Below are 144,179 nucleotides of genomic sequence, written 5' to 3' on the forward strand. Positions count from 1 at the left end.
CTGAGTGAGCCTCTCAGGGGGGATGTGGACAAAAGAGTAGATGGCTTTATGCCTGTCCCCTCCCCAGTCCCATCAACTGAGCTGATCCACCAAGGAGGAAAGACCGAGAAATTGGTAGGTGAGAAGGTATTTTCTAAAAAAAAATCTTTGTGGGCACAAGCAACAGCAGGCCCAGTTGAGAGAGCATAAGAAACCTGGGGGGGGGGGGGACGTCGGAGGGAATTGCAGGCAGCTCACCTCTCTGGGAATTCAGAGTAAACAGACAGCTTGTTCAGCTTTAAGGACAGAAGTGAGAAGGGGGTCCTGAAGTGGGGAGAGGAAATCCCGCTGAGTCTCCACAGGAGGGGGCTTACAGCTCGGAGGAGCCTGGGCGGTTGCAGAGTCCAGTGAGAAACCAAAGAAAGGTCAAGAGCCCCTCAGCTCTGCCAGCCTCTGCCAGGTGGCGAGGCCCGGCGCTGCTTGTCGAGACAAACAGCGAAGCTAAGAGGGTACTTAAGCTACCTGACAAGGCATGTCTGACTGCTGTCAGGTTATTTATCATGTTGGATGGCTGCCCCTGGGGGCGAAGCCAGTCAGCATTCAGACGGGTGGTCTGGGCGTCCGGTTAGCATGCAGATTCAGCTTCAGCGCCAGGGTGAGAACGGAGTCACATCGCTTACCAGGCTTCCAGGTCAGGCCCGTGCTGTCTGTTGGTCTGCAGAGCATACTTATGCAGAAGTGGTTCTGAACTCTGGCTGTGTTTGATTCTGCAGAACATTTAAAACTCTGGGTCCCAGCCGTACATGGAGGTCTACTGCATTCCCAGGGTGTCAGTGGGGGGCACGAGGGACGCAGGGACTCAGAGGCGACAACACCAATGTGACTCGACAAAATTTTTTAAGCTGTGCTTCAGCAGAAACTTAATATTTTTAAATAAAACTATTTCTGTAGTTAGTTATCCAGGAACCCTGGTGCCGTAGGGGTTTCGCATTGAGCTGCAGTCTGCAAAATCAGCAGTTCCAAACCACCAGGAGGACTTTCTACTCCCATAGAAAGTTACCTTCTCGGAGACTCTCAGGGGCAGCTCTAGCCTGTCCTACAGGGCCACTGACAGTCAGCATCTACTCGATGGCAGTGAGTTTGGTTTTTATACATGGTTATAATAAGAAACACATTTCTTTCAAACCCATCCTGCACGTACCAGTCTCCCCACAGGGCTGGGACTCTGCTAATTTACTCTTGAACTTGTAATGTGCTCGGGTCAGGGCTGTCATGTGACCCCATGACAAGAACACGTCGAATCGCATCCCTTGGGCTGCACGCGATTCAAGCCCACTCGGCTGTTTTCTTTGTGGTCAGTGTTTTCTAGTTGCAGGTTTCGTCAGTTTCTGGTGTTTGGGCTACAACATTGTGGCCAGTAGTATTTGCAAACCGTATCAATAACTTTTCTGAAAATGAAGTAGTGATGACAGGAAAAGGAGTAAAGTTTCTGAAAAGCTTCCAGACACGCTCTCTCTCTTCTTCCCGTTCCTGATGACAAGCTACTTGAAGGCACACTGATGGCAGCCAAAGCCTTGTAGATGCTTCTGCCGCCACTGGATCCACAAGACATTCCACCCACAGGCCTGTGATCTTCCTGCATTCGGCATCATTGCATGTGCTGTGTGAGTCTAACGAATAATGTATGGACTAGTATCAGACATATGGACTAGTACCAGACTTATGGACTTGATCTGGACTGGGCTGCGGTGTTTTCTTAATATACAATTACTCGTTAATATGAAGTTCTCTCCTATACGTATATGAATGTCTCTGGATTTGATTCTCTAGTCAACCTGAACTAGCACATAGGTTTTGGTTTTTGTGTTTTGCAGGTGTTTCCGTATATGTAATCCAGGATAGGTAAATCAATACAGACGGGGGGGGGGTGTTGGGGAGGAAATGGCAAGTGAGGTAGTTAAGGCTTATTGTGCCAACCTGGCCAATAAACACATGTGGGGTTAATTGAAGGGCAGAGAGATAAATGGCTCAGTGATCCTCGCCTTTCAGTTCTCAGGTCTCTTGCTTTCTGATGGTGGGACCAGGGTGCAGCTGCCTTAGCCAGTTCCCTGCTTCAGCTGGCAAGGCTCACCCACCTCCTGCAGACATCCTCGAGGAGAAGCCGCATGGAACTACCCCAATGTAGCCCTGGGTATTGAAACAGCCGTGTGGAGACCCCTGCCAGCGCGGAGATGCTTACACATTCACTGACTCAGCTTTCCTTCTGCAGTTGGCATCATTGCGTGTGTTTTGTGAGATGGAGGAGGACTTTGTGGATTGCTGTCGGACATGTGGGTTAAGGTTGGGCTCATGGGCTTGGGCAGCACTGGGTTGGGATGTTTTCTTGATGTGCACTTACCCTTTATATAAAACTCTCTCATACATGAGTTTCTGTGGATTTGTTTCTCTAATGTACCCAGACTATCACAGTGAGCTAATAACAATGAGTTCAAGAAGGGAGAAAATGTCCTGAAATGGATTGTGGGGATGATTTTACAACCCTATTTAATATGACTGACCTATTGAGGTGTATGAAATGAGAATTACATGTCAATAAAACTGCTAAACAAGCTTTTGCTCCATGATTAAAAATGTAATTAATGACATTGCTATTCATTGTAGAATGGTTTTATAAAACATCTGGCTTTTAATATTCATATAACCTAAGGCATGTGACATTTAAGCAATTGACAGACTATATTTATCACATACTTTTCTATAATTAGCATTCCTAAGGCTTCTGTGGCGTCTGGTATGGGAGGAGGTCCCCATACCAGAAGGCGGAAGGCGGACATCATGAGTCATGGAACTGCATGACACCAACCTCGGTGACACCCTGAGACATGCTACAACATGGATGAGCCTGGAAAACATCACGCTAAGAGAAGAAAGTCGGAACTTCATCTTAAGGAAATCAAGCTGCAGGGCCAGGTAAAGTTGAGGTCTCTGTCTAACAAGTCACAGCCATATGTAATTAATTGTAAGTCTAAGTGGGCAGGGGAGTAACTGAGGAAATGGTTCCCACACGGAGACATGTGGCCCTTCTGCCAGGAGAGGGCGCCAGTCCTCAGGAAGCAGCATTGTAGTCCCTCACCCTGATGTCACTGAGCACCAAAAGCCAAAAACTCACTGCCATCAGTAGTCGGTGCTAACTCATAGGGGCCCTACAGGACAGGGTAGAACTGCCCTGTGAGTTTCCAAGACGGTGACTCTATAGGAGAGTAGAAAGCCTGGTCTTTCTCCTGCAGAGAGGCTGGTGGTTTCAAACTGCTGACTTTGCAGTTAGCAGCCCAAGAGGACACCCTACACCTGCCACAAAGATGCCCTTCCACTGTACGTCAGCGATAGCCACGCACAAGCTGTAGCGGATGAGTTTTAAAGGTTCTTCATGATCCCTTCCTCAAGCTTCTCTCCTTTCAGCTTTACCCTCAAAGGACCAGAAGCAGAAAAGGAGTGGGGAAGAAAGCGGAGTTGGACCAGAAGCAGAAAAGGAGTGGGGAAGAAAGCGGAGTTGGACCAGAAGCAGAAAGGGAGTGGGGAAGAAAGCGGAGTTGGACCAGAAGCAGAAAAGGAGTGGGGAAGAAAGCGGAGTTGGACCAGAAGCAGAAAAGGAGTGGGGAAGAAAGCGGAGTTGGACCAGAAGCAGAAAGGGAGTGGGGAAGAAAGCGGAGTTGGACCAGAAGCAGAAAGGGAGTGGGGAAGAAAGCGGAGTTGGACCAGAAGCAGAAAGGGAGTGGGGAAGAAAGCGGAGTTGGCACCCACCGGATAGCGGTGGGTTGTTTAGTGGTTGTCCCTTAGGGTGCTTAGCAAAACAAATGAAATTTGCGCCAATGGCAGAAACCCACCTCGTCGCCGAGTCGACCCTGACTCAGAGTGGCCCTCTGGGACAGCGGAGAACTGCTCTGGGGGGTTCCCAGAGCTGTGACCTTGACAGAGCAGGCTGCCTCACGTTTCCCCCACAAAGTCACCGGTGGAATTGACGTGCTGACCATTTGGTGAGCAGCCTGGCACTTAATCCATTGTGCCACCAGGGCTCTTTAGTGGTTGGTGTATTGCCCGGGCTCACTGAAAATATCAATGACAGTGCCCAACACACGGGGAAGCACGCAGCCACGGCGGGCCTCTGGGACTCTCTACGCGACAGTTCCGGTGCATCAGACCGCCTGTAGCTCAGACGTGATAAGAAACTCAAGCGTACGCACGGGGGCAGGGGCTGGGGCCCAGGAGAGTGAGGCTCATCGTAACTGTACAGGCCCTGTACAGAGAGAGAGATCGGTTCAGGGGCATCTATATGAAGACATTCAAAAAGGCTGAGCGAGGACACGGAGAGCCCCGCCTACTCCTATTGTGTCCTGTTGGCTGGCTGACCACATGACTGCAAACCCTGTAAGAAAACCAACTACTTCTAACAAGGAGCCGGGGCGGAGTGCTTACGTGTGGGGCTGCGATATGCAAGGAGAAAGCGGAGGCTCCTACTGCTGTAAAGAGTGACAGTCTCGGAAAGCCACAGGGGCCCTCCTGCCCTGTCCTGTAGGGTCGCCCTGAATCAGAATGGACTTGACGCAGGAGCACGCCCTAGGAATGACTTGTTAAATCTGTGTACACTTAGTATTAATGCATAGTTCTCTAAACTCAGTTATACGGATTCCTTGTTCCTCTCATACACAGGATGGAACCTCATATCTATCTATGGCCCTGGGGGACTTTTTCAGCATGGCGACAATTCTGTTCTCTTTGCAAGGTGCTTGCTTTGCACAGCCCGTGCACTGCTGCCATCTAGTGGGAGGCAGGCAACCTGCAACAGCGTTCAATCGCCCTTAAGCCAGGTCCCTTGGCAACTACAGCGTAAACTCAGACCATCGAGTCACCGGAATGGCTTTCTGGAATAAAAGGGCACAATGAGGCAAGGCAGGACCCCTTCTCAATGTGGAACAAAGCAGTTAAAGGCCATTAAGTCAGGGACGTCCTTCTAAGTAAAATCCCGAAGGACAGATGCCCATTTGGGGATGGTTGGAAGCTGCCTGAGAGAAGGGCGGGTGAGGAAGACCATGAGGGAGAGGAAGAGATGGTAACCATGGCAGTGGAGCAATCGATTATCAGTAGTATAACATTTCTGTAAACGGTGCCTCATCAGATTTATAAATACAGAACTAACAGAAACGTATTAGAAACTTGAACAGCATGGAAATAGGACATCTGGTCACCTTGGTACTAAAAAAGTTGACATTCGAAGCTTAAACACAAGGATCAGATTCTGTTCTTGGGCCTGAGCTAGATCAATGAGCCTGCAGCAATAGACTTCTTTGGTCCTTCTTCTGTTCTTTTGTCATTGTTGTTCAAGACTCAACTCTTCATGAAGAGAGCTAGGATAGTGGTAGCATAGTGGACTACACATTGAGCTATCACAGCAAGGTCAGCAGTTCAAGCCCACCAGTCACTCCATGGGGAAAAGATGAGGCATTCTGCTCCCTTAAGGAATTACATACTAGGAAAGCCACAAGGGCAGATCGACTCTGTCCTACAGGCTCACTGTGTGTCTGAATCAGCACAGGAGCAGTGGGTTTGGCTCTGGGTGGGTTTGGCTCTGTCAATTTATTAACTCTTTGTGAAGCCTTTCCCATCACCTTGTCATCCTGCCTGGTTCATGTTTGTGTAGAGCAGCGGTTCTCAACCTGTGGGTTGAGACCCCTTTGGGGGTCGAATAACCCTTTCACAGGGGTCACCCCACTCACAACAGTAGCAAAATTACAGTTATGAAGTAGCAACAAAAATAATTTTATGGTGGGGGGGTCACTACAACATGAGGAACTGTATGAAAGGGTCGCAGCATTAGGAAGGTTGAGAACCACTGGTCTAGAGCTTTATGTTTCTGTCACCAACCACAATTATTGTTTACAAGTCTCCCTTTCCCTCTGGAAGGATTGTGTTAGTCTGGGTAGACTAGAGAAACAAATTCATGGACACTCATATGTGTAAAAGAAAGAGTTTTATATAAAAGAGCAATTGTATATTAAGAAATATCCCAGCCCAGTCCAGATTAAGTCCATAAGTCCAATATTAGCCCATATGTCCAGTACTAGTCCATAAAGTCCTCTTTAGACTCAGGCAGCCATGCAATAATGCCGAGTGCAGGAAGATCACGGGCCAGTGGGTGGAAAGCCTTGTGGATCCAGTGGCAGTGGAAGCATCTCAGTGCTGGCGTGGGTCTCCACGCGGTAGAGCATAGCTCCATGCTTGTCCTGTCAGCAGGAAGATGAAGCAGAGAGAGTGCTTGTATCTGTCCTCTGTGAGGCCTCCAAATGAAGTCAACAAGCTGTGACCTGATGCACAGGCTGGACTCCACCCCTTTGCAAGTTGACAGGAGATATACAAGTGCCACAAAGACCCAATTTAACTCTCTTTCTACTGTATTAGAAGTGCTTCCGGGATCCTGGCTTTAGTGGAGGTCCCCTCTCTGCAAAAGAGAGAACAGGGGGTGTGGGACTGTGCACCCTGGGCCCTTCCTCCCTACTGAGTAAGGCTCCATGAAGGGAAGTGATGAGTGAAACACTGTAGGCGATTGGTTTTTTTATAAATATTTTATTAGGGTCTCATACAACTCATATCACAATCCATACATACATCCATTGTGTAAAGCACATCTGTACATTCTTTGCCCTCATCATTTTCACAGCATTTAGGTGTTTGTGTCCCCAACAGAGGCCACAACTGACAGAGCCCTGAAATGAGGACTCCATGCAGTGGGACATCAGCAACTGTCACACTGTTGTCTGACTGTAACAATATAACAAAACATCGGGATGGGTATATAATACAGAGATATAGGAAATATGTTGTTGGTGGCTGGCTGCCATCAAGTCCATTCCTGCTTCTAGTGACTGTGAACAACAGATCAAAACACTTCCCAGTCCTGTACCATCCTCACATTTGGACCCATTGATGCAGCCACTGTGTCAATCCATCTCATCCAAGGTCTTTCCTCTCCAGGGACTGGTCTCTCCTGACGACATGTCCAAAGTACATGAGACCAAGTCTCACCATCCTGGCTTCAAAGCAGCATTCTGGCTGTAACACTGAGGGAATGCATTTCCAAGTTTGCTAAAATGAAAGCAATGAGATTGTTACCTAGTGGATGGACACTTTGACCTTGCAGGTAACCTTGCGATTGACCTGAGGAGAGTGGCATTGATAGTGCTGTCCTGGCCCCGCACCCACCCCTTTTCTGGGTCCATTATTGGGCCCTTTCTTTGGGGAAGCACCCTGCCTTCTTGCTGCAGAAGCAATGATCCCCCATTACCAAACCATTGTGCTGCCCTCCTGGCATGTGGGAAATCTGTACTTCCCAAGCCACTTGCCTGACGGTGGACAGGAGATTAGCTCTGGTCAGAGAAACACAAGCCAAAGTGACACACACACTATCTAGGTCAGACTGACGAAAACCCCCTCTCTCCTGGCACCCACGAGGGCCATGGGTCAAAGAGGGTGGTTTCAGAGACTGAAAGGAGTCGAGATCACCATGTTACCACAACTGTAATCAACTTTCAGGGATACAGAAGAAACTGTGTAATAGATTTTTATTTTCCAGCATGGCACCTGAAAAAGATATGGGTGGAGTTTAGCCTATCAATCAGGCCACAGCTTGATGACCTCCCTTTGGAGATGCAACTGAGATAAGAGGCTCTCTGGAGGCCAGTCCCCCACCCCATCTCTGCCTTCACCTTCCTACTGGCTGGCCCTGATGGTGGCCAGAGCCCTGGAAATGCATTCACAGCCATTGGATCCACAAGATTTGGCACCACCAGTGAGCCCAGGTCATCAGGTTTCAGAGTCTGTTCTTAGGCATTATACTGCCTGCTTTGTAAGACAGTGAAGCCGGCACTTACCCAGCATTGACTTGTACAGGAAACTGGGTTTGATGCTAGGTGGGCGGCTACAAGTGTTGAATAAAACATATCTCTATCCTTAAACCCACCCAAACTCACTGCCTTTGAGTCCATTCCAACTCACAGTGGCCCGACAGAACAGAGTCAAAGTATACCCAGAGCTCCACGGGAGGAGCAGACAGCCTCAACGTTCCCTGGGAAGCAGGGTGGCTTCTAACTGCAGGCCTTTCCATCCACAGCTCAGACTCAAGGGAGTCCACCACTCCTTTCACCCACTGCCATCAAGCCAATTCTGACTCGTGGTGACCCTATAGGACAGAGTAGACCTGTCCTTGTGGGTTTCCAAGAGTGTAAATCTTTCTGAGAGTAGAACTCCACCTCTTTCACCCATGGAACAACTGGTGGTTTTGAACTGCTGTCCTGGCAGTCGCCATGACACCCCCAGGGCTCTCCATCCCTAGTAACTGATAATCACATAGAAGGTAAAATGGAAGCATCTGTTGAGTAATACTACTAAGAGGGCAAAGCAGATACCCGGTACGCTCAGTATTGTTGATGCTGCTATTGTCAGTGGCATTATCATGAGATACTGAGGCAATAGGGGAAATGGAGGGCAGCATTCCAAGCGAAAATGCTGAAGGAGGAATGCTCGCTGTTGTCTAGCCCTGCCCCAAATGTCTTGGGAGCCTCCAGCTATTAAGAAACTACCTGGGCTGAGTCGGCTAATTATAAACATACCTGACAGAAGCATTTCTTTAATATTCTCCCAGGTGTCTTTCAACCAGTGCAGGGCTTTTCCGGAAATGTCCCAGGAACCCCTCTCCTAACTGTTCTCATTGCCCTTGTTCGGGTCCCCCCACCACCCTCCTTTTCTACCCTCTAACTGGAGGGCACCAGCCCTGCCATGTTGCTACTCCTACACTTACGCTAGCAAGTCCACTGAGCACCACCTGGTCCATCATTTGCTGTGGCTCTTTACGCTCTTTGGAATGCAGTTCCTCCCAGAGAAGAGAGAGCTTAACTATTCTTGTCCCTGTGGATCCCCGCTGATAACCTGACCCTCAAGCATTATTGTGTCCAAAGAATCTCTTCACACCCAGAGTGAGAATAAACCCCAAAGCAAACGCACTGCCATCCAGTGGAGACCAACGCACAGTGAGTGACGCTACAGGACAGGTGGAACCGCCCGTGTGTGTTTCTGAGACTAAAACTCTACCAGAGTAGAAAACCCTGTCTTTCAAACTGCTGACCTTTATGATCACAGCCCGAGACGTAACCACAACACTATGATGGCAAAGAATAGGAGACAAAAAAAGGAAAAGGTCAGATATATTGGGGAAATAGTAATGAGAGAAGTCTTCTCACAGTCAAGATACTGATTTTGATAACATAAAGAATTTAATAAAAGAAAAGGCAATCAGAGGATGTCAGCAAGGCAACAGGAGAGCGTGGGAGGGGCACAACAAGAGTGAGAAGAACAGCAGTAAACACTAAGGTATACACTGCAACCTGCGATGACAGTCCTAATAATAATCTAAATACATAGTTGCCTAGGTAGACACCCAGAGAATGGGTGGGAAGGAGAATGAGTATGTGCATGCTTGACAGTGAGTGTTTCATTGTATGAATTTGCTGCAAATATATCCATAAATGTAGTACTGTAACCAAATACCTTGAGGGAATGTCCACTGGGTGTGGGGCTTAGGACCATAGTCTTGGGAACACCAAGGTCACTTGGCATCCTCCCTTCCATCGAGTCAATGCTAACTCCTTTGTGGGTTTCTGAGATGGTAAGTTTGGGGGAGTAGAAAGTCCCATCGTTCTCCCTGGTGGCTCTCTCTGGTGGTTTTGAACTGTCTACCTTGTGGGTCACAGGCCAACATGTAACCACTAGTCCACCAAACGTAGGGGTGAGTTGAGTTCCGACCTGAAGGGTGACTTCAGGCTGTAGTCTTGGGGGCCCCTTATTTGTTTCTATCAGACCAATAAGCACCATCTAGTCCTCTGCGGAGTCTGATATTTGTGTGGTCCATCAGTCCTCTGGACTACACATTTCCACCTGTCTTTCCATTACCATCACTCTTCTTTCCTCCAGATGGGAGCAGAAAAATAATTACAACTTAGACGGTTGCTTTTAAGACCTTGGTCACTATTTACCAAAGTAGGATGTAGAATATTGTCTATGAGAGCTGTTGGGTCAACACGCCTTGCTGTTCCCCAGGATGATGGTCCTGAGTCCCCAGGTCCAGCAACACGGTCACTCAAAGCGTTTGGTTATATCGAAGACGTTTTTCCCACCATGTGTCTGTCAGTTTGTCATGCTGCTGGAAGCTGTATCAGTGGTATTTCAAATGCCAGCAGGGTCACCAAAGTGAGCATGTTTGAGAGGAGCTTCCAGACTGAAAGCAGACTAAGCAGAAGGAATTGGCATCACAACGTTGCCAGATCCTGAAGGCCTAATGAGCAGAACGAAAATGTTGTCGGCCATGGTACCAGAAGATGAGCTTCAGGTCAGAAGGCCCTCCCGTATGACCGAGGAAGAAGAGCTACCTTCTCAGGTAAATCGACCCTGGGGACACGATGGAGTGAAGCCGGTGGGAGCAGTGCCTTCAGGACTCCATTTACTAAGGAGACAACTCAAAATGAAAGAAACAGCTGCAAAAACTCTACTAGTAATTGGAATGTACGAAAGAAGAATCAAGGATAATTGGAAGTTGTCAAAATGAAATGGAAGGCATAAGGATCAATCCCCAGGTGTTGGTGAGCTGAAAAGACTGGTATTGGCCATTCTGAATCCAGAACGCATCTGCTTTGCTACGCTGGGAATGACACAAGTAAGAGAAATGGTTTTGCATTTATTGTCAAAGGGGGCATTTCAAGATCTCTCTGTGTATAATTAGACCCATTCAAAGAAATCCAAACAATACAACTATTATTCAAATATATGTAAACCTGTGATCCAGGAATTAAAGAATTCCATCAATGCCTTCCGTCTGAACTTGATCAAATGTGCAAATGAATGGGTAATTATTGGCGCTGGAAATACAGGGAAAGAAATAGTGTCTGGAAAATATAGCCTTAGGAAAAGGAAATATAGCCTTAGGAAAAGGAAAAGAAATGGGAATCGGATGATAGAATTTTACAAGACCAACGACTTGTTCATAGCAAATACCTTTTTCCAATAACACAAACAGTGACTATACACATGGGCTTCTCCAGATGGAACACACAGAAACCAAATTGACTACATCTGGGGGAAGAGACAGACACCGGAGAAGCTCAAAATCAACAGCCAAAGGGAGTCCAGGAGCTGCTGACTGTGGAACTGGAGAAAATTAAAACAAGTTCTCAAGAGACAAAATACAAGAGGGTACCCAAAAAACATCCTGGGTGGTTTTTTTTTCCCTCAAAACTATGTATTTAAATTTTTTTACCAAACAATTTTATCACCTTCAAAGTGCTCTCCATTACACTTAGTACATTTGTCAAATCTGCTATTCCATTCTTGGAAACATTTTTCAAACTCATCTCTTTGGATGGCTGACAGCACCTCCCTCGGTTGTTTTTCTTCCCCTCTTCTACTTCGTCAAATCACTGTTTCTTCAGCCCCCTCTTCATTTGTGGAAACAAAATGAAGCCACATAGAGCAAGGTCAGGTGAGTAAGGTGCCTGGGGAAAGAGAGGCCTGCTGTCTCTTGCCAAAAACTGGCACACTGATATGGTTGTGTGAGCAGGTGCATTATTGTGGTGGCAAAACCAATCCCCCATTGACAACAAATCAGGTCTGTTTTGGGTCACACACTGTTAATTTATGCAATCTTTTCAGAACCTCTAAATAGAAAGCTTGATTAGCAGTCTGACTGTGGAACGAACTCAAAATGAACTATGAATCAATATTTTCATCTCTTAAATTGTCCATCACAAAAAAAAAATGAGGTTCAAACAAAACTGCTTTTAAGAAAAAATTTCACTGTGACCAGAGAGAAACTTCCCAGGCGATGCCACTGGGTGCACTAACTCAGAGCAAGTTGCTGGATGTTCACCTAGCAGGAAAAAATGCATTTTACAAAAGACCCGCTCTTCCCAATGCTATTCCATAGGTTTTGGGGTATGCCCCAAAACTAATGCAGTCTCAGTCCAGATTCCAACATCTTCTATAAAGGGGTGGGGGTGGGGGGGAATAACAGGCTCTTAAATGGAAAAAACTTACTCCCAAATTTTCCATGTCCGTTTTCATGTCACTGGGCAATCAGTTCCAACACTATGTTCATGTCACCGCTACCTTCAGTCAACACCATTCTGGGGGTGGGCCTGCACTGCTCCTGAGGCTTCTGCTCTAGATACACTGGCTTCTGCTACCAGTCTCTGCCCCACTCCCGGAGGAGTCTCTTGCCATCATGCCACCTGGGTTCCGTTGCCAGGAAGAGGCATGCAACCTCTGCGTGGGCACACACAGGCCTCTGCCCTGCACTGGTATTCCAGTATTCTAGCTGAGCTGTCAGGCCTCCTGCCCAAAGACATCTGAGTCTATCCGGCTTTAGAAGATCACAGTCCACAGGCACCTTAGGGCAACTCCCGCACAGAGCAGAGGGGCAAGTGTTACTGCTACTTTAACTCCACTGGCAAGCCTGGCGTGGTTCTAGAAACCAGAAGATTGGTTTCCCCAGTATGGAGCTGGAAGTATTGTGTCAGAACTGCCTCTAGAAACATACAAGAGAACTTTCTCAGTGATGGGAATATATCTTAATTGGGATATTGGTTACAGGGATGTCCATATCTAAGAAGTCTTAGAACTGTACACTTACAGCCTGCACAGGTTTTTTTGTCTTTAGATCATACCTCAATGAAGAAAAAATGATGGCAGTGAGTTTGGGGGATGAACCTTTGATCCGAGTTCCAAGTCCTATTATTGCTGTCCTAGGTTTCTAAAATATAGTAGCATAAATGGTTTTATTGTATCCAAAATACAATATGCTACCATATTTTAGAAATCTAGGAAAACAATAACAGGACTTGGGACTTGGGTCAAAGGTTCATCCCCAAAACGCACTGCCATCAAGACGATTCCAAGTCATTGTGACCCTAGAGGACAGAGCAGAACTGCCCTTGTGGGTTTCTGAGACTAGATTTTTATGAGAATACAAAGTCTCATCTTTCTCCTGAGGAGTGGCTTAGGGTTTCAAACTGCTGGCCTTCCAGTTAGCAACAGAAGGCACAGCCCACTATGCCACCAGGACCCCAAAAGTGCAAAGGACCATAGGAGGGGCTAACAGTGAGGGTAGAGAGAAGAATATTGGCTTGGGGGGCAATGGAAAGGTAGACTTCATAGATGTGGGAGATGGGAGGGTGGAGGAAAGCTGGGGTAAAAATGGGGAACCGATTATAAGGATCTACATATAATCTCTTCTTGAGGGACAGACAACAGAAAAGTGGGTGCAGGGAGATGTCGGACAGTGTAAGATATGACAAAATAATAATAATTTCTAAATTATCAATGTTTCATGAGGGAGGAGGAGGGAGGGGGGAAATGAGGAGCTGATACCAAGGTCCTAAGTGGAGAGCAAATATTTTGAGAATGATGAGGGCAACGAATGTACAAATGTGTTTGACACGACTGATATATGTATGGATTGTGATAATAGTTGTATGAGCCCCTAATAAAATGATTTTTTAAAGGAATAGATGTGGCAGATGGGTTGTGTAGAACTGGTGAAGAATAAGTAGGAGTTGAAGGTGACACTTGGGGAAAAGGTAGTTGGAGGAACAAACCAAACCACACTCCCTGCCAACAAGGTGGTGCCAACACAAAGTGACCCAATGGGACGGAGTAGAGCTGCCCCCGTGCGTTTCCAAGACTGTCAACTCTTCAAAGAAGTAGAAAGCCCCGTCTTTCTCCCACGGAGCAAATGGTAGCTTTGAACTGTTGACCTTTCGGTTAGCAGCCTCTGCATAACCACTACACCACGAGGGCTCCTTGTCGGAGTTGAAGGGTAGAATGCTAATTTGTTGTTGCTGTTTAAATAAGAAACATTTTTAACACATTTAAATGTTGAGAGAATTGGCAATTGAGGGAGATTAAATAGATCATTGGCAGGAGAATGAATACAAGGAAATCTAAGTAGGGTAGGAAGGGAAGAAGCTGGCAAGCAGATGAGATCCTAACCTGCCAAAGAACAGAAGCGGTGGAAGTATTTGGACAGCAAGCCAAGAAGACAGGAAGAGAGGTCAGAGGGAAGATGTCTGCCTGAGTGACTCAGCCAACAGAAGTTGGGGGGAACAAAGCAGCCCAGGGAGTTGATTGCTGAGGTAAAGTGGGGGTCATGAAAGATGAATGGGTCACAAAACTGAAAATCTAGAAGACTGGATGTTTCCTTCACCTGTCAAAGGAATTCCTCTCAATGACAGAAGTTACAGTGGAGAGGGAAATTGCCCTACAAGTTGCTACCAAAGTCCTCAATGGACGAGGGGTGTCTCTGAGGTCATAGGAGCAGCTGTGCACGGGGTGCAGCAGCGGCAGAGCCAAATCACAGAGGCAGTTGCTGTTAGGAGCCATCGACTCAGCTCCGACCCATGGCAACCCTCTGCCCCACAGAAGAAAACACAGCACGGTCCTGTGCCAGCCTCACAATTGCTCCTATGCCTGAGACCACTGAGACCGCCACTGTGTCGATCCATTTCATTGAGGGCCTGCCTCTCCACTTCTCCAAGGACTGGTCTCTGCTGACAACAGGTCCAAAATATGTCAGATGAACTCTTGCCTCCAGGTAGCACTCTGGCTGTACTTCTCCCAAGACAGACTTGTTTGTCCATTTGGCAGTCCTTGGTACTTTCAATATTCTTTGAAGCACCACAATTCAAACACCTTGATTCCTCGTTGGTCTTCTTTATTCAGTGTCCAACTTTCACATGCATGTGAGGCAATTGAAACCACAATGGCTTGAGGGAATTAGTAAGAGTTAAAATGACTGGAATTCCCAAGGATGATATTCCTGCTCAAAGCAGCATGAAACACAACGTCCCTCACTGACCCATAGCACTTCAAGGGACAACACTGGAGGCACAATGCGGGATTGTGTCCAATCTGACTCCACACACCGGGGATGTGCAACAGAGCAGCAAGGGGAGCCAGCAATGAAGTCCCCTGGGAAACACCAAAAATAGACTTGGGAGCTAGGCATGGCATCCCATCAGACTTGACCAGAAAACACTCCTAAAGGTCAACAAACAGGCCTGGAACTACTTAATAGGCTTAATAGGCTTTTTTTTTCCTGTTGTCAGTTTTGTTGCTGTTGTTGTTTCTGTTGTTTTGTTTTCTTTTGTTGTTTTGTTTTGCTCTGTCTTTCTGTGTGTGTGTGCTTCTTGTTGTCTCTGCAGGTCTATCTAGGTAAGATAGGCAGGATTGAAAAATCAGGAGGAGAAAATAGTGGGACCTACGGTTCCAGGGGGACACTGGAGAGGGGGACACAGAGGAGAGGAAGTGGTGTTAACAAACCAGGGCACAAGGGAACAACAAGTGATCTAAGATTGATGAGGAGGAGGACGTAGGATGCCTGGTATGGCTTGATCAAAGGCAATGTAACAGAGAGGAATTACTGAAACCCTAATGAAGGCTAAACATGATAGTGGGACAAGAGGAAAGTAAAAGGAAATAGAGGAAAGAACTAGGAGACAAAGGACATTTATAGAGGTCTAAATGCAGGCATGCACATATATAAATATATTTATATATAACGATAGGAAAGTAGAGCTCTGTACATATATTTATAGGTTTAGTATTAAGTTTGTGGATGGATATTGGGCCACAACTCAAGTACTGCCTCAATGCAAGAACACTTTGTTCTATTAAACTGGTATTCCATGATGGTCACCTTCCCAATTCACTGAAGACAAAGCTGGTGCATATGCAAATGTGGTGAAGAAAGGTGATGGTGCCCGCTTTCAAAAGATATAGCATCTGGGGTCTTAAAGGCTTAAAGATAAGCAAGTCGCTATCTAGCTGAGAAACAACAAAGCCCACATGGAAGAAGCACGCCAGCCTGTGTGATCACTAGGAGTCGATGGGATCAGGTATCAAGCATCAAAGACTCAGAACAAAAATAATCATATCATTGTGAATGAGGGGGGTGATGAAGAGTGGAGACCCAAAGCCCATCTGTAGACAATTGGACATCCCCTTATGGAAGGGTCACAAGGAAGAGATGAGCCAATCAGGGTGCTGTATAGCACCAATGAAACACAACTTTCCTCTAGTTCTTTAATGCTTCCTCCCCCCACCCCCCACTATCAAGACCCCAATTCTACCTAACAAATCTGGCTGGACCGGAGGATGTACACTGGTACAATCGGAGCTGGAAACACAGGGCATCTGGACACACAAACCCCTCAAGAGAGAGTAGCCAGGAGGGTACGGGGAAGGTGGGGAGAGAAAGGGGAACCGATCACAATGATCTACCTATAACGCCCTCCCAGGGGGACGGACAGCAGCAAAGTGGGTGAGGGGCGACATCGGTCATTGTAAGACATGAAAAAATAATAATTTATAAACTATCAAGCATTCATGAGGGATGGAGTGTGGGGGAGGGAAGAAGGGGCAAATGAGCTAATACCAAGGGCTCAAGTAGAAAGAAAATGTTCTGAGAATGATGATGGCAACAAATGTATAAATGTGCTTGACACAATTGATGTTGGTATGGATTGTGATAAGAGGTCTACGATCCCCCAATAAAATGATTTTTTTTTAATGACTAGCATTGTGCCCGGTGGAGTATCAAGGAAAGACTCCAGAAAACCAAACTCACTGCTATCAAGTGGATACCGACTCATAGAGACTCTATGGGTCAGGATAGAACCACCCTGGTTCTTTACAGAAGTAGGATGCTTGTCTTTCTCGCCAGGAGCCTCTGATGTTTTCAAACTGCTGTGCTTGCAGCTACCAGCCCAATGTGTAACCACTGCAACACCACAGCTCCTCCTGAGGAGAGACTAGAGAGAGGATAAGACCTTACGGGCAATGGTGAGGTCCTGAAGCCAAAGGTTTATGATGTGTGTTAGTCTGGGTACATTAGAGAAACAAATCCACAGAAACTCATGTCTAAGACAGTTTTATATAAAGGGTAAGTGCATATCAAGAAAACATTCCAACCCAGTGCTGCCCAAACCCACAAGTCAAACCTTAACCCATTAACCCATATGTCCAACACCAATCCACAAAGTCCTCCTCCATCTCACAAAACAGATACAATGATGCCGACTGCAGGAGGAAAGCTGAGTCAGTGAATGTGTAAGCATCTCAACGCTGTCAGGGGTCTCCACACGGCTACTCCAGCACCCAGGGCTGCATTGGGGTAGGTCCATGTGACTTCTTGGCAATGTCTTGCAGAAAGTAAGTTTTGCCAGCTGAAGCAGGGAACCAGCTAAGGCAGCTTCACCCTGCTCTGAACATCAGAAAGCAAGAGACCTGAGAACTAGAAAGGCAAAGCTCACTGGGCCGTTTATCTCACCGCCTTTCAATTAAGCCCACATGTGTTTATCGGCCAGGTTGGCACAATAACCTTTAACCAACTCATGATGTCATCAAATGGGGAGAGAAGAGGGGCATTGTGTTCAGAGTGTAGAGTAGGCTGACAACCCATCTCCCTACAGACAGGCAGCAGAACCATCCATCCCACCCACACAAAGGCTAGCAGTGTCTTCCCTGTGATCTTAGAAGGATGAAGCAGCTCTTGATGGTGCTTTCTTTTCCTTTATTTTCTTTAACATTTTTATTGATAAATAATCCACAGACCATCCAATTTGATGGTTTAAATACAACTTTTAAATGCTGTGTAATCATCACCACCATCAATTTTAGAACCTTTTCTTTATTCTTGTACTCATTATTAGTAGTTCCCAACCTCCCCTGCCATAACCCTAATAAACTATGAACCCAGATCGAAGTACCTACCCTGGGTTTCACATAAAGAAAAACATGCCCCAAGTCCTCCAACAGCACTAACAAAACAAGACGCAGAAGAACCTCTATCCAGAGGAAAACAGAAACTAAGAGAAAGTCAAACAAAATGTAAACGGATCAAAAGGGAAAACGAACGACAAGGTGTTCCGCTTTAACCTAACTGCATCGGCATTCGCCGCCTTCCCCAGACCTTTTATTAGGGCACAACCAGGCATCCTATCCTATCATGCGGAAGTTTGAGCATGGTCATGTCGAGCAGTGTTGTACAACTGCCACCACAATCATTTCAAAACATTTTCTTCCTTCTTGAGCTCCTTGATATCAGCTCCCCATTACCCCCTACACACACTTCCCCTGCCTCAGGAGGACAGGAACCCTGAAACTAGTTATTGTCTCTATAGATTCACCCGTCCTGGGTCTCATATCCTGAAAAACAGAGAAATACATAATAGAGAGTCAAGAAGGCTACCAACAAGAACAAAATGCAGCAGAAATAAGCCCCGGTTTACAAAAAAAATTAAAAGCCAGCTCAAGCTCGAAGGGTGTCAAGAGGGAGAGGAAATGATAAGGTTTTCACCATTCAAGTCAGATTTTCCTTTTAATCTACTATAATAATTTCTACAATACTCTCTTTCTGATAACCATGCCATTCCCATCCCTCAATTATGGTCAGAGGGAAATCACCAGAGGCTTAGTTCATGTATAGATCCTACAAATCCAGAGCCTTCTGCAAACCAGAATTTCACTATTTAAGCTCCGATACCATTTCCTCCTTCGGATTTGAATTCTATTATTGACAATCCTTGGATCACACATGTTGGTGTGCTTCCTCCAGGTGTTAGTCCACTTTCTGATGCTCTCTTTCTGATAGTGAGGTTATTCACATCCCTGGCCAATGGTCACAGATGATTCACTGGGGGTGGGGGGTTAATCCACACCGGACTCTGCAAATGGATTTTTGGTATTCACTGTCAATTTAACCTTCTTCAAACTGGGTACTCAGAATTTAAGCTCTACTACAGTTCCCTCTTCGGTCTTGGATTTACTTACAATCCTTGGATCATGCAGACTGGTGTGCTTCTTCCATGTGGACTTAGCTGACACCTCAGTTAGATGGCATCTTGTTTTAAGACAAGCCTTTAAACCCCAAATGCTATTCTTTCTGGTAGCCAGGCACCATCTGATGTCTTCACCACACTTTGCTATGGAAGCCATTATCTTCAGGGATCTCGCCAGGAGGGCAAATATTGAGCACGACCACACCATAAGAACTAATAGCTCATAAACTAGGCCTTACAATCAGGTGCCAGCTCAAAATCCATTCATCCGTCTACAGCTTATCTATGTCCTTGGTTCACTTTAGAGACATCATTTTATCCTATTATTGGAGAACACTGTAAATCATTTTCATGGGGCATGTGGCAATTCTATTGATCGTAACATTAGTTTAGCCAGCGGTGTAAAATGTAAAACACACTTGAGTAAAGGAAAGTATTCATAGGACAGCTGGATGCACTGGAATTTTTTACATATGCAGATTAAAAGCTTTAAGGACTGGACACTACAAAGATAATGAGCTAGGAAATAGGGTAAAACTTTCAATAACGCTCTTTCCCTGAGACATCCTTTCCGCCCCTGTCCCCTAGGACTTAAAGTATGTGAGTCAAAGATGAACATCGCCAGCAGAGGGAGCTCAATATCACGAACAAGCTGGAAAGAACTGTGCTTCTGCCCTTTGTACCCTGCCGGCTCCTGATGCCCTGGTGGGTAAAGAGGGCAGACCTGGGAGGTGGGATGGACACAGTGGCAGTGGGGTTGGTTTGGGGATTGGAGTGACATAAGAAAATCAAGTGAAGTAACTACCGTAAGTGGAAACCCACGGAGTAAAATTTGCTGTATAGCTAGTCTTCACTGCAAGAAGGATGCAGCTCAGGAAGTACCTTTCTTCCCCACCCCCCTCCCCCCTGAGGTTCCACACTGGGGGATCCCTGAACTCACAAATGAGGACCCCCAGCAGGCTGAACAATGCAGGCTGACCGGCAGGTCTGTGTTTACTAGGATGAGGGCTGTTAATGTCAAAACTAATCACATAAACCATCTCGGTGTCATACTCTGAACCATAAAACCTTGCAAATCATGGTGTGTGCGCTTCTCCACCTCTCCAGGTGGTTCACCCATAGGCCCCTCAGATTAAGTCCATCCCCAAGGGGTCCCCAGTCCTGAGAGGAGGCCCTCATTGCTAAGGGCACCCTGTCCCTGTTGCCTTTCTGGCTGCCCTCTTCCCATATGAACTCCTAATGGCATGCGCATTGTAACTGCATGGTGGGATTGTAAACTGACACTGTCGTGGAGAGCAGGGCGGTGGCCACGCCCACAGTTGGACAGAAGAAAAAGCAGGAACACAAACAGAAATGTGTGCGCCCATGTTCACGGCAGGACTATTCGTAATAACAAACCCAGGAACCCACCCAAATATCTCTCAGCAGATGCGCAGATACACAAAACAAGTCTACATACAAGAGACGGAAAGGAATGAAGTTCTGATACCTGCCACAACGTGGATGGGCTTGGAGGACACGGTACTGAGCAAAATCAGTCAGTCACTAAAGGGCAAATACTGTGTCATGCCACTTAGAAGCAAATAGATGGAAACGCATATAATTAGCAGTTTCCAGGGGTGGGAGGTAAGGACCCCTGGTGGTGTCATGGGTCGCGTGTTGGGCTGCAGTTCAAAAGGTCAGCAGTTCAAACCACCAGTGCTCGTTGGGAGAAAGATGAGGCTTTCTACTCCTGTAAAGATTGACAGCTTTGGAAATCCACCCGGGCAGTCCTACCCTGTCATATATGGTCACTATGAATTGGAATCGACTTGATGACAGTGAGTGAATTAGGTGGGATAGGGTGACAAAAGTTGAGACTGTCTGCTCCCGTAAAGATTTGCAGTCTTGGAAATCCCCTATAGTGTCACTGTCTGTCAAGATCAATTCAATGAAGGGGCAGAAGGAGGCGGGTAGTGGAGAGTTTTGCTTTGACTGTAGGAGGCTGATTGAGACCCAATTTCAAAAGTGATAGTGAAAATGATTCCATCGCTTAAAGAGGTAGTCAGGAGTGTCCAGAAAGTGTATTTGTGGATATTGATAAATGGATGAAATTCTGGACATTTCATATATATCACTATAATAGTAAAATTTCAAATCTTCATGTAATGATACTAAATTTACATGTCTAGCTCTCTTGGTTCCTGTTCAAGATATTTTCAGGGACTATTTAATTTTCCAAGTTCTTTATGAAAATTAACTATAAGTCTATTTTACATTAGTGTGTGCAGGCATACATTTTTAATTTTTTCACCAGATCAGCACAACTTCTCCAAACCTTGTAATTAAACCTTAAAGCACTCAAATCATTTCCTTTTTTTAAAAATCATTTTATTGGGGGCTCGTACAATTCTTATCACAATCCATACATACATACCTACATCGTGTCAAGCACGTATCTACATTTGTTGCCTTCATCATTCTCAAAACATTTGCCTTCTACTTGAACCCTTTATATCGGCTCCTCATTTTTTCCCTACTCCCCCCTCCCTCATGAACCCTTCATAATTCATAAATTATTATTATTTTGTCATATGTTACACGTCTGATGTCTCTCCCGCCCTCTTCTCTGCTGTCCCTCCCCTAGGAAGGAGGCTATACATAGAGTTTTTAAAATCTGTTCCCCCTTTCCACTCCACATTCCCTCCACCCTCCAGGCATTGCCACTCTTACCACTGGTCCTGAAGGAGTTATCTGTCCTGGATCCCCTGTGTTTCCAGTTGCTATCTGTATCAATCTGGTCTAGCCAGATTTGTAAGGTAGACTTGGGATAGTGTTGGGGAGGAAGCATTGAAGAACTAGAGGAAAGTTATGTGTTTCATCGTTGCTACCCTGCACCCTGACTGGCTCATCTCCTCCCCACTACCCTCCAGTAAGGGGGGTGTCCAGTTGCCTACCAATGGGCTTTGAGTCTCCACTCTGCACTCACCCACATTAACAATGATATGATTTTTAGTTCTTTGATGTTTGATACCTGATCCCTTCGACAACTTGTGGCCACGCAGGCTGGAGTACTTCTTCCACGTGTGCATAAGCAAACATGGTAAAGAAAGCTGATGGTGCCCGGCTATCAAAAGATATAGCATCTGGGGTCTTAAAGGCTTGAAAGTAAACAAGCATCCATCTAGTGAAGATGCAACAAATCATTTCCTTTACCTGTGCCCTCCATCTTTCTCCTAACTCATTTTAAGTATCTTAGACTTTCTTGTTTCTTCTTCCCCAAAGCCCAAACATCCCCAAACTTTTGAGGTGTTAGCTTTTCTGAAAAGCTCTTCTTTGCCCATGTTTTTCTTCCTTGAGCTGGACTCATTAGCTTTGTCTGTCCCCTCTCTTTACCCTGCCCGCCTGTCTAGCCAAAAACTTTCTCATAGCAGAACAAGAGTGATAAAATCTTGGTCTCCGGCAGCGGGCTGCAAGGGGTTCGAAGACAGGCTCTAAACAAGCTACTTCATATCTGTGCCTCAATCTGTACAATGGCCACAAGACTAATTCATAGGAATCCTAGTACGAGTCTTGGTGGTGACGTGATCCAATGGTTGGCTGCTAACCAGAAGGCCTGCAGTTTGAACTCAACCAGATGGATTAACCAGGCAGTGTTTTATTTGGTCTCTTCTATGAGTTGGAACCGATTCAATGGCACCTAACAACAACCATCTTTACAGAAGTAGACCACCCCATCTTTCTATCATGGTCCTCCATCTGGTTGAGAGGCTTCTTCTTTTTAGAAGAACCTCTACTTTTCCAAGCATGAGGTCCCTTTCCAGGAATGGTCCATCCTGATTACCTGACCGAAGTACATGTGATGGCTTTTCATTATCCTCACTTCCGAGGCGCATTCTAGCTGCACTGCTTTCAAGACAACTTGTTTGTTCTCATGGAAGCCCAAGGTACTTTCTACCTTCTTGGCCACACCATAGGTCAAACCCCTTGATTTTCCCTCGGTCTTATTCACTCTCAAGTCTTTGCAAGCAAAGGAGGCCGTTGGAAATGCCATGGCTCGGGCAAGAGGTCCCTTCATCCTCCAAGGGACATCTTTGCTTTCAAACATTTTTGAAAAGGACGTTTGCAGCAGCTTTGCCGTACATTGTTTGATTTATTAACTGCTGCTTCCATGGTATGAGGATCACAGCCTAGAAAGTCTGACGGGGCAGTTCTCTGTTCTATAGGATTGTTGTAAGTAGACCTTGAGTTGATGACAAGGGATTTGTTTGTTTGTTTGTTTACTTTGTGGGTTGTTGCAAAAATGAGCTGAGTTAATAAGTGTGCACTCCCAATCAAACTCACTGTCATCGAGCCAATGTCCACTCAGGACAAAAACAAAACCAACTCACTGCCCTCAAGTCAATGCTGACTCATTGTGACCCCGTAGGACAGCGTAGGACAGTCCTGTGGATTTCTGAAGTGGGGACTCTTTATGGGAACAGTCTTATCTTTCTCCCGGCGGGTGGTTTTGAACTGCTGATCCTGCAGCTAACAGCCCAACTCATAATCCACTACCCCGCCAGGGTTCCTTTCTGTAAGCTCCATAGACACATCATAATAAATGCTCTCCATTGTCATCTCGAGTGTGTTTCTGACAGTTTACTTGGTTAGACCATCAGCAACCATCTCTCGGTTCTACACTCAAGACTCTGCCACCTAGTCAATACCAGCTCATAGCGACCCTGGAGTCCTGCTGTTCTCTACAGTCAACTAAAGGCCGTACGCCGTCTCTCTCTGCCTTCCCATCTATGTCGAGTATGGAAGGAGTCACTTAGGACACTCTGTGTCCAGCTGCTTCTCCCATTGTTCCTTTTCAGTCCTCTACTCTGCTCATGGCTGTTACGGAGGTCCCACTGGTCCTGGTCTTAGCGTCAGACTGGGCAGAGAACGCCACCTTTATGTGGCAGAGAGCTTCATGTTAGACCATGGACGTTAATCAGCTTTCTGAAAGACGCTTATCTGGTCAGCAGACGTCAGGATTTATGCCCCCACCAGCGAACAGTTCAAAAGGATGAATTTGCCGTTTCTTACAGAATATGAGAGCTAAAGATACTAGTCAGTCTATGGCTTTCAACTCACTACAAAACATAACACAATGATTAAAAATAAACTAAAAATACTTTCTGGAGAATATACATTCCATTCCTAAAATCTATCAATGACATCAGACCATTAAAGAGTTACAGATGTGGCCCTATTGTCCACCCAGGACCCTGGAACCAGGTCACTGGCCTAGTCCCTGCTTTAATTCCCTCCCAGCCCGTCCTGAATCCCCTTTCCCCTTAGAAGCAAGAAGCTTGTGAAGGCGAGAGGTGCCACCCCTCCTAAGCCAGCATTGTGCCTCAGTCCCTGCAATTTCCTGCTCAAATGGGTCAGAGGGTGTTGCAGGACCTGCGTGCACTCTTCCCTGTATCTGTCCTTCTGAAGGCAGGCCTCAAAGCTGTGGGCGCTTCTTGGGCAGTTGGCCTGGAGTTGGCAGAACTCCGATGCGTAGGCTGGATGTGCTGATGCACGCCAAGTTTCATCTGTGGGAAGTAGCCAGAGTGGGACAGGCAGACTGTGTGTCTGGTGTCTCCATGAAACTGTCCTTGCATGTTTCACAATGGTACAGTGAGTTGTTGTTTGTTTTTTTTGTTTTTTTAGCTATCTGCTTCTGGACAGGTAAGTCTTGTCCAGGTGGGGGCCCATTACAAAGGGCAGGGCAGGAGCCAGCCCAACATTCAACCATGTGCTTGCTGGGAGAGTCTGGGGGTGTTTAGGGCCCGAGATCGCTGTATTCCTTCTTAAGGACTAATTTGTTAATCTTCTGGTCACTACACGTTAGAACTGGGCATGTCTTCTGTGTTCACGTTTGTTGCTGGAATACTCAAACCTGCAGCCTCGTGGAGGCACTTTGCACGGACCTCACTCGGGCCTTATTCTTCCCACGCGTGTTCTCTCTTGGCCCACACGTGCTTTGCCTTTAAGATCTTGGTGTATAAGCGCTGTATGAGCCCCTAATAAAATGTTCCAAAAAAAGAGATCTCGGTATAGTGGAGATGCTTTTGAAAGTCACTTTCCATCCTGTCTGGGGAAGAGGGGACAGTAAAGGAAGGGGAGGAGAACCCTCTGCATGTAGGTTGTGACCTGAGACCGAAGCCTGCAGGCTTCATCATCATTTTGAATATTTGGTATTAAAGTGTCGATTTTTGCTTTGTTTGTTGTTGTTTTAATTGTAGTTAAGCATATGAGAGGAAGCAAAAGAGCAATGCTTTTATTAAAAATAACAAATGGGAAGCTGACGTTTCTTAGCACGCTCCCTACCTAGACGTCAGCCTTTCCAATGGTGTCATGGTCTTCACTTCCTCCAAAGAATTTAGTGCTGCTCTTGACTGAGTTTGAGTATCCCACCCAAACCAAACCAAACTTGCTGCCACGGAGTCAATTCTGATTCATGGGAACTCTGTGGAACAGGGCAGAACTGCCCGTGGGTTTCCAAGCCTGTAACTCTTTACAGGAGTAGAAAACCTCATCTTTCTCCCACGGAGCACCTGGTGGTTTTGAACTGCAGACCTTATGGATCACAGCCCAAAAGGTAACCATAAGCCACCAGGGTTCCTTTTGACACCCGCAAAGGGACTAAACTCATGTTGAACGTAGACCAGAAGGAAGTATGGCAGGGTAAGAGTGTGGCTGTACAGTGGACTGGGTAAGGTTTCCCAAGGAAATGTTTGAGGACAGCCCACGCTCCCCTCCATGAATGAGCTGTACATTGTCTTGATAAATTTATTTTTTAAAGTCCTTGATGCAACTTTCCCATAAAGTCCCCACAGACATCTGGCATTCCCCAAGAAAACCCCTCAAGATGACTCCTGTGGAATCTCCCACAAGTCACCAGACGCTTGTGCGGTGACCGCTCTACTTTGAATCAACTGGCCCAGCAGATCCTCTTGGAAGGCAGTTTTGAGTGGACCGTTTTGTGAAGACACCAAATGAAATGAAGACATGTTGAAAGCCGTTTGGAACATGTGTGTGTGTGTGTGTGTGTACTGGAGCCCTCGTAGCAATGCTTTGTTAACTGACATCTGCATCTATAAACTGAGCTCCCCACTCAGCTGCTAACTGCAAGGTCAGTGGTTTGAACCCACTCAGCCGCCCCATGGACAAAGACCTGGTCCCCTGGTCCTATTTAGATTACGGCTTAGAGAGCCTATTAATCAATCTGGTGACACTCATTAGTGAATTAAAATGTCTGCCATTGGAACTACTCAGGGCACGAAGGAGGAAGGTAATTTTTAGTGTGATTGGGCGGCACGAAGAAAACATCACTGAAAGCACCGCTTCATCAGGACTTCAGATCCACTTGGACGTTGACTAGTGTCAAAATTGTACTTGACAGCACAAGAATGTAAAAGCAAAAGAGGAAAGAGACAGATGTTATGACTGTGGTGGGAAGTGGGGGCAAAGCACACACCTCTTCATTGTTCTCAGAACCAATAATATTCGTCAGTCAGTCGCATCCCATTTGGGGCCGGCCAGGCTCTCCCCACTAAGACCTACTCCCGACCTTTGTTGGATGTGCTAAGTCCAGGTTTCCTGCAAGCTCCGGGGCTGAGCCACAGCTAGGGGCTCACCACACCTTGGGGCTCATCTTTGAAGCATCCACGTAGCTTGGAGATGTGGGAAGAGACAAACTGTAAGGAAACAGAAGCCCCCAGTGGTCATCACCCTAGTCTGCCTGTTTCCATCCATGTCCAGCTTCAAAGTCGGGGCTGCCGCTTCATCCCAGAGGCTCCAGAGGCTTCCCTGCTTCATTGATGAACACGGCGGAATTTCTAACCTTCGGATCGACCCCCTACTGGCTCAGAGTTAAGCCTCACCCTGTGGTCTGTACATAACAACCTTCAGTGGCTAAAAATTCTTAAAACTTCTCCAGTCTCCAGAAGGCCAGGGGCACCCGCAGATGTGGTGGGAGGGGAGACCCTGGCTGGGCAACCGTCCCTCCGTCCTCAGAACAGCTTCACACAGACACAGCCCCAAACGACCACATTCTGCTTTATTAGGCTTTCCATGGTAATATGACACAGCGTTCTTAAGGGGTAATACACACGAGACTTGTTTGTTTACCATCATTATTTTGCCAGGTAAGACAGTGGTTACAAAAAAAAAGTACTTTTCTGGCTACACACATGATCAGCGTTAGCATCGAAAGTTCTTCCACTCGTGGGGCACAATCACAATTCGAAGGGTGAAACACCGTCTAGCATTAATTAAATCCTACACTGGGTGAGAGCATCAAGTCACTGCAGTTAATCAGTTCTGAGACACTGTCCATTGATTTTAGCATTTACATATGACATTACTTAGCAGACACACAAAGCAAGCCAACAGGTAAACATGCTTACACAGCCTACGGAAATCGTCAGGTTTCAAATTGGTTGAAGAAAACCATCCAAAGAACCAAAGTTACCATGGCCTGATACAGGGAAGAAAAAAAGAAAGAAAGAAAGAAACAGGAAGACTCAAGTGAATAGGAAAGAGCTGCAAATGTTTCTTAGAATTGAAACAAAAAAATTTTTCCAACTTGTTCCAATTTCCTCTAAGTGCAGGTGAGAGAAAAAAAAACAGTAAAATATATTAAGTTAACCAATTATTTTTAAAAGTGCAAATTACTTTGAAAATACAAATAAACAACTTTTAAAAAAATCCCCAACTATAGCCCCAAAGGCAAAAACAGGTGGACAGACAGGTGTGATGATATCATGACCTGTTTTACATCAGACTTTACAAAAGCGGATTTGGTTTTATAGAAGCCTGAAAAGCGCATTTCTCAGGAGAACCTGTAAACACATGGAAAAGAAATGCATCACCAATCAGCAGACGGGGGCGCGGTGCACAGAGGAGCAGCTGAGTGGCAAGCTGTCAGTCAGACGGGGCAGGAAGCAGACACCAGGTCACCTGTGGTCTGAAGGCGGCCACATGTTTAACTGGTAAGTGATTTTCCCCACAAACGCTCTGAGGTGGCCTATCACTTTTAAAACAGATTCCTTTTGTCCTTTTGCACAGTTCAGTGGAGTGTCAGTCATCTCCCAAGGATTTTCAGGAAGAATAAGGCCTCCCTGTGCTCTATTCTTTCTCCTCAAGAAAGGGGATTTCGGCACAGAACCACCCCTAGCCTCCACCCCACTGACCGTAGATCCTCGTGTATAAGCCGAGTTTTCCAGGCTGATATTCAAGTCAGCTTATACTCAGGCATATACGGTACATGATTTCCCCTCAAAGCCCCAATGTGTTCTAAACTTCCAGAAGCTACTTCTAACCCTTCTGGGCTTGGAGGTGGTTCGCTCATTTGGGCCGTGAGGCTTGGTGGTCTGCGCAGAGGGAATGCTTCCATGCCGCATAGGCTCTGCCCAGCACTGGCTGAGGTTGCAGCCGGGCCCCGTGTGACCATGTGGGTGACTTAGCGTGGCCCGTCCCTGCACCTGGGGGTGCGGCACCCCTTCCAGCGCACGGCCTCATGATGGGGGGCCAGGGGGGGTGGGTGGGTAGCACCAGTCTACATGGAGGCAGCGAGCATCTACTATGGTGGAGATGGCAAAGCTCAGCGTCCTCGGGCAGGTTCTTAGCACAACAGTCAAAGGAGAGAAGAGGGGAGGCGAGACGGTGAGGCAGGGCGAGAGGAAACACCGAGGAGGATGGACGGACATTTGAAAGGGCCCATGAATGGAAAGCAGAGACAGCGCAGAGGTGAAAAGACAGAAAGATGCAACCCTCCCAAGGTTCGATCGGCAGCAGATCTAGGCCAAACAGAAAGCATGCCTTGCTTTGCGAGGTGACCCAGAGGACTACAGAAGATGGCGATGGGGACAACTGGAGCCCCTCGGGGGTGACAGGCTGAGATTCACCAACCTCCCCGAGTCGGCTCGGTGGTTACATAATTGCATCATTAGGATGTCCAGTTCAAACCCCTTGTATTAATCATGTTGAATTAGACCTTCCAATTGAGTGTCCAAAGCAAAACAAAAATTCTCCTCCCCACCCCCTCCCCCAACCCAGCCCCACAAAGAAAAGGCTTTAAAAAAGAACCAAAAAAACCCAAAGTGTTGTTTTTAAGAAAAAAAGGCAGCTCCTGGGAAATTCACTTTCGCTCCCTCCGTGAAAAGGAAGATGCTAACGAGGACAACAGAGGATGGCGATGAGGAGACACCACTCCGTGACTTGCTTTGTTCGCATGTCTGCGTGTGGGGTGCGGTTCCGTTGTCGGGGTTGGCGGATAGGCTTGGGTGTGATACTCGGAGATGTGGGGGGGTGGGGGAGTGAAATCAGTGACTTCCAGGCGAGGGACTAAGAGGGAGCCCCATGAACTGGCTGCCCCACAGTAACTATCACAGGCTCTTAAGGGGGGGTGGGGGGGGAGAAAGGAAGAAAAGTCTCAGAATGTCCGCAGGTGTCTCATCCCTCATCCCCAAGCGGGCTGCCAGGGGCCCGGGGCCTCTAGCCCAGGCTGGTGATGTTGGCACGGCCGCCGGGGGGCGCCACGATGCGCTGGGTGGTGCGGCGCGGAATGTTGTCATCGATCTGGGCGCCTGGAGAGAAGAGCAGACAGACAGACGGGGTCAGCGTCACCATCGCCAGCGTCACCCGCAGGCAACTACAAAATCGAGGGGCCCACGATGCCCAGAGGATCCCACACTCCAGATAGCAGTCTTGGCAGAAGCTAGCTGAATCTCTTACTTGAAAAAGTCAAACTCCACCTAGGCACGGCATCTCGGGCTTTAGACTGGTTCAGACTACATGCCCAGGAGGCGTCTAACTGGCAGAGGCTTCTCTGTGGAGGCAGCCCTCTGGCTGCCGCCCTCGCCCCACACATCTACGGACTGCAAGGCCACATGCAGGAGCAGCGGTGGTCCCTTAGACTGAACGCCAGAGAAATAGAGCAGCCCAGACAGTATGATGCCCTCCACTTTATGATATGGGTGTGCACGCCATGCACATTGGGGTATTTTATCTGTGGCTGGGGGACTAGAAAAGAGGAAAATTCCAGTCATAAACGACAAGGAAGACGTGGAAGGAAAAGGAGAGGTGAAGCACTGGCATCGGGCCCTTTCTCCTACCCATTCCCTCACATCAGTTTTCAGAATGGCTCTGTCCGAAGCGCTCTGCATGCACACAACGCATTCAATCCTCACCACAACCCTGAGGGGGCTCCTATTATCTGGCCCATATTCTGCAGCCTGAAACACAGCCGGGTTCGAGCTCGGTAGGAAGTCGTAAGTTCCAGGCTCCACAGCTGGACTACTCCAGTGCACTTTCTATGTGGGCAGAAGGCATGAGCCCAAACACCCAACTTCATTGTTTTGTTGTGTTTTCCAGGATGGACATAACACACTGAAAAAAATGGGAATTACACATATAGTGTGTGCATCCTAGCATTATATTAGGATTATAAACTGAAGTTGGGACTCTGAAACTCCACCTGGTCGTTTGCTACGAAAACATCTCTCTGCTGAGATGAGTCCTTCCGACTAAGAGCAGAAATCATTTACTTCTGCGTCTGCCCCTAACAGCCCCTGGGAGGAGGACCCTGAAGAGCTTGTGTGACCCCAAACCAGAACCGTACCAGACAAGCTGAACCCAGACTGGTGCAGGTTCCGGACAGGCGGGGCCTGCTGCTTGGCAGGAGACGTCTTGGCCGAGGAGGCTGGAGTGACCGTCTTGGGCGTCACCGACACCTCACACACGGGCCCATCGTACAGGCCGCGAGGGACCCCTCTCAGCTCCGCCAGCTGGAAACATAAGAACCCACCAGATCAGGCCACAGTCACAGCCACCGGGGGCTCAGCCTGGGGGATTGGAGATGGGGGACTCCGTTTCCCGATGCCTGCAGGCCCCTCAATCACCCACCGTTCCCAACCAAAGCTCCCTTCAAGGTGGTGACGGGCACTGGTTAGCGCCACAGACACTGATGAGCATTTCTTACTTTTTTCTCCAAAGCGGTATGACTTTAAGTCCTCTGCGATCCACTAACAGTTTGCCTCATGTTCTAAGCTGATCTCTAACTCTCCTTCCAATCTCACCCCGCCCACTGCTTTCATTCTCAAGCCTTTGCCTCCCCCTGCCTTTACCCCACTGCGCACCTCTCAGACCCCGCACCTCCTCTTTAATAGACCCTGGTCTCCCATATCAGACTGGACCGACCCCTTGGGAGCCCTCCGGACCTAACCTGAGACACTCCCCCTGGTGCCACTCTCCCTGACGACTCAGTAGCAGTGGCCCTGTTTCTGGGTCTTCCTTGCCCACTGCTAGAAGCACTTGACCTCTGAGGACCCACCTGACTCTTCCCAGGGTCTGCTGAGCTCCAAATGACCCCATAGCTCAGATCCTAGTACCTCCCCCCCCCCCCCCCGTACTCATGCAGGATTCTGAATCACAGTGCTTCATCCACAGAAGGAACAAGACCCCAGCCACTCACCCTGCTCCTGGCCTTGATCCGCTTGTAAACGAAGTCAGGGAAGGGCTTGCGGGGGATGTAGCGCCCGGAGCCCTCGGTGACATGAAGGGTGCCGTCCTCCAGCACGATCTTCCCCTGGCTGATCACCACCAGCGGGGAGCCCCGGCACTCCACGCCTTCGAACACGTTGTACTCGAGCGACTGCAGGGAGGAAGCAGGGCTAACGTCAGAGCAGGCCCTGCCACTCAGGCTGGACCCCACTGCCCTGACACCCCGGGCGGGGGGGGGGGCACGCCCCTGTCCTGCCTGCTGCATGGACAGCCTCTCCATCTGTGGCTGGATTTCCTTGTCTGTAAGCTGGAATCATCCATCTTTCTACGGCCCCACAGGTCTCGTCAACCAAGTAGAAGGGTCACTTCCCTCTAGTTCTCTAATGCTTCTTCCCCACCACTATCATGATCCCAATTCTCCCTTACAAATCCAGCTAGACCAGAGCATGTATACTGGGACAGATAAGAGCTGGAAACACAGGGAACCCAGGACAGATAACCCCTCAGGACCAATAATGAGAGTAGCAATACCAGGAGGGGGAGGGGAAGGTGGGGGAGAAAGGGGGAATTCATCACTATGATCTACATATAACCCTCTCCCTGGGGAACACACAACAGAAAAGTGGCTGAAGAGAGACATTGGACAGTATAAGAAATGACAAAATAATAATAATAATTTATAAATTATCAAGGGTTCGTGAGGGAAAGGGGAGTGGGGAGGGAGGGGAAGAAAATGAGGGGCTGATTCCAAGGGCTCAAGCAGAAAAAAAATGTTTTGAGACTGGTGAGGGCAACAAATGTACAAATGTGCTTGACACAATGGATGGATGGATGGATGGATGGATGGATGGATGGATGGATGGATGGTGGTTTAAGAAGGTGTACGAGCCCCCAATAAAATGCTTTAAAAGAAAGAAGCAGCGTGGCATGGACAAGCAGGTGGGTGTTCACTGTCGATGTGACACCCACCAGAGGGCGAGGAGCCCTCGGCCAGCAGCAATGTTCTCGCCAACTCAGGACAAACCAATGGGCTTCCTCAACCAAGGGTGAACTTTAACCTTGACATGGGGCCCCCACCAGTAGGGTTTCCCATTTTCCAATCTCTCTGCAACGTGGTTAAACGGAAATTCCTAACGGAGCGGACTGTGGGAACTGAAGAGGCACCACGCGTGCCTCAGATGCACGCCGGGCGGGCGGGCCCCTTGTGTGCTAGTCACATCCTCTGGTGTCCATCTGAGGATTGAGAGTGCAGGGGTGGTGCCCGGCCTGTCAATCGGGATACAGCCAGTGGGGCCGCTGTTTGGGCATGGCCCTTCCCGAGGATTCTGGGAATTGCTGGATTTCCTCCTTGGAGGTGGGAGGCATTCTCCCTCTCTGCTCACTCCCTTGGAGATGCTCTACTGACAAGACACATGGCCCTATGCCCCGGGAGCTGGAGAAGCCACACGGACCTGCCCTGGTGCAACCAGACTCTGGTGCTAAAGAAGCGACGTGGAGACCCCTGTCAGCGCTGAGATGCTTACAGCGCCACTGGATCCAAAGACTTTCCACCCACTGGCCTGTGATTGCCCTGTATTTGGCATCATTGCGTGTGTTTTGTGAGTTTGAAGAGGATTTTATAGATTGGTATCGGCCTTATAGGCTTGGACTGGACTGGGTCGGGATGCTTTCTTAATGTACAATTAGCCTTTCTATAAACCTCTCTATTAAACACACATGAGCGTCTATGGATTTGTTTCTCTAGTCTACCCGGACGGACACACTGGCCAAAGCAAGGCAGCCATGCTTCGGGCTTCACGCTCCCCGGGTGATGTGGAGCGGACCTGCGTGCCTTGGGGAAAGCATGCTGGGCCTCTCTGGGCGCAGCGACTGCTGTTGGGGGAACACGGAAGAGCAGAGGGCACTGCGCTCCGACAGCAACCACGCCACGTGTCAGCTCCGATCCCAAGACAGCCTCTCCAGACATCAGAGCACCTCCTGCTCCTTCCCGTGGGGGAGGCCAGGCATAGATGCTTCACAGGCGGCTTCAACTATGGACGGCAGCCTGGGCTTCAGGGAAAATTCAAGCAGGCAGAAGCTTCGTCCAGGTTACCGGCACTGATGGAGTTAGATGGAGCAGAGCTGTCAACGAGCTGCAGCTCAGGATAACGGTTCTGCTTGGGCCAGTGGTTCAGCAGGGTGGACAGGTCTTGGTGTCAAGATGCAGCCATAGCCCCTGATTCGTTCTTGAGTGACCTGCTCCGAGTCCCACAACGGAGCCTGAGGAAGTCACCCAGGACCTGAGGCGGAGCGGCACCCGGGGGAGGGAGGAGAGCTCAGAGACACAGGTTTGCAGCCCAAGTCCTACTGCCACGTCTCCCAGATGCTGAGACCCTCAACTCTGAAGTCCAGTGTGGCTCCTCATCAAGGGGACTGTGCACCACGGTTCGCCCGGGCTGCAGGCAAGCTCAGCCAGACAGCACTGTTATTCCTGCAGGCCTGTGGACTGCCAAGCCGAGGCCACTTAAACCTTTTGGGGGACATATTCCTTCACCCTCCACCCTGCATGGAAGGTTTTCTACCACTGGTTCAGGCCTCATTTAGTAGGAGGGCCCTCTGGGGCTACCTATCTTGAACATCTTTTCTGTCTTTGTGATACAAAACACCGTGGACCATCTTCAAAATCAATAAATGGCCTCTCAGATTTAGCGACTCCAGGAGTTGCACCCCAGTTTCTTCAGTGCCTACCTCTGAGGGCCGATCTGCAGAGAAGGCACGCACAAAGCATCCCCCCCACCCATGTGCAATCACAGTGAGAGATGACACACGTCTCTAAAATCACCTTCCAAGAACGCTCAGCCATCCGAGCCTGGGCCAAGTGCAGCTCTTCCACGTCTCGTCCACAGCTAACGAAGTAGCTCCTCTAGTGACCTCCCAGACATCATATTGTAATTGGCGTCCACCTCCCCTGGGTTCAAGTCCCAGCCCTGCCACGCACTCGCGCTGTGACCCGCCCCTTAAACTCCTGAAAGTGCCAGCCTTCTCAACTCCTAAGGGATAAGGTTCCATTTGCACGACAGATGCCAAAGGCAGTGAAATAACACTGAGGTGAAAGCATCTAAGAGCCCTGGGGGTGGGGGTTATACGTTGGGTTACAAGGTCAGCTAGTCGCTCCTTGGGAAAAAGACGCGTCTTTCTACTTACAGCTTGGAAACCCAGAGGCAGTTCTAGCCTGTCCTATGGGGTCGCCATGAGTTGACGCCAAGGCAGTGAGTTGAGCAAGCCGCCTGGCACGTGATAGGCATTCCGAAAATGCTCATTCATTCATTCACTGTCTGGGGACATGTTTCCTTTTGCATTTTCCCACAACCCTCAGCCTTTTAGTGTCAACGTATCATAAAGCACATGCACGGGGGCTTCGCAACGTCCATGGGAAATGGAATTAGAAGGCATTCCCACTAAGTCTCAGAAGCCCCCTCCAGCTATGGTTTGGTGTAGCTAGCTGCCTTCAAGCCGGCTGACTCACGGCGGCCTTACATGTGCCAACTGAAAGCCTGCTCAGTGCTGTGCCACCTTCCTGCCCTGGATCAGCAAATATGACCCATTGGTTTCTTTCATGGACTAATTTCCAGGCCTTTTTTCCTAGTCTTTCAGTTTGTGGCGACTTGCTGAAAGTGATGCCATTTCAAATACGAGCTGGGAGGACAGCTTCTGGTAGTGTCCAGACCAAGACACCGAGTCTAATGTTGTGTAAAGGGGTCGCCACAGAGCACCGAGAAGAGCTTTTGGGTGGTCTGCCATGTTCAGAAAGACCGGGGGAGCCAACCGCATGTCGCTGAGTGTCTTAAAACAGACCAGGCCAAGAGTCAGACCAAAGCTCAGGGTGTTCAGCTCCTACCCTTTGTCGCAGCAGGTGCAGACGCTGTCACCTACATCTGCCCGCGCTCACTGGCTGGGTGCCAAGCAGAGGCTTCCCAACAGATCTGTCAAGAACGGTTCGCTGGATGTTCCGAATGAGCGCTCATCAGCTTTGCGGTTGAAGTGCTGGATTACAGGGGGAAGGCCTTCGAGTGTCTTCTCCCACGTGATTAATTTAATGCCGAGTGGACCTGCTTGGTTTGGCTCGTGAAAACAGATGAGGGCTAAATGGGGCACTTTGGGCGGCCAACACGTTCCACCGGGTCACCTCAGGGGGTGGGGGAACTGCCGCTCGGGGGAAGGGGGTAGCCCCTGCCTGCCCACATCCTGACTCCTTCACATCCCCTCTCCCTCCAGGTGAAGAGCTCCGAACGAGGTGCCCTGCCTCTGAAACAGTGAGCCCCGTTTACCCGTTGGGCCATCGCTGAGGTAGGGAAGGGGGTCTGGAAGGGAGCTGGGTGGGAAGCACTATCTCCATGTGCCACGGCGGCCGAGAGGCTGCGCCTGCAATCCGGCGGGGGAGGGCCCTGGACAACGTTGGACTCTAATTCTGGCTCTACCGCAAAATAGCTATGTAACATTAGACTGGTCAGTTAAGCTTGCTAAGCCTGGGTTTGTTGATCTTCCAAATTGGGATCATAATACCAGTGCCTTTATCGAGACGGTCAAATGAAACAGGTCAAATGAAACAGTAAATGGGAGCGTGCTTTTAAATGCAGATCCACATAGAGGCCCACTGGGCCTGCCAGCAACAGCCCCCGGTGGGCCCCTAGGAAGGGACGAATCCAAGATGGAAGTGGATTGGCTGGGAAGCTGTGTTGGGAGGGAGACCAAACAGCAGCAACAACCAATCCCAAACCCATGGCTACGGAGTCAACTCTGACTCCCAGGGACATGGCAGGTCAGAGCAGAGCTGTGGCTGTAAATCACCACCCAGAGCCTCATCTTCGTCCCTCGGAGCAGCTGGTGGGTTCAAACCGCTAACCTAGCAGCTCCATGCGTTACCCACTGCACCACCAGGTCTCCCAGGGATAAGGGATCCAGTCACAGGCACTGAGAGCGCTCTCAAGAGGCACCCACCATCCCTGCACCCAAAGCACCGCACGCCAAGTGACAGGACTGAGAGATGGAGAAGGGTCCAGACTGGTCGTGGAGAAAAGGCCAAAAAGCTACCTCTGCGCGCTCTGGGAAGAACAATTTGAATCATGTTCTCAACCAAGGCAGCTCTCGGTTCAGCATGCCACGGAGACCGTCTCCATTCAGGAAGAACCCACTGCAGGATGCACGTGAGTTCCTGACACAGAGTCCTTCTCTGCCTAGACGCACTCCTCCCAAAGCTTGTCGGTGTTCCTCCCTCATTACATATGGATATAATTTTACACATGGATTTTAGGAATTGCTGGTATCTAACACCCCAGCTCTCAGCTTACTGACCACGAACCTCACAGAGACCTGACCTACCCTCCCTCCCTCTCAACTGGGAGGCCTGAGACAGGAAGCAAGCCACCTGCCCATGGCCTGGCCCTCTCTCAACCACAAAACCAAAACGACTGAGGGGATACTTCTTTCTCATGGGGAGAAGCGACAATCCATGAATTCCTTTAAGGCTCTACGAGCAACCGCCCCACAGGTTGTCATAGCAACACTGCTGCCGAAGGAACAAGAGGATAAAAGTGCCCACTAAGCAACTCAGGAACCGAGGCTTTTACATCCCTCATGCCAAGCACTGTCACGAGAGGTGTTCCTCCAAATCAGTGACTTCTAGAAGCTTCTGCCAGGCGAGCGTGACCGTTGAGGTCCTGAGGATCTAGAGGCCTGGTGTGAAGGGTATCAAGCATGTGGGCTTCGGTCAGCTCTCACTGCCATCCAGGCCTCGATTCTGCCTCGGAGCCTACAGGGCAGGGTAGAACTGCTCGGTGGGTTTCCAAGACTGTAATTCTTTGTGCGAGTAGAAAGCCTCATCTTTCTCCCTAGGAGCAACTGGTGGTTTCGAACTGCTGGCCTTGCCGACGGCAGCCCAGTGCGTCAACTTTTCTTTTACTTCTCCTCATAAGTTACAAGTTATGCACCTGGTGGTGGGGCGGTTGGGGGGTGGGGAAGTTAATTCCAATTACACTGAATTCTCCTCGCAGCCCTCCCCCTCCCTGGGTCTCCAGCCGTGACTTACGCTATTGTGCGTCTTGGCCGAGATGGTCTTCACGGTGTCCGGATCCCAGATGACCAGGTCAGCATCGGACCCCACAGCGATGCGGCCTTTCCGGGGGTAAAGGTTGAAGATTTTGGCTGCGTTGGTGCTGGTCACGGCCACAAACTGGTTCTCGTCCATCTTGCCAGTGACCTACGGGGACAACACGCACCCCAAGAGCATGTCACGAAGCTGAACGGCGGCTGCTACTGAGCAATTTTAAACAAGAACATGTTGTGGGTGCACACAGCTCCGCGAGGGCCTCCCGGGCGGTGACACCGGCAGCTCCTGCTGCATGCGCACACGTCTTTAGCAATCCCCAGATGGCGGAATCACAGAGCTGGGGGGCAGACTTAGGGATGGTGGGGGGATGGGAGTCGGTGCGGCTACAAGGGACAGACGGCATGAAGGGGAAACCTGTGAGCAGGGGGAGCTGTGTGCCCTGACAGCAGCGGTGGCCGCATGAACCTACCTCAGACGTCCGTCCACTGTCCACTTCCTGATTTGACTATAATCATGTCCCTACATGTAAGCAGGAGTGACATGAGGGCGAGTGCATGAAGCCACTCCACACTATCTTGGCAACTTGCTCTAAATCTACTAGCTTGCACTAAAACGTGGTTGTTGTTTTTATATTTGAAGGGTTTTGCGCCAGCTCTCTAGGCAGTATCAGCTGTCTGATTGGCTGCTGTTTTCAACAAGATATACACGCCCACCCTATCTTCTGGTTTAGCCACCCCCCAAATCTCAACCCTGCGTCTGGCTTAACGCAGTGTGCCTCACTTCGCTCTCCACTCCTTTCCTTCCAGTAATTCCTCATCTTTACCACTTGGGCTCGACTGTCCCTTGAAGCCCGTGATTCAAGGAAATGACTACATTACCTGTGGATTAGAAACCCCACTCCACATCTAGTAGAAAAGTCGACAAAGAAATGATCAGATATTTAAAGTGTTGGGCGGGGGGGGGGAACAACTCATAATCAGGAAGAGACTACTTGCTCTAATTAGAAAATGCAGACATTCAGTGAAAGACGGTAAGATACAAAATCCCAAGTGTTTGCTTCAATGCTGTGGGCCTGAGAGAGGAAACCTTGCTGGGCATGAACTCAGGATAATCTTCCTGCCAAGCATTCTGGCACAAGCCACCAAAATCCGGAAAATACACCGGCCCTGTGAACCAGCCAGGTCATGTCTAGAGCTTTCTGAGGCATAACGAAGGATAGGCACCAAAGATGTTTCTACAAGGATGTCCGTATCAGTAAAATATAAAATAAATGATCAGTGCATTAAAAAGGAATTGGGGTTCAGTATTAAGATGGAATCGTGTTTCAGGTTTATTTAAGGATATCGTCACATTTTTGTGGCACACTAAAATTTTTAAAAATCAGATTAAACCAAATTGTAAGCATGAAGACACCAATGTGATGCAGACACACACTCACACATGCACGTGCACACACATCGTGCACAAACGCTTGTCCTCACTCACTGGTGAAAAACAGGAAGACATTCATCCAACTACGAACTATAGTTGGTTCAGAAACATGACCTTCTCAGTGATTTTAAGCACTTCCTTTTTCTTTTTGAAATCAGGCTATCTCGATGACACGACCTAACATGTGTATTCACACACACACACACACACACACACACACACACCCAGTTGGGTTACTGCATTTTAAAATAATGAAAACGAAAAAGCCCAAAGATGTTATAAAGGTCAGTAGATGGTGGGACTGCTAAGCTCAGAGCCTAAGAGCCAATGGTAAAGAAACCGGGGCAGTTTCCAAGAGCAGCAGAGAGCTAACTCTTCCGGTTGCTAAGGAAGCTTCTTTTCCTGACAACCCAGAGAGTCCTCTTTTGGTCTCAGGCTCTACTGCTCCACTGATGATAATGATAGGGAGTATACACGAGGGGGCTTCAAAGAGCTTGTGGGGGAAAGCCCATTACCTTTTAATTCTATTTTCCCACAAATTGTTTGAAGCCCCCTCATCTGCACTGTGTAGAAGGAAATACCTCTAAGAAGCGCGTCTTTGATTTCCAAGCACAAGAATGACCACCACACAAGCATCAGTTTCTACAATTCCCTCGACTGCAGCCTCCAGGCCTGTCTGAGACCCAGAGCCCTCAGCTGAGGTGGGTAGGGAGAACCCAGACCACCCCAGGGGTGAAGCTACTGTTCCTTACCACAGCTTTGTCCCAGATGATGGACATCCGCTCCTCAGTGCCATTGGTGCCCTCAGGGATCAAGGTGAAGTTATCCTTCCCGACAGCCTTCTGGGCCGTGTTGAAAGTACAGTGGGCACTGCCAGTAACCTGGAGATCGCCACTGCAAGGAAAACACAGGACTGGCTTTTAGCTCTACTTTGACTGCAAATCAACCTTGGAAAATTATTTCAATGTCATCAAAAAACCAACAAAAAAAAACTGTCCTCCCCTTTCTGGGGAAAGGTTTGATAATGAAGCTTCAAGGTAAGGTTGAGAGTCTGAACCTCTGCAGAGAGGCTTTGGAGGGGCCGCTGTGTACTCTAATGGGATGCTTTCCATACCTGGCAAATGAATGACCTTAGGTTGACTTTCAAGATGGCCCAGGTTCTAATATGCAAGTCCTTCCCGTGATGACATAAAGAGTGATGAGTCCCTATTCTTATTTAAAGACCCAGTGAACACAGGTCTGGGTGCAAGCTTGCTTTCCGCCACTGTATTTCAAGCCACTAGGTCAGCTGGGTGTGAGGACGGGTGGACATTAGGGAAGTATGAATGGGCCGTCAGGACTCACCAGGACAGCAGGGAGTTCAGAAAGTCTGGAGTCGTCGGATCCGGGCTCAGGGGTGGCGAGGTGACAAAGGCAGCAGCCTTGGCCCAGTTCTTGCTCCAGTAGTGGGAGCCGTCAGTTCCCAAGCTGGCAGTGATGGGCTCGCCATACACCACAGTCCCTGGCAAACAGACAGAGCAGCCTAGGCTTCAGCAGGATACAGAAACCACTCTTACATAGAAGCACTGTGCCCGGCACCCTCACCAGCTTCCCCAAGCAACAAGAGCCACCTCTCACCGATGAGACGTTATTGCACAACTAAGAGGCAGCTTGAGTCCCTGAGTCACCATTGGAAGGGAGTGGCCCTGGAGAGCCGCCAGATTCATGGACAAGTTTGCAAGATTGGGTGAAAAATACCACTTTGTTAGTCAAGCCATGGAGATGTCTGCAATTCAGGAAGCTGGTTGCTAGTTGCCTTCCAGGCAGTCCCGGATTCAGGGTGAGCCCAAGTCCAATGGGGAAAATGCTCCTCGGTCCTGTGCCATATCCCCCATGATCAGGCTGCACGCCGCGCTGTTGGGATCCATAGGGGTTTCCATGGCTGAATTACAGAGAGAGAGTGCCAGGCCTCTCTTCCCAGCCCATCCTAGTCTAGAAGCACCACTGAAACTGTTCAACACGGTAACAGGCAGGAGTCCACTGACACATAGGCAGGTGGGAGGCTTTGTACAAGATACATTGGGCAAGAATCAGAACACCTGGAACGGAAGAATTCTACCATGGAAGCACTTATTGCAACATCCAAAACGAATCCTAAGCCCGTTCTCTTATCAATCTTTTCAGGTGCTAAAACCAGGAAGATGTAAACAACTTACAGCCAACACCAACACAAAACAAAACCCACTGCCATAATCTAGCTGACTGTGACTCATGGAAACTCTATTTAAAACAACAAAAACAGCACCAAGCCCACTGCCATCAAGTCAATTCTGACTCATAATGACCCTATCTATATTGGGTTTCTTGAACTATGTATCTTGACAGGAGCACACAGCTTCATCTTTCTCCCACTGAGCAGATGGTGGGTTTGAACCGCTGACCTTGTAGCTTGTAGCGTAATGCCTAACTCACAGCACCAGCAGGGCTACTCTAGTGACAAACTCACTGCTACCAAGTCGATTCCAACTCATGATCCTATAAGACAGATCTGCCTCTGAGGGTTTCTGAGACTATAACTTTTTATGGGAGTAGAAAGCCTCATCTTTCTCCAGAGGAGTGTCTGGTGGTTTCAAACTTCTGACCTTGTGGTTAGCAACCCTATAGGACAGGAAAAGACTGTTCCCCAGGGTTTCCGAGGCTAAAATTCTTCATGGAAGCAGAAAGCCACATCTTCCTACTTGAGGAGCTGCCGGTGGATTCCATTGCTTTACTTTGGCTTAGCAGCCCCCCGACGCAGAACCCTCTCCGCTTCCACAGTTCCTGATAGCCAGTGAATGTGAACACCTGACACGCTTGCCCTCCTTCTCACTCCACAGAAGCTGCTTTAAGCCAGGTCCTTTCCACTTCTCCTCACCTCATTTCAACAACCAAACACTCAAGCTCACTGCCACTGAGTCAGTTCCGACTCCCAGTGACCCTGTAGGACAGGGCAAAACTGCCCCTGCGGGCTTCCGAGGCTGTACTTCTTTCCAGGGTCGAAAGCCTCATCTTTCTCCCTGGGAGAAGCTGGTGGTTTCAAACTGCTGACCTTGTGGTTAGCAGCCCACACGTAATGACACCAGGGCTCTTCCTCGCTTTTAGATATTTGCTTTCCCAATCCTCTTTCTCGGTCCGTTGGTTTCCCGTGGACCTCCAATTGCCCCAGCCAATCCCTTGCAAAAATTCCTCCTGCGCAGAGTCTCCTTCCTTAAAGACACAGCTCCTTGCAGAAGGACCTGCTGCCATAACTACCTGGGCCTCCTATCAAAGCTGATTCCTCCTTTGGCCTCACCCCAAGGCCAATTCAGGAGGCATTAGTTCATCTGTCCCATGTTCCACACCAATAATCAGTATTGAATTTTCTGATTCCCCTCATAATGAGAACTCCCTAAAGATCGTGCCCGCGTAAGGTTGTTGCTGTGTTGTGAGGTCCAATTCAGACGGACCTCATGTACAACAGTGTACAGTCCCACCAGACAAACACTCGCACGCATGCAAACCCTCACTGCCGCCAAGTTGCCCTGGAGGACAGGGTGGGAGCCTGGTGGCATAGTGGCTTCTACTGGGGTTGCAATCTGTAAGGTCAGCAGCTCGAATCGACCAGCAGCTCTGTGGGTGAGACCGGGCTTTCTATGCCCATAAAGAGCTAGCCTCCTTTGAAGCGTACAGGGGCAGTTCCACCCTGCCCTCCACGGTGGCTGTGAGTTGCCATGTACTCGATGGCATGGAGTTTGCCTTTGGGCTTATAGGATAGGATAGAACGGCCCCTGTGGGTTTCTAAGGCTGTAGCTCTTTACGGGAGTAGAAAGCCCCATCTTGCTCCTTCGGAGCGGCCAGTGCTTTGGTACTGCTGACCTTACGGTTAACAGCCCGGAGAGTAACTACTACACCAGTAGGCGCACTCAAGAAATATACAGTCTATTGATTAGGTAGTCTAACTAGCAATGTATTCAGAATTGGAATAGAGGGCAGCTTAGTACCACCTGGCATCCACCTCTCTCCTCACCAGCAGAGTCAACTCCACCATCCTCAACAATACAGCCAAATTACCCCTTTTCTCCAAACGCGGGGTCCAGACAGCTCTATAGGCCACATACTTCTCACTCAGGAATGTGTGGCTCTTCCTCTCCGCGGCCTTCTTGAGGGCCTTGTCACTTGATAAACATAATATTTATCGCCCTCCTTGCCCCAGTCTGCCACTTGGAGAGCTGGCTCCCGGGAGCTGCTCCCTCCAGCCTCAGGAATTTCACAAAGGAGTTACTCTTCAGGCGGGGAGTGTGGCCAGGCAGGGCCGGGGCTGGAGGCTCGCTTCAAAAACACAGTCTCAGTCCTCACGCAGGAGGTTGGCTCCTGAACCCGGAAGTGCAGACCTAGTGGAAGCCCCGTGAAGACAGGAGGCACCGCACAGAATGGCCGGGAGGGCTCCCCAGGAGCTCCGAGCCACTCCATGTCTCCCAGCCAGAACGTGCTCCAAAGGGCCAGCTGGCTGGTTGCACAAACGAGCCGGTCTCATCCCAAAGTGAAAAGAAACTGTAGGAACCAACAAGCCGGCCTGGTCTGTGGAAATGAAACGGTTCCAGAGAGCAGAGCTGGTGGGAGGGAAAGAACGGCTTGCCGGTCATTTGGAAGTCCTCAGAGGCATCTACGTAGAAGCAGTCCCAGGACTTTTCTGAACCCGAGTCAGCCTCTCCGCTTCCTCTCTCCCACTGCCCCTCTGGATACACTCTGCAGTCCTGCCTGTGGAAGGTCAGCACGGGGAGAGGCCGCTCTGCACATGTCCTCGATGTCCGGGCTGAACGAGGTTGACTGCGGGTTTTGGAGATGCAGCTCTTGTCAAAGACTGGGGCCGCCAAGGCCAGAGCCTACAACTCCTCCCTCCACTGGAGCAGGAACTTGACCTTCTGCCGCTGGAAACCCCAGAAATAGGGCAGAGTGTTCCAAGGTCTTTCCTGGCCAGCCAGACCCTACTTCCTTAGCCCAGGCTGAGCCAGGACTCCTGGCCCCGGGCCACACACACTAACACAGGGGCGGCCGAGGGGCCCTTGGAGGAGAGGCAGCGTGCTACTCATGCTGCTTTCTTCTACTCAGATCCCCCAAGGAAGTCAAAGGCCCTCGCTTGGATTTGATTTCTTTTCTTCAGTCTCAAAAAGCAGAGTCCCCTGAGGTAAGTACAATCAGCATGACAGAAATGGGGCATTAATCCACCCAAGGGGAGGGTATTGTTTATATCTCCACAGGGAAAGTGGGACCAGACTTCAACCCAGTGTCGCAAGGTGTGAATGCATTATCCCGGCGTGGAGGACGGAACCGGTGGAGAGGTCTGGGAGGCAGGCCCCAGCACCATAAATTAAGTGGATTCCTGCCCCTCCCCCGAAAAGAACTTGTTCCAAAGGACGACATTGACCCTGCAGCTATGGGAGATGGACATATTTGATCAGAGCACACGGGAGCAGATGAAGGGGCAGGAGGAGAGAGTGGAGCACAGCCTGGGCCACCAGGCCGTGAGGATGATGTTCCTGAGTAGAGCAGCCAGTCCACAGAGAGAACAACATGGCTGGCCCTACTATGAGACATGATGCCCCTCAGTGACTAAGGGCGATACAGGGGACAGAACCGGAGACACAGTGTGGGAATTGCACCTGACCTGATCCCACCACACCGAGGCAATGCACTGGGGGAGTGCAGCGGAACAGCAAGGGAATGGAGTGGCAAGGTCCCCAGGGAATGCTGAAAGTGGACTTTGGGGTCAGGGCGTGGTGCCCCAACAGACTGGACTGGAAAACGCTCCTAAGGGCCAGCAAAGATCCCTGAACTAACTACAAGCTTTTCTCTTGCGAACTGTATTGTTCTGTTCTTTTTCAGTGGTTTGTTTTGGTTGTTTTGCTGTCTGGTTATATACTGTTGCTTTGTGTTCCTCTGTCTAGTTTTCGTACATGTTAGTGACTCCACAGGTCTGTCTGAATAGGACAGGCTGGATGAACTATCTGGAGGAAAAACAACGGGACCGACAGTTCCGGGGGGACTTGGGGTGGGGGGGAGGGGGGGTAAGGAAGTGGTGTTAACAAACCCAGGGACAAGTGAAAAACATGGGACCCCAAAGGGTAGAGAAGGGGGAGTGGCAGGCCTGGTGGGAAATGATCAAGGGTAAGGTTGCTTAGAGAAGAGGTATACTCTAGCCCAGGTGGCAATGAAGCATGGTAGTAGGGCAGGAGGAAAGTCAAGGGAGATGGAGGAAAGAGCTAGAAGTCAAAGGGCATTCATGGAGGTCTAGACAACGACATGTACATGCAAATATATATAGGAGGTTGGGGAAATAGATCTTTGTGTCTATATGTATAGGTCAAGTATTAAGGTGGCAGAAGGACCTTGGGCCTCTACTCAAACACTCCCTCTATGCATGAATACCTTCTTTTATTAAATTGGAACTCTATGATGCTCACTCTCTCGACACAACAGCTGGAGCCAACATGGGTGAACAAGTAAATGTGGTGAAGAAAGCTGATGGTGCCCGGCTATCAAAAGAGATAGTGACTGGGGTCTTAAAGGCTTGAAGATAAACAAGCGGCCATCTAGCTCAGAAGCAACAAAGTCCACATGGAAGAACACACCAGCCTGTGTGATCGAGTGGTCCCAAAGGGATCAGTTACCAGGCATCAAAGAACAAAAAATCATATCATTGACTGCACACCTCCATGATAGGATCGCTGAAGACAAATGGGTGCATAAGCGAATGTGGTGAAGAAAGCTGATGGTACCCGGCTATCAAAAGAGATAGTGTCTGGGGTCTTAAAGGCTTGAAGGTGAACAAGCGGCCATCTCGCTCAGAAACAAATAAGCCCACATGGAAGAAGCACACCGGCCAGTGCGATCACGAGGTGCCCAAGGGACCAGATATAAGGCATCATGCAAAAAAAAAAAAAAAAGATATAAGTGTGTGTATTTATGTGTATTTATGTGTATATGTATATATGTATGTGTATATATATATTATATTAAATGAAGGGGGAAGTGCAGAGTGGAGACCCAAGGCCCAAGTGTCAGCCAATGGAGATCCCCTCACAGAGGGGCTTAGGAGAGGAGATGGGTTAATTAGGGTGTGAGGTAGTATCGATGAAGAACACAGCTTTCCCCCAGATCCTGGATGCTTCCTCCCCCCAACTACCATGATCCGAATTCTACCTTGCAGGGTTGGATAGGACAGAGGCTGTACACTGGTACATAGGAGGGTTGGAGATACAGGGAATCCAGGGTGGATGATACCTCCAGGACCAAGGGCGTGAGGGACGATGCTGGGAGAGTGGAGGGTGAGTGGGTTGGAAAGGGGGAACTGATTACAAGGAGCCACATGTGACCTCTTCCCTGGGAGAGGGACAGCAGAGAAGGGGGGAAGGGAGACCCCGAATAGGGCAAGATATGACAAAATAACGAGGTATAAATTACCAAGGGCATATGAGGGAGGGGGGAAAAGGGAGGGAGGGGGGAAAAAAAAAAAAAAAAGGAGGACCTGATGCAAGGGGCTTAGGTGAAGAGCAAATGCCTTGAGAGTGATTGGGACAGGGAGTGTATGGGTGTGCTTTGTACAATTGATGTATGTATATGTATGGATTGTGGTAAGAGTTGTTGGAGTCCCTAATAAAATGTAAAAGAAGAAAAAAAAATGTAAAAAAAAAAATAAAAAAAAAATAAAAAAAAATAAAAAAAAGAAAAGAAGAGAAAACAAGAGAAAATGATTAGGGCAAAGAATGTACAGATGTGCTTTATACAATTGATGTATGTATATGCATGGACTGTGATAAGAGTTGTATGAGCCCCTAATAAATTGTTTAAAAAAAAAAAAAAACAAAAAAAAAAAAAGCAAAAAAGGGATTCTAGAATGGGTGGTGGTGATGACTGCACAAGTCTTCCTAGTACGTTCAAGCCACCGAGTCGTATGACATGGGAATTGCACGTCAATAAAACTGTTCAGATTACGTGCTTTAAGGCAAAGAGGGAGTGAAGCTGTCTTGCATCTCAAGCCCCTGCAGTCCCTGACTGGTGCAAAATGGTCCGGCTCGATCGCTAAACGGAAGGTTGGAGGTTCAACTGCACCGAGAAGCACTTAGGAAGAAAGTCTGGTGAAGTGTTTCAGAAAGGTTACCGTCTTTGAAAACCTGACCGTGCACAGACAGGTCTCTTCCGAAAGCGCATGGTGTGGACGCAAGCCAGGTTCTTTTAAGCCAGACCCTCACTTCCAGGGGGACCCCAGGTGCCCTCTCCGGAGCCTCTACCTCCCAGCTCCGGATCAGAGGCTCAGACAGAGCGGGCCTCTCTCCCCACCCCACCCCCCACCCCCCCCACCCCGGCTCCTCTCCCCACTTTCTTAACAAGAGGGAGCTAAGGAGGAGCTTCTGGAGGCCGTCAGGCCACAGTGCCATGTCACTGCATGCCAGAAATAATGACCAGCAATAACAATAAACCAGAGAATTGGCTTAATGGACCTTCTGTGCTTCTGGGGACCCGCTGCTGACTCTTTCATGATTCTCATCTCTAGGGAAAGTCTAAACTGAAAGATGTCACCCCCACTCCCCAGGCCAGCCCTTGGCAGGCTTAGCAGGCAGTGCTCATTCACACCACGGATGAAACGGAAGGCGAGGGCTGAGAAAGGACTGACAGCGGCCCAGCTCTGCCAGTTTACTTGTAAGGTCGTTTCCTGCGAACAAGAAGCAGGAGGACAAATCCAAAGCAGGAATAACTGAAAAATCGCTGGCATGCATTCCAACATGCAGTTGCAAAAACACAACAAAAGCCGACCTGGAGCCGTGGACGGACAGGCCCCTCGTATCCCAAGTAAGGACGGCTCTCGGAGGAGGGAGCCTTGGAAGCGGCCACAGCCCACGCTCCATCTGGAGTCTGGGAACAAGGCTGCTGGGTGGTGGAGTAGCTTGAGTCATGACTAATAGCCCACAGGGTCTTGTCTGGAGGCTGGGTTTCTGGGGGCTTAATGTCCCTCCCTCAGCAGCCACCATGGTTCTGGAGGTTTTGGCAGCTGGGTTCAGGAGGAAGGCGGCGGAGGAGGAGGTCATTGAGGCCCGCTTACATGCCGCCATCCACACATGGGAGGCATCAGCAGCTCCCGTGCAGATTCCACATGGACAAAGAGCAGTCCTGGGAGCTGAGAACTCCTGGGATGGTGCTGACCTTTCAGCTGGAAAGAGAGTTAACCGGAAGTCTGGAACCACGGGTTTCTTCCCCGTGTGCTCGAGGATCCAGATGCCATCTTAAGGACTACGGGGAGCCTCATCGTCACATCAAGGCTGGGCACTGGATAAGGACGACCACAGGAGAATCGAGGGATGTCAACTGTGCTGCTGGCGACCATCACTGAAGAGACCACAGCCTCCCGAGACAAGCATGTCTGTCTCGGAAGCCAGAATGTTCCTTAGAAGGATGGTGGGACGTCATCTCAGAGAGCTGGGGCAGGTTATCAGGAGGGGCCAGCCCAGGAAACGGAGATCATGCTTGATAAAGGAGAGGGTCAGAGAAAAAGACTAAGACCCGAAGGAGTGGCTGCAACCATAGGCTGAAAGAAGACAAGTGTGCGGCAGCGCGTGCGAGCCTGCTGGAGACGCAGAGCCGCAGCACCCAACAACAGAAGATTCAGAGCAAGGCACTTGGTCTTTCCTGCATGACAGCAGCCCATTAAATCCACCCAGGGGGAAGGTCTTCTCAAAAGCAGGAACTGCCCAAGGTATGCCGACTGTGGCTGTGTCACTTCCTTATCTGAAAATTGGGCGACACAGAATGAATGGCAACAGCGCATGCCACTCCCGAGAAAGAGGGCCATGCAGTTGTATGGGGTCAAGTGTTGCTTTACGCCATCCATGTGGACTCTGGTGACTCTACAGGGCAGAGGACAACTGCCCCAAATGGGCCCTAAGGCTGTCAACCTTATAGAACTGGGTTGAGTGGGTATCTGAGAAAATACTTGTCAGCATTTTAGCTCCTACCCTCACCTGTCTAGGTCCCTCCTGCCCTAGATTGGGGCCAGCAGGCTCTGTGTGCGGAGACACGTGGGAATCACTACGAGAGGTAGATAGTCGTGCTGTTCCTGCCACGGGCGGGGTCCTGCTTTTCAACAGCTCCCATCAAGCAGGAGCCCCGGTGGCATCGTGAGCCGAGCGCTGGCCTGCTGTCTGCAAGGTCAGCAGTTTGAAACTACCAGGTGCTCCTTGGGAGAAAGAAGAGGCTTTCTACTCCTGTGGAGACTTATCGACTTGCAGCTTCAACAAAACTACAGAGGTAGGTGGACTTTATCCTGTAAGGTCGAAAGGAGTTGGAACCATGTTGATGGCAGCATGTTTTATGCAACCTGAAGGAGCCCTGGTGGCACAGTGGTTAAAGTACTCAGCTAGTAACCAAAAGATTGGGAGTTCAAACCCACCAGCTGCTACATGGGAGAAAGACGTGACAATGTCTTGATCTTGGGTACCCTGTGGGGCTGCTTTCCTCTGTCCTGTAGGGGCACTATGAGTCAGAATGAATTGGGTGACTGTGGGTTTGGAAGACCCAAGCTGACACTCTGCCAGGCGTTCCCAGGTTCATTGACGCACTGAGCCCCAAGAGATGCAGAGAAGGGACAGAGACTGGCAGAGTACGAGCAAGTCATCAGGTATTAACAGGAGTGTTGGTGGCACGTGGCCTGGCAGCTGCCCACCTGAGGATCCGGCCCCAATCGCAGCATGGACTGCAGAGTCAAATCCGATCCACAAACGCCTGTCCTGACTCTCTGACAAATGTTACCAAGTTCAAGCAAGATATGAAAGACCTCTTGGGTCCTGTAATGAACCTCCCATTCCGTATGAGCGCCCAAATGCACCAACAAGTCCTTTCTGACAATACAGGTTCGTCTCAAGTTCAGGCTGCCAGGGACTAACAGATGACGGTTTGAATGCAAGAGCCAACTGAAACCACAGCAATGGGCACTGGTGGGCTCATACTCACAGGCCCCCAGATGAGCAGAGGGAAGAAGTCCCACCCCATCCCCACACGGTAACAAAGCTGTCACCACACAGAGCGACAGTGGGCACCAAGTCACACTGTCAGAGCAGACAGGGACTGTCCAATAGCCCGGCCTAGCTCCACCCCATCGAATGAAGACACAGCGGTGCAGAACAGGAAAGGGGGCTCCAGCCCTGTGGTCTGGCTCCCCAACTCAGTCCAGAGCTAGTCCCACAACTCCCCCTGCCTCGGGTGTGGCACAGCTGGAGGGTGGCCCTCTCCAGCCCGGTAAGGACGGATGTGGGGTCAACTTTGAGAAGCAAGGCGCCAGCCTATGAAGCTGCGAGTGGGCTAGTGTTGAATGCTCACATGTGACCAGTCACAGGTGTGCCCAGGGGTTTCCTAGCAAACCAACTCAAAGCTGATTCTAAATACATACATACACACACACACTAACACAGCCACCAAGTCAATTCCAACTCTGCAGGACAGGATAGAACCGCCCCTGTGGGTTTCCAAGACTGTAACTCTGTCTGGGAGCAGGAAGCCTCATCTTTCTCCTGAAGAGTGGTCAGTCACCCAAATCTTAACCCACTACATCACCGGGGCCCCCTTGATTCTGATTCCCTTCATTTCAGGTTTTCAACTTCAAAAATGCAATTCCTTCCAGCTGTCAGGAGAGGACAGGTCTGTGAGAGGGACCACAGCAGCCACGTGAGAAGGAGAGAAGCCCAAGGAGAGCCCTAAAGATCAGGGACTGGAGCTTGCTCAGTTCATCTGGACTTCATTGTCATCTCTTCTTACAACCTGACTCAGTGATCACTAAGCAATTTGTCCTAGGTCTTGCTCCAAGTCACCCACATTATCCATGTGGCTCAGGTCCGGTGGAAAGCCAGGCAGTGAGTCATAGCTGGCAAAGGAATCCATTACTGACAGAGAAAGAAAGACACAGAGGGACAGAGAGCGGAAGGGAAGGATGGATGAATGATGGGTAGGTGGATGGATGGATGGATGGATGGATGGATGGATGGATGGATGGATGGATGGATGGGTGGATAGGTGGATGGATGAATGGATGGATGGATGGATGGATGGATGAATGGATGGATGGATGGATGGATGGATGATGTATGAATGATGGGTGGATGATGGATATAAAGATATAAAAATCCAGACAGAAAGACCAAGAAAGAAACCAAGAGAAATCTAGGCAGAAATCAAGAGGAAAAAGGAGAAACACGGAGAATTAGAGACTGGGGGGCGGGATAAGAAAGAGGAAGAGATAGAGACCCAGAGAGTTAAAGAGAGCTGGAGAAACCACACTAGGGTAAGAAAGATGAGGAGGGAAGCTCCTTCATGTGGGGGCCATGGTCACAGCAGCCTAATATGCACTGTCAAAGCCAGGTCCTTTCTAGCAGGCTTTCTGCACATGTAGCCGCATTTCCATCCCGAGACTCGCTGTGGGATTGTCCCCAGTCATGGCACAGGCAGCCGGCTGCAGCAGAGCACGGCTGCATGCATAATTGACGAAGTGCTCCACCGAGCATCCCCTGGAAGAGGCCCTGGATGCTGCAATTAGTAAATTAGTTTCCACAGACGTCCCAGCAGAAGCCCCACCCGCAGCAGAGAACATACGGAGGCATCCAGGAAGCGCTGATTTACAGGAAGTGCTAGAGTAACCGGACTGCGAGATGGGGTGCAGGGCAAACCCCCTCCCCGAGGCTCCCTTCCTTACGGCGTCGGGAAACCATAACCAGCCACGGAGGAGGCAGCACGCTGCAGCGTCAAGTTGCCCAGAAGGCTGAGTGACGTCATCGCGTGTGTGCCCAGTTTATTTCGACTGCGGCCAATTACGTCCAACTTTGCTATCTTAGGAGGGCAGGGGGGGAACTGCCTGCCCACCCACTCGGCTGCACGCGGCTTTAAATAGACCAGAGCAAGGCAGCCGCCACTGTGGAACAAAGGGCGGAAACCGGAGCCCGCAGGCGCGCCTCACTGTAATTAGGTTAGTGCTGGGACATGATGAAAGTGGCCCACTTGGCACGAGGGTCTGGAAAACCACCTGGTGAGGGGCGCCCCCCCCCCCCTCCGCAGCACTCACCCTTTTTCCGGGCCTGGGCGATGACTTCCGCCGCACTCTTGCTCATGACCTTCGTGATGTAGAGCGGGCAGTTGGTCTGATTGGCGATGGTGATGGAGCGGTTCACGGCCTCCGCCTCCACCTGGAAAAGCGCGCGCGCGTGAGAACACAACCCTGTCTCCGTATCCCCCACCGCCAACCCGAAGCGCAATTGTGGAGCGGCGCGCCCCGGGGGCCCCTCTGCGTCTCGGGGGTGGTGGCTTGTCCCTCTTCACTCACGATTGGAAAGATGGGGAAGGCCTTCCCTGCTTTAAAACTGCAGCTCTCGGCGTGGTCAGCACGCCCGCCACGTCCGCCTGGAATCGTCTACAAATGCAGACTCCCGGGCCCCATCGCGGACCCTGCAGATTCAGCCGCTCCGCAGGTGGGACCAGCCATGAGTTTTATCCACGGGTGACACTGAGTTCAGTGCTAAGAGGCAGCTAGCCACAAGGTCAGTGGGTCCAACCTACCGGTTGCTCTGTGGGGGAACAGGGGTGATCTGCTCGCCTAAGGACTTACAAGTCTCAAAAACCCTTCCACACAGATCTGTTCCTGTTTTATAGGCCGTTGTGAGTGGGAATCAACGTGATGGCGCTGGGTGGGTTTTAGCAACGCTAGGTGAGAGATGAGCCTTTCACTCCCTCGCAGAGCGACCGTCTGGGAAAGCCACTGGAGCAGTTCTACCGTCTCACAGGGTCGCTATGAGTCGGCATGGGCTCAGTGGCAGCGCAAGGCCCTGGACGATACAGATGATTAATGGGTTTGCCTGGTAACCAAGAGGTGGGCAGTCAGTCTGCTCCAACTCACGCCATCGAGGCACCCCGACATGCAGGGGCCCTCCAGGGGGTTCTGAGACCTAACTCTGGAAGGGAGCAGACAGCTTCCGCATTCACTTGCAGAACTGCTGGTGGGTTTGAAAGGCTGGCCTGGCGGTTAAGAGCCCAATGCCTACCCCATCACCACGGGTGCCCTGAACGGAAGGTGTGGTGACTTAGTTCCATAAAAGCAGCCACGGGAAACCCTCTGGCAGACACGTGGTCACAAGGAGTTGGCACGCAGCCCTGGTGCCATTGCTGGGTTCGGCGTTAGATGCTAACCGCAGGGTTGGCAGTTCCAGCCCCACTAGCCATTCCATTCCTCAGGAGAGAGAGTTACAGCCCCAGAAACCCTACACAGGGCCACTCTGAGTCAGAATCTATCAGATGGCAATGGATTTGGGGATTTTTTAAAATGCTTCTTGACGTTTGAGAGCCATTGTGCGAGGAAGCGCTGCTCGGACTCCGCGTATTCACTCTGCTGACATGGTCTTGGGGCCAGGATGTGCAGGGATGCTGTTTGTGTGCTGGGCTTGGGTCAGACACCCACGAGTGAAGCAGCATGGCCCACAGAACAATGCAAGCTCACAGGGCCCGCAGGAGGGAGCAGACAACATCTGTGTAAACTAAAGGGCCCCCTGTGTGCAAAACATGACGGGCTGCCACTGGCCTGCCACCGCCCGGTACAGGCTTTGCCGTGAAGGGGGTGGCTGCTCTCAGAATCTGGGTCTTTAGGCCTGACTGGGGATGATTATCATTTTTTCCCCGCAAGATTCCAACTGATCACCGTTCACTACCCAATCAGGACCTTTCAGAGGAATGGGCAACGTGTGTCTTTCATGAGCGGCCGAAGGAGCAGGTTAAACTGCGGCGCTGCTGGTCTCGAGAACTCTGCCCCTGGACAACCTCTCGAAAGGTTAAACAGGGAGGTCACCTTAACGGGGGCAGAGCGCTCAGACAAGGATGAGGATGCTGACGCAACTGGAAGAGCATAATCCATGGCACAGATCTGCCCGGTGAAATGACATGTTCTGCTGGGCATATTTTCAGTCATGACCAAACCAGGCAAAAGAAATTAGTTGAAATAAAAATTACAATGAAGGGGGGGGTGTGATAAACCCAAACAGTAATTTGAGCTGGCTCCCGAGTGCTGGCAAACTGCCGTGACTGGGGCTAGATCTAATTGGGTTTGTCCCCTCCGCTATCTACTTAGTCCCCTCCCACCCCCACTCTTCCCGATGCCTAACATAATTATGCCTGTCACCGAGCAGGTGTGCTGAAATATTTACTACTGATGTTGAACAAATGCATGACTTCATTCGCTGTTACTGTTCAGGCCAGGCTGCTCCATAAATAATTACTACTTCTCCCAAGAAATAACTGAGCTCCGCATTGAATGACTTAGCGAGAGCCACGTCTTCACGGGAGCTTGGCCTAGAGTTAAATTCTTTAATTGCATTAGCCGATAATCTAATTTAACGAAACGAAAACAACTTCATTCACATTTGGCCTTCCCCGGCATCAACTATGTGAAGAGAGATGTCAAGAATTCCAAAGGCAAAACCAAAAGGCTCTTGGAAAAGCTCATTAAGCATCGAAATGTTTTTAATTCCTTGAATAACAGTGATAAGCCCTCCTTCGCCTCCGAGCTCCAGTTACAGCAGCAGGCCTGTGGCCTGGGCAATACAGAAGGGGCACTTCAGGCATCTCGGCAGCCTCTTCACCACACACTGGGCCTCTAAATCCCACGGGCCCGCTGGGTGGAGCACACAGCTAACACCACCGGTTGTTGCCCTAAAGTTCAAGTCTACCTAGAGGCACTCAGACGAGTCCTGGCCATCCACATCTGAGAACTCAGCCCCAGAAAACCCTGGGAGCACAGCCCTACTGGGACATACGTGGGGTCAAGGGTAGGGCTTGGCTTGACCACAACTGGCTTTAGAACACTTAACACTGCCCAGCTATTACTTACGCCCTGCCATCAAGTTGATTCCAACTCATAACGACCCTTCAGGACAAGGTAGACCTGCCCCTCTGGGTTTCTGACACGGAAACTCTATCTTTCTCTGTGTGGTGTCATAGAATTTATTGTCCAGACACTTTCTGAAAGACGGCTATTAACAGCTGCATGGGAGCAGTGGGCGGAAGCCAGGGCTGCCCTGAGCAAACTGGACTGCACCATCGTCCTCACCAGAGGGTAAGTCGAGCAGAACCTGAGTTCTGCCGGGAGACCGGCCTCCATCAAGGCTGGCTCCGGAGGAAGGAAGTCCCTTATCAGGCAGGGACCTGCCTGGATTCACTCATCAACTGTGAGGTCAGCAAGTCCTCAGCCTTCAGCCAATCCTGCCAGGGACCTCAAGCTGGGCTACAGGATGAACTAAAATACTACCTCACTGCAAGTTAAGGTCAATTGACCCTCGTTTTCCATGTTCCACCCGGGTCCTGGTAGGATACACATCTTGCCCTTCTGTGCCTCTTCTGTAACTGCACTGTGACTTACATAGTCTCTCTTTAAGAATACAGTGAAAATAGTATTGTGGTGCTGTGGAATTTCTTGATATGACTTCTTCTACTTAAGTCTGTAACACCACCAAATAATCAGGTGGGATAAGGCAAGCAGAGCCTGCATCACACTAATAGGCGAGATGGGTCAGTTTTCGTTACCACCCGCTGCTTATAAGAATGAGCCCTCCTGGAAGCGGCAGCAAAGAGAAACCTTGCAGGACCATTTGGGAGAGGACGTTCCAGAGCTGTTTGAAGGGGCGGAGGCCTAGGGCTGTGGCACAGAGACTCAGAGGGGCAGAGCTGAGACGACGGGGTGCCTTCTCCTCATCTGACCCGAGACTATGGAACTGTGAGTCAGAGCGACAGATGGGCTGGCTTCCTGGCCCATGAAGGCAAACGCCAAGGGACCACGTGGCCGAGAGACTTGGCTGCGGTTGAGGAGACCCATGACTGTATCCTTGCTGTGTGCTGATCCTGACTTGTGAGGATCTGTTAACTTCCCTAAGAAGTCTCCACTAAATGTGAGCATTGTCTGTCTGTGAGTTCTGGGGGGCCTTTCCAATGAATTACCAAACCCAGCACACACAGAGCGTCTTGGGAGCACTTGGTTGTTGGAATAGGTAAAGAAGAATGGAGTGTGGAGGCTTGTCTGACTCGTGCCTCGTGACAACAGGGAAGCCAGAAGCATGCCCACCTCCACTGCCGTGCACTGCAAGCAGCCTGGTTGGAAAAGAAACCTCCCGGTAGTGCCTGGAGGGCCCAGCTGGTGGATATTTATGAGGTCAGCTAGTGCCCAAGGCCACTCAGGAGGCCCGGGGTGGTGGAAACTGCTATCCAAACTAAAGGCTGGAGGATCAAGTCCACCCAACAGTGTGGCATCAGAAAGGCCTGGCAATCTGCTGAAACCCCCACCCCCACCCCCCAGGGTGGAAAGCCCTAGAGCAGAGATCTGCCTGCTTAACGTGCAAAGGGCTGGAGGCAGGGGTGTGAGCTGGCCAGGGACACACAGCCGGGGCGCTGTAGCACTGCCTTCAAGCCCTCTTCCCTCTTCCTCTCCCTGTTTCTCCTGGCCATGCCAGTTCTGAAGGCCCAAGTGCCCACGCCCCTACCCTGTGAAGGCTTCACCACCACCTTCGTGCACAAGCACCAGCCCTTCCCAGAGGCTCATGGCTCCCATTCTATTCCGTCCTGAGCCCGGGCTCCCTGGCTTCTCTTACTTCCCACTGTGCAAACTCCATTCAGAAAGGGCTTTTTAATGATTCATTCTGCTGTCTGTCCCAGCCAGCAGCTTGCAACAATGGCTTCCAGGTTTTTATAGTCTCTCCTGTGCCCTTGTCAACCTTCTCGACTAAAACGAACAACTCTTACCAGGAGGCCTCACTAGGCAGGATTGGGGAGAAAAGGCAGTGGTGGCAGAAAATATTTTTATCAAGTCCAAGTGCAATGTGCACCGTGCTGCTATTGCCAGGTGCTGCTGGGCTGAGATGTGACACCCCCCACCACCACCCCCCAGTGACACCAGGTGACAGAGAGGACTGCCCTGTAGGGCTTTCTTAGAAGCAGACCATCAGGTCTCTCGCTCACAGGGCAACTGGGTGGGCTCGAACCACCAACCTCTGATTAACAGTCAAGTGCTTAACTGCTTGTGTCACCAGGGATCCTGAGCTGGGCTGGAAAGCAGAAGTCAAGGAGTTCAAGTGCTGTGTGTGGAAAATCCTTCCCTGGCTGGAATTCCTGAAGATGTTCCCTGGAATGGTCCCACAGGGTCTTCTTCTCTGTACCACCCATGTGGGCTTTCACGCCCACAGAACTGAAAACTGACCACATCTTAACAGGAAGCCGAGGCAGAGGCTCGGGTGGGAGCCTGAAGGCTGAGGTCGGAATCTGCCGGCGCTATCGGAAGACCAGTGGCCACCCAGGAGACTCCATCCCACGGTGTTCTCCTGTGATCCACGGGGTTTTCAATCGCTGATCTCTCAAGATCACCAGGCCTTTCTTCAAAGGCACCTCTGGATGGATTAGACTCTCCAGCCCCTCAGTGAGCAGCGTGTGTGTTAACATCTCCAACACGGAGCGGCTCCCTGGTCTGATTTAGAAGCCTCTCAAGCCACCTCCTGGCCTCATAGGGTTGTCACAGAGAAGTCGCTCAGAAGCGCCAAGGATGATTGATGCCTGCCCTAAGAAACATGCGCACCATCTCTAAGCCCCTGGAAACCAGAGACAACTGAAAAGAAGGCAGGTGACGCAAGAGGGCCCTCCCACCTCAGTGAGGCCCTCAAGCTCCCAGGCCCCCAGGGGAGCCTCCACAATCAGCTGCCGGGAAATGCTGAAATTCTCAGCGCAACATCTGCTAGAAGAGAGACCGCCCACCCACCCGTGGCTCCCTCTGTGAAAGTTGTTTGAATTTTAGTGTTTTTCCTTCTCAGTAAATCCGGGTGGGCGAGTGTCTCCTGATCGTGGGTTTACGGCCATTTGGGGGTGTGGTGCAGACAATGGGAGAGGGAGAGAGCACCCCCTAAGAAGGTCCTAAAGATGAAAGGAGAGGGTCCGAAAGGCCCTCTAGGTAGTAGGGCGGGGGCTAGGGGTGGGAGGTGTTCGTGAGTGAGTACCAGCTGTTCTCTGAGGGCACCATCTCTTTCCTGCGCTCTGGGGCAATTAAACAGCATGAGACTGAACGGCGGCCAGGAATCAACTTTCTAATGAAGCCCAGCCCCACGTGTGTTGCCACAAGGCAACAGGGACCCAGCTGGCTTGGACCTGCCTCCCCCCCCCCCGGAGGAGTTGGGGAGGGACAAAATGACACACTACACTTGCTAGTTCTGTGCTACTTGGTAGTCTCAAGTCCAGGCCACCTAGTTTCCTCATGGGAGAAAGATGGACATGACATGCCAGGCCCATGGAAGAAAAGGCCAAGGGTGTTCCATCTGTGGGAGTGGAGCCCCCTGGAGTTGTGCAAAGGAAACTCTGTTACAGCATCTGCCTCAAAAGCATGCTGGGAAGCTTAACTACAAAACATTAAAATCAGGGCTGGCTTTGCATACGGTTTCCAACGGGAAAAACAGAGTACCACAAGAGTCACTTCCTGCCTAAAGGTCTCAGCACAAAATGATCTCAAAATTGAACCCAAGGCCAACTTCAAGGAGGCTGGAGGTGAGAGCAATGGGGGGCCCCACCACTCCTATCTTAACATGTTCATCCAGGGAAGGCCGGATAAAGCGGCCAGGGATGGGACAGACGGGAACCTTTGGGTGCCTTTGGAAATGGGATGGGACAGCCTCTGTTGGGTTTAGGGGTGAAGAATGTGAGTGTGTGTGTGTGTGAGTGTGTGTGTGTGTTTTCTCTTTCTCTCGCCGGGACAGTATAAAGAGCAGGCTAAAGGTCAATCCTCACTGTGTGCTAAACACTACCAGGTGGTTTCTGCCCTGTTCTTAGATTCGTTCTTTTCTAGCCAGAAGGCTCCCTCATCACGCTCGCAGCTCGCAGCTCACAGCCCCTGTCAAGCTCTTTCGTGACAGTCTCTGGAGCCCTGGCTGGAGCCCCTGATGCAGAGCATACTTCTGAAGAAGTATGGAAAGGCCACAAACTCTAATTTAGACAAACAGACAGGGAGTGAAGTCAAATGAGAGCCCTGTGCCCAGCCCCACCCCCACCCCTCTCTCCATCCCTCCGAAATCCCAGAGTGTGAATTGTCCCAAAGACCCCTCGCTATTCACACTCCCTCCACAGGGAGGGAGTCCTGTGCAGATGGACGATGGAAGAACACAATTCCCGGTGGGCATTCCCAATACAAGAGCTTATGGAGTCGCGTGGCCCTGGGTGCCTGGGAAGATTGAGATGGGGCTGTGGTCAAGCGGCTGGCCGTTCAATGAAAAAGTCTAGCGGTTTGAGCCCACCCGCTACTCCAGGGGAGGCAAGTGAGCTGTCTGCTTCCACAGAGCTTGCCGTTCTCAGCAACCCTGCAGAGCAGTTCTGCTCTATACCGCAGCATCGCTATGAGTTTGGACAGACTCAAGGGCAGTGGGTTTAGTTTTTAAGATCTTGGAGGAAAGCCCATCTGTAGGCAACTGGACATCCCCTTACAGAAAGGTCGTGGGTTAGAAACGAGCCAGTCAGGTGTCAGTGTAGCAATGATGAAACATACAACTTTCCTCTAGTTCCTAAATAATTCCTCCCCACCATCATGATCCCTATTATCCCTTACAGATCTGGCTAGACCAGAGCATGTACACTGGTACAGAGAGGAACTGGAAACACAGGGAAGCCAGGATGGATGATCCCTTCAGGACCAGTGGTGAGAGCGGTGATACTGTGAGGGTGGGGTAGAGAGGGGGAACCGATTGTAAGGATCTACATGTAACTTCCTCCCTGGGGGATGGACAACAGAAAAGTGGGTAAAGAGAGATGTCGGACAGTGTAAAATATGACAAAATAATTTATAAATTATCAAGGGTTCATGAGGGAGGGGGAAGCAGGAGGGAAGGGGAAAAAATGAAGAGCTAATGCCAGTGGCTTACGTGGAGAGCAAATGTTTTGAGAATGATGAGGGTAACGAATGTACAAATATGCTTTATATAATTGATGTATGTATAGATTGTGATAAGAGTTGTATGAGTCCCTAATAAAATGATTAATTAAAAAAAAAAACTTGGAGGCTCCAGGCTTCAAACTGCTAACCCAGATGGCAGGATGCTAACACAACCTATCTGTGTCTACCCCAAGGAGAACTGGAGAATCAGAGCCACGAAGCGGAGCCTTTGGGTTTACCCTACCAACTCCGTCTAACGCTTCATTTCACACACGCCTGAGTGTCAACTTGGAGTCTCAGAGGGAGCAAACCAGTGTCCAGGGAGCCCCACTCCAGACTTGCCAAGGACCTCGGCATTGGGCACCACCCACTGGTTACCGACGAGTCATGCGTCCAGTCAAAGATACTTACCTCCTCGGGCCGGCTCAGCACGTGTCCCTCGGGGCCTGTGATGCCCAGATCCAGGATCCTTTGCTGCTCCTGAAATGTTTACGGAAAGCCAGGCTGTGAGAGAGTGCTGCACTTCAGACACTGCCACTTATAGTCGTGGACACACAGGTATGGTAAAGTGGCCCTGCTGACTACTGGCTCTCCTCCACCATGACGAGGCGGTCATGATGAGAAGGCTCCACGACACTGGTCCCAGAACGGCCTGCGCTGGGACAGATGAGTTACAGCATCCCAACAGGTGTCCCGCAGTCCCCGGGGATGCAGAGAGCTGGCTCAGTCTCTGCGGCAGCCTGATACATCCGTGCGTAACTCAGAAGCCACAGAGCAGCGTTGAGGGCAGTGGCTTCTCTCCACAAAGACACCCCTGTTCGCCACTCTTTGCACGCACACTGGCAGGTTCCCGTGTCCAGATTTCACACTGCCAGCGAGACCAACCGTGAGCCCTGGGGCTGCAACACCGCTCCACCCTGACGGTCCCCACAGTGTTCAGCTGCACAAGACACTTCACGCTCTTGAGCCTGTCTCCTGCTGCGTAGGTGGGGAAGGAATGATTAAGAGGGAAGCACAATACCTCTGCAATGATGTCGCCGTTTTCTGCATGGACTTGGGCGATCGCCCCGATATCCCGGATCACGCTCAGGACTTCATATATCTGAAAGCAGAGGGTGGGGGTCAGAGGCAGGGATTACACGCAGCTTCCTGCTCACAAATACCATCACCTCCGTCAGTAACGCTTCTGGGATCCGAAACGATACAATACCTCCCAACTGTGTCTATTAAGCCTAGTTGTTTGTATAAGCCTTGCTTATAACTTTTGATATAAGATTACTTGCTGATATAAGGCTCTTTCTTATACATGTATGCATGTTACTGGATTTGTCTCTACACAGCCCAGTCTAACACAATGTTAGAAGGAGCGGCTGAGAATGATAAAGCAAACAAGATAACATGTGAACAACAGGTGAATCAGCCTGAGAGTTACGCTGGGCCACATCTGGGCAAGCAGCAGGACACTCGGTAATTAAGAAGATGTGGATGCAGAGAGAGAAGCTGGTTGAGGAGATCCCTGGCTGTGCACCAGCTCTGCTGAGGATGGACTGCATGGACTTCTTGGCCACAATGTCCTCTTTTGAGGCCACTATGAGCCTTAGATCCCATGCCTGGTAGAGCATGGCACTGAGAGCTCTGACATGAGATTCAAACCCTCCATAAAGACAACACACATCAGTGTCTTAATCTAACAGCCAAGTCCCTGGAAGCTAAGGGGGCGGGGGGGGGGGCCCACTGGAGACAACTGTCCCAGGACAACAGCAGTGGGCTGAATGGGAGCCAGTTCAGAAAGGCTGGCTTTCCTTACCTGGGAATCTGTTAGCTGGAAGCGGTCCTTGAAAGCCATGTACACGAGGAAGGAGTTTACCCCTAGTGGACACACAAAATAAGCAGGCTGAGAGAGAACTTTCAGTAGACACACCCCTATCAGGTCATACAGGTTAGGAACGTTCTAAGAATTTACATGTGCGCGTGCATGCTGAAACTATAAATAGGTGCATGTATATGGCCGTTAGATGGCTTTATGTCAACTTGAATTTGTATGAAAGTGCAGGGGTTGGGGGGAAGATTAAAAAAAAGTGCAGGGGTGGAGTCCAACCTGTCAATCAGGTCACAGCCTGATGATGCCTCCTTGGGGGTGTGGCCTTCTTATAAGACAAACCTGGGGATCTCTCTCTCCCTCCCTCCCCCTAACCTCCCTCCTTGCTGAAACTCTGCCTCCAAGGGTGACCCCATGTGGGCCACCTGATGTCGAAAGCTGTCAACGCCCAGCCATGTTTCCACTGACTACCTTGGATCTACACAACTCTGCACCCACTAGCCTGTGATCTTCCTGTGTTCCACGTCACCACTGTGCCACCAACCTGCAGCCACGTGAGTCTGAAGAAGCCCTGGTTCGCATCAGACTTGTGGACTTGAATTGAACTGGACTGGGATGCCTTCTTTCGATATCAGATTGCTTTTTGATATAAAGCTCTTTCTTATACATATATGCCTGTCACTGGATTTGTTTCTCTAGACAACCCAGCCTAACACAACGCGTCATGTTAGAAAGAGTGGTTGACAATGAGAGGGCAACAAGATACCATGTGAACGACAGATGAATCTGGGAATAGGGTACATGGGAGTTCTTTGTACCACCACTCCAGTAATTTTTTTAAATAATTTTATTGGGGCTCACACAACTCTTATCACAATACATACATACATCCATTGTGTCAAGAACATTTGTACATTTGTTGCCATCATCATTCTCAGAACATTTGCTTTCTACTTGAGCCCTTGATTTTTCTTTAAATTTAAAACCATATCAAAATTAAAAGTTGTTCCCCCTAGAATGGACTCTTATGACATCACAAAGAACACGAGTCAGAAGCCTCTTTGGAGGAAGGTCTGTAGTGAAATCGTCATTTGGACATTTTGGGAAGGGCCAGCCCATTAATGCCGTAGGCATAGGTTTCAATTATCATCTTAGCAATTTAGAGTTCTCGAAATCTAACACACGAGGCCAAACAACCCTGCCCAACATCCATCACTAGTTTACACTATTGCACTGACAGTCTCTGGGCCTTGGAGCCTAATTCAAGCCACCTGGGGAGTGCTGGAAGCCGCCTGAGTTAAATGCCTCCTGACATCCGGGCCCTTCTCTCCTGCCAGGCAACAGTTACTATGGTAACCGTCCTGGCCGGCTTTGGAGCTGATTACACACGGAAAGTCAAATCCATCTGAGTCTGGGTAGTCTCAAACATGAGAAAGGTGAGAGGTGGCCCATTTCCTTTTATGTGGAGCATCCACGCTGGAAAGAATCTTCGATGACATCTCGTCTAAAACCCTCATGTTGGAGATTTTAAAGGTGCGAGAGAGACCTGTAAAATGGAAGTGCCCCTAGGGGCAGAGTCACTCTTGGGAGAGCACAGATTTAAACCCAAGACTACAGTGGCTCATTCTGGAGAATTACCCCCAGATGACACTATGGAGGTGCCCAGGGAGTTCCCTCCGACTTTTGTCTCCGAGCTGCTGAGCCTGCAAGTCTTCTTCAACGAAGCCTTCGATCCTGGAAGCTAGTACATGACCCAACTTGAATCTCAAGAAAGCCTGTGGTCTGGCTTCCCCACCGTCACTCCCTTAGCTTCCCCCAGACAAAGGGATCTTTAACCCTAAGTCAAAACTCACCCCTGCGGGCTTCTTAAAACCAAACAATGGGTTAGCTTAACTAACGGTGAGCATTGTGCTCTTTGGAGGGCCACCTAAATGGGAGGGCATTGTGTGTGTGTGCAGGGGTGGGGGTGCCGTGGGGGAGGGGGAGTGAGTTCATGTTCGTGTGGGAGGAGCCACTCAGAAAATAGGGCTAGATGGCCGCCCTGCTTAAAGACTGTACTCTGCCAACCAGCTGCACGTGCCGAAACTGCTGAGCCGGTGGGTGCTCTACTGCGTACCGTCTCAACCACAGCAATTAGAATAGGGTGGTGGGGGCTTCCTCTGGCCTCTCCTCTGTTCATCTTTCCAAATCCAGTCTCTGGAACACTGATTCCCCAAAAGTTCTATGGAACTGGAAAGAGACCTCACAGTATCTATCTCAGGTCTGAAGGGTCTCATCACCTGCACCTCCACCCCAGTGTCTCCCGGGTCTGCAGGAAGAGGCAGCCCATGCCATGCTCCTCTCCTCTCCCAACTGCCCGGAAATCTCACGGGGATAAGCATTGTATCTCCTCTGGGCAAGCCTCTCTTACAGCTTTCACTCTCCAACCTCACTAAACATGATTACCTCCAGCCAAACAACTGCAGGTCGCTGTCCGATAGAACAGATGCAGGTCATACGGCGCATGTGCTCCGGTGAAAGCTTCCTCACCTTCACTGGGTGTTCCACCTCCCATCAGCATCAGCTGTCACCCTGACCCCTCTCTGCACGCTTGCAGGCAGGCATCGGGGTGAGGCACCGATGGTACCTATAACCCCTCTGTATGCGATCCTCACAAGGGTGGGCCAGGTTAGGGACTGAAATGGAAACATCAGCAGAGTCATGTCAGGCGAGCACCACCTACCATGGTCCTTCACCAGGGCCTCCATCTCCTCTTGGACGCCCTTATGCCATTCGGTGATGTCCACGTGCAGAGAGTAGTCACAGCAGGACTTGCTGTCGGCCCATTCCCTCCACTGGTCAAAGGCAGCCAGAAGACTCGTCCCAGGCTCAGGAACCACATGGTCAACTAGAAAGGAGGAGACACTTGCCATCAATAAGAGGCTCTGGGCCGAGGGCCAGCTGCTATTTTCCCATTCCAACCCTGCATGCGGCTTCTTGGGTTCAAAATCGAGATGGTGACCTCCTCCGCCAGTTTCTTCAGAACCGGCTGAAACCACCTCACTGCCCAAGAGGGTGAAAACAGAGAGAAGGAACTTGGCACTGGAGGATGGTGTCGGCGAAACCACACACAAACAGCCCCGATCTGATTTCTCGGTTCAAAATCCCTGAAAGCATAACCTTAGGAGCGGTCCTCGGACAGCGAGTCCTTACGGACAATGGCCGTGTCAAATGGCCGGCCGGGCAGTTCAAATCCTCCAGGTCTTGATAGCTATGGGTAGAACACCCCCCCCACCCCCCACCAGACGCAAAGGAACATTAAGATGCTGGACCAGAGCCATGAGCCTAGGGCCTTTTAAAATTCCCCGGCGTATCCACTCTCTCATCGCCACTCAAATTTCAGCAGCACAATACCACTTGGTAATTTAAGGGTGATCTTTCATCTTAAAAGTTCAAAGCATTTTAAAGCTGTGGTTATTGTTAGTTTGATATGGAAGCAGGGCGATAGGGAGGGCACAATAAAGTCTGTGCCCTCATGCAGACTTGAGTTTGTTTCCTGGCCCCACCACTACCCGCCAGGCACCCTAGAGTGAGACACCTAATCTCTCCTAGCCAAAATTCTTGTGCAGGCTTAACATGGGGATAATATTACCTGCCACATCCATCTGTTTACAAGGATGAAATGAGACAGCACACCCATCAGCCTTGCCTCAATCCCCCTTAAGCCTCCACTGGCTTTTCATTACCCTTTGGATGGTGACTAAGACCCCCAATGAGGCCTATAAAGCCTACCCCACTTGGCCCAGGCCTATGCCTACCATGTCACTCAGCTCCATATCCACTTTGCACACTGATCACATAGGCTGCCTTTGGTTTTTACAATGTCAGATTGTGCCGTCCTACCACAGGACCTTGGCACATGCTATTGCCACTTCTGGGTCTGAGAAAGCACTAATCCAGTTACCATGATGGTAAACGGTTTACTCAGAATGGTAACTGCCTATCTGCTGCACAGAGACACTCAAATACAGACTGAGAAGGCTTGTCCAAGGTCAAATCTAACACAACAAAGAGGATAAAACCCAGAACGCTTGCCGTCTAAAGCACTGAATCACTCTTCCTAAATGAAGTGTTAGATTTTCTACATCCAGTAAGCAGTTCTGAGCTAAGAAAAGGCCAGGCTGGGCAATGAGAGTGAGCTCAGATTTCTGAGATGGATCACAACTTGCTGATGTAGCTACATTGCACTTAACTGAGCAGGGTTTTGTATACCTTCAAAAATATGGATGTCACAGCTGAATTTTCTTTTGACAGAATCTCCTTTTTAATAAATATGAATATGTGTAATTAAATAGGCTATACATATCTAGTACAGTGTGTGCATATATAGCTATATAGATGTATTTAGGTATGTAGATATGCTATTGGGAAAAAGCAATGAGGATACACATATGTCTACCACAAGCCTATTCTAATATGCTGATGAGAAGGCCCTGGGAAAACCACTCCACCCCCCCTTAAATTGACCCCCCCAATCATGAAAAAAAAATGTATCACTTTTTAACCACTTCCCACAAATTAGCCAGGGAAACCATAAGGATTACAACAGTCTGATTCACAACTGATCGTAGGGACAAGGCGGTGTTTTGTCCCATTACATGGGGGGCGGGGGGTGGTGGGGGGTGAGGCGCACCATGGGACAAGGGCCAACGCAAACCCGCCAACAACACATCTGGAGTTACACTCTAGCCAATAGGAAGAAGGAAACGGGGTAGTCCACATGTCTACCTCCTTTGACAGGAAAGCATATCACTTTTGAGAAGAAAGTCAGGTACCAATGCTAATGGTTATCATGCTCACCGGGAACCCTAGGAATGAGTTTCACAGGCCTGATTTTCCCCCAACTTCAGTTAGAGACAAAAGGGACCACCAAGGAAGGCCTGGCTGGTAAAGGCAGTGCCATGAAGGAAGGGTCCATGTGATGCCCACCAGGAAGAGAGCCCTCTGATGCCCTGGCTTGGCCGGGCAGTGCCAAGATGTCTGAGGAACAGACAGATTTTGCTGCCCAGCAGATGCTGCTGCAATAGTCCTCCCCACAGAGGGCGTGCAGGTACAGAGAGGGGCGCTCGAGTCAGAAGCTATGTATGAAGCGACGGGCACCTCGCCCTCACTTAAAGTTCGAAGAGAATTGCCTGAAACAAGTCTGGATTTGATCTCACGAAGGATGATTGCACACATTAGTCTGCAGTTAAATGCCGTAGTTGGCTTTTTCACTTAATAATCTATGGGTTCTAGACTATTTACGAAGCATTATTTTAATGACTGCAGAATATTAGAGCCCATGAGTAAATCCTAACTTTTAAGTCATTCCTCTAATGTGAGTCATCAAAACTATTACAGTGGTTTTGCCGTCATAAATCAAAGAGGTGTGACTGTTTCTCTAGATTTCTGTGTGTTCCTTAGCCCCCAACCCCACCCCCCAAACGACGTTGACTGAGTCAAAGGGCAGTACATTTTTTTAAGGTTTGTGATGTGCGATGCTAAATTACCTGCTGGAAAGTTCCCATCCATTGGCATCCGACAGGGGAGGATCTCTTTCATCAGTCTCTTATCAAGAGGGACGATCTTCAATTCCTAATCTCTCAAATTTCATTGGTCAAAGTGACACCCAATAGTTATGTGAATTTACATTTATTGGCGAGGGGTTGGATTTTTCATGTTTGTGGGGTGCTTCTCTTGTTCCTTTTGTGAGCTGTCTGCTGCATTCCGCGCAGTCTTCAGTGGGATCCCTGCCCTCCGGCCTCTGGGAGCAGTCGGAGATCTTTACCTGGGTACCGCAGCATCCCTTCCCGTACACACAACACGGCCATTTCTGTGCGAGACAGTCCACAGGCTGGCCTTACCTCTTATTCCATTGACAATGCTTCTTCTGTCGGACATAAATTACATTTCATGTTGTTCAGGTTGTGCATCTTGTCCTCTGGGATTTAGTCTGTTTCTATGACTGAAAAAGCCTCTTTCCCTTTCAAAAGCCCCCCTATATGTTTATACACACACACACATATATATATACATATGTGGATATATATATATTTAACACATCGGGTATTTCTAAAGGCGAAAAGAATAGGCTGAGAATCTAATTTCGCTTCTGCAGTGAGCTATGTCATTATGCCGGCCCCATTTACTGAACGGACCTTCTCCTCCCCTCCTGTTTGATGGTAACGTTAAAATATATTACTGTCATGATGATATAAAACCTTCACTCTTCAAGGTTATTAAGAATAAAATATCTTCCTCCCCCCAACTACCATGATCCGAATTCTACCTTGCAGGGTTGGATAGGACAGAGGCTGTACACTGGTACATAGGAGGGTTGGAGATACAGGGAATCCAGGGTGGATGATACCTCCAGGACCAAGGGCGTGAGGGACGATGCTGGGAGAGTGGAGGGTGAGTGGGTTGGAAAGGGGGAACTGATTACAAGGAGCCACATGTGACCTCTTCCCTGGGAGAGGGACAGCAGAGAAGGGGGGAAGGGAGACCCCGAATAGGGCAAGATATGACAAAATAACGAGGTATAAATTACCAAGGGCATATGAGGGAGGGGGGAAAAGGGAGGGAGGGGGGGAAAAAAAGGAGGACCTGATGCAAGGGGCTTAGGTGAAGAGCAAATGCCTTGAGAGTGATTGGGACAGGGAGTGTATGGGTGTGCTTTGTACAATTGATGTATGTATATGTATGGATTGTGGTAAGAGTTGTTGGAGTCCCTAATAAAATGTAAAAGAAGAAAAAAAAATAAATAAATAAAATAAAATAAAATAAAATAAAAAAGAATAAAATATCTAATAATACTTTGGGCGCACACTCACCCGTTCACGTGTGAGATACGTACAAAGCGAGAGTCAACGTCAATGTCAGATTCCACCCCCAGCTACGTTGTCTTACCCCTCTCGGTGTGAAACAAAAACCAAACTCCTGCCATTGAGTGGCGGCTGCCGCACAGCAACCCCAAAGAAAGTGGAAGAACTGCCCTGTGGGCTCCTGAGACTGTACGTCGTCATCATGGGGAGTCAGAACCGGCTGGGGGCTTCAAACTGCTGACCTTGTGGTTTGCAGCACAAAGCACAACCCAGCATGCCACGGGGCTTTTGAAAAATCACGTTTCATGGATTGCTGATGCTGTGGGGCTGGCTCACTCGGCATGAAGTGAGAAACCAATTGGTGGGTGAGGTTTGTATATAAAGCCTTCATATTTTGCAACTAATAATATTAAATATTTTAGTTAACAGTAAGTGCAATATTGACATTTATAAAACCTCACCCCCAGTTTGTGACTCTGTGGGTTCAGGCTAGGGCCTGATCAGCTGCATCTCCAACATGCTCCCGGGAGCCACTGTGAGTGAGAATCACTGCACTGGCCGGCCGCCCACTTGATTCAGGGCAACAGCCAAGCGGTTTAGACAGAGGGGAATTGCCCCAGGGGGCTCCTCAGGTTGTGATCTGAACAGGAGCAGGTCTCCTGGCCGTCCTCCCGCATAGTCCTTGGGCCTTCGAACCATCAACCTTTCATTAGCAGGTAACTACTAACCCGAGTGTAAATCTTTCCCCACGGGCTTCTCCTTCCCCCCCACTCATGCCCAGCCATGGCCCCAATGAGTAAGCCGTTTCCTGGTCAACAGCATGGCCCTCTTCAAAGAGATCAGGATTCCTGGCAGTTCCGAACCCGTGAAAACTCGGGCCGAGAGCCTCAGGGGAAATAAACATGTTTCCTCTAAGAGCTAATGACATTCAGGAACGTGTCCCCCAGAAGCTTCCACATGTTTTCCCACAGTTCTCCTTCCACAGAAGCTCTCCTGGGAAGCGCTGGTCCAGGGAACAGGGCACGAGGTCACGTTCACTTCCGGAGGGAGCACAGGAGTCCCCGCTAGGGACACATGCCTGAGAGTGACTCTCTGGAACATGCAGGCCTCCCCCTTGGGTGACCTTCCTAAGAGATCTGCCTCTGCAGCAGCTTGGCGTCTGCCCTGCAGCTGGTTCCTCTCCCTTTGGGTAAGGCAAGAGAAGAAGGTCAATCACCAAGAAAGCGCTCCATAACGGAACCGTCTCGTTGGCACAGAGAGGAGAGGAGGGGAGGGGCTTCAGGGGACGAGGAGATCCAAGTTCCCGTTCTTGCTGTGGCACTTCTCCACAGTGCATGCTGGGGGGCCTCCTATGCACATACATAAAACATGGGCATGAAACAGCCTACCTTGCAAAGCCACCAAAACATTCACCTACGAGAGTGTTTGGTACGACCTCTGGCACCCACGTCTGGGTGAGCAGTTGTGAACACCACCCAGGAACCTGGCTTCCGCAAAGCAGTCAAGAGCATGCTTCGCCCATGGTCTGAGCTAGAAGCCACAGGCCGTGCCAGACCGTGTTTAACCTCGAAGACATCAGCCATCCCCAGAGGCCTATTACGACTTCTGCTGCCATTGTCAGCAGACCCCGAGTTGGGGCTAAGTTTTTCTTCTGAGTTAATGGTCCACGTGCAGAAAGATGCAAGACATCATCCAGAGATCCTGGGGCCCTTCTCAAACCCGGAGACCATCTCACAACCCAGAACTGGACACCGATACCATCCAGAACCTCAAGATGCTGAACGGCCACAGGTCGGTGTCTGTGGTCAGTTCTCAGGTGTCCTTCATGCTGAAGATACATGGGGATGTCAGAAAAGACTTCACCCCAGACCCGATCCCGGAACTGAAGCGACTGAGTCAGCACCGCTGCGGGGAGAAGATGAGCGGGCAGGAAGGAGGAAGGAGGCCCAAGAGCTCTTGGCCCTGCACACTGAGCTTCCAAACCCTCCGACGCAGACACACCCCCAGAAGTCGGTCCCCAAACCGCTCTGCCTCCCGGGGCATTTATCACAATCGCCCACCTGCAGACTCCTGTCCCAGAGTCTTCCCAGCCTCATTCTCCAGGCCCTGCATTTAGCTGTGGGCGCTGGCCTTTCCCTTTCTACCTCCATCTCGGATAAACCAATCAACTGGATCAAAGAGGAAGCAGTCGGGAGACACCAGCACAAACCACTTCTGTTCACCTAGGTGGCTTCCCCTGCACGGGCAGCTAGTTGGCAAAATGCCATGTGACCCTCTTTAGAACCAGGAAGGGAAGGAGTTGTGTTGGTGGGATGAGAAGACCCACAATGAGGCCAGCTGGCCAGTTGGGAGAAACCGGCTCTGTTCTAGAGAAAAGCACAACAGGAAGGAAAAGCCTGGGGGGAACAGAACTCACGACCACGGAGTCGATTCTAACTCATGGTGACCCTACAGGACAGGGTCGGACTGGCCCTATGTGTTTCCAAGACTGTAACTCTTTATGGGAGAAGAAAGTCTCCGTCATTCTGCCAGGGAGCGGCTGGCGCTTTTGAACCGCTAACCTTGCCATCAGCAGCCCAATCCATCGCTACTAAGGAGGCCACGGAGAGACGCAGAGGAAAGACTCTGGAGTCAGTGGTCCAGTTCCACTGTGAATGTGACTCAGGGCAGGATGCTCAGTCTCTCCAGGCTTTGGGGTCCCCGTCTGTACAACAGGGCCCATCACATAGCAGATTGCCCACTGCCGTAAGTAAGTGCTGACTCATAGCGACCATCCAGGACAGAGGAGAACTGGCCCCCTCAGGACTGCTAAGAAGTGCACTCTTTAAAGGTGCAGACCTCCTCATCTTTTTTCCCTAAAACAGCTGCTGGGTTTGAACCACCAGCCTTTTGGTAAGCAGCCTGGCACTTACCGGTGGCGTTGCCAGGGCTCCTGGTAAGATGTAATGAATCCAAATGGTCACTGCTCGCCAGAGTGCCGACACTAGAAGGGTCCGGTGAAAAGCAGCAGAAAGGCAGTGCGGGGTAAGTGATGGCCTGTTCCTCACAAGGTCGGCAGTTCAAAACCCACCAGCCACCCCAAGGGAGAAAGATGAGGCTCTCTATTCCTGAAAAGATGTACAGTCTCAGAAACCCTGCCTAGGGCCCGAGAGGTCCGTCAGAATCAGCTCAAAGTCAGAGGGTCTGGTCAAGCCCACAATGGCGTCCGTGACTCACTCCGTAACTTGTACAAATGGGCTACTATTTCTCGCACTAGGCAACGAAGCAGGTTCCTCAGAGCTGGAACGGTGTATAACCCTTGTGCTGGGGTCTTCTCCCCAACAAAGGATGACACTGAGCGACCTCAGAGCACTAGTGAGTGTTCAATACGGGGGTGCCCATCAAGCCCTGCTCAAAAAGGACCCAGCACCATGGGAGAGTGTCTGCTCTCCTGGTCCCAGAGCACCCAGCCCAGGGGCTGGCAGGCAAAAGCTCAGGGAGTACACGAGACCAGGCACCCTGGATGCCCAAAGGGCCCAGCTCCCCCTGCGTGCCACACGGAGGTCCCCTGTGGCTGGCAGATGCACCAGGCTGATTTCCTCCTGCCAGCATGTGAGGGGCCTGCTGGCCTTTGCTCAGTCCCAGCCATGTCTTTTTTTGGGGGGGGGTCCCCCTTCTAATCCTCAGATAGGACCATAAAGGTGGGCTCCACTTTGGAGGCGAAGAAGCCAAAGTTGCTTGCTCAAGGTACTTTGCCAGAACCAAGCAGTGGGCTTGGTGCAATAGAAACACACACTCACTAAGCAAACCCAGTGGTGTGCAGTCCCGCTGACTCCTCACGAGCCTGGGCAGGCCATCGTGCAGGGAGAGGGCGTCGGCAGTAGAGTGGAAGTTCCTGGGGCGTTGGAGCTGGAGCACAGCAATGGGGAGGGTGCGTGGGAGCGGGCAGTGGTCGCTCTGGTGTGCACAGGGTGCCTGTGATGACATCAGGACTGAACCCGTAGCCCCTAACCGCGGCGACAGCCCCACAGGGCAGGGTGGAACTGCTCCCGAGGGCTGCCGGGTTAAGATTTATGGGAGCAGACCGGCATCTGCTTTTTCTCTCTCGGAGCAGCTACAGGTTCAAACTCTGGACAGGAAGATGGTGGCTGTGGCTACCCAGCATGAGTGTAGTGGCACTTAGTGACCCACGAGTCCCAGGGACTCGGAGGAGAACTGCCGCTGAGGAATTCCAAGGCTCTGATCTGTACAGGAGCAGGCGGCCTGGCTTTCCCTGCCCCTTGTGCCCGGAGGCACCCCTTTGTGCCACCACCTGGTTTTCTCTAGTCCCCAACTCTCTCTAAGACATTTTGCTTTAAGAAATTAACCCAGTACATTCGGACAGACCCACTGGAGCCCCGAGAAATTGCTCCCCATCCAGGTAGCACGGCTAGAACGACGGAGCCCGAATCTGATGGGAAGGAGGGCTGATGCAAGACCCAGTGAAATCTATGTAGGAAAGAGCAGGCAAAAAAAGATCTCGTGTGCTCTGACGATCAGCCAGCTTCAGAGGAAGCAACGCGGTGGGAGATGGAAGCGGTGCCCTTCCTACTGCTCCCAAGTCCAGTTGGAGGAGGGGAGGCGTTAAAAAGGCACATCCGAAATGAATCTTTCGGCTTGCTCCTCCACTCCTGGCTTCTCATCCAGCTCTGGGGAAGAATGGAATGCAGGTGGCCTGAGCGTCTCGCCTCCCAGTCGCTCTCAGCTTCCACCCCATGCACACTCCCTCCTCCAGTCAACCCGGGGGCCCACTCAGCATCTCAGCCACCTGGGCCCCTCAACAGTTCTGGACAGCACTCCTGCCACGCTGCACTACTGCTTCTCTGACCAGTGTTTCCCCCCTGTGCCTCTTTCTCCACCCACATTTCAATGTGAGCAGCCCCACTTTACTTGACTCCCCCACACCTGGCATTGGCTCAGAAGAGCCTCCCCTTTGATCCACATGGGTCCCTGTTTCTCTTTCCATTCTCCTTCCTCAGGGCCATCTCTTTTCTGTCCTCTCCCCACTCCCCACTCCTCAGCTTTCAGTCTTCCTGAGAGCCAAGGATATCTCTGAATTCACCTTGAGCTAATCCTCCTTAAGATCTCACCGCTAAAGGCAGGTGAGACCCACAGACAACCCCACCTGTCCGGGTGGCTGGCTACCTGCTGTACGGAGATCCTGAAGCTAACAGCGAACACCTGCACCTTTCCATACCTGCAGCCCACTACCCTCCCCAAGCCAGATCTCCCTGAGAGTGTCCTGGGTCCACTACAGTGAGGTTGTCCATTCCTTCAAGGATGCTTGGAGGTGACCCTGGGAATCCAGAAGCCAGAGCTGGAGGTTAGGAAAGAGATATGGGAATAAGGTGGATAGAAGGTCCCGATGGCAAAGCCAATTTTATTTCCGATTCAAATAATGCTCTCAGAGAGTCAACTCTGGCTTCTCATTCCATATCCAGATCACTGCCAGCCAGTCAATTCTGCCTCAGAGCGACTCTACAGGGCAGAGTAGAACTGCCCCTTGGGGAGCCTGGTTGCAGAGCGGTTAGGCCCAGAGCTGCTGCTCACCACAAGGTCACTGGTTGGAACCAGCAGCCGGCTCCTCAGGAGAGAGATGGGGCTTTCTACTCATAGAGTCACGATCTCAGAAACTCACAGGGACGGTTCCACCCTGTGCTACGGGGCTGTTTGAGTCACACTGACTCGAGGGCAGTGAGCTGTCTCCAAGTCTGTCTGTCTGTCTCTCTCTTTCTCTCTCTCTCTCTCTCTCTTTCTCTCTCTCTCTCTCTCGGGGTCCTGTGTGTGATGGCATAAAGCCACTCACAGACGGAGGTAAACATTCACCACGCTTCAGAATGTTTTTAATGGGAATGGGTCAATCATGAAGTAGTTCCATTTTATAATTCGCGCGATGGTTTGCATGGACTTGACAGCCATCGCCACCTCCCGTCAGGATATTGTCATATCACTTACTTCACCTCGCTGGAGCACCAAACTAGGTAGACGGTCGGGCAAGGCTTAGTGTCCCCACTTCAAAGAGGAGAACGTGGGAGCCAAGTGACCAGCCTGCAGTGGTGCTGGCCGCACGCACAGAGCTTGACCCCAAATGGGGGTTCTCAGCAACTTCCCTGTTGTTAAGTCTTGACCAACATCCACGGTGTGTCTACTAATTGCACCTGTCACACACAGTGGACCCGACTCCTGATGGCACCGTGTTTCAGAGCGGCACTGAGCTCCACGGGCTTCTTCATGGCTGAGGTTCCTCAAGCGGAACGCCAGCCGTCATCTTCAGCCTCGACTCGCTGAGCTTCCCGTGAGCAGGAGAACATGTCACTCACGGGCCAACACCCGGCACGCACCTCAAATCCCATACCCACGCCCAAGTCTATCTTCAAACACACGTGCTGGGTCACCTCAACGGGCAGCGAATGAACTACTGTCTGGGAATGCCCAAGGTGAGTCCCAAACCCACTGCCACGGAGTTGATGGCGACCCTGTAGGACAGGGTAGAACGGGCCCCAGGAGGTTCTGAGACCACATCCGCTTACAAGACTAGAAAGCCCTGTCTCCCTCTGAGCAGCTGGTGGTTTCGAACTGCAGACCTTTCAGATCGCAGCCCAATGGGTAACCACTGTGCCACCGGGGCTCCCTTCCGATGTGAGTTAGCGAGTGTCAATTGAGGGCTGCAGGTAAACGGCGCGTCAGAGACGTCGCACCTCCCTCCTAAAGCCCTTTTCTTGGAGGGCTGGTGCAGCTTGCGCATGACTGTTTGCAGTTAAGATCCAAGACCAGGCTGATGAGATCTGCGTGTGGGGACGAGGGAGGCGTCGGTTACAGGGTAATTCCTTCCAGAGCGATGAACCAGCGAAAGAGCAGCAGAGATTTCCCTTCCTGGACGCATCCGTGAGAGTGGGGGCAGCAGCCCTGCAGGCACGGGGCAGCTTGGCATCCACCTTCCCGGGAACCGCCCTCCCCGGCATGGTGGGGAGTGCCCAACAGGACACACCTGCCCAGAAACGGCTTTTCTTAAACGCTGGCCCCTGGTAAGCCTTGCTCGTTGATCCAAGACTCGTTCAAAGGGGCTGGGTGAGGGCTGCAGCTGACAGCAAGGAAGGTTTCATCAACCGTCACAGTAAAACCACAGCCTCAGTGCGCTGGCTCACTGCGCACACACACACACACCCCCACACACACACATACACACAGCGAGAAAAAAAGAGTCTGTAGGAGCAGTGGTTAGCCCACAAAAGTCCTTAGTCTAATGACACGAACTGTCCAGCGGGCTTACTTATTCATAAAAGCACGCCTGACAGAATCAGGCCTACATGCAGAAACAACTGGCAATCTCTCTCTTAGTTGATGGGGGAGGAATCTGGGTATGTCCCAGAAGTTTCAAGAGCTGCTTGGAGACTCATAATGGGAATTAAATCCAGCTCAGAATCCAAAATATATTACTATTTCCATTATTATTATTATGTAACGGGGAATAATTGACTTTGCGCTCACTCTGAAACAACTGCACCACCAGGCTAAAAACAAATGAAAACATTTTCTGTGTGGGTCTCCCAGGTTTGCAATGTCCCATCTGAGCAGCTATAATCGGAGCATGCTTACCTCCGTGGTCGCTTCTTCCCCAGCGCCCTGTTCTCTGGCAGGCTTCCTAATTCAATGTTGAAGGGGAGTTCTTCTTTGGGGGGAACCTATGAATTATTTTCTTAACTCTCTCCCTATTATCGAAGCTCCAAGTGGCTTCTAGGAGCCCGGTGGCATCGTGGATGCACGCTGGGTTGTAATATCGGCAGTTCAAAACCATCAGCCACTCTGTGGGAGGAAGACAGAGCTTTCTACTCCCATGAAGAGTTACAGTCTGGGACATCCTCATGGGGAGTTTCACCCCGTCCCCCAGGGTCGCTGGCAGCAAGGCTGGCTTGGGGTTTTGAAGGTTGCTTCTAATTATCCTCTATTACATGCAACACAGTGCCCTTAGGAAAACCATCTTGCAAATAACACTTCCTTTATCTTAGGTTCTCTCACCCTCCAAGGGTTACCCCTTTACGTGGCCACCCCAAGGCCACTGTCACGTACTGCAGCCAAGCCTGGGATTGTCATTTCTTTGTGCACTACTGGCGTAATGATGCTAGGCCCTCTCTCGTTCGGGTAAAAGGCCACCTTCCAAGACCCAAGTAGGAGCTGAGCAATAAGTAAGACATCAGATGGACCGACTGTGCAAAGAAGTTACTGACCATTTAACCAGAGCCTGACCGGATGGGAACGTCCACCCTGCGCCCCAGGGTGATTCCCCCCGCTCAGGCTGCCTGTAAAGCACCCAGCATCTGACCTTACAGACGCCAATCCAGACACAGGGCCCAGCACCCAGCCTTGGGTATTGGGGGCCTGCCCTTCCAGGGTTCAGAGAGAAGCTATGCTTTGCCTCAGGGGCCCTGTTGATGTTCACCAACTGACAGACACGCAGAGAGGGTGTGTCATCCCCAAAACAGGATGATTTGGGGGAAGGCCAAGAGAGCCAATGGTGAAAATCCCAGCCAAACTCCTCGGCATGCACAGCTTCAATCTGCCGGTCCATGTGGCATTTCCCCAGGAGATGCTGACATCACTGACCAACAGGAAGGAAAGCTCCCTGCTTCCTGTAGACGGTCGGACCCTCGGAGCCAGAAGGCAATCAAGTACTCTTGCCTCCCCTACACAGTCATCAAGGAGAGGCACGCAAAACGGGGTCAGGTTTGGGTTCCAATTCTGGAATTCCTCGCAGAATTCTTAAGTCGTGGCGAGTCTGTAACAGACTTCTTTCTCTCTCTAGACTCCGAGGGCCCAGAGGCAATGTCACAGGCCCTCCAGGACACTGGCTCTTAAGCGCGCTCCACCCAGATTACTGGGCCACCACACCTAACTCCACCATCTGCAGAGCGGGGCTGAAGCCTTGACTCGTTACAGAAATATTAGCGAGCAAAGCAATGGTGTGTGAGAACCGCCCACAGAGATGTCAACTGCTTAGGGTGACCTGCTGGGGCCGGAGCACCAGGCAAAGCCATACGGAGTGCACCGCAGTGACAGCATCACCTCATCGCCCCACAGTTCGTTCACCTGGCTGGACCTGAATCCTGCCTCTGCCATGAACCAGTTCTATGACCTTGAACCAGCGCCTGCTCCACAGTGTAGGGGTGCACACCGTGAACTCTGGAGTCAGATGGACAGGATGTGCTCCCCACTTCTGCTACCTACTGTGTGTGTGACCTTCAGATACTCTGGGCTCTCTCTCTCTCGGGGCCTCAGTTTCCTTAAAACGGTGCTAAAGATGGCATGTGCCTCCTAGCGTTGATAGGCGGCTCAATGACCTGTTTGCAAAGGGACTTAAAACAGCACCTGCACAACAGTGCTAGAAGACATTAGGGCAATAAACAGTAAACCTAGGGCTATCTTGAGGAAATGTGGCTGCTGGACACCATTCCAGTCACACCAAAAGGACTCTACAAATGTGTGGTTTCACTTTCACATGGACTGTCAAGGGGCTTGGGGGATTTGAAGGGACACAGAAGGGAGAAAGCCAAGGCTTTCACCGGCCCTGGTAGCTGCAGTGGCCCCCTCGTGAGCGCTACGGGACCTACACTGGCCCCAGCAGGCACCCCCCGCACAGATGGCAGGGGAAGGGCTGCGTGGGGCGAGCCTCGGGCGGAGGACACCACAGAAGAGTCAGCCAGGCTGTGGAAGGGACTAGATGCAGGAATCGCTGAAAGGAGGCTGGCAGCTCCCGGTGCCACAAGGCAGACACGGAATCAGTCCCTCATCCGGCACAAGGCCCTTCCGCCTCCTTACTGAATAAGATAAGGCCAAAGCACACAAACCAGATCAGCCCTGTTTAAACTGCACGCAGGCAGGATCGTAAAACACCAGCCAGTGAGCAGCGAGCAGAAGATTCCAGAAAACGGTCTGTCAACAAACACAACTGGACTTTTCACCGCCCAGATCACCCCTTCCCCACACCCAGCTGCTGCACACCAGGATTCCAGAAATCTCCCTATCAAATGGGATGTATTAGGAAATGATAAATGTACTCACTCACCAAAGGCAAGAGAAGCGGCTCTTCAGGTCTGAGGACACAACCTAATCACCACTGACATTGTTCCTCTCATCCCAACCAAAACAAAGAAACTTGACTCTGGGGTGCCCCAGGGCATAAAACACCACAAGCGGTTAAAATCCATAAACTATTTATAGTTTCACAAGCCCACAGGGACATGGGACCCTGGGCTGGGAAGGGTGGCCTGTGGGGAAGGGAGGACCTGGGAGGTGTTGAATTTCTTCGGTGAAGCCTGGGAGAGGCGAAAGAGAGAAGACGGCCCCCTTCACCTTGCCAGGTCTCACAAGCTGTCTGCCTTCAACAGGGGCCGCCTGACCACCTTTCTACCACCACCTAGTGAGGAGCCCACCTCGTTTAGTTTTCCATTTTCTTTCTCGGACAGGTTTCTGTTTGCACAGGCTCTGGCTTTTAAAGGTACCTGCTAGCTCATGGAGCCCACGGCCCAGGGCTGGGAAGATCCCCCAACAAGGTCCTCATCCATTAAGAATGTTCAGGAGACACGAGACCCTGGGAGCAGGGATGACCAGAAGCATGGGCATGCACACGCGTGTGCAGGTGTGCATGCATGTTCCGGTGCCTGAGCTCACTCGGGTGTCTGTGATGTGGTGGACAGGTAAGGGATGAGGTCCCTACTCTATTTCCTGCAACCTTGAGGCCATTTTAAGAAAACGAAGCAGGCTTCTCCGTGTTGTTTGTTTTTTACCACAAAGCCTGCCATCAGTACATTCCAGGAAAATAATACCTGTGCGGGTCAGCAGTTCGAAACCACCAGCAGTTCTGGGGGGAAAGAGTGGGCTTTCTACTCTCCTACACAGTGAGTCTCAGAAACCCACAGGGGTCCTCATGAATCAGTGCTGACGCGATGGTGGTGAGAGTGGAAGTAAAACTGGGGATGGAAATCCTACACCATACAGCCATAATGTTATTGGGCCTGTGCCCCAAAGCAGTAAGAGATGTGGGCCTGTGCCCCAAAGCAGTAAGAGATGTGGGCCTGTGCCCCAAAGCAGTGAAAGATAGAACACGAACAGATGTATGCTCTCCCATGTTCATTGCAACACAGTTCACAATAGCAAGAAGCTGGCAACAGCCCAAATGCCCATCAGGAGAAGAATGGATAAAGAAACTAGCGTGCATACACAAACTATGTGGTACAAACCCATAATAAAATACCATGCATTCCTAAAGACCAGTGGCGTCAGCAGGAAACACCTCATGACATGGTTGAACCAGGAAACCATTATGCGGAGTGAAGTCAGTCAATCACAAAAGGACAAGCACCATATGAGTCCACCAGTGGAAGGATAAAAACCGGGACACAGGTTTGCACTCTCAGGTCACGTACCCAGTCTAATCCCGTCTCCCACACAAAGAGGCGGAGAGCCTGCCTGGTGTCCATGCACCACACAACCTCCGCCTCATATAGACAGATGGAGGCCTCACCTCAGCTGGGGTCACTCCTTCAGGAGGGGGGAAGGGAGGAGGCCACCTGCTGCCGCACCACGTTGTGGTAAGGTCATCCAAAATCAACAGACACTCCTCCAGGAGCGGTGAGTGAGCTTTCTTGGAAACTTGTTGGGGTGGGGGTTTCAGAAGATATTGACATATCTGTTAGGGGTATACAGGGAGGAGTAACTTCCTGTGGCAGGGGTAGTTTAACAATACGAGACAGAAGCCAAAGGGAGAAGCAGCCCTGTACTATATTCCTAATTAGACACTTGATCCAGTTTTCCCCCAGTCTGTGGTGACGGGCTGCATGCTACACACCACTGGGGCCTTAGACGGTCCCTCCAAGGCGCCCCTCTGGCACGAACCGCACCAGAGGACTCGATGTACAAACCCCACTCAACGAACTGGGCTTTACCTCACGCTCCCTTGCAGCCCTGGGATGTAATGCGGGAGAACACGCAGATGACTGCCATCCCCCGCTTACAGAATTGGCAGTCCTGGGACTTTGGCTCGGAGCCCTTGCTTTGAAGGTGCCCAGTGAAAGGTGGTCTAAGACCACCATATAGGTACCGTCCCAGCACCATCTTGCTTTCCTGTGACATGTATGAACCTGACAGGTCCGATTAGACCTTGATGAGGGAATGTACTGGGAAGGTGGCCCTATCGCCCACCCCCATTGTTGGTGGAAATAGTGCAGTAACTTAAGAACTTCAGTTGTACACATCAACAATTTCTCTAATGCAATTCGGAGACACCTCTACTTGTATAATTTCCTTTTATCAACAGTGTGTTAAATGCTATACCAATGGCTCAATTAATGTCACTTATCAATAGAATAACCTTATGCCCTAGGGGGATGATTGAGAATGCTCTCTTATCATAACACATTAATGAGGCCGCTAAAATGAGCCAGAGCCATAGGTAAACCACAGATGTGTGAATGGATTTGGGCTCACACGTCATTCTAGCCCCAATTTAAGAACAATTTGTTCTTATGACTTGGCCCTGCTCAATGAAGAAATCACTGAGGAAACGGGTGCTACAGAACACTGTGGTGAAGACCAGAAACGTGGCCAGCAATCAAAATGAGCAGCAGCTGGAGTCTTACAGGCTCATCTTCAAACAGCCATCTGAGTGAAGTGGCAACTAAGGCCACATGGAAGAAGCCCACCAGCCCGGTGGCCCAAGGATTATAAATAAGAAAATCCAAGTCCAAAGGAGGGAATGCTATCAGGGCTTAAATTATAAACACCTGGTTTGCAGAAGGCTCTGGGTAACAGTGGAAGCCCAAAATACATTTTCAGAGTCACTACATGGATCAGTGAATTCCCTCTGACCGTAGTTGAGAAATGCGAATGGTCTTGCTATCAGAAACAGAGCATTGTAGAGGTGATGATGACAGATATAGTTAGGTTAAAATTGTTTCTTGTTTGTTTGTTTGTTTTAGGTGGTAGACAAATAGACAGGAATTGAGTGACTTCCCGCTGACCACGGACTAAGGATGTGAATAACCTTGACATTGTGCAGACTGCAATGGAGTGTGGATTGTCGTAGAACCAGTTAGTTTAAAATCCAACACCTTATCACTTGATCTCCCCTTGGCTCCATTCTACGTTTGTTCTAGTTTTTAATACTTCTTACTTTCTTCTCAATTGAGGGTTTTCTCTGGCTGATTTCTGTTATCGTTGTTGTTTGGTTGATTGGTTGGATTTGTTGGTTGTTTTGGGGGGTATGTTTGGCAGTATATGGAATCCAGGATAGGTAAATGTAAAGAGACAGTGACTGGGTTCGTGGCTTCCTGGGGGCCGGGGCGGCAATGGAGAACTGGGAGCCATGAGTGCAGCGGGGAGGGAAGCGTTCTTGAACTGGCTGTCGCCGTAGCTGTACAACTCTTTTTGCTATGACTTCACTATTGGAACGCATGATAGGGGAATTAGGTCAATAAAACTATTTAAAAATTAAGTAACTGAGAAATTAAATAAATTTAAAATGAATAAATTCCAAAGTATGCACAAATCACTGAGGGGATATGGGGCACTCAGGAGCAACCAGGTCCCAGGGCCAGGGGGCAAGGGAAAGATGCCCCCTGTGGGAAAGGCTCACCCCTGGCCTGCCTGCTCTCCGGACCTCGTCAGCCAGGGCTCCTCCTTGGGAGCCAGGCGGCAGCTGGCGGGGCTCAGGGAAGATGAGGTGGCGGGAGAAACTTGTGAGTAAAGGCACTTCCTCTGTTTGTCTCGGCTGCTGGTTGCCCAGGGCTACTAGACCACAGATTCAGTCCTGGCTTGCCAAAAATAAGAGGTTTCAAGGCTGTGTAGAACATAACACACAAAACAAAAAAAAGTCGCACCACTTGCTTTGACGTGTACTGGTTGGCTCCGGCTCCACTTTTCCTTCCTGTGGGCTCGTGTTGGGAAGGGAGACACTTCGCACCGGTAGCCCTCTGACTAATGAAACGGGGCCCATGAACATCGTCCATCAGGACAGCCCTACGATCCATTCCAATCCCCTGTGAATATAAGGGCTAAAATTAAAAGCTAGAGCGTCCACACCCATTTCAGGACATCATTTGTGGCCAAACACTAAGTAGTACAATAAAGTCAAGAGTGCCTAGTGCAGAGAACAACAAATTGAACGAATGCCCTGTGACATATCCTCCCGACCGACGTATGGTAAGAACAGATAAGCTAGCGATTGTGTTGGAACTAAACTCAGCAAGAAAAGTTCCAGGAGTTTGGTCTCTGTTTATCCCACCCAGTGTTGCACAATTCTCCTGGCCTCCCCTCCAGAGTCCAGCAGGGAAGGAAGAGTCAATGATGTCATATGTTGACTGGGAGCTATCTAGAGCCAACCAACAGGGTTGACTTTTTTTTTTTTTTTTTTTTTTGGCTTTTCCCTTCCCTCCTAGGAACCTGGACTGAATTCAAGAACATAGCATAACACCGCTCTAATCTGAAGCTGGCTATTGTGCCATTGTGTGCTGCCCTCTCTGGCTGAGGTCAAACTGTTTAATGGGTCTTCGCCCGCCCGCCCCCCCCCAGTTGATTAATAATTCTCTAAATAAAAGACAGTGTCATGGATTGAACTGCACCCCCTTAAAAATTCCTATCAATTTGGCTGGGCCACGATTCTCAGTAGTCTGACAGTTATAAAATGATGTAATCATCTCCCCTGATGTGGTCCCCCAGCCCTGGCCTGTTGATGAGGCAGGATTCGGTTGTTGGTCATGCTGATAAGGAAGAATTACAGTGGGATACAACACTATGACTCAGGCCACAGCCCTGACGTTGGCCTACATCATCTTTTATTTTACAAGATCTATGAGGAGAGAAAAGCAGCAGAGAGGGACCCACTACCCCCAGGACAGAGAAATGGAGAGAATCCTTTAGACCCCACTGTCGGTGAGCTGCCAACCTCCTACACCTAGGGGAAGATGGCTGCCCAGACACCTTGAGACACCAGGTCTGCACCAGGTGAAAGCAGACAAGGGCCTCCCTCGGAGCTGTCAGAGAGAGAGAACCCTCCCCTGGAGGTGGTGTCATGGACTTAGACGTTTTGTCTCCTAGACAGTGGGAGAATAAGTTTGAGTCACAGCCATCCACGTGTGGTATCTGTGACAGCCCCAGATGGACTGTAAGCCTGATAAAGGGCCACCACTGCTCAGGGAGCCTTTAATTACTTAAGGACTCTTGATGACTGTGCGTCATTCGGGCTCCACACCAGCCCTGTGCAACAATCCAAGCGCTTCCCCGCCTTCTGTTTCTCGATCGCGGGGATGGCAAAGACAACAGACAACTGCCTCGGAGTCAAAGTGTGTCGCCAAAGGAACTTTGCTCTCTAGGAAAGCTTTCAGTGCAAAGTACTGAAATGGCAAAAATATGGAAAAACAGAAAAAAACGGGAAAAGAACAAACTCTTCCATGATTCCACTATTTAAAGAAACGCACTCTTCATACATCAATGTCTGCCCCATCTTTTTTCTTATCTACTTCCACAAACAAAGGGGCTTCAAAAAGCTCAAGGAAAAAGTGGAATTCAAAGATATGGAATGTTTCTACAAAAGCTTTGAAGACTCCTGGACACACCCATACATCAATACTAGAGTATTATAATTTTACAGTATATAAAATGTCTTTCAATGAAGTGCTTGAATAAAAAGTAGTATCATGTTGGACATTTTATAAAGGCAAGCTTTTCACCATCAACATAGGCTCATTAAAAATAGTGTTACAATGAACATCCTTGGTGCTAAATTTTGCATATAGATTATTCTGGGCCAGGGAGATGCCTCTATTTTGGTTTCTAAATTTTAAAGTGTCTGTTAGATGTTGTTCTACTAGCTTCTATAAGAGCTATGTCAGTATAAACACCTGCCTGCAGAATTGATGAATGGCCATTTCACAAAACCTAGCCAACACCAGATACTGTGACTCCTTGTAATACTTGAAAAATTAGTAGGAAAAGAATAAGCTCATTGTTATTTAAATGTGTACTTATTTTATGGCTTATTCAGTTGAACATTTTTTCATAAGCTTAATAAAGAATCATTTATTTTATAAACACCCTGTTCACGCCTTTTACTTTTTCTACTCCAGTGTTTATCTTTTTAAGATAACTCATATTTTAAACACAACAGTTTTTATTATATTGCAAACAAATTTCCTAATCCAACCTTATAATTTGTTTACTATAATGATGCTTTTAATTTTTATACAGTCGAGTGTCTACCTTTTATAATTCCTGCCTTTGACAGAAAAGTCTTAATTGTAATTTTAGATTTCACCACTGAAAGTCAATTACACTTTCACCACACTTTCACTAACACCTCACCACAAGGTTGGCGGTTCAAACCCACGAGTCACTCCTCAGGGCAAAAAGATGAGGCTATCGGCTCCCATAAAGACAGACAGCCTTGGAAACACTAGGGCGGGCTTCTGTGAGTCGGAATCAACAGGCTGCCGGTAGGTTTGGTTTTGGAGTCTGGAATGTCTTAGGCATAAAACTTTCCATCTACCCACAGGTGCCTTTCAGAAAGGCCTGGCAATCTACTTCTGAAAGTTCACAGCCCATGCAAATCCTACGGAATGCAGTGCCACTCTGCACACACACGAGGCCACCCTGAGTGTCAGCTGACTTGGCGGCACCTATTTTTCTGCTGGTTTTGTTTTACCAGGCCTGGCACCGTCTGTCACACCTGATCCATACGTACCTCCCTTCCCTCTCAACTCCCCCCAGATCCCCCGCACAACAGCTAAAATAGCATGAGCCTGTAGAGTCTGAAACACAGAAGTAGCCCTATCATTCACCAGAGTCCTTATGTCTCAACACATTTTACCTCTCTGGTCACTAACTATGCCTGACTCCTGCCCAGCCCAAACTTCCAAACCCTACCTGTCCTTCAAGTCTCAGCTCTACAAGAGCTGCAAGCTTCCCTGACTCACTCAGGCACATTTTTAAATGACTGCTTCGCCTCTGTTTGCCCTGAACCTTAGTACAACATTCACGTTTTTATCGTAATCTTTTATTTATAGGTCTCCCCAATAGCCTGTCAGAGCCCCCTAACCTAGATCAGTAAGCACCGCACTCACTGCCTAATAAATGTCAGCTGATTAAGTAAACATGAATGTAAAAGGGCATTTCCTTACAGGTGGAAGCCACGGTGCTAATTAACTTTGTTTAAACAAAGCAGGCGCTGTGTCATGACCACAGCCCATCCTTCTACTCCCACTCCCTTAGCCCCCGGCCAGGCAGCCCTCGGCAGACCAGCATCAGAAACTCTGGGGAAGCAGGCAAGCAAACGGGACCTCAGTTCCTGCCTATTCGGCCGAACCACTTCACCTGTGATGTCCTTCAGAAGGCACGAGCCCCAGCCAGGAGCCAGGAGCCAGGAGCCAGGCAGTACGGCCAGGGCTGGAGTGCCCAGAGGTGCTAGATGGTCTCGGGCAAGTCACGCGAGTTTTCCATTCTGAAACCTCCTCTTGGGTAAAGTCAGGGGTGGGGGTCCCTGAGAATCACCGAGGACTACGGACTCTGCTGCTTGCCAAAAGGTTGGTGGTTCAAACCCACCCAGAGACATCTTGGAAGAAAGGTCACAGACTTGAAAACCCCAGAGTCATCCTACTATGTACATTGGCGGGGATGGGGGTGGGTGGGAGTGGGGGGGTGTCCTGAGCCATAGCCACTGGGTTAGGGAGAGAGGCAGCTCCTACCCTGAGGGGCCAAGGAGACAGAGGCTGTGAAAGTTCTCTAAACTTAAAGGGCAGGATGTTGTTGCCTGATTGCTCTCGCTAAGGAGAGGGGGTTTCCACCACAGGCAGGAAGGGACTGGTCCCAGCATCCCTACGAGTCTACGGAGAGGGCCTGAACCTGGCAGGGTCAGAGGAGGGGCACAGAAAGCCAAGATGCTGCGGTCCCCCAGGACGCTCCCTCCCCAGCCCAGAGCCAGTGGCCGCCCCACTCTGTAGGAAAGCAGAATGAGATATGGTCACCAACCACAAAGAAAGCCATCTGGGCCACTTGGGGCAGGCAGTGGCACGCACCGAGAGAGGAAGCCGGTGGTTTCGACATTCAGGGGCTGTCCATCCGGAGAGCCAGAGGGACTGCCGGGCTGCGGGAGCAGCAGGGTCTCGTTTTTCTGGGGCATCTCGACTTCAGTCATTGTGTCTCATCCCTGTGAGCATCCTCATCCTCATCCTGCCAGATGTCTCACTGTCCCCTGAAAACCAGACTCGGGTCCATGGGACCAAGAGTCGCTGAAGAAGTGGACTGGCCTTAACAGAAAGCCTAGAATCCCAACCACAAGACGACCACACTAGAACTGCTACAAGAATTAAAAGGAAAATAATTAAACAGTAAGAGGTGCTGGATAAAGGGCAAAAGAACTGGAACCCATATATGCTGCTGGTGAGAATGTAAAACGGTACAGAACCGGCACAGCTGCTATGGAAACAGTCCTCTGGCAGCTCAACCCCGACTTTATAAGCTGGGTGGTCTCCACAGGCTGAGGGACAGGCTTGAGAAGAATGGCTGGGAGCTGCTAATGAGCATAGGCTTTCTTTCTGGGCTGATGAAAATTTCCTGCAATGAGCTGGTAGTAATGATAGGACAACTCCGGGCCTAAACACCACTGCCCTGTACCTTTTAAAGGCAGAATTTTACAGTCTGCTCATTGTATCTTAACTTGAAACTGTATTAAACAGTTGATATAGTTCTTGTAAACCAACACAGCACGGAAGGAAGGGAGAAAGGAGGGAAAGGGAGAGAGGGAGCCTGGATTGACAGCTGTTGGGTGTGTAGCATCTTTTCTCTCTTTGGAATCCCCTGATGAAATTCCTAAGGATTAGCAAGAAGACCGGGCACTCCATTAGCCTAGAAGAAGCTGTCTTTTGCAGGTTGCCAGAAAGACAGAGAACAAAGGAGAAGAAAGGGCCAGGCTGGTACACAAAGGGGGAAACCAACCAAGAAATAGTGTTTTCTTGCACAATCAGGGACTGAAACCTCCGTCTCCACAGGCTGCCTTTTGCTGGCAAGGAAACAATGGAAATAGGTGCTTTCCGAAGCGGGAATGCTGAGCAGAACAAAGCCTTTGGGCATCTGACCCTCCCACAGCTCAGACTGAAGTGCTCACAGGCCAATGGAATCCGGAATATACACTCAGTGAAAACTTTCACCGCCCCCCCTAACACCCCACCCCCCCGCCCCAAGAACCGATTTCTTCTGATAAGTCAGCCTTTCCGATCTTTCCTTACAAGGGCTGGCCATTTCACGAAGCCAGTATTTCAACACGAAGGTGGATCCTAACTTGTGCTCTGCTGTTCTCTGGAGAGTAAGCTCCTTTTGAGGGATGCGTCCCTAACAGAGTGGAAACATACCTCCTCTTCGCATCCACAGCCCTAACTGGGGGCTGTGAGCTAAAGTGCACAGCGGCCGCGTGGGCTCGGCCAGCCCACCCGGATGGCCTGTCACATCGGGGGGGCTCAGTGACTACCCTGAAAGTGAGGAGACGGCAACACTTGATGCTTTCTCCCAGCACAGACCCTCCAGAAGGTAGGCATGAAAGACAGCCCAGTGAACGTTGCCGTTCTAAACTAGAAAACTGGTTAAAAAGAAAAACAAAAAAACAGATGGCCTCCAATCAGCAAAGCAGAGTACATTTTTAGCAAGAAAAAAGAAAAGCTGGTGATGACTAGGAGGAGCCTGCAATATCTAAAAGCAAACACCATCTCAGCGATAATTGTGCAGGCCACTTCAACTGGTTCTCGACGAAAGAAGAAGTAAAGTGTATCTGGAAGTGAGTCTCTGGGCCCAGGCTGCTGACCGAAAGGCTGCCACTTTGAACCCACCCAGAAGCGTCTGGAATGGAAGGTCACGAGCTTGCAAATCTCTGAAGCGCGTTGTCCCCCGACACACAGGGGGTCTCCATCCATCAGTCTGGAGTCTACGTCACTGTGGTTTTGGGGGTTTTAAATGGAATGTGTTACGCATTAAATTGTGTCTCCCCAACGTCTGTAGAAAGACAAGACTTTCTACTCCTGTAAAGTCAGTCTTGGAAACCAACAAGGACAGCTCTGCTCCGTCTTAGGATCGCTAGGAGTTGGCACCAACGAGATGGCAGTGAGTTTGATTAGAGTTGGCATGTCCACGGTTATAATCCCATTTGGGACGGGGTGATTCTTGCTACGTTAATGAGACAGAATTATGGAGAGTTTACGTCTTGATTCAACCTCTTTTGAGATAGAAAATTTTAAGCCAAACCAAAAAACCAAACTCACTGCCATGGAGTCCATTATCCACTCATAGCAACCCTATAGGACCCTATAGAACCCTATAGAACAGGTAGCCATGGAAACAGCACACCAGCCTGTCGGAACACGAGCTGTCGAAGGGACCAGTTATCAGACATCAAAGAACTAAAAATCATATCAGTGGGTGCCCACCTTTCTGATACGATCAATGAAGACAAACGTGTACATAAGCAAATGTGGTGAAGAAAGCTGATTGTGCCCGGCTATCAAAAGATATAGCACCTGGGATCTTAAAGGCTTGAAGGTAAACAAGCAGCCATCTAGCTCAGAAGCAACAAAGCCCACATTTAAGAAGCACAGCCTGTGTACCACGAGCTTCGAAGGGAGCAGGTATCAAACATCAAAGAACAAAAAATCATATCGTAAATGAGGGTGAGTGCAGAGTGGAGACTCAAAGCCCATCAGTAAGCAACTGGACACCCCCTTACTGAAGGGTTGTGGGGAGGAGATGAGCCAGTCAGGGTGCAGGGTAGCAACGATGAAACATCTAACTTTCCTCTAGTCCTTAAATGCTTCCTCCCCCCACTATCATGATCCCAATTCTACCTTACAAATCTGGCTAGACCAGAGGATGTAGATTGGTACAGACAGGAACTGGAAACACAGGGAATCCAGGACAGATGACTCCTTCAGGACCAGTGGTGAGAGTGGTGATGCCCGGAGGATGGAGGGAATGTGGGGTAGAAAGGGGGAACCAACTACAAGAATCTACATATAGCCTCCTCCCTGGGGGATGGGCAACAGAGAAGAGGGCAGGCGGGGGGAGACATCAGACAGTATAACATATGACAAAATAATAACAATTTATGAATTATGAAGGGTTCATGAGGGAGGGGATAGTGGGGAGGGAGGGAAAAAATGAGTAGCCAATATTAAGGGCTCAAGTAGAAGGCAAATGTTTTGAGAATGATGATGGCAACAAATGTACATATGTGCTTGACAGAATGGATGTATGTATGGATTGTGATAAGAATTGTACGAGCCCCCAATAAAATGACTTTAAAAAAAAAAGAACAGGGTAGAACTGCCCCAAGAGTGTAACTCTTTATAAGAGTAGAAAGCCCCATCTTTGTCCTGAGGATCACCTGGTGGTTTCAAACTGCTAACCTTGCAGATTCCGTCAATGGATGACCACTAAACCACCCGGGCTCCAGAGAAAAGAGCCTAAACAAGCATAAACTCAAAGTCAAACTCACTGAGTCCATTCCAACTCATTTCAGCCCTATAGAATAGGGTTTGTGTCTCTGGGGGTTTGTGTCTCTGAGACGATAACTCTCTAGGGGAGGAGAAAACCTCATCTATCTGCTAAGGAGCGGCTGGTGGTTTCAAACTGCTCGGCTTGCAGTGAGCAGCCCAACTTGTACCCACTCTTCACTACCAGGGCTCCTAAGCAAACATCAGACAAGCAGAAACAGAGGATGAGAGACGCCAAGCCACAGGAAGGGCGCCCGGAAGACCGGGACCTTGCTCCAGAGCTGACAGACAGGCAAATCCTTCCCCTGGAGTCAGTCCCCGAGACTTGGGCTTCTAACCCCTAAAATGTAAAAAAAAAAAAAAAGGTTTTGTTAAATCGACCCACTTATGGTACTTCAGTTATGGCGGCACTAGCAAACTAGGGCACGGAGGCTGCTGTAGTCAGTTACCACCAAACAAAATTGTTGACAAAAAAGCAGGCCCTTCAAATGTCAGCTAAACTGAGCCAAACTCATATGCCTTTGGGCCCGTTCTGACTCAGTGACCCCTGGAGGACAGGCTAGCACGATCTACCCCACTGGGTTTGCAAGGCTGTCATTGTGATGGAAGCAGGCTGCCTCATCTCCCTCCCACTGAAAGCCTGAGTGCTTAACCACTGTGCCACCAGGGCTCCACCCAGCATCAGGCTATCCCTATCAGCAGCTTCTGTAGCTGCAGCAAGTGGAAGCCAAGGACCTCTAAGGGGCTCTCCCATCATATCCTTACGGCAACCCTATTAGGCAAGCAAAGCAGATCCCACCCTTCTGACAACTGAGAAAAGCAAGAGTCTCACAGCAGCCTCCCTCCCTGCCTGCCTGCCTCCCTGCTTCTCTGCCTGCTTGCCTGCCTCCGTCTCCCTCCATGACTGCCTGCCTACCTCCCTGCTTCTCTGCCTGCCTGACTGCCTGCCTGCCTCCCTGCTTCTCTGCCTGCCTGCCTCCCTGCTTCTCTGCCTGCCTGCCTCCCTGCCTGCCTGCCTCCGCTTCTCTGCCTGCCTGCCTCCCTGTCTCCCTCCATGACTGCCTGCCTGCCTCCCTGCTTCTCTGCCTGCCTGTCTGCCTGCCTCCCTGCTTCTCTGCCTGCCTGCCTCCCTGTCTCCCTCCATGACTGCCTGCCTGCCTCCCTGCTTCTCTGCCTGCCTCCCTGTCTCCCTCCATGACTGCCTGCCTGCCTCCCTGCTTCTCTGCCTGCCTGCCTCCCTGTCTCCCTCCATGACTGCCTGCCTGCCTGCTTCTCTGACTGCTTGCCTGCCTCCCTGCTTCTCTGCCTGCCTGTCTGCCTGCCTCCCTGTCTCCCTCCATGACTGCCTGCCTGCCTCCCTGCTTCTCTGCCTGCCTGCCTCCGCTTCTCTGCCTGCCTGTCTGCCTGCCTGCCTCCGTCTCCCTCCATGACTGCCTACCTGCCTGCTTCTCGGCCTGCCTCCCTCCCTGCTTCTCTGCCTGCCTCCCTGTCTCCCTCCCTGCCTGCCTGTCTGCCTCCCTGTCTCCCTCCCTGCCTGCCTGCCTGCCTCCTGGAGCTAAAAAGGAACAGCGTGTAGCCCAGTCAAGGCCTCCTGTTTCCCAGCTCTGTGGAGATGTGTCGTCAAGAAGTTTGGGCCTCAAATTCTTTCCATTACACCTCATGCTTCTCCTTGGATTATCTTCACAGAGGGGGAATCATGCCCGGGAGAACCAGGCCAAAGCTGAGAAGCCCTTTGATTGTCTTCCCTGTCCCTGTCCCTGCTCAAGCACTGCCATCTGCCTGAAGTGTTTCACAACCAACCTTGGGAAGCGCGGGGCCTAATGAACCTCCCAGGGGCCATGCCCCTTTTGTGCGGCGTCCAAAGTGACTCAGAGGGACAAGGGCAGATGAGACCCAGGCAAGTGTGCAAGGAGACCTCTGAAGCGGCTTGCATGACAGAAATCAGCTCAATCTGGCCCCATGGGATGGGGAGTAGAGGGACGGCTCAGGGGCCTCCCCAAAGAGGGATTGAGTTCAGCTGATGAATGTGTGGCATCGCTTACTCCTCTTGATTGCGTTCCAAATCCCCTCTGGGCGCAGGGGGAAATCCAGGTCATCCATGCCAGGGTTTCTGTTGAGCGGCCAGGAGACACCCAAACTAGCATCCTCTTGATGAGCATCTTTCCCCACTGGTGTGGCTGCCCCTTCCTGGGAGACTGAAGAGACCCGAGCCAGTCTCTCCCTTTATAATATAAAGTACTGCGGAAGAATGGTTAGCGCCAAAGGCAGGTTAGAGCACGAGCGTCACACTCTTTCTCCTGTTCCAGGATGGGCGGCAGGCCCCTGTGCCTGGCTGCCAACTCCAGGTGAGCCAGGGACTTCCTCTGAACACCTGATGCTACGCTGGAAACACAGCGGTGTTCAGGGAGCACGCTTTGAAATGTTCAAAAGCAAAGGTGACTCCTCGGCTCTGTGATCTGCCAGCAGCCCAGAGCTTGGGCCAGAATCCCGGCCTTCCCACAGGCACGCTACGCCGCGTTGGGCAGTCACCAGCTTCCCTGAGTGTCTCCGGCCACTGCCCACATTACAAAGTGAGAGTAAGCCTGGCACAAGTCTTCATAAATGGGACCAAGGATCTGCTCCTTCCAAATGACATCACTCTCTTCTCAGTGGCTCTTGGGACAGGGTGGGGTTGCATAGTTCCTCTTGCCCTCTTCCCCTCCCCCTGGGGACAGGAATGGGACAAGATAAGTCAGTGCAAGTCCCTCCGAGTTAAGGTGACGTCTGGCTGGGTTTCCAGGGAGAACTTCGGTTTACGCTGTTGTTCTGGGGTGATTATTGGTCACCCCCTTCCTTTCAAAAGTCTATCAGTGATCATTTACCAAAATGCTCCCGGAGGCCCCATCCAATTAAGAAAATGACACTGAAAACAACACCAACCCCTGGCTCCCTGTCCTGGGACACATTAAGACTTGAAGGCCAAGACACGTGGACTTGGAGAAGTCTGGCCCCAGCTTGCTCCTCGCAGGCTCAAGCTCACCCACACCACATTGAAGGAACAAAAAAAGGAGCGAGAGAAAAAAGCCCACTCCCAGTCCTGTGCCAGTCACAACAATCTGTCCCGATGGTCACTCAAGACTCAGGAGCTAAAACTCACGAGTACCCACGTGGCCAAGCCCCCACTCTCTGAAGGAGAGTGTCCCAGCGCTGTTCGCGGAAGGGCCCAGCCAGCCCGGGGCTGGTGGGCTCAGGGTGGCTGCACCCCGCCTGCCCAGCCTGCAGAGGGGCACAGGCTCGGCACACAGTGGGACAGATCTGAGTTCCACCCAGCGCTGGGATTCCAATCAAGGCAGTTACGGGCTTGATGAGCTATTTCCTTGAGACACTGCTTTGCATCTGCGAGGCCAGATGTGCTGTCAAGAAATTTAAACTCCCCAGATCTCCAGAGATTATTTGGGGAAAATAAAAACAAAAAGTAATTGGGGGGGGGGGAGAGCTATAAGTAACCTTCAAAATGCAAACAGTTGTGTTCCCTGATGTGTTCAAAACACAAACTCCATTACATGTGCTTAAGGATGAGTGAGAGCAAGCCTGATCTCTTTTCCACCAAGTGGTGGTGAAGTGAGGCAACCCATCTGGAATCAGCCAGCAACTAACTATACCCTCCTTGCACACAGGAGAAATGAACAAGACACACACACACATTCATGCTACACGCATGTGCCAAAAGTGTCGCAACCAACATTTTCAGATCGCCTGAGTCTAAGAAACAACAGGAATTGATGATGTGGGAATTGCCATCTACAAGATGTGAGTATTACCACATTCAAACGGCAACCATCAAAGGGGAATTCAACTTGGATCTGATGCTGGGATCTCACCTATCCCTATCCCGCTGTGTTACTTGAAATCTCATCTCTCTGAAGAACGCACCAGATCAGTGACTCAAGGTAGGGGTGTGTGTGTGTGTGTGTGTGTGTGTGTGTGTGTGTGTGTGTGTGTGTGTGTGTGTGTGTGTGTGTGTGTGTGTAAGGGGGGTGGGGGAGGGGGGGAAGAGACAGAGAGAGAGTAAAGCTGGGACAGACTGAATGGGTGTCTTAGAGTCTAAGCGCCCATGTTATTTCCGGCTCATTTTATTTTCTCCTTACAGGCTCCCCACAAGGAAGGATTCCAGCTCTGACCTATCATTAGAGGGAGATTAGGTCATAAACACGGTTGATTCGACCTAAAGACAGTTGGGTTTTTCAAGGAAGCCGGCACAGCAGGTGGTCCCCAGGCCCCAGTGGCAGGACCAGGGAAAGCAGTGTGGGCCCCTCCGCTCTCTTCCGTCAGCACTCCTCCCTTCCCATCCTTCCCCTCCCATCAGCAAGCCCCATTTCCAGCTCATCCCCTCGCCTCACTCACTGAGAGCCCTAACTAAGGGATTTGTTTCTTAATAAGTTGCTTTCGAGTCAACTCCAAACTCATGGAGACGCACGTGTGCCTGAGACGACCTGCGCTCCCTCAGGTTCAGAATGGCTGATTTTCCAGAAGCGGATTTCCAGGCCTTTCTTCTGAGGTGCCTCTGCATCGACCAGAACCACCAATCTCAGCAACTGAACATGCTCCCTAGTCATACTACCCAGAGACTCCACTGGGAAACTAACCACGTAAAGCACTGAAGGAGAACCTTTACATCGACAATTAGCTCAGCCCTATCCTGTGTCCAAGAGCCCTGGTTATGTATTAGGCTGCTAACTACAAGGTCAGCAGTTTGAACCCACCAGCAGCTCCAAGGGGAAAAGATGAGGCTTTCTGCTCCAAAGAGGCAGTCCTACCCTGTCCTGTAGGTTTGGTGGAGATTAGAACTGACTTGATGGCAGTGGGTTTGGGTCCTGTTCTTTGAAAATCTAAAGGGCACCCTGGGTGTTGAACGCAGCCGCCCCAGGGAACACCCCTCTCTAGCCATGAGGACGAGACCAACCAAGGCACAGAAGGCTAAGAAGGTCTGAAGCCTTCAGAAGCCCTTGACAGATGTGCACTCCGTTTCAACCGGAGCCCGGTAGTTGGGACAGCCCCTGAACCCACGAAGTGCTATCACCTGGCAAAACCACCTGTGGGCCCACCACAACCGTGAAATCGGACCTTTGAGGGGTGGGGCCCAGGCAGCTAGATTTTTTTTTAACAACTCCCCCAGGGAATTCTATCTAAGTAGCACGCCAGGGTTTCAATTCCTGCCCGAGCTCCTTGCAAAATCCCCTTTCCTAGATAATCAGTCTCCTCGACCACGGCCCAGCTCCCAGCTGCATGCTCTCTATCATTAGGGGGCGGTTAGTCGCATTCAAAGAAGCTGCCTCCCAGATGGGTTAACCAGAAAGAACTCTAATTCCAACTCACTGTAATCCCCCTTTATCATTACCCTGGCGGCTCAGACGGCCTGCGAGCGAGGAATGGGAGTGAATGGTTTCATCCGACAGCAGCAGCAAGTCGGAGGCAGAGGCCTCAAAACTCAACGAACTAAATCATCATCATTTCCTGAGAAGATATGGGAAAGTCCTGTCCAAGAGGACAAAGGGGCACGAGAGTGGGGAAGGCTGTCGGTGGGGCGATGGAGGACCCGAGCTAGCAACAGTGAGGCCAGGGCAGGCGAATTCTCCTTCAGATCAACACAGTGCATGGTCCAGGTTTAAACAGCATTATGGCCAAGGAAGCCATCTCACAGGGAGGCAGGGCACCTGGAATGGGTGCTGGGCCCCGTCTGTCTCGAACAGGAGGAGGGATGTCCAGGAAAACCAATGAAAATGACCTGTGTGGTGGTGAGTTGTTCTAAGTGGGCCGGTCCCTCCCTTCCGAGCCATCTTTTCCACCCTGCGACTAAAAAGGGAAACTAGGCATATGCCAGCCCTGTGGCGCTGCCACTTGAGGCCAGGTGAGCAATGGGGCATGAAGGGGCTGGCAGGGATGGAATGCCGTGGCTTCCAAACTCTCATTCCCCCTAGAAGTCCCCAGAGGCCTAGGGGCTGCCAAGAGGGAATGGCACAGAGCAGCAGGTGAGGATCTGGACTCTCCCACAGCGCAGCTCCCTTTCACTGGTCTTCTTCACCCATAGTTCACCTGGGGAAAGGGCTGGCCCAGGAGATCAAGGTTAAAGCTTTCGAGGGTAGAAAGCGCTTCGGGGACAAGGCTCTGATCCAAACTCATTCAGCTGCTGCTGGGCAGCCAGCACGGTCAGCTAGCTTGCATGCTGGGGACACAGAGCAGTGCCTAGGACACCCTCTGTGCCCTGCAGCAGTCCCTGACTCACTCGCTGAGCTGGGAGACGCCATGGAGACATCTCCGGGTCTGTGCGTGTCGTGTGAGCGCTTGTCCAGCACTGAGTCATCCCGGGACAGACCAGAGGGCGGGGAGGTGCTGACCACTGAAAGCCTGTCATTCTGGGGAACACGGTGGACAGGCAGTTCCCAGTCATGTTCAGACTTCAGGGAAACAGGAAATAGGCTCTGGCAACAGCCGGGGATCCCCAAGCTTTGTATTAAACACCACAGGCAGAGTTGGAGCTGGCTTCAGGAAAGATGAAGGCCTTCCGGGGAGGAGAAGACAACGCCTGGTGGCTGGCATGGACTCTGGGTTGGAACTGTCAGATCTCTGGACCAGATACCCGGTGAGAAACTACAGTGGTGGCTTAGGATCAGAGTCAGCCGAGAACGGCCCTGCTTCAGGAGGAGTCTAGCCGACCTAAGGCCTCGTGGTTCTACCAGGCTGACCCAGTGAAGGCTAACCCAACAGCCTTCCCCTTGGTGATAAAAGCAAATTGTGAAATGTAGGTGCTGGACTCTTCAGGGAGAAGCTGTGTGGCTACTCAGGCTGCGTTCCCCTGTGCACGTCACTCGTCATCCAAGCAGGAAGGCTGTGCCTTCCAGAGCACGGGAGCTGCCTCTCATAGGTGCCCCAAGTGACTGACCCAACCTACTGACACAAGAAGTAGAATGGCTCTTCCCAGGCCTGCGATGCGTGGCCAACATTGTGCCCGGTGACACCTGAGCAGGCCCAGTCCTTGGTGTTTGCCGGGGAAGGCGGGCCTGTCTTTGGGTAAAATGCATGACCTGGGCATAAGGGCCGGAGAAAGGGAGAGGCAGACAGAGAGGAGTCCACACAGGGACCGCCCACTGGATGGCGTGGCTTTCTAATGGCCAGGCCACACTGAGGGTTTCGTGGCAGCCCTGTGAAACTTCAGTCTGATGTGGTCAGGCTGCCTTATAAACACTCTAACCCTAGCGAGCGACCGTTACAAACAGAGCCACCAAAGCATCCATTACAGACTGGGTCGTATTACAGTGTATGTTCACACACGTGTACTCTTCAGGAGCAGGGAGCAAAACCAAATGCCACATGCGTGAAAAAAATGACAAGCCGTGGATATACCGCAGTGACACCCCTGAGCCACGTCCCCTTAGGAAAGGCGGCCAGCCAGGCCATGGGCTGCCACCTCGCCTTCCCCTCAGGCGCTCCACGCCACCGAGCGAGGGCCTCCAGGGACTGACTGCATTCTCCACGGTGCTGGGGACCCCCTCACAAGCTTCCTCACAAGGGGACCAGCTGAGACTTACGCTTCCCACCCCCTCCAGACAGAAAGAGCCCCCCTGCCCACAGCCCTCCCTCAGCTGGGGCCAGAGACCAAAGCAGTGACTGGGGGTCTGGGCTGCAGAAAAGAGGGGTCCCTGGCGAGGCAACTACTCTTCAATGTGGTGAACAATACGCAGGACACATGCCCCTTCCCCACCATGCTGGCCCCTGTGTGGCCACTCAGACAAGCAGGTTGCCCAGTCCCACCAGATCACTCGCTCATGCAACCCTGATACGGGGCCTCCTGTGCACGGCATGTGGCCGGTGAGGGCAAGATAGTAAGGAGAGAGTGGCCACAGGGCATGTGACAAAAACCCAGGCTTGCCAAGGGGCAAAGGGGACACAGGGAGCTGTAATGAAGGAGGCTGAGAGGGGCTTCCTGAAAGAGGGGGCACCTAAGCTGGCCCTCAAGAGACTCCCGAGGCAGAAGGAAATGAGCAGAAGTCCCAGAAAATTGTAGAGACTTGTACACAAAGTGTGGCAGCAGGGGCGCCCCACCCCACAGAGGGTCTTGAGTAAGTGCCTGGCACCTCACTCTCCAGACCCAGGGAGCCGCTGGAGGCTGTGGGAGACACGGAGGGGCAAGATTCAAGCAAGCTGTGTCAGAGGCGGGGGGGGGGGGGGCAGGCTGCAGAGGCAGGCTCCTGGGGCAAAGAGAACTCAGACAGGGAGGGGCAACAATCCAATCATACAGGACAAAACGTCTGAAGCAGTAAAGGAAGAGGGCAAGATACACAGAGGCAACATGAATTTCATCTAGCAAGGGGAAAATGACAGCGCAAGAATGACTCTGGGTATGACCAGTAATGGGACCCCTCTCTAGGACTCCACTAATCCACAGCTATGGAACGGACTCTGACTCACTAAAACAAACAAACTCACTGCCATTGAGTCAATGCTGACTCGCAGCAACCCTGTAGGACAGGGCAGAACTGCCTTCGTGGGTTTCTGAGACAAACTCTTTACAAGGCTTTTAAAAAGCCTTTTCTTTCTCCCATGAGGAGGTTGGTGGTTTCGAACTGGTGATCTCTCAGCATAACCACTACTCCACCAGGGGTCCTGATTCTGACTCACAGTGACCTTGTATAAGATTTCCTCAATTGTAAATCTTTATGGAAGCAGGCTGCCTCATCTTTCTCCGGCAGAGCAGCTGGTGAGTTTGAACCACTGACTTTGAGGTTAGCAGCCCAATGCTTATCCCACGGTGTCACCAGGCCCTTGTGACAGGGTGTGGAAAATGAAACAGCTGTCGAGTCTGTTCTAACTCACAACGACCCTACAGGGTAAGGTAAAACTGCCCCACAGAGTTTCCAAAGACTTAAGGGAGCGGAAGGTCGCTTCTTTCTCCCACAGACTGGCTGGTGGGGTGCAAACCACCGATCTTTTGGTTAACAGCCAAAACTTTAACCTCCATACCAAGCATCTTATGGGAGAAGCTGTTGCGTCTGACTTGGAAACACTGATGGAGATCCTGAGGAACAGAAAACAAGTGGAAAGGCCAGAGTTCAGGAGAGCCAGCCCCCCGAGACCACCTGCGTGTGCCACGATGCTGGGTGCCACCTCAGGCCCTTTGTTCACAAAGCCAGCTCACTCGTGGCCTTCTCTGTGACTCGCTGCTACTCAGGCTCAGTCCTGACGTAGCTGGGCGGTGCTAGCCCAGGGGGGAGGAGGCCCCATTGGGGATGTGTTCTACCTGAGCTCAAGTTAGCAGAAATGAAATTCTAAATCTCGTCGTCCCCCCGACTCGTGGCCATCCAGCCAGGTGCTGTAATTGACTAACGCTGCTACCTGGAAGGTGGGATGTCCGAGTCCACAGGAGCTGCCTCCTATGAAAGGCGTGGCCAGCCTCTTCTGACAAATGAGCCACGGCAAACCCCAGGGGGCCCAGGTCCACTGACACACCATACCTGGGGTGGCCATGAGCCAGAACCACTCGGCAGCAACTCGCAGACTGGCGGGGACCTCTGAGATCCATGCTTTTGGCCATCACCATATTCCAGAGTGGGCTGCCAGACACAAGGTCAGCAGTTCAAAACCACCACCTGCTCCACAGGAGAAAGACGGGGCTTTCTATTCCTGCTAACTGTTACAGTCCAGGAAACTCACAAGGGCAGTTCTACCCTGCCCTCCAGGCTCGCTGTGACTCAGCATGGGCTCGATGGCAGTGAGAGAAGGGTATGGTTTGATGAACTTAGAAAATGCAAATTCGCGGGTCCCACCAGCAGATTCTTCTGATCCTGTTGGCCTGGTGGAGCCCAGGGATCTGGATATTTAAGATGAGCTAGGGATACTGAAGCAGTCTGGTGATCGATCACAGGGGGGGAAACCCTCTCCTCAACGAAGATGTCAGACACGCTCCTGGAGCTGGAGAGCTAGAGTGTAACGGAGATGGGAGGTGGTGCGGCCGAGCCCAGGCTGGAGTAAAGACAACTAATGCCGTGTGGGTGCCGACTGTGTACTGGGTCCTGTCTGGACACTGTGCCAGCCAGTCTTCCTAATATTCCCAGAAGCGGGGGGCATCAGCAAGTAAGTGTCCCCTCTGGCCTCAGTCCTTTCCCCGGGACAATAAACCTGACCATTTCCTCTGCATCCTGGGAAATCGGGCTCATCAACAACTCTGATGATCTAAAGTATTAAAACAAGAAAAAAATAACTGACCTACGGTGCCTGCCTGTGGGTCAAGAGGTTTTGAATGGCTGGTTTTCAGAACTTGGATAACCAGGCCTTTTTTCTGAGGTACCTCTGGGTGCACTCAAACCTCCACTCCTTCAGGGGGAAGCCAATTACCTGGCTGTTTGCATCGCCCTGGTTGCTCCAGGACACTGTGTTCTCCCCACCGCCCTCCCGCAGCAGCTGTCCTGGATGAAGGCCCGCCTGCCCCTGTTGGATGCCGCCAGCAGGCAAGTCTGGAAGCTCTGCCCACCCACCACTGGATGCAAAGGGCAAAGGGTGTTCCCTTCGGCCCAGCACCCAATGCCCCCTACAAAGATCTCATTGTGCGGGTCTCAATCGCAGGCTCTGTCTGGTGGTCATAATATTATTTTCTGCTGCTGATGTGCCTTCTCCATTTTTAAACTGCAACTGTCGGCTCCCTGAACCTCTGCAGGCAGGAATGGAGTCTCCACGCTAAACCTCCTGACCTCAGAGAACCTCTGGGAAGCACACAGCAAGGGGCGGGTGAAGCCGAGTCTTCGGGAGCAGGTGATAAGGCCAGAAGAAGAGCCAACAAGGAAGCACGGGAGGCGGGTACAGGTGGTTGGGGTACACATTTACTTCAACTACTGGTGACAGCACACGTTTGTTTCTGGTACCGACACCCATCAAAGGAGGTGTCTTTGACTAGTCTCAGGAAAGGAGCATGTCTGTCCCTGGCGTCCTCAGGCACTGTCCCTGTATGCTAAGCCTCTTGCTAGGATCCCTGGTCTCTGGAAAGCCACAGACCCTCATTTGGAAGCAGTTGGAAATTTATAACCAGAAAAAAAAGGAAAGGTTTTGATTCCATCATGCTTTCTGATTATCATGTATCTCCCTAAGGACAGGTGGGCTCCTGAAAGCACTGTTAAGTCCAGCAACACAGGCGGCCTTCTGCAGGGACAGTTGGTATTCGTTCTCGGATCACAAAAGCAACAAGGCTGTGGGTCGTCAGAGTGTTCTGGCCACACCAATGCCCATTCCTGGGTGCCCTTAGCCTTGGAGGCCTGCTCCTTCAATCTCATTACTCCTCACCCTCATTTACCACACCCAGATCCCACAGGGGGCTGTGGCTGCCGTCTGTCCACCTAAGCAGAGCCAGCAGTGCGACTTTTCACGTCCCTGTCACTGCAGACCTGCCCCTGAAGCCATCTACAGGCTATTCTGGCCCCGGGACAGGTGACAAGCTCAGCAGGGGCTCACGATGGGTGGAGGCACCCCACGTCCATCCACATGCAGGAGGAACCAGCCTAGACTACAGAACAGAAGCTCCCGGGGCTGGCTGCTGAGGGAGAAGGCGGAGGGGCATGGACGGAGCTGCTTCACTGGCAAGGATGATGGAGTCATCCAGGAACAGATTAATGAACGTAGCCGATGTCACGCTCCTGTACAACTGAGATGTCAGTTTGTTTTATACACACATAAAAATACTCGTCTGCATATACATACATATATGTATGTAGATATGCATGTCTGTATACGTGTGTGTATAAACATACAATTTTTTTCCACAATTTTTATAATGCAACTACAAAAAAATTGCAAGTCAAGAGTGCTGGCTAGACAGGATCTGCCCCCTGGCCAGAGGGGGAGGGGAGGCAGTGAGGAGAGGCCAAAGAATGGGCCAAGTGTGAAGAGTGAAGAGGCGCATTCAGGAATGCATGAGAGGAGAGCACAGGCCAGTGGGGTCCTTCCAGCAAGTCTCCCAGAGCACAGTTTGTATGTGTCTGCTGGAAAGAGTGCACTTGATTAGACGCAAACTGTCTCCGAGCTCAGTGACTCACCGAATGTGGGAGCTGGGGAGGCCTCCAGGAGCAGCCTTTCCAGTAAATCCTTTACTGTGCAACGGAGGAGCTGGGGCTCAGAGATGCGAGGTTACTTGCCCAAAGGCAGAGAGCCACCAGGACACCAGTCTCCTGGCGGGGGGAGGGGGGGGTGCACTTTCCACTACAAACACTACAAAGAGCTCCTGTTGGGCCGTTCCTTAAATGCTAGGGGTCACTCACTGATCACACCCACTCAGGAAGTGTTTGTTTATTAACACTCCAACCAAAGCCATGGCCAGCACAGCCCCTGCACGCTAGCCCCAGGCTCGGGCAGATTAGAGCCTTGGCTTGGTCTTCCTGGCTGACACTCAGGACATAGTGCTCCCCCCAGCTCCAGCGCTACTCCACAGCCAGCCCGGGTGGAGAAGCAGGAGCACCACCTGGGCCTGACCATGGGTGCTGACAGTTGACTAAGTGACAGCTCTCTGCACGAGGCTAGGGGAGAATGTGCGGGGCAAGGAAGCCGTTGCAGAAGCGGGTGTTGAGCTCTTCCTGAGACGGCTCTGGCAGTGTGGAACATGCAGACAGGTGTGAGCTGTCCGACTCCCCCAGCACCAGACTCCAACCCAGAATCCAAGCTCCCTGTCCTTGAGTCAACACTGACTCAGTGACCCTTTAGGACAGGGCAGGACAGCCCCTGTGGGTTCCTGAGACGGTAACTGTTTATGGGAGTAGAAAGCCCCATCGTTCTCCTGAGAAGCAGCTGGTTTAAAACCGCCAACTTTGTCAATGGCACAGGTAACAACTACACCACCAGGGCTCCGCTGAAGGGAGGCGAGGGAAACCGCCAATGAGTGAGCCAGTGAGCTAACCTGCAGGAGGGAGGTCAGGCTGCGGGGGAAGGGGTGAATAGAGGAATTGGCAGAGCCAACTCAGAAGAACTAGGCAAGAAGGCAACCTTTCTGAAAAAAAACACGCTGGCTCTTCCTACCGATGAGGGTCAATCTCCTGAAGCACAAAGGGTTAACTGTCTTCCTCCTTCTACTCTTACGCTGAAATGGACCATTAGCTGTGCAGACAGACCGAATGCTGACTTTCACTCCGGGATGAAATAAATGTTGGGCTGGGTTTGGTTTTGCTTGACAACTGTGTGTCTGGCAAGCCCCGGCCCGGTGTGGCTTGCTACCTCAAAAGCTAAATGAGACTTCCAAAAGGAGCCAGCAGACACACGCTGGAAACCGAAGAGTCTCGCTGGAGCCAATCCACAGGGTGCACAGTGACTCTAGCGGACAGACACACTTCAGGAACGTACCCGGTGCGCAGCGAGAGGGGCCCCACCCTGAGAGCGAGGCTCCGTCTTCTCGCAGAGTCCCCAGAGCCGAGCTGCCAGGGACACGGAGCCGTGTGGAAGGGCGTGACTGGGAGGGCGCACCCAGGCTTGAGAAAGACACTGTCGTGCGTGCCTCCCAACCAGGCGGCGACATGTGCAAAGGAAAAAGAAGCCGTTGGCACTAAGTCGAGTCCAGCGCCCGCCCTGGAGGATCCCTGTGGGTCAGGGCAGAACTGTGCTCCAGAGGATTGTCACGGGCTGGTTTGTTCTGGAAGAAGATCGCTAGCTTTTCGCTCCGAGGCGCCTCTGAGCAGATCCGACCCACTAACTCTCTGAGTAGTCGCTGAGGCTTTATCATGGATGGGACTAGGGACTGACTCCTCCTTCCTCCTGTCTTACCGATAATTACTATCAGGAGTCCGCCCCTGAGCAGGGCTGGTCAATCCCTTTTCGGTCAAGCCTAGGTGAGGAAGCGTCCCCTCGTGTGGCTTGTCCAGAGTGGAACAGAGGTCCCTGGCCCAACAGTCCACTTGCAGCACCCCATCTGCATTCTGAGGAAGGGCGCTCACGGGCACATTTTTAAGATCAAAATCAACCGCTGGGGCCCAGGAGCCCGGAAGGGGTAATTTGAAGGACCATTCCCAAGGCTGTGTCTAAAAGAATCATGGAAATCAAATCACATTTGGGGAGGGGGAGGTGTTACAGAAAACAAGGGTTCTGAACCAGAGAAAGCGAGAAGCCCGAGGCTCCCTCTTATCCCACTAAAGTCCCATAATTTTCTCAAAATACAGACTGGGAACTCATAGCAGATAGAAAGTGGTGGGCAATGAGAAAAGATAAATAACTAATTATCCCACCCACTACCCCTTCTTTGCCAGATTAAACCACTGGTCAATTCGGCAATGTTTAGATGGAAGGGATCAAACAATACTGATTCATGTTTTCAAATTACACTAATTGTTCCCCCTGTACAAATTCCCATTTGTACGTTGTCTTACTGATCATAGTCGTTCCCCCAGCCAGGGATGCCTTGGTCCCTTGGAAGAAGTCATCAGCAGAGGTCATTCCCTGGTCAGGCATCTGGAAACGAGTGTGGACATCAATTCCTCCTGGGATCACCATCCTTGAATGGGCTTCGATGGTCTTCACCCCTCCAGGCACAATCAGATTTTCTCCTATTTGTCTAGGAAAACATAATTCAACATAAAGGGAGCAAATGAACCATCTAATCAAATTGGATGGCGCAGATAGCCTCACCAAGCCATAAATTAGCCTTCCCTATTTTCCACCCACTTCCTGATTGCTGTTTTTACTCGTAATATGAACAACCCCCAGTCCCAATGGAGAGGCAATGCAACAGAGTCCCAATGCTTGATGGGTATAATCAATGTCACTGGCATGAACGTGTAGGCATTGTTAAACTGGTGGATGTTCTGCTGTGTGCATTCCCAATGGCAACACAACAATTCCGTGAACTTTTATTTTCATTAAAAGCAATATATGGCATATAATAAAAAAAACAAAATATGAATAAGGCATCTGAGACCCTGTATAAAGGGGCTTCGTTAGGAGAACAACCCTCAGACCAAATGATAACAAGCTCCCAAGCTATTTACATAAGATGTCATTAAACTTTCATTACAATACACATAGTTGAACTAATTATCTTCCCCAAGCCTGGTTTTACTTTACGTTCATTTCCACCAGATTCGTTTCAACAGAAAGGAAACGGGTGGAAGCATAAGAGTGGACCAAAACAAAGCCCCACCCACCCCACCCCACCCCCACACACAAAATGGGGTATTGGGCATGATGACTGAAATAATTTTAAGGATGTAATTAGCAACTCAGAAAACAAAGGCACCAAGAAATAATCATCGTAATGTTGGGGGACATGACTCACTGGCGATTTTTTTAAAAGTATTGTCCCTGCTACCTCTTTTAGTGCATTTTTTGAAAAGGAAAAATTAGTCATGGAGTAGTGGTGGAGTTCAGAAAGAAATTAGTAACAACTAAGTAGCATCAGCTCTGCGAACTTTCTAGACCAGTGTCTTTGCCGCTATAGCAGATCAGGCTGTCTTGTCACGTGGGGGAGAGGGAACGTGAAAGGTAAGACCCTTGAAGGCCTGGAGCTGAGACTGTCCCCAGCAAACACCTGAGACTGTCCCCAGCAAACACACACGGAGGAGACCTTACATGTGGAAACGCTGGAACCGACTCCTGAACATAAACCAGAATGTGAGTTCCCAGGCAGCAGCCACACTGAATCCAGTTTCCACTCCTCCGGACTCAGTTTGCTGCTAGCACTTGATGAATGCTGCTTATTCAAAAGATGTCATTTGCTGCACTGTTTGTCTTTCAACAGATGTACAATTTCGCCAGAGCCATGTGAGGTGTCCCAGTAGGAATGGCATGAGGATACTGGTATGCACTCAGCTTCCTGAACCCGCTAGGGGCCAAAAATGTGCTCTATTTTTCTCCTTGGTAAGACAATGCGCCATAAAAACAAGAAGAGTCTTATTTGTGTAAGTTACTTCGCAGAGAAGGAAACCTCAAATCCCCTCAAGCACTAGGCAGTAATTTTTCTGTGGTACACAGTAATTAATTCAGTGTCCCTCTTGGTCCCCTCCAGCCTGGACTCCTTATTAAGAAAGCACCTGTGATATCCTGAGAGAAGAAAGAAGAGGCTGCGTTCCACTCCACATTGATGTCCATTAATTGGGCAACCCGTCCCACAAAACTACAATAGAGCCCCCATGTCCTAAACGAGGTATCTGAGCTGGCAATAAGAAGAAAATGTGTGGTTACAGTTACAATTAGTAAGTTGCAGGATTGGGGGTGCTTTTAATTGTGACTTTTGAATTCCCCGGCTTGGGAGTTTTCAAATCCACAAAATGCCTCCAATTACAATGGGTTTGAAACAGAGATCAAACTGAGTTCCCCTGTCAAGGCACCCGAGAGTGTTCTCAGGTGTGTCGACTGCAGGTAATGTTTTGGAGTGCTCAAGGGTGTAGAGAAACTTGCACATCATGAGTTACTTACTTGATCAACCCATCTTCCATGTATATGTCTGCATAGAATGACTGGTCATCGTTGACGATTTTACCTCCCTTGATCAGAAGACGATCGCTCTGAAACAAAGGGAGGAGGGTCACAATGTGTAAGCAGCCCGTGAGAACGGAGATCAAGGGTGACATGGGTGCTTTGATATGCAAGCTCGGGCTCATTTGCACTACTCGAAATCCCAGTTCACCAGGAGCCAATCTTCCAAAGGCTTCCGTGAGAAACCAGAACACTGGCAAAGCCGTCGCCATCACCTTTCATTACAACTGCAAGAGAGAAGGGGGGCGGGGGGGGGGGGCGACGACCCTGCAGGGCTGCAGGCCTTCAAAGTTTTTCATTCATTGAAGAATGGTGATAAAGACAATGGCTGTTTTAACTGACTTCAGGCTCAACTTCCTTAAAAATAAATACGTAAGCCCACACGTAGGAAGAACTTCTTGGCAAGGTTTGTGTCGAGGAAATGGACCAAATACCAGTTGTCATGGGACCGTCTACACAAACAGTCACAGCAAAGTTTCCATACGGTATGTCTTTTAAATTTACACTTCTCTTTAAGCGAAATCACAGTGACTGGAATCAAGACAGAGGGGGCGAAAAAAATCTCTCAGGTGCACCCATTTTAGCCATGTACTAAGCTGTTTAAAAAAAAGGTAAGATATTGTTGTGATACAGGAATGTGGCAAATCCTAAAATCTAACACCACTGTGAACGATTTCTGCATTTATGCTTTAATTGGTGGCTACATGGCAGGCAACATAGGAGGCCAGGAAATATAACAGAAATGCAACGTTATGACCGACTCATCGCTATCCCAAATGCTGCTGGGGGGTGGAAAGTTGAAATCTTGTCCCCTGGTGAACCCGGCGCACCTGCACCATCCCAGCCAGGGCTTAACCCTTACAGTGGAACCACATATTTCCCTGTGGTGATGCAAAGCCTTTCCCAGGATGGCATTTGTTTGGACAATGATTAACTCACAAGAATGAAGCAAGTGCAATTTCTAGCGCCTGCCAAAGAAAAGTTCGGCAAGTCTCTAATGAGCTGTACACTTCTGGAGCACTAACAGGAAAATTTATTTCTCCACACGGCAGCTTACACACCTGGGTTTAGAACGCATTTCTTGAAGGCAAAAAGGTCATTGTAAATTTGTACACAGGAGGGCCTTTCTCGGGAGAACAGACAGGCATTCAACAGTTCCTGCACATGTAAAGACCTTCCCAAAATCTTGTGCTGTGGGTCACTGCTAGGGGGCCTCACCAGAAATCTGTAATGTGGACGAGTCCGATTCTATCCCTGTGGCTGTTAGAAAACGGATCTCAGAAAGGTTAAACCATTCACCCAAGGTCACCTGATTTTCTGTCACACCTTGTCCCCCCTCCCTCCCATGTCACTACTTCTAAAAGGATCAGCTCACTGTGGAAGCAAGGGAGAGTCCTGCCCTTCAGCACCTGCTCCCTTAGTCATCGCAATACCTATCCCAGCCGCCACAATCCCCAAGCCAGTCTCACACCACGGGGGGGGGGGGGGGGAAGGAGCAACATCACAGGCCGGTTGGTTCTGGTGCCTTCCAGAGATTTCTTACATAAGATGCTGGCCTTGGTGATGGAGGTCGTGAACAATGGCTAACAGGACCACATTTGGGGGGTGGGGGTAGGCTGTTGCGCCCATTTAAAAACCAGTTTGGTGGATGGTTTGTTTTAAAAAAAAAAAGTTCCCTCCCCCACACAGTCAAAACGAAACTGCCATGTCCATTCACTAAGTAGACCAATGCTTTGAGGCTTGCAGCCCGTCTGCTACCCACCCCCATGCCGCACACACTCCCCGACTCCTTCCTCCAGCGCAGGAAACAACAGCCACTGTCAGGTCCCCAGCCCAGCCCTTTTGGATGTTGGGGATTTACCGTCAAGAAATAGCTAGTCCCTATTCTCCAGGCAGAACCACCTGGTTCGCCGCCGCCGCCCCCCTCCCCCCCCCCCGCCCCGCCAGGAACAGTCGAAGCACACGCCCCCTCCCCTGTGCGTGCATTCGCTCCCACTTCTCCAGCCTGCAGATGGGTGTGCCCGCGTGCAACGCGAGGAAGGCCGGGGAGCCCCTGGCTCAAAAGAAAGCCAGAAAGCGAAAACGCCCCCAAACCCAGCCCTTCGGTTTGCCTCTTTCCCTCTCTGCCTCGGCCCTGGGTCCTGCCCAGGAATCAGCTGGTCAACTGCAATTGCAAATCATTATATAACAATGAATTTCCCTCGCTTCCCTCCCCTCCCCTCCCCTCCCCGGCGTTTCATGTGGGGCTGTAATGAACTAGAACTTGTGCGATTTCTCCAGGAAAAGAAGGGGAGTGGGGCTGGGAGCGGGGGTGCGGGCACGAACCTGTGTTCATCTCGGAAGTATCGAAAATTCACCTCCTAGACGTTTGCCCCAATGGTTTACAAAATAACCATTACAGGCCCCAGCAGTGCGGCCGAGGGCCCCCGGCCGCTACCATCATTGTCTGGCCCGGCCGAGGCCGAGCCATCTGCTCCGCGCGCCCGCGCAGCGCCATTAGTTCCTGCAGCCCGGCTCGGGCGCTGTCCCCGGCGCCCACCTCCCAGCCCGCTCTGTAAGAGCCAGCACGGGCGCCCCTGGGGCAGCCGATGGGGCCGCGAGAAACCAGAGAGAGCGCCCAGAGCCCTGCCACGGGCGAGAGCACCGAGAGCCACCAGAAAACGGTCCCCGATCAACAATAAGCCAACGCCTGGCCCCCGCCCTCCAGCTCCGCTCAGCACAGCCGCCCGTTTCCCCTTCCCGGCTCCACATCATTCCGGTACACCCGGCCCTTTCAGCATCCCTGCGCTGTCAGGACGCCTCCGGGCTCACACTCGCTGCTTTCTCTACCGAGCCGGGGGAAGGCTCGAGAACGCCCTTGAGGGTGGGGGCGGGAGACTCGGGGAGTATCCACTTCCCCCGGTCCCCATCTCCGCTCCAGGAATCCAGCCCGGCAGCACGCAGCCCGAGAACAATATCCCAGCTCCAACCATGCATATTCAATCTGGCATCCATTTGCTTACACCCCGCAGGCCGGCGCTGCAGCATCTCGCTGACAATGAAAGGATACAGCGGTTCTGGCGCGCTACCTAAAGCGACCTTCATGCACTCACGCCTATTTTAATGCCTCGAGAATTGGGTGGCTTAGGATCCTTTATCATTGCCTCCCCCACCACACCGTCGCCCCCTTCTTTAGCAATTGGGGGGGGGGGTACCGGAAAAGTTGCGCCCCGCACCCTCCATCCTCCAACCCCCATCCTTTAAAAAAAAAATCCTAGTGTTCCCTACCACAAAAGGTTGCAGGTTTCTCAAGTACCAAACTCACCGTGATGCGTGGAATATTTTTCTTCCCCTGATAAGACATTTCTCTCCTGGGAAAAAATATAAATTTCAAAAGGACAGCTTTATAGCAAAAATTCTCGGGAAGGGGGCTTGGTAATTTGCGGAATCGAAAAAGGTGCAACCGTTTAGTAGGTCTGGCTGGTCGCAAATCTCGGGACCGGAGGGGACTAAAGCAATCCTCTGTCTGTCTCTCTTTCTTCCTCTCTCCCAGCACAGCCCCAGCTAGGGCGGAAAAAAAAAAGAAAGAGAGAACAGGAGGGAAGGGGGTGGAAATAAACTACAGCAATAAAAGCCTCGGTTCAAGTCGGCCTCCGCGGCGCATGCGCCCACAGCCACTCCCTTTCCTCTAAGGCGAAAGCCATCCGCTTCGAGAAAGACGAGCACTCATTGGCCGAAAACGTGGGATATGTAAATGAGGGCCAACGGGGAGGGGAAGCGAAGAGAAAGCGCGAAATGCTGCAGTGAGAGGCCGAGGGCGGCGGTCGGTGCGTGCGCCCGCGCGGGGAGCGCGCGTTTCGCGCCCTTTCTTTGGGCCCAGGCAGGGGGAACTGTGGCTGGCGACAAGCCCGAATGCAGCTTCAGCCACGCGGGGACAATGGAGGGGTGTGCGTTCTGCAAAGAGGAGAGCAAAAGCCCCAGGCGGTTGGAGCTCCAGTGCAGCTCTTGCAGCACGCACACGCTCGCGCGCGCACAGATGGATGTCCGCCCGCGCGCCAATCCGCGGAGGCTGCCGCTGCATCCCTGCGTGGGGTGACTGCGCCGAGCCAATGGCTTCGCTGGCGGCGAGCTCGCGACTGCACCGCCGGCCGGCGCTACGCGGCCCGGGAGGGGCCGCCGGGCCTCCTCCCACCCGCCCTTTCCTTTCGCGAAAGCTCTCTCGGCCTCCACCCTGGGATCGACTGGGGAACTCAAATTGCTGCGAGAAGAGCGAAGGCAAACGGGGCGGCTGGGACGCTCAGCTGCGCGCAGCCTGCCACGCCCGCCCGAGAAAGGGTCGACCTGGACCGGGGCCCACAAGATGCTGCTGCCCCGGGGAGGCGACGCCGGGGCCCGGCGGTGGGAGCAGGCGCAGTGGGGGTGGGGGGGGGGCGGAGGCTGGGGAAAAATAAATCCAGCCTGCGGGCAAGCTCAGGGCTCTGGACGTGCGTTGCCTGGCAGCTCGGGATGAAAGCCCTGAAATGCGTATTCCGAGTAGAGAATGGGGAGAATCAGGAACGTTCTAGTCCGCTGCGGGGCTTGGGGAAAGCCTGGTCCTTTTGTGCCTGCGGGCCACCGGAACTGTAAGGGGGCGCGCAGGCGCGCGCACATACACATAGAGAAGTGCCAGTAGCCTGTTGGGCAAAAATGGCCCAGTCTAGAATCCTGTAAACCAGTACGTCCTCCACCACCAACAGAGCGGGGCGGGGCTGATACTATGCTGCTACCTGTAAATGAAGGGGAACAAACCCCCAGGAACAATCCTGTTAGGATCCTCTGCACTACGTGAGGCAAAAAGCAAGGACAAAGTGCATAGGAGTGAAAGAAGGGAGAGCTAAATAAAGGGGAAGTGGAGTCACGGAGAAGGCCTCTGGGACAGCGCAGAAGGCCTGACTGCCAGTCAGGGATAACAGTTTGCACCTAAACTGACATTCAAGGTTCCCTTCTTGTCCCTTATTGAAGAGGCCTGGGGTCGCGGCTTTGGTGGCCAAATGAGACCCTAACCCTCTAATTGTCTGAATCCTTGTGGAAGAAAGCAGCAGGAAATCTCTGGTCTACTTGGCAACATCCCTTGGGAGGGTGGCCCAGGCAAATATATAGATAGGGACACTTGAATTGGCTGTGGCTTTGGTCAATAGCTAGGATCCCTTACATAACGTAGGCCACGGGGCAGTCATAGGGAGTGGGGTGGGGGATGAATCTTTTTCATTAGAAGAGGCCTGGTGGCAGAGTGATAACCACAAGGTCAGCAGTTAGACTTTCTACTCCCCCATAAACAGTTACCGTCTCAGAAATGCAGACTGATCTATAGGGTCACTGAATCACATTCAACTCAATGGCGGGTGAGTTTACTCAACAAAGATGAACCAGTTATTCACTAAGTAACTTGGGCCGATGCTTCTGCACCTGACAGCCCTGGTTTCTTTGGATGGGGGGGGGGGGGAGGCTCTCTTTACAAACCAAGAGAAAGCAGAAATTCACCCTTTAACTCTACTTGATAAGCCGAAGAAAAGAATTGGGGGTGAGCACGCATGCCTCACTGCTGGGGTATTCATTTAAATTCAGTTTAGCTGTGCATCTTGAACATGAAGTTGAAGTACTTGTCCCTCCAATTATCTGATGTGCTACGAGCAAAGTGAGGCGATGTCAGCAAGTATTGGTGTCAGCCAGGAATGGTTGTAAGTCATGTGACTAACAGAGCATAAAATGTTGCTACCTGTGAAGCAGTTTCCACCCTACGTGTCAGTGTAGGGGAGGGGATGGGGACAGGAGTGTCCTATTAAAGACAGCATGAGAAAAACACCCCCTGTCAAGCAAATAAATAAGGTGACCCAAATGAAGTTCGAATGAAATTGCCTCTAATTATACTTTATATTCACATTCTTGTTACATGTTCCTAGTCCTGAATGGTTTGCTCTTATGGAATGTATTGACCTTGATAGTGTAGTGGGTAACTTGTTAGGCTGCTAGCTCCAAGGTAAACAGTTCAATCCACCAGCCCTCTGTGGGAGAAAGATGGACTATTTACTCCGGGAAGATTTGCAGCCTCAGAAACCCTGGGAAGTTCTGCTCTTGTCCTATGGGGTGGCCATGGGTCAGAATGGGCCAGTTGGGGAGTTATTTTTGTTTGGGGGTTTTGCAGGGTTTGTTGTTAATGGAATGGAAATGTATCTTATTATTGATTACATTTGCCGGTTGGATATTTCATTGTGTAACATCAGCTCCAAAAAGGGTTGGCATTGTGTCAGTCTTACTTTCTCATACCTTCTATTTCCTCTAAGGCTCTTTCTTGGCCTATGACACTTGACATTTGCACTCAGAAAGATCCAAGGAAGTAAGGTTTACATTGATTTCCCTGCTCTGTTTAGAGCCTAAAAGAGCAACTGACACAATGAAGACATCCTACAAAGAGGTTTTAATTGAGCAAGGAAAAGAGCAATGGGCAATCTGTATTTCTTACTCAGCCACACCCATCTTTACCACTCACTGAGATATGGAAAACTAACCTGGGGGGAGGGGCGCATTCCCTCCCACTCTGCACTTTTATGATTTACTACTGTAAACATGTTTGTTTTTGTTTGTTGAGAAAAACTAATTTTTAAGGAAAATTCCCTGTAAGTTACAAATGATCATTGCATCAGATAGCTGAACTTGCACTCACTCGGGTATAAGACGAGCTATCAGCATAGGCGTTGGCTGAAGGTTAGACCGCTAAGATGGCAGTCTGTGCTTTAAACTCCCCAGGGAGAAAGAAGAGGCGGTCGGATCCCATAAAGACACAGCCTAGGAAACCCAAGGGGCCATTCTACTTCGTCCCCTAGGGTTTCTCTGAGTCAGAATCAAGTCGATGGCAGCGGGTAGACTCGGGTCTCAGGTGCAGTTTTTCTAAACTAAGCATGGAAAAAGCATTGGAAGCTTACTTCGCACCCATCACCTTGCCTCAAACATTTCTACCTTCCTAGACTCCTTCCTGAGCAGCAGTGAAGAGCAAGTGTGGTAAGGAGCTGACTCGGCCCTGAAAGGAAAGAGTTCTATCCCAGGCATTCGGGACGGCGTGGAGGCAGGGAGACCCTGCCACAGCAGATTCGTGGGCAAGCAGTGAATTTTACCCAGGAACCAACCTCAGTCTAACCACCCCTCTTCAGCTTCAGCTTCCATCCCTGCAGCCCCCCCCCCCCATACCTACTTCAGTGGTGAGGGCGCTCAAACTCCTCCTGGGTTTCTCAAACTCAAATCAAATTCCCTAGATTACCCCATTCACCTAGGATGACCCCTCCCCTTGACCCTTGGTGTGTCCTTTAACACTGAATTTAAACGTCATCCCTGCTGGGCCATTCCCCTTCCTTCTTCCAAGGGTATTCACTATAAATGGGCAGAATACCCCCAGCAATGAGTGGTCATTGTCTATTTCTAAGAAGCTCTTAGAACAATGGTTCTCAATACAGTTCCTCAAGTTGTCGGGTCCCCCAACCATAAAATTATTTTCGTTGCTTCTTCATAGCTGTCATTTTGCTACTGTTATGGATCGTAATATAAATATCTGATATTCAGGATGTATTTTCATTGTTACAAATTAAACATAATTAAAGCATAATGATTAATCACAAAACGATAGGTAATTATATATTGTGAAATATTTATGTGTTTTCCCATGGTTTTAGGTGACCCATGTGAAAGGGTTGTTCAACCCACAAGGGGGTCGAGACCCACAGGTTGAGAACCGCTATCTTAGAAGCCAAGTGCCTTGTCCTCCACTCCCACTCACTCCAGAGACCCTGCACTCTGCCTGGTTCACAGCAGGTACACAAAGAAATGCTGTCATTGCAAGAAGAAAAGGTTCACTTCATCCCCCACATCACCATCCTGGTGAGTTTGGATGCTAACTGAGCCCTCTCTCTGAGCACTTCGCCTTGCTGGGTCTTCTCCTCGGCAGCCCAGCCCAGTCTCACGGCCAGGCGGGGGCTGTCCCAGGCTCCTCTTCTCCAAGCCCCTGAAACTGCAAGAGAATTTGGTTATAATGCAGCATATGAATCTTCACGTAAGCGCAACTGCCTAGAGTTTCACCTGTGCCTCTCTTAAACAAAGCAGCCACATTGCCCCCAAGCCCGATGAGAGACAGGGAGAGGGCGCCAGTCCTAAAATAAACCTCGGATTTATACAAAGCATCTCCAGTCATTTTTTCCTTCAGAAAAAATTGCTAAAACGATTCTTTTCTCCACCGTCCCCTTACTCTTGGTGCATGCCTATAATACCGTGTGTCCTTTCTCCTATTCATCACATACACCTCACACTGCACAAAGATGTTTACTTAAGTTTTGTTGACTGTGCAATGGCATTTTACTGGATATAACAAATTATAGATAACATTTCGGGAAATAGGAATTCCAGAACACTTAATTGTGCTCACGGAGAGCTTGCACGTGATCAAGAGGCAGTTAGTTATTCAAAGGGAACAAGGAAAGACGGCGTGGTTCAAAATCAAGAAAACTGCATCAGAGTTGTGTCCTTCCGCCAAACGTGTTCTATCTGCATGCGAGCAAGTAATCCGAGAGGCTGGACTATGCCAAGGGCACAGCATCAGGACTGAAGAAAGGCTCGTTGACAACTCGCAATATGCAGATGACACACCCTGCTTGCTGAAGGTGAAGAGGACTGGGCGCACTTACTGATGAAGATCAAAGCGGATGCGCTACATCTCAGCATAAGAGGTAAACGTCCTCCCAAATGGACCAACCAGCAACATCATGATCATGAAGAAAAGACGGATATCGCCAATGATTTCATTTTACATGGATCCGTCATCAACCCCCGTGGAAAAAAACTCAAAGGATGTATTGCACTGGGTGAATCTGCTGCAAAAGACCTCTTTAGAGTGCTGAAATGCAAAGCTGTTACCTTGAGGATGAAGGGGCACCTGCCCCAAGCTGTGGTATTTTCAACAGCCTCACAGGCACGAATAAGAAAAACCAGAGACGAGCTGATGCCTTTGAATTGTGGGGTTGGCGGCGACTATGAAAATTGTATGGACCAGAGGAGTGAGCAAAGCTGGCTTGGTAGAAGGGATTAACAGAACGCTCCTTAGAAGTCAGAAGGGTGAGACTTGGCTTCACATACGTTAGACAAGTTATTGGGAGAAGGGTACTGGCCCCTGGAGGAGGGTCACGGTGTAAAGTAGAGGGTCAGTGAAAAAGAAGGTTCTCAGATTGATTGACACGGTAGCTGCAACAAGTGGCTCAAACATGACAATGACCGTGAAGATGGCACAGGACTGGACAGTGTCTCTGTGGGCACTGAGTCACTCTATGCCCAATGCCCGATAACAACAATCCCGTACTCTGCTAGGCACATGAAGACATACGCATACCTGCCATGACATCACATTATTCCACCCCAACTCATGGAACCTATCATTTCCTTTTATTTCCTTCCTTTTAATGTTGGAGCTCACAAAGAATACCAAAACTCAAACCAAACTTCCTGTCTGTCACCAGTCCATTCTGACTCAGTAAGTAGAACTGCCCCTTCCTGAAACGGTAAATCTTTAGGGCAGCGGTTCTCAACCTTCCTAATGCCGCGACCCTATAAGACAGTTCCTCAGGTTGTGGTGACCTCCAACCAGCGGAAAGATGTGTTTTCCGATGGTCTTAGGCGACCCCTGTGAAAGCATCATTCGACCCCCCTAAAGGGGTCCCGACCCCCAGGTTGAGAACTGCCGTTTTAGGGGAGCAGAAAGCCTCTCTCTGCTGGGGAGCGGCTGGTTAGCAGGCAGCGTAAGTAGCCGCCTCAGATGCTACAAGGTGTCTTGTCTCACAGAACAGAAGCTCTTCCAAACTCTAACTTTTAGATAGGGGCTGACGGTGGGGTTCAACGGGACCGAATACATGGCGAGAGATCCAGCTAGAGACAATCAGCCAGGATTTTCAAAACTGTTAACCACCTCCGCAGCGGGGGTGGGGGAGATGGTGGCTGTCCCTGGGACACTGGGGAGTGGCCTGACTGCTTTCAGTTCCTCAGTCCCTTGCCCACTCCGGGCTCAGGCTGCCAGGGCTCCTGGTTTCGTCTTCCCCATTAGTGGAGCCTCTGGGCCTCTCCGACATGTACTCCCGGTCTGGGCGATGAAGGTGACAGAGGAGGGAAATGCCACCCCACCGCGTGAAGTGCTGACAGGAGAGACAGAGGCTAAGGGGGCAGAGAAGACAAACAGTCTTCAGGCTGCGGCAGCTGGGCGACGCCAAGCACTGTGACCTGAGACGCAGCCTGCAGGGCAAGCTGGAATCAATGCAGTGGGGGAAAGAAGGCACCGGAATGCTTCCTTGCCAACAACTAAGGACACTTGAGCTGGACACGATACCTCCTTCACTGCAGATGGGATCAAACAGGGCAACTGAGGTCACTTTCTTTGGGTATGTAACTCCCCAAGTGACAGAGCGGACAGGACTTGTCCCCTCCCTGCCCCCTACTAATGCATCTTTGGCTGATGGGGTATTGACTGATGAGGGCAGAGTGACTGGCCCTCAGAGTCCGATGCTGCGTTTGTCAAAACTAGACAGACTACTGGCCACCTCAAAGGGGGCTGGGAAGTGTTCCTGTGGAGACCTGACTGCAGACAGACGTGAGGCTTAACTCTCCAAATCCCGTGGAGCCTGCTGCAGAGGAAAACGTGCCCTTTACAGAAGCTGGAACCTTATGGCTGTTCTTTAGCTCCAGTTGGCGCACAACTCTCCCAAATTATCTTCACATTATCTACCTTGCACATCATTCTCTGGGCGGCTACAGGATTTTCCCTGGGGTCTTTTTCTAAGAGCTGAGGAAACAGAAGGCCGTTATGTTTCAGGCCTGCCCTCTGGTGGCGAGTGAGGAGCATGCAATCTAATGCCCTCCGCCCTGATTTCGGGTGTGGTGTACCCTTGCTGTTGAGATACCTCTTCCAGGTGTTCCTAAATTTGCCTTTGCATCCGAATCACTCACCTCTGAGGCCTCTGGCTCCGACCTCCGAATCAGACTCTTCCAACGTAAGACCCAGCTACCTTTTCTCTTTTTGTCTTGTTTGATTTTTGAACTTGTTTTCCTCTGAACACTTAATCACAGATGTAGTCCACCATCTCCCTCCATTTTATGGACAAGGAAGCTGGGAGCACATGCACTTCCACCCCCCACGCTGCACCAATGGCCCTGCTCTTTACCCAGTGGAGACAACATTGCATTCAAGGATGGTAACTATCACTACCACGCTCATCCTGATGCTCTGCTTTCTAACTCACTGTTATCCAGTCAATCAACACTGACTCATCACAGCTCTGGAGGACAGGGTAGAGCTGCCCCGGTAGGTTTCCAAGACTCTTTACAGGCATAGAAAGCCTCAACTTTCTCCCACAGAGGCTGGTGGTTTTGAAGTGCTGATCTTATGGTTTATCAACCCAACACGTAACCACTACACTATTGCTCCATCTGTCTGTTTTCTGGTGACAGTAAAAAATAAAAGTAAGAAACAAGGGTTATCAAATCAATTCCCACTCATGACAACTCCATGTGCATCAGAGTTAGAACTAGGCCACGGTGCCTCGAGGCGGACTTGAATCTCCAGCCTTTGGGTTAGCAGCTTGGCATATTCTTCTTTGGCATGCCCAGCCTCCTAGGAATACTAAAGTCTGTTTAAAATGGCTATACAGTGAGCCCGGGTGGTGTGGGGGTAATCACTGGACTGCTGGCCACAAGGTCATCCAAACATGACAGGCATTCTTTGGGACAAAGATGGGGCTGTCTGTTCCCAGAAATATTTATAGCCTCTGGAACGCAATGGAAGGTCTCTGTGAGTCAGAATTGACCTGATGGCAGTTAGGTTTGGCGTTAGGTAGTGTGAAGGGGGAAATGAACATTCACGAGCACCTATGGAAATCCATACTATGAGTCGGGACTGACTCCACAGCAGTGAGTTGGGGTTTTTTTTAATTGTATTTAGGTATGGCCTTAGGCCCTTCGAATAAACTTTATTTAATCCTCCCTTAAGTCATTTTAGATAAGGCTTCTTCTCCTGATTTTATAGATAAGGAAATACTCACTGCCATCAAGTCGATGCCTACCCATGGCGATGCTATAGGACAAGGTAGGACTACTCCTGTGGGTTTCTGAGACCATAACTTCACAGGAGTAGAAAGCCCCAGCTTTCTCCAGAATGGCTGGTGGTTTTGAACTGCCGACCTGTGGTTAGCAACCCAACATGTAACTAACTACTATGTCACCAGGGATGCTGAAGACAAGGAGAAAGTAAAGCTCAATAAGCCTCTTAGTTCTACACCCAGGTTCTCAAAAGGGTGAGAGCAAAATCCTAGCTAGGTCTGCCTAAGTCCAGGGCCCAAGAGATGAATACTTTTTTAGTAAGAGCTAGGATCAGCCTTGTGAAATCACTGGGATTAGGTCTCTCACGTATTTCTTCTACTCCTTTCACTGTCCCTGGGGCCCACTGGAGGAGTCTAGAACAATTAGACCAGTCCACCTGGAGCTGCAGTCCTGCCCTACAGCCTCTTGTTCCAAAATGGATTCTCCATTGTTTGGGGGTGTTTTTTCTTCATGACCCAGCAATCCCCTGGTTTCCCTGGTCCATCTATCTCCCAGGGAAACATTCTTCATTAACTCGAATCAGAATCAACTCACGGAACCCCCAAGCATGTCAGAGTAGAACCACACTCCATGGGGTTTTCAATGGCTGATTTTTCGGAAGCAGGCTGCCAGACCTTTTTGCAAGACACCCAGGAGGGGGTTCGAACGTCCAACCTTTTGGTTAGCAGCAGATCAGATCTCCGAACCTGTTAAGCATTTCCACCACCCGAGAATCCAATCAGCTGACACCAGTTTAAATGAGTGACGGATGCTTGCTATATTACTACTCCCAAGGGGAAGTCTTAACTCCAGGTAGAATTTCCAGTCAGGCAGGCTGTTTGCAAGTGCAAACCATTGATCAAGATTGCTTTGCCCACTCGGACCCAGTCTTCTTTCCCAGGCTCATTCCTGCTCTAAGTTCTTAGGGACCCCCTGTACGGCGCCTGCTCCTCTCAGTCTCAGGGCCTCTCCTTCCAGGGGGCCTCTGTGCTGCTGTCCCTCTTTAGTTCACTCTCCTCCCACACAGTGCCTCATTCCTTCTCACCCTCCAATCCCCTCTGCAGGGAGACCTTCCAGACCACCCAATCCCAAGTCTACCCACACGCCCGCTGACATTCCCTATATTGGAGGGTGTCCTGGTGGTGTGGTGGTTATGCACTGAGCTGCTATCCCCAAGGTGTGAAGTTCAAAACCACCAGCCGGTCCACAGGGCTTTCTCCTCCTGTAAATAGAACGAACTTGATGGTAGTGGTGTGATGTGGTGTGGTGTGGTGTGGTGTGGTGTGGGTGGTTTGGTTTCCTGGGTGGTGGAAATGGTTAACATAATTGGTTGCTAACTGAGAGGCTGGCAGTTAGAGTGCACCCTGAGGCCTCCTGGGGTAAGGTCTGGGGTCCTGCTTCTGAAAACCCTGCCATTCAGAGTCCTATGGAGCAGAGTTCTGCTCGGATGCACATGGGGTTGCCATGTGTCACAGCACATTCCATGGCAACTGGTCAACGGATACTCCTAACCCCAGCTCTGTGTCCTCACGAGCATGGTCACAGTTTGGAAGTTCTGAATATTGACTGACTTGGTTATTTTCAGCGTCTCCACCTCTTCATCAAAAAAAACCCTTTTGCCACCTTGTTCTCCAAACCACCCAGCAAAGACCTCCCAGGAATTATAGTAATATGTTTGAAGCTCTGGTGGAGTAGTAGCTACGTATTGGATTGCTAACCAGAAGGTCAACAGTTCGAATCCACCAGCTACTCTGCAGGCAAAAGATTTGGCTTTTTATTCTGGTAGTGTTACAATTTCAGAAACCCACAGGGGCAGTTCTACCCTGTCCTGTAGGGTCGCCGTGAGCCAGCACCTACTCAATGGCGTGGGTTCGGTTCAAGTAATTGAATTTCAGTTTCTCGTGCCAAATCCACTCTTCCTGCTTGGACAAGGAACTTCACCAGAGACCCAAGAAACACACGACAGTCTCATCAATCTGGACCCTCCTTAATTCAGAAGCTGTGTCAATTCTGAGAGCAGCTAAGGAAAGTGTCTTAAGCTTAAGTAGTATTTCGGGAGTTTAAATCTCTTAAAAGAATCAGACAGTTAAAAGAATTCAAGCAGAGATTCACTCACACAAAACCACTCTGGCTCTTGCCCATGCATTCAATCAGGTTCCCCAGAGAATGCTTGGGGGCAATTGATTAGCTCAGTCTATGCATTATTGATAGCACATCTCATCTATTATAAAGATTGATCAAAGAAATTGTGATTTTTTCCCCCCTTATTCAAGTTGGCCTTCCTCAGAGCGTGCATGCCTCGCACCGTCGTCTGTTGTAGAGTTTGGGAGAGTTGAAGGGGAATATGAGGAAGGATGGAGGCTGCCCTGTGGCCCCAGGGTGTTGTGCACAGGAGGCTTGTGGACAGAAGGATGCACTTCCCTGTAGGATGGAGACACTGCACAGACTCTTGAAGGCCCACTGGCCCCAGAGTGCCATCTGCCCAAAGCCCTGGTCTCCCTCCAACTTCTGAGAACATCCAGGCACCGGCGGAGAAAGGGAATCCACAGAGGATAAGGAAACGATGGAGGAAGCGAACAGCAAAGCAGAGTTGTGCCAAGAGCCAACTGTCCCTCCGATGTGAGGATGACGTCTAAACTAGACTCAGACCTGGGGACACAGTGGCCAAGCTGCTAACTGAAAGGTCGCCAGTTCAAACCCTCCCTGAGGCTCTGTGGTAGAAAACACCCAAGGATCTGCTCCGATAAACATTACAAGCAAGGAAACTCTTGGGGGAGGGGGGCAGTTCTACTCTGTCATATAAGGTCACTATCAGTCAAAACCAACTCAGCAGCACACAACCACAACAAACTAGGAGGCACCGCTGAGTGGTGCAAATGCTTACTTGCTCAGTGATTACCCGTAGGTTGGCAGTTTGAACTCAACCTGAGGCAGCTTCTAAGAAATGCCTGGTGAGCTAACTCCAGCAGGTCACGGCCATTAACCCCTCTGAAGGCATTCCATTCTGCGCACATGGGTTGTCATGAGTCCAGTGGCAACTGGATTGATTCTGCCTCCATCAGGTGATGCTCAGATCATGTGAGCATCACGATCAGCCAGGGGAGGAGGTCTGAGTGCCCGCGCACAGGGTGCACGACCCCCTACTGTTCCATTGGGAGTTTAAAACTGAAGTGCAAGTATGAAACAGTGACTTTAACCTGGCTGGACTGAGAGGGGAGGAACGTAAACCTCGGGCTTGCGCTGGAAAGTGGGAGATGGTGCCACTGGCCGTTCCTCCTCTCCACCCCAGGCCGTGGCTACCGTTCACATACTCCTGGGTTGATTCCCACCCTGAAGCAGTGTTTGAGAATGAAGATCTGATCGTGTGGCTCTACTACTTACCTTGCTTTAATGATCAAGCCTAAAATCCTAAGCATGGTACTGAGGCCCTGTCTTCTCTTGCCTTACTGCTCTCATGAACCCTGCTATAGTTTATTGTGCCAGCCTGGCCGATAAACACAAGTAGGATTAACTGAAGGGCAGAGAGATAAATGGCTCGGTGAGCCTCACCTTGGTTGTTCTGTGCCTCCGTTTAAAGGGGTACACTACCTGTGGGATGCCTAGCCTGTGGACTGCGTCGCTGTAAGTTGAGGTCCCTTTAAGCCCACACGATTGGAATGCTCATCTCTGGAGCTGGGGATCGACAGTTGATGACAGTTGGGGACCTGCCTTGCTGTTTGCTGCCTGGATATATATAGCCCAGCTCTCTCTACAGAAGGGGACTGGCAACTGGCAGCTCTCAAGCCTTAAAGGACTGCTAGTGTCTCACTGCTTTATAATTTAACTGTTAATTTCTTGTATTATTTATCTGTATATAATTTAATGGTTCATTTCTTGAATTATATATCTACCTTTATAAATATATTTATATATAATTACTAGCAATCTGGTTTGTCTCTCTAGAGAACCCTGTCCAATACAACCCCCATCTCAAAGATCATGCCCCGGGCACATCAAATTCCTGAATGAGTGGGTTGTTTGTAGCCTCTGTGCCTTGGCTATCACGCCTGGTTCTCCTGCCCCACTCCCTGACCACTGCCATCGCCGAGCCTCCAGGTAGAGCTAACCCCCCACCTGCTGCTGTGCCCTGCTGAGGCCTGAACAGATGTTTAGCAGGGCAAATGAAGCAGGTTCTTGCACCTGTTTCTTCATACATTGTCTCCCTCTAGACAATAAGTGCCTGAAGAGCAGAGACCAGATTTAATTTCTTCCCCTCTTCGTGGTCCTTGCACACAATAAGCACACAGCATGTTCTAAAATGGGGGGTGGATAGGTAAAAAAATAAGTGAATAAAACCCGTGGGCCAAACTCCCAGGGATAAAATACAATCACACTGAGACTTGATTCTAACATCATTTTCCAAGGCACAAAACTCACAACCAGCTCTCTCTAAGGCCCACCCCCTACAAGTTCCTAGGAAGACATGGGGCTGATGAACTCCTGATCAGAATGGTAGAGAAAAGCAGCAGAGAGAATGTGTCAAGTTCTAGCATATAAATTCTACTGGAAGGATACAGCCAAGTATTATAAGGCTCCACACAAACTCAAACTTGCTGTCACTGAGTTGATGCTGACTCATAGCGACTCTGTAGGACAGAGTAGAACTGCCTCTGGGTTTCTCAGACTAACTCTTCATGGGAGTAGAAAGCTTCAGCTTTCTCCCAAGTCTACAGTAGTAAAATTTTAAAATGCAGTGTTTGGTATTCATGACCATTTCTGACTTATGTCATCATCTCAGTCGATGGGCATCTACAACTTGCCTAGATTACTAATTTGGCTTGGTGGAGTAGTGGTTATGAGTTGGGCTGCTAACTGCAAAGTCAGCAGTTCAAAAACACCAGCTAGCTCTGCAGGAGAAAGATGAGACTTTCTACTTTCCTAACGAGTTACGGTCTTGGAAACCCATAGGGGCAGTTCTACCCTGTCCTATAGGGTCACTTTAACGATGGCAGAGAGTTTGGTCTGGGTTTGAGGTTAATATTAAAGAGGCCTTGTGAACAGTGGGTTAACCATAAAGTTGACAGAATGAACCCACTGGCTGCTCTGTGGGAGTGAGAGGGAGCATTTCAGCCCCTCCTTCCCCTCCCTGCTTACAAGCAGAAGGTACAGGACCTCTAAATAGCCTAGTGGGTTACATGTTGGGCTGCTTACTCCAAGGTCTGAAGTTCAAAATCAACAACTCCCCTCCCCACTCCCCTCCTCCCCTGGAAACAGACAAGCCACAAACAATATGTCGTTTGATCTCATGACTGCTGCTTCCATGAGCACTGATCATGGATCCAAGTAAAATGAAACCCTTGACAATTTCAGCATTTTCTCTATTCATCATGATGTTACTGTGGGTCCAGTTCTGATAATTTTGGTTTTCTTCATGCTAAAGGCTGCAGGCTTTGTATTTCATTAGCAAGTCCTTCAAGCCTCCTTGCTGTCAGCAAGCAAAGTTGTGCTATCTGCATACTGCAGCTTGTTAATAAGCTTTCCTCCAATCCTGATGCTGAATTCTCCTTCATGTGACCCAGCTTCTTGATTTGCTCAGCATACAGATTGAATAAGGATGGTGAGAGGGTACAACCTTGTCACACACCTTTCCAGATTTCACACCATGCAATATTCCTTTATGCTGTTCTCACGGCTGCCTCTTGATCCATGTGCAGGTTCTGAATGAGCACAATGTAGATTTCTGGAACTCCCATTCTTCTCAAGGCTATCCATAGTTTGGTCTGATCCACACAGTTGAATGCCTTGGCATAGTCAATAAGACACAAGTGAACATCTTTCTGGTGTTCTCTGCTTTGAGTGAAGATCCATCGACATCAGCAATAATATCCCTTGTTCCATGTCCTCTTCTGAGTCCAGCCGGAACCTCTTGTAGCTCTCTGTCAATGTACTGCTGCCACCATTGTGGGATGATCCTCAGCAAAACGTTACTTCATGTGACGGGAATGCTATTGTTCGATAATTTGAGCATTCTGTGGTATCACCTTTCTTTGGAATGGGTACAAATATGGATCTCTTCCCGTCAGTTGGCCAAGCAGCTGTCTTCCAAATTTCCTGGCAGAGACCAGTGAGTGTTTCCAGTGCTTCATCAACTTGTTGAAACACTCCATTTGATATTCCATCGATTTCTGAAATCATTTTTGGCCAATGCTTTCAGCACAGCTTGAATTTCTTCTGTCAGCGCATTGATCTTGGTCATATGCTACCTCTTGAAATGGCGGACTGTCTAGTAGACTGGGTTTTTTCTGGTACGGTGACTGCATTCTTCCCATCTTCTTTGGATGCTTCCTGCATCATTCAATATTTTGCCCATGTTGTTGCAGTTCGGGGCCATGGGGTCTTTTCAGACTCATAGCAACTCTATGAACAATAGAGCTAACACTGCGCATTCTGTGCCATCTCGCGATTGTTCGGATGGCGTAGCCTGTTGCAGCTACTGCGTCAGTCCACCTGGTCGAGGGCCTTCTTTTTGTCCAGAGAATCTTTCAATAATGCAACTCAAAGCTTGAGGGTTTTTTTCTGAGTTCTTTCAGTGTAAGATATGCTGAGCGTGTTGTTCCCTTCTGGTTTTCTAACTCTAGGCCTTTGCACATTTCACTCTCATATTTGACTCTTTCTTATCAAGCTGCCCTTTGACTTCATCGTTTCTCCCACTTGCCTCAGCTGCTCTACGAGTAGAGCGAGCGCCTGAGTCTCTTCTGACATCCACTTGGATCTTTCTTTCCTTCCTGTCTTCGTGATGACCCTCTGCTTTCTCCATGTCCGGTGTCCCTGATGTCATCCACAGTGCATTGGGGCTTCTGCCATGAGAGTTCAATGTGTCAAATTTGTTCTTGAGAAGTTCTCAAAATCCAGATGGGATAGACACACGATGCTATTTTTGGATTTGTTTTAATTTTCTTGAGGATTTGTTTTAATTTTCTTCAGCTCCATCCTGAAGTTTTACAAGAGCAATTGATGGTCTGTTTCACAATCGGCTTCTGGCTTGCTTTTAGGTGCTGATACTGAGTGTCTCTATCAGCTCTTCCCACACATTCAGTCAACTGATTTCTTCGTATTCCTTCTGGAGAAAGTCCATATGAATAGTCACTGTTTTCTGTCAGGCCATCTCCAGCTTCATTGTTATCACTCAGACCCTCTTGCCCAACTACTGTTCCTTCCTCTTTGTTTCCAATTTCCGCATTTCAATTGCCAATCATCCTGAATCCATTTGATTGCATGTTGGGTAGATTTCAGCCTGAGGGTGTTGGTTGTGCTTTCGGTGCCATCCAGTCAGTTCTGACCCACAGCAACGCTCTGCACAACAGAAGACGTCACTGCTGGGCTCCGCCCCGTCCTCACAGCTGTCTCTACGCCGAGCCCACTGTCCCAGCTCTGGTGTCCGTATCTCGAGGGTCTTCCTCTCTTTTGTTGCCTCTACTTTACCAAACACGATGTCCTTCTCCGGGGACTTGTAAGACCTGCTGTGCTTGCTTCTCGGGAGCACTCTGGCTGCACTTGTTTGTGCTGTTAGCAGCCCATTGTACTGTCAGTATTCGTCTCCAGCACCACAACTCAAGTGCATCACTTCTTCTTCGGTCTTCTTTATTCAATGCCCAACTGTCACATGCATATAAGGCCGTTGAAAATACCACGGCTGGGTCAGGCATACCTTAGTCTTCAGAGTAACATCCTTGCTTTTCGATACTCTAACGGGGGCTTCTGCAGCAGCTTTACCCAATGCCAAGTCGTGTTTTCATCTCTTAGCGCTGCTTCCAATGAGCATTCATTGTGGATTCAACCAAAATCAAATCCTTGACCACTTCAATCTTCTCATTTTTCATCATGTTATCTACTGGCCCTCTAGTAAGTATATGTATCTTCTTGATAGTTAGATCTAATCCATATTGAAAGCTTCAATCCTCGATCTTCATCAGGATGTACTTCAAATCTTCCTCACTTTGAGAAAGGCAGTGTCATCTGCATACTGCAGGTTATTATTAAGCCTTCCTCCAATCCTGATGCCACATTCTTCTTCATATAAGACAGCTTCTCAGCGTATTTGCTCAGCATACAGACTGAAGAAGTACGGTGAGTGTGTATACAAGCCTGTGGTAGAATTCTTCAATTTATGCATCACTAGCTTTAATGGTTGGTGCATACATTTGAATAATAGTTGTACAGACTGGATTTCTTTGCATGCCAACAGATATTATCCTATCACAAACAGCACTATACTTCAAAATGGATTTTGAATGATCCTTTTTGGAGATTAATGCAACACCATTCCTTTTGAATCTATCTTTCCCGGCATTGTAAACCACATGGTTTTCTAAGTTGAAATGGCCAATATCAGTCCATGTCAGCTCAGTAATACCTAGAGCATCCACCTTTGTGTGTTACATTTCATATTTTACAACTTACATTTTTCCTAGATTCATACTTCATACATTTCAAGTTCTGATCAGTAACAGATTTGTAGAGCTGATCTTTCTCATTCTGAGTCATGCCCCATCAAAATAAGGAAGGTCCAGAAGGTTTTACTCCATCCCCATCACTCTGGTCGACTCTACTTTGAGAAAGTAGCTCTTCCTCAGTCATATTTGGGTGTCTTTTGACCTGAGTGGCTCCTCTTCTGACCCTTTCTCTGACGATGTTCTGCTTTGGCTTGTGAGACTTGTAGTGAACAGCAAGGCCGTGATGCTGTCCATCGGACTTCCCGTGGTTGGTTCCTCACTAGTGGACAGCTTATGACAAACTCGGCTACTAACCAAACATCTGCGGGTGAACCCCCCCAGCAGCTCCTGGCTCGTGTGACGGTGAGAGCTACAAAGTCCTAAGGGATCATTCTACGTTGGCATGTGGGTCACTAGGATAGGAAGATGTGAAGACACCACTTCAACTTACATTTGCTTCCCAACGTACTACAATCTGGCTTCCTCCCTTGAGTCTGTTGGAGGAGAGCTTGCAAAGAAGCCCCTGACTAGTAAATTGTCCGGAGCCATGAGGCCCGGCCATTACTTGGAATTTATTAGCCTGAGCTCTGGGCATTCTTCTACCCCAGCCTACGTGACAGAGCACTGCAGCTGTAAAGCTTGAGCAAACAAGGTGTGATGCTCTTTAGATAAGCACCTGTGTCCTGCTTCCCCTTGATTAGGTAAAAGATTGTCCTCGCCCATGCCTGATTTGCATAAACATGCCACTCCGTGGCGTACCTGGTTGAAGACTGTAAGCCGTTACTGACTCACGGGCAGGGCGCGCTTCCCTGAACTCCCTGATTGGCCTGTTGCCAAAGTAGCCTAATTTGCATGTGCGACTGATGCTTCCCCCACTGCTGGCCCATATAAGCTGTAACTCTGTTCATTAAACGAGACTTGATCAGGATACTGTCTTGTCTCCATTCTCAGTGCCTCTTGTCTCCCCCCCCCCCCCCAATTCCCACTCTCTCCTCCAGGATCCACGTTGAAGTTCCCGCGGGACAGGACAGTAAATCTAACTGATTTCCCTGTGACGTTTAACAGCATTGCCTTTATTTTTGTGCTTCAAAATTCCCTCCATTATATCTGATATCCTTTTTCATGGCTACCCTCACATCCTTCCAACTTTTCCTCGGAGTGTTCATTAAGGATTCCGCTTCTCCTGTCTTCGTGTAGATGACTCGTGGGCCGTCTTCCTGTGCCGTGGTTGTAGCCACCACCTACGTGCGGCTAACTTCCAAATATTCGTTTTTGACCCTTCCTAAGACTCAGTCATTCATTGAACAGGCACACGTGAAGGATGCCAAAGGTCACAATCACCACAGCTACAACACGGAAAGTTACAGCAGCTCTGTGCCTTCAGAAGCTACATTCTGGAAGGAGTGATCAGATAAAAAACAGGTGAAGCAGCAAGCAGACAGCTATGTACCGTGCAAGTGATCGCGAGGGAATTCATTGGCAGATGACAGAATGTAAGGGGAAGAGCATTTTGGACCTGGTGTCTGGTGTGAGGTGCCACGGAGTTGGTTCTGACTCAGAGAGACCTGGCATCCAACAGAGCAAACACCGCCTCATCCTGCACCATCCTCCTCGTTTTTGTAGCCACCGTCTCAATCCATGTCCTCGAAGGTCTTCCTTTTGGCCTCCCTTCTACTTTATCAATCATGATGTCCTGTGCCAGGGGCTAGTCTTTCCTGATAACCTGTCCAAAGTATGTGAAGAAGGCCTGCCATCCTCAATTCTAAAGAACTTCTGGCCACACCGCTTCCAAGACAAATTTGTTTGTTCTCTTGGCAGTCCGTGGCACTTTTGATCTTCCTCACCAGCAGCATCCTTCAAATGCATCATTTTTTCTTCAGTCTTCCTCATTCAATGCCTAACTTTCACACCTGTATGGGGCGATTGAAAGTACCATGGCTTGGGTCAGGTGCACCATAGAGAGACCTCAAGGTGACATCCTTGTTCCTCAACACTTTACCAAGGTCTTGTGCAGCAGATTTACGAAAGCAATGTGTCAGCTCCGCCTACCCTGTCTTTGACATTGACCTCTCCTGGGACTGTCTTCCTGTACCACGGTGGTGTCATTTGATCTCTTGACTGCTGCTTCCATGAGCCTTGATTATTGGCTTCAAGAAATACAACATTCACACTGGTACAGATAGGAACTGGAAACACAGTGAATCCAGGGCGGATGACCCCTTCCGGACTAGTGTTGAGAGTGGCGATACTGGGAGGGTGAAGGGAGGGTGGGGTAGAGAGGGGGAGCCAATTACAAGGATCTACATATAACCTCCTCCCTGGGGGGATGGACAACAGAAAAGTGGGTGAAGGGAGACATCTGACAGTGCAAGATATGACAAAATAATAATTTATAAGTTATCAAGGGTTCCTGAAGGAAGAAGGGCAAGGAGGGAGGGTGGAAACGAGGAGCTGATGCCAGGGGCTTAGGTGGAGAGCAAATGTTTTGAGAATGATGAGGGCGATGAATGTACAAATGTGCTTTACACAATTGATGTATGTATGGATGTGATAAGGGTTGTATGAGTCCCTAATAAAATGATTTTTTAAAATAATAATAAATAACCCAATCCCCCCCACCCCCCGCCAAAAAAAAAAGAAATGCAACATCCCTGACATCTTCCATCCTTCCTCTATTTATTGTGATGTCTATTGACCTCACTTCAGGGTTTGGGTTTCCTTTACAATGATTTGCGATCAATAATGGTCTTCAGCAGGAAGGGGTCTAGCCAGGCCTTTTTGCCCCCCTGACATTTAAATGGAGATTTGCTTCCAAGAGCAAAGCATGGGGCTTTGATTCTGGAAGGAGAATCCTGGCCTCAGCCTCTGGAATTAGTCATCAGACCTTGGTAGCTGATGACTTGAGTTATCAGGACTTCATCTTGGACTTGGTCTGAGGCCCCAAAGTGAGGACTATCTTCTTGGAGTAAAGGGAGGAAGAGGAGAGTGTTCTCAGTCAGAAGAAACAAATCGTGGGGACGTCCTGAGGTTCGGATTAGTTGGAGTGCCTTGGGAACCGAGAGGAGGCTGGTGTGGCTGGACTCAGGAGAGAGGAGGAGGGGTGTGGCTGTTGAGAAACAGAGCCCTCAATTCTTTGGCATTCTCTGATTAATAGGTGGAGGTCATACCTCTTCCTCTTGAATCTGAGTAGTCCTGGGACGGCTTTGATCATGGAACTGAGTAGAAAAGACAGCCAGTGCCTTCTCAAGTTAGGTAAAAAAAAGGCCCTGCATTCCCCACCTGTTCACTGGATGCCTACTCTGATTTCCAGGCCAACACATCAGAAAGCCAACTACCCTGAGGCTGCCGGGCTATAAACAAGCCCCAGATGTGGAAAGGCCAATGTCGGAGGTCCATTTGGCAGTCCCAGGTGAGCCCAGTCTTCTTTCTATCATTGTCACCAAATATGTAAATAAAGGCAATTCCAGATTATTCCACCTCCAGTCATTCATATTATTCCTACTCATTTAGATTTTTCCAGATGAGGCCATACTCCCTGTGGACTATGGCTAATACACCCATGTTCCACTGTCCCCACTCCTGGCAACAGTCCGCAGTAAAACAGCTGGTTTTTGTCACTGTCTGGGGGTTCTTTGTTACACAGAAATATTTTTTTGGATTGAGTTGGAGTTAAAAAGAGAGGCAGGAGTCACATCAAGAGGACCTTTGAGGACATTAAAAGGAGTTTGGGTTTTTATTCAGTTAATAAAAAAAAGTCACTTTTGGCTTTTAATTAAGGGGTACAAAATCTGACCAATACTTTCAATACAGCTGCAGTGTGGTGAGAGGGTTTCTGGAAGGTAATTCAATAAGAAGCTGATCACTGATCAGAAGTTAGGCGAGGATGGGCAGTTAGGATTAAGATAAATGGGCATTAATACTGTGTTTTTTAAAAGACACTAATGGCATTACTGTAAGTAATTTAAATATGCTGATTCATGTCACTCATAATATTTACATCGAATCCTCACAACCCCACAAGGGAAGAAAGAAAGAGAGGCACTAGGGAACTTTCTAAGCACAGGCGCCAGAGAGGTGTAGGAATGTGGGGTCAATATTTCTATTTGAATAAAAAGCATTTTTACTTGAAACACGGTTAAGTTTGAGATGCCTTTAAAGTATCCCAGTGAAAATAATACGGTGCTCAGGTGAGGAGACAGGGATTGGGATATGACTTTTCAGCCACGAACTCATAAAAGGTCATTAGAGTCCCCAGACTGTAGGAGACTACTGAAGAGAAGGTAGGTGTGAAAGGTAGAGAGAAGATGGCCCAGTTCTAATATTTCCACTTGCAGAGAAGATGAGTTTCCTGAAAAGAAGACTAAGGTGTGTCCACCAAGACGCAGTGAGAACATGAACGGGGCATCGAGAGTAGAAATGTTTTCAAAAAAGGACTTGTCAACTGACTCCTGACCGAATAGACTCCCTCCGATGTGCCGGGAGAGCTCCTAACCGAACCTTTCCCATCTCAACTTTGATTTTTAAAGGCCTTTCCAATCCCAGTGCCATTCTGAAGGCAGTCGCTGTTGGAGAGGGTGGAATAGGGGAGGGTTGGGGTATGCTAAGCCTTTGTATTTGAAGTTGCATAGACCTTCAGTGCGTGCCTGCGTGACAGACCCAGACGAAATGTATAACTGTGTATGTGTGTGTGTGTGTTTATGGTGGTCAAATACACAGGGTAAAAACCACATCATTTTTACTATCTTAAATGTAAAATTCAATGGCACAACGTGTTTTCACAATGCTGTATAACTGTCACTGCTATTTGTTATCAGAACGTTTCCCATACCGAAATTCTTATACTTGGGAACCAGTAACTCCTCACTTAATTCCCCCCTCCCCCAGCTCCAAGTAGCCTCTCTTCTCCTTGCTGTCTCTACACCCCTGCTTTTTCTTCATACCCAGTAGAAATGAAATCATGCCGGATTTAACCCTGTGGTTCATGGTGACCTTGGAGCACAATTCTTTTATTTTTATTTTCTTAAATCATTTTATAGGGGGTTTGTACAATTCTTATCACAATCCACACATTCATCCATTGGGTCAAGCACATCTGTACATTTGTTGTCATCATCATTCTCAAAACATTTGCTTTCTACTTGAGCCCTTAGCTCTTCATTTTCTTTATGGTTTTTTTAATCCTTTTATTAGGGGCTCATACAACTCTTATCACAATCCATCCATACATCAATTGTGTAAAGCACATCAGTACATTCATTGCCCTCATCATTCTCAAAACATTTACTCTCCACTTAAGCCCCTGGCATCAGGTCCTCATTTTTTCCCCTCCCTCCCTGCTGCCCCGTCCTTCATGAGCCCTTGATAATTTATAAATGATTATTTGATCATATCTTGCCCTGTCTGACATCTCCCTTCACCCCCTTTTCTGTTGTCCGTCCCCCCGGGAGGAGGTCATATGTAGATCCTTGTAATCGGTTCCCTCTTTCCAACCCACTCTTCCTCTACCCTCCCAGTATCGCCACTCACACCCCTGGTCCTGAAGGGATCATCCGCCCTGGATTCCCTGTGTTGGGGCACAATTCTTTCCAACTGCAGCCAGACTCCATTCTTTTCATGGCTAAACACAACTGACAGATAGGTGGTAGCTTTCTGCTTTGCTGTCAGTTTGCAGTACTGCGGTGTCCTGCCTGCTGCTAGGACACAGGAAGCTATGTCACGGGTATTTCAAATTAGCAGCAGGGCCACCACGCTGGGCAGGTTTCAGTGGTGCTTCCAGGCTAAGACAAAGAAGACCTGGGAATCTCGTGCCAAAATAAAAGTTGGCCAGTGAAAACCTAATCGCAGTGGAACACTGTCTGATACATACACTTCTAGAAGATGGGCCCCTCAGGGTGGAGGCCCTCAAAACACCACTGTGGAAGTGGCGCCCCTGGCAGTGCTTCAGGGACCTACTTTTGCTGGTGTGGCCCAAGTCAGAAAGAAGGAAGGACCAGAGACAGCCCGTAGGACTCAGGGCATGAAATGTGCTGAGTATGAATCGAGGCAAACGGCCGTTGTCAGGTGCCAGGGAGTTGCTTCAGTTGTTAATATTTTTGGCTTTTTTTCGATTGAGGTTTTCCTGGGTTTTGTTGTCTACTTTTGTTTGTTTGCTTGCTTCCTGTCTGTGCTTTGTATGATTTTCTGTACAGGAACTGCAGAACCAGTATGTCTACAGAGACGGTAGAGACGGGGACTGATCATTGCCTCCGGGCGTGCACAGCAGGAGGTGGGGGAGGAAATGGGGAACTAGCAACAACGAGGATGAGGGAAAAACGCGCTGAAATCACTGTGGTGACGACTGCACCAATCTCCATAACCGGACTGAACCATGACGTGTCATGACATGGGAAGTATATGCCAATAAAACGGTGTGTTTTAAAATAAGAACAGGGTGGGTCCAGAAGAACTGACACCAACAGTAGACATCACAAATGACAAGACTGATAGCGCTAAGAATATAGATGATTTTTATGCCATAATCTCATATATAAGTGGAAAGGCAGGTGATAGACTAAGAAATTAATGATAATGTATTCTTAGTAACTCTTATAGTACAATAAGATAAAAATTCAATGATATATTTTAAGAAGAACTAAGACAAGGGCATGAATGAGCAATTCATAAGAGAAGGAGTAAAATGGCCCCAAATGTGAGGAAACGTTGGACTTTACTACGAATCAAAAAGAGGTGCTTTACACAGACGTTTAGCTGCCAGTCATATGGAGCCTGAAAATACCTAATTACGCGATTTTGACAAAAGTATGAGGAAATGGGAATGTAAGTTGGTACAATCTTTTCTGAAGGAAATATGATAAGAAGTATTTAATGTAAAAACCCATTGATCCAGAAATCTCTTTTCTAGAAATTCACCTCAGTAAATAATGAGCAAATATGCATGTCTGAGGATAATCTTCACAGTACCTCTAAAAATAGTACAATATTAGAAACAATGAAGTTTTTTTAAAGTTTATAGTGCACCCTAATGTGTACAACATATTAAGTGGGAAAATGTATCAAACTGTATCATGACCTCATTTCAAGAAATATAAGTGTACACTGCATATAAACTCAATAACTGTATTTATATATTTGTGAATAAATCAAAAGCAAAAATGAATAGCCAATAACTCTCTAGAAAAATATTTCTCAGAACGCTAATATTATTGGTATTTATTAAGTACTTATTATCCCAGGTATTGTTTTAAACACTTTATATATATTAATCCTTTTATTGCTCATGATTAATTAGGTTATTTACTATTAGGGTCATTGCAGTTTTAAAGAAGAAGAAACTGAGGCACAGAGTAGTCAAGTAACGCTTCTAAGAAAGAATTGGACCCCAGTAACCCAGCGGCAGTATCTGCAGACACAGCGTGGACGGGGTTACTGGTAGGTGGGACCAGAGGGAGAATCACTTCGTTAAGGCTCTATGTCATGTCTGCATTTTGCACAATGACCTTATATTACTGGTATAATTTAAATAGAAAAAGCTATTATTGTTTCAGAGGGGGAACAATGAGAAATGCAAAACAGTTTGGGGAGGAAACCACAGAAAACATTTCAAAGTCAAAGCTAAATTGAGAAAATGATGATGGCAGCATATGTGCAAATGTGCTTGACACATTGGTAGAATTCATGGCTTGTGATAAGAGATGTAAGAGCCCCCATAAAAGGATTTAAATTTTTTTTAAAACAAATTAACTTGAGATGGTGAGCGTCCCTGCTCGCTCTCGGCGGGGTGGCGGGCCAGGCGCCGAAGGAAACAGAAGGCTGGTACAACAGGGATTAGCAAACATTTTGACCAGGATGCTTACAGTAACAAATACATTTTATATCACGACCTAGCATATATATGTGACAGAAATAAAACAAAATGAGGTGTTTTATCTTTCAGAAATTGCTCATCACCCACTGTATCAAATTCACCATCCATTAGCCCCAGTTGAAAAACGTGTGGGCAACTCTGAAGAAGCAGTAAGTGTTATGGGTGACAGTGAGCCCTTTCTCTGACTTCTACCAGAACCTGGTATCTGGAGTGTAGTGCTCTTCTCATGCATTCTGACTTCACGACCCGTTTCCTTCGACTTATACACTGACTTCTCAGGTGACCCGTGTTCAAAACTGTAGAAAGCACATCACCTTTGGAGGCTCTGGTTTAACACGCAAGTAGCTGGTGCAAAGCTCACTGGGCCCCACAACCCAGTGAGGTCTGGTACCTGCTCAGAGTTTGGGTCACACTCATTGGCCCTGACACACACTGATTCCTCAGAGGCCCCCTTTCCTGGCAGACTCAGCTCTTGGCAGGGAGCCTTACAACTGCATGGAGCACAGTCTGCTTAGAGTACAATCAGCCGGAGCCCCCCAGAAACGTCAGAAGACCCTCTCTGATCTTGGAGTCAAAGATCACCCAGTCACCTAGAACCCCACGTCCATGCCACCAGCAACCACCACCCAAGAACACCATGTTCCAAAGACCTCGGTCAGCTGAGCACCTTCCTGTACCCCTGCCTGTGTATTCACAAGGTAGAAAGACATGATTTTCCCTCACCCACCCCACTCAGCAACGAAGCACCCTTCTAGGTCTTGGTAATATAAAAACACACCTTGTGGACCCGAGGGGAAGAAGACGAAACTGAATCACACTAAGGAAGCTATAATCAGGAACTAAGGAATGCCACGGAAGGACTAGCAGCTGTGAGCTTTGGGAGCGTCGCCGCAGCAGAGGCATGGGGACCAGGCGGCAGGAGACTCAGCCCAGATGAGGGTGGACCGTCTCCAGAGCCCAATCGTCATGGTACAGAACAGCAGAAGGCGAGCCCAGGAGGGCTAGTCCTGAGTCCTGCCACTGCCACTCGGTGACAATCTTTCTGAGCCTCAAACTTGCATCCACCAAGATGCTATTTCACTGGGAATGATGAGGATTAAAGGAGGAAAAGCCCATCGGGAGGCTTGAGACGTTGTTCAAGGTGTTGAAGACAAAAATGATGATCTGAAATGTAAACCCTCACATAATTCACAACAAAATGTTAAAAAAAAAAAAAGAGGAAGAGGACCTGAGAAGTCTAAAATGCTACACACTTAGGTAAAAAGTGCTAATCTTTTGTCATACGTAGACTTTTCGGATGCCTCCCAAAAGACATCGTGCCTCCTCATACATCCTTGCGTAATCCTCTCTCTTGAAATGAGCTAGACCCAGTGACTTGTGTCTAACAAACAAAATATGGCAAACATCATGGTGTCTGAGCCCTTTGATGAAGTCACCGAAGACTGTGGTTTCCATCTTGCTGGCAGACTCTATTGCCTTTGAGGCTTAGAAGCTCGGAGGGGGCAAGCTGCCACACTGGAAAGGCACACATGACAAGGAATTAAGGACACGCCAACCATCAGTAGAGAACTGAAATCCTCAGTTCAATGGCCCATGAGGACTGGAATCCAGCCAACAACCGTGTGTGTGAGCTCGATAGCAGATGCTCCCACAGCTGAACCGTGAGATGACTCCAGGCCTTGCCAATGCCCTGACTGCAGCTTGCGAGTCCCTGAAGCAGGGTCCCAGCTAAGCTGGACTTGGATCCCAGCAAATGTTGCTTGAAAGTCTTCCAAGATTGGGGGTCATCTTTTGATTCAGCAATGGGCAACTAACATACAGGAATTGTCGTAATCACGACTATATTAACATTGGGAGTAGGAATTTTTTTTTCCTTTTTTGTGGGAAACAATCAATGTTCTTCAAATTAGCAAATACTTTGGTAAGTTGGCAGAAATTTGATTATATATACATATTTAACCTGCTCATGTATTTCTGATAGTGGCTTTCTCTGCCTGATCCTAGAATGGCATGATCAGGACTGAAGGTAACGTGGCGATGGTGAATTTAAAGGTGTGCTCTCCCCAAAGGATCTGCAATGCTACCACATGAACCACCCCTACACCGGAGCTATCCCTTCCCACCGGCAAGGGTGGGAGTGTTGGCAATGAAATAAAGGCACTCCAAGTACGTAACATTGACGCAGCCCTAGATGCAGGACCTCCCAGCACCCCTCGAAGCAAGAACTGCCTTACCATCCTACCCACACCCCCGCAAGGACACTTGCCCTTCTTAGAAACCCTTACCTTGGGCAATGTTCTCAACTCTAGTCAGTCATTTCATATAAAATATGTTAAGCTTGGAACTCAAAATACTCAGAGCAACCCACTGGACTACTAGCTCCACACATGGTACCCAGATAAACTTTTTTTTAATGTGGATAGTTATAGACTGTACATCAGAAAAAGTGTAACCGCCATATCAATCCCATATTTCTAGTTATTGTTGCTTAAACCAACGTTAAGGGAGAAAAAAATATAACCTGTTTCCTCCTCCTCCTTCTTCCTGCCTCTTGTCAAAGCCAAGAAATCAGCTGGCTGTACCTGGGTGAGGGCTGCGAGTGCAGCCAGCAAGGGCGAAGGTGTGGGGAGAGAACCCCGCGTAGAGCAACATAAGTGAAAACTACCGACACATGTTTCTCACCTTCAAAATAGAAAAATGGGAAAGTCTAGAGTTAACCCTCTAGTGTTAGACTCTAGAAGAATCAGTTTTAATATGGAGACATATATATCACTGTATGTGTGTCTAAATGGGCCTACATATATTGTTGCTAGATGCTATCGAGTTGGTTACAATTCATAGCGACCCTATGCACAACAGAGCAAAGCACTGCCCGGTCCTGAGCCAGCCTCATGGTGGCTCTTGTTTGCTGCCCCTCTACTTTGCCTACCACTTTCCCAGGGATTGGTCTCTCCCGAAAACACGTCCAAAGTACCTGAAATGAAGTCTCACCATCCTTACCTCCAAGGAGCATTCTGGCTGTACTTCTTCCAAGACAGATTTGTTGTTCCTTTAGTAGTGTGTAGCACTTTCAATATTCTTTACCAACACTTAATTCAAAGGTTTCCATTCTTCTTTGCTCTTCCCTATTCAATGTTTAACTTTCACATGCACAGAAGGACACTGAAAATACCGTGGCTTGGGTGAGGCGCCCTTTAGTCTTCACAGTAACATCTTTGCTTGCCAGTACTTTAAAAAGCTCCTGTGCAGTAGACTTACCTAGTCCAATATGTCACTTGATCTCTCCATCTCTGCCTCCGTGAGCAAAAACTGTGTGATTGTGCATATTTGTACAATTCGTATATATTTCCTAGCTCTATTTACTGAGAGAAAACGAGAGCAATGAGAGGCAGAAGCAGTAAGTATAACGAGAACCTTATCTCTGTTGCTAACACTAGTCTCTACTAAAAGGAAGCAGGGCTCGTTGGGGAAAGGGCCGACTCTGAGAAGACTGGGCCGGAGGAAGAACAAGATGATTCTGCAATAGACTGGGGTGTCACAAAGAAGGATGAGACATATCAAAAGGGCAGAAGAGTCCTATGAAGAGGCCCCAATCGTCAAATCTGGAACAATTTCAACATAAAAATGATGTTTGCCTTGAGAAAAACAGAAATTCACAAGACTATGCTGATATAGATGATTAAATGTGGAAGAAGGGACAGCCCTATCTTAGAGTACAGTGCGTAAATACAGAAAGCAATGGGGCAGAAGCAGCACTGGATGCTAAAATTAGTAGGGGAATGTTTGATACAATGATACTTCTATAACCTCACTATCACCCACAGAATTCTTATTACTTCCTAATTTATTAGTACAGAATTCTTCTTTTTAATCATTTTATTGTGGGCTCGTACAACTCCTATCATAATCCATACATCCATCCATTGTGTCAAGTACATTTGTACATTTGTTACCATCATCATTCTCAAAACATTTGCTTTCTACTTGAGCACTTGGAATCAGCTCATTCCCCCGCCCAAAACCCTTGATAATTTATAAATTATTATTATTTTGTCATGCCTTACACTGTCCAGCATCTCTCTTCATCTACTTTTCTGGTGTCCGTCTCCCAGGGAGGGGGTTATATGTAGATCCTTATGATCAGTTCCCTCTTTCTACCCCACCTTCCCTCCACCCTCACAGTATTACTGCTCTTACCACTGGTCCTGAGGGGTTCATCTGTCCTGAATTCCCTCTGTTTCCAGTTCTTATCTGTACCAATATATATCCTCTGGTCTAGCTGGATTTGTAAGGTAGAATTGGGATCATGATACTGGGGGGAAACATTAAAGAACTAGAGGAAAGTTGTATGTTTCACCATTGTTACACTGCACCCTGACTAGCTCGTCTCCTCCCTGTGACCCTTCTGTAAGGGATGTCCACTTGCTTACAGATGAGGCATTTTGGTCCCCACTCCGCATTCCCCCTCATTCACAATGATATGATATTTTTGTTCTTTGATGGCTGATACCTGATCCCACCAACACCTCATGATCACACAGGCTGGTGTGTTTCTTCCATGTGGGCTTTATTGCTTATGAGCTAGATGGTCGCTTGTTCATCTTCAAGTCTTTAAGACCCTAGATGCTATAGCTTTTGATAGCCGGGCACCATCAACTTTCTTCACATTTGCTTATGTACCCACATCAGCGATCATGTTGGGAAGATGAGCATCATGGAATGCCAGTTTAATAGAACACACTGTTCTTGCATTGAGGGAGTACTTGAGTGGAGGCCCAATGTCTATCACCTATTTTAATACTAAACCTATACATATATGCACATAGATCTATTTCCCCATCAGCATATATAAATATTTACATACGTAGTACAGAATTCTTATCAACTCTTATATTGGATGAATCTGGCAGACATCCTTATTACCAACTGGTAAGAGTTGGCATAATCAGTAACGGGGCAATCTGACCTCAGAATACTCTGAGAAGACCAGCATCTTCAGAGTCACGTAAAAAAAAAAAATGCAGAGATCATAAAGAAAAACCAGCCAAGCTTAAGCTGAGAGACAATCTCTAAAATAACTGGTTTGTAATCTTCATTAGTGCCAGGGTCATAAAACACAGAAAAGGATCAAGGAGCTGTCCCAGATTGAAGGTTACTGAAGAGACATGACAACTAAATGCATGGTCCTGACTTGGATCTGAGAAGGGCATGATTTGGTGATGTGAATGGAGTCTAAGGATTAGCTTAGGGTAATCTTGTATCAATATTACTTTTCTGGTTTTGATGGTTGGTTATGGAAGAGATCACTATTGTATTCTAAGAAATACACATCAAAGCACTGAAAAGTACTACCTGTAGTTTACTCTCAACTGATCCAGAAAAAACAAAGGTGTGTGTGTGTGTGTGTGTGTGTGTGTGTGTGTGTGTGATCTCACACATGTGCGACAAAGCAAGAAATGTAGGGTAGACATGGTTAAATAGCAACAATTAGGAAAACTAGGCAAAAGGTGAAGATGAACTATTATTTTCTCAACTTTTCTCTGAATTCTAAATTATTTCAAAATACAAAATAAAATGAAATGTAAAGAATCACAGGTCAATCTTTACAAGATATAAACTGAGTAATAGCAAGGTTGCATGTAGGTGTGACCAAAGCTAACCAATGACTGCACTGGGGACACCTCCCCTCCCTCGTGCTTCAACTCTGGAACCGGGGTGGCTTCTGCAACAGCAAGTAGTAGGAGGGGTGGTCTACACTGCATGAAAACATGCAGAACCAATGCCACTTGTTGGCCTATTCCAGAACACCTGATTTTTCATTAATTATCCAAATATTTCTACGGTGCTTTATTGGCTGTGTGAAGGGATTCAACTGTATGGATCATAACAAATTATGGCCACCATGGCAAAGAATGAGAATTCCAGAATTCTTAATTGTGCTCATACCTGTACCTCAAGGCAGTAGCTCCAGCTGAGCAAGGGATCGTGTAAGGTGTAAGATCAGGAAAGGCGTTTGAAGATTATATCCTTTTGCTCTATTTATTCAATCTGTATGCAGAGTAAATCATCCACAAGCTGGGCTGCATGAATAAGAACGGAGTGTCCAGATCTGGGGAGCTCATTAACCACCTGCAATGTGCACATGACACAATCTTGCTTGCTAAAAACAAAAAGGTCTTAACACACTTATTTATGAAGTTTGAAGACTGGCCTGCAGTTATGGATTACAACTCAATGTAAATGAAACAAAAACCCTCACAACTAGACCAATGAGCAACACCATAATCAAAGGAGAAAAGATTGACACTGTCAAGGATTTAATTTTACTTGGGTCACAATCAATGCTCATAGAAGCAGCAGCAGCCGAGAAATCAAATGGCATATTGCATTGGATGGATATGCTGCAAAAACGTCTCTCTCAAGCAATGAAAAGACGTCACTTTGAGGACTCTGGTGTGCCTCACCCACATCATGGGACTTTCAATTGCTTCATATGCCTATGAAAGCCGGACAATACGCGAGGAAGACTGAACAATGCACGACCTTGACTTACGGTGTTGGCAAAGGATACAGATTGCCCAAAGAAGGAACAAATCTGTCTTAGAAGTAGTACATCCGGAAATATTCCTTAAAAGCAAGGCTGGTGAGACCTCATCTCACTAACTGCTAGGCTTGTTATCAGGAGGGACCCGTGCCTACGGGACATTGTGGTTGACAAATCAGAGGATCAGTGAAAAAGAGGTTGACCCTCAATGAGCTAGCTGGTGGGTGCCACAATGAGCTCAACCACAGCAGTGATTGTGAGGATGGCCAGGGCTGGGTACTGTTTCCCCAAGTTGTATAAGGGTGGTGGTGAGTCAGTACTGACTCCACAGTACCTAACATCAACAACAAGTAAATACGTAGACAGTCTAGTGAGAGGACTATTGCCTTATCACCTCTGTAGGAATGACTTCTAATTCCTACAGTCCTTTAACAAAAATCTAGCTGTACACAAATCTATTTAAGCTACACTCAGAAAATTAATTTATAAAATTTTCTACCAAAATAAAGCTACAAAGGAGATGCCAGGGGTAACAGATGTTCTCTCACCCATTCCCACAGAGCCCATTTGGTGGCTCGAGTTATGGCATATTTCCTATCTTCCTCATCATTCTTCCACTGGCTTTCCCATCAATCAAATTGCTCACGGAAGCTTGCCCTTCCCTTTGGCATAGACACCTCATGGCAATGTGGCTCCTGCTTCCATTTTGCTTCCTGTGGATTATTTCCAGATTCCTTTGTTCAAATCCAATATATTCTCCCTCTTAGGTCCCCCAATCAGGTCCTAACCACGGAATAAAGTACTTAAAAAAAAGAAACATTGCAGAGGGCGGGGGGAGGGGAGGGAAAGGGGGACAGAAGCTGATACTAAGGGTTCAAGTAGATAGAACATATTTTGAAAATGATGATGGCAACATTATGTACAAATGTGCTTGATACAATTGATGTATGGACTCCTATAAGAGCCCAAAAAATTTTATAAAAAAATAAATGTAAAAATATCATTGCACATTCAGAAGTTTCAAAATTTTATTCATATTGATTTTATTTTTTTATTATTTTATTTACATATTTATTTATTTTTCATTATCCAGAACTTATTATTATTTAGACAGGGAGGGTGTTTTACAAACTTACAACAATACTGTATGAGGACAGCAGCACGATGTACTAGCATGAAGTTTCTGCTGCTGACCCTGAGTCCTGCCACACACATTTCTTTCAAAGCAGTGCTGACAAATGAACTACTTCATTGTGACCAGTAAATAATTCATGTCTCCAAAATCAGAGACACCCAGCTATCAACAGAAACTTGATTGATTCTAACTCAGAAGCGACTCCATGGGAGAAAAGGCCAGGTGACCTGATCCCATAAAGATTAAACCAAACCAGACTCACTGCCTTTGAGGCATTCCAACTCACAGTGACCCTGTGGGACAGAGTAGGGTCACTGCCCTTGTAGGGTTTACTTGAAGAGAGTAGAAAGCCTCATCTTCCTCCACAGAGCAGCTAGTGGTTTCAAACTGCTAACCTTGTGGTGAGCAGCCCCTGCTTAACCCATTCCCCTAGCAGGGCTCCCTGCATTAAGGTTACAGCCTGGGAAACTCTGGGATATAGCGTTCCTATGGGTTGGAATTGACAGGATACGCAATAGCAATTCTAATTCATAAGACACACCACCCCTAAACTGGGGCGGGGGGGGAATCTCAGCTTTCCATTTTGTACCAAGAAGCTCTAGAACACTGTTTGTTTTTCTAGTTCTCCAGTCTCCATAATTAGCCTCGTGTGAAACGCTTTCAGGCTTAAGATTGAAACAGTATAAAAAGTCAAGCAACAGCAGAAGTGATAGGTAACATTTCACCAAGTACCAGGTAATATTCTAAAAACAGGTATTACACATGATCCCTCCTAACAGCTTTAGTGATTTAGATACTGCTTTTATGCTAGTTAAAAAAAACTTAATTTTTTCTATTGTCAGTTAGAAGGGGGTTGTATTCAATAGTTTAATAAATACGAACCCTCCCCCCAAGCCTCCCCTTCCCCCGCTCCTTGCTCTCTCTCCTTGCTCTCTCCCCTTCCTATGGACCACCGTCCTCCACCTCACTCAAGTGGAGAGCCCTTAACGTCCAGTCTATCCTTTGGTATGAAAGTCTTCCCCCTCTTCTAGAAGTACTCTCACATAGTGTTTGTCCTTTAGTGGTTGGGTAATTGCACTGAGCATACAATTGTCCCCAGGCCCCTCTGTGCTAGGAGGTGCTTTGTGGCATCGTCGCAGTATTCCGGGGTGTGTGTGTGTGTGTGTGTGTGTGTGTGGTGCTTTGTGGCATCGTCGCAGTATTCCGGGTGTGTGTGTGTGTGTGTGTGTGTGTGTGTGTGTGTGTGTGTGTGTACCAAATTTATCCTTTCTTCGGATGGGCCTGAGGTTGCTTCCATCTTCTCTGTTCTGTGAACACTGCTGGGATGAGCATGGGTGTGCTCACATTTTGACTCCTACTTCTCTGGGATACATATCCAGCAGAGGGACTGTAGGACCATATGGAATTTCTATTACCAGTTGTTTGCGGGATGACCACATACCTTTCCACAGTGGTTGTACATATTTACTGCCCCACTGGCAGTCTGTGGGGGCT

The 144,179-nt window shown here is 49.5% G+C and overlaps 1 protein-coding gene and 1 pseudogene across 1 annotated transcript; one reads left to right on the top strand and one right to left on the bottom strand.

Moving 5' to 3' along the window:
- Positions 1-26,950: 26,950 nt before the first annotated feature.
- On the bottom strand, positions 26,951-110,166 carry DPYSL2 (dihydropyrimidinase like 2). Its single transcript, XM_075556483.1, has 14 exons — positions 109,862-110,166; positions 106,498-106,586; positions 104,454-104,638; positions 64,432-64,596; positions 61,698-61,759; positions 60,912-60,992; positions 60,302-60,370; positions 52,025-52,145; positions 40,273-40,429; positions 39,681-39,822; positions 37,477-37,647; positions 31,384-31,563; positions 30,532-30,697; positions 26,951-29,497 (listed from the first exon to the last, which is right to left on the bottom strand). The coding sequence occupies exons 1-14, from the start codon at positions 109,898-109,900 to the stop codon at positions 29,406-29,408; spliced, it is 1,719 nt and encodes a 572-aa protein (XP_075412598.1). The 5' UTR covers positions 109,901-110,166; the 3' UTR covers positions 26,951-29,405.
- Positions 93,001-93,119, top strand: LOC142455884 (small nucleolar RNA SNORA38; annotated as a pseudogene).
- Positions 110,167-144,179: the final 34,013 nt, after the last annotated feature.

The sequence above is a fragment of the Tenrec ecaudatus genome, chromosome 8, assembly GCF_050624435.1.
Source record: "Tenrec ecaudatus isolate mTenEca1 chromosome 8, mTenEca1.hap1, whole genome shotgun sequence".
NCBI classification, from domain to species: domain Eukaryota; kingdom Metazoa; phylum Chordata; class Mammalia; order Afrosoricida; family Tenrecidae; genus Tenrec; species Tenrec ecaudatus.

Excerpts from the sequence above, each read along its gene's own strand:
- DPYSL2 (XM_075556483.1), bottom strand. The coding sequence starts at position 109,900 with ATGTCTTATCAGGGGAAGAAAAATATTCCACGCATCACG. Across the intron at positions 106,587-109,861 it reads AAAATATTCCACGCATCACG|AGCGATCGTCTTCTGATCAA; the intron begins GTGAGTTTGGTA and ends CCTTTGTTTCAG. Across the intron at positions 64,597-104,453 it reads TGGGGGAACGACTATGATCA|TTGACCATGTGGTTCCTGAG; the intron begins GTAAGACAACGT and ends CCTCCTTTCTAG.